Here is a 106,754-nt window from a genome sequence, read left to right on the forward strand (position 1 = left end):
GATCAGACGGAGAGTGTTGGGGAAGATGAAACTCCTATTGGACAGTGGCTAGCCCAACTCTGAAGAGGAAAGGAACGCAGCTGAAACTTCCAAAATATAGGCCTGGAACTTGACCAAGAGGTTTTCAAATAAATATAACCTATGACAAAAATGGGGAGGAAAAAAAAACCCATTCTAGGGTCATGCAAAGCCTGAAAGGAAAAATTCTAAAGAGGTGTTACTTGACTAGATGATTTCTGGTTTATATACCATGAAACCAAACAAAATTATGAAAAACAAAATCATATAGGATTACACATACAATTTTTATTGAAAATTTTGTCTTGTTACAAAGAATTCATAGGCCTTTAGTTATATGGGTAAGATGCTGGACAGCAAACATGGTTACCAAAAGTCATCTGTTTCTTCGTGAGAAAAGCCCGTGAAACTAAATTAGGGAAAGATAAAAACAATTTTAATTTATTAAATTGTCAAGTTTATTCAGGGATCCTTAAAATGTTCACATTCTTTGTAGGGTTTCCATCCTCGTTTAAAAGTTCTCTCAGAAGCAATTTCAAAAATTAAAAAATAAAACAGATTTATCTTTTTGAAGTCCTTAATTTTGACTGTTTCACTAATTTCTCACAGGGAGACTCAAGTATCTGAACGTTCCCCTTGGCCGACACACCGGCAACGTGATTGTTTGTGTAGGAACACCGCACTGAGGAAACCATACCTTTCGTCTTTGTCGCTGGAAGGCAGCGTGTCCACTTCCGAGGCTTCTCTGCCAACTCTCTTTGAACTCTGACACAAAGAGGGAAAAAGAATTATGAAATTACTTATGTATCAATCTTATTCAACACTCTGATTTCTCTCAGGACTAATCTGAGAAATAGATGCAATTCAAAAGTCTAAGAAAGAGGTGACTTTTAGGGGCGCCTGGGTGGCTCAGTGGGTTAAGCCGCTGCCTTCGGCTCAGGTCATGATCTCAGGGTCCTGGGATCGAGTCCCACATTAGGCTCTCTGCTCAGCGGGGAGCCTGCTTCCTCCTCTCTCTCTCTCTGCCTGCCTCTCTGCCTACTTGTAATCTCTCTCTGTCAAATAAATAAATAAAATCTTTAAAAAAAAAAAAAAAAAAAAGAAAGAGGTGACTTTTAAACATGAAATTCAGCAAGCACATCAAAAAAACCCCATCTGGGCTTAAGTGGGTACGAGAAGAATTAATGAAACAAGATGGGATTGGGAGGGAAACAAACCATAAGTGACTCTTAATCTCACAAAACAAACTGAGGGTTGCTGGGGGGAGGGGGTTTGGGAGAAGGGGGTGGGATTATGGACATTGGGGAGGGTATGTGCTTTGGTGAGTGCTGTGAAGTGTGTAAACCTGGTGATTCACAGACCTGTACCCCTGGGGATAAAAATATATGTTTATAAAAAATAAAAAATTAAAAAAAAAAACAAAACCCCATCTGGTGCCCATTCTCGACACCCACGGTGAGACAGAAGTAAAACACCAGGGCTTCGGACAGTCCTCAGGCATCCATTGTTCACGAACAGACCTTCATTGTGTTCTTGTTCTTAAAACGACAGACATCCTAAACTTTTATAAAATATGCCAATCTTCACCCAAGCAAAGCAAGGAAATTTTGTCAAGAGTCTCATGTATCAAAAAGACTCAGGGCTCTATCTGAACTGTGGATTTTCTACGCTTCCACCTTTCTGGCTCCAATGGAGAAGGCAGATCTGGGTCGTACAGTTTTGGAACAAACCAAAGCATCTTGGCAGCCCCCATCACAGAAGGCCGGTCCACAGCATTAGCACCTTTTCTGCCGTCTCCTGGTCTTGATCCTGCTGAATAATTTTCAGGTATTTCTCCAAAGGATTTTCACCACAAACGGACTGGCCTTTCATTTCCTCAACACTGATTTCTTTTTCCATTTCAATCTTCAAGGACTCTTCAATCATCCTCTGTGGAATTACAGGTGCCAACACAGGAAATACATAAAAACATTAAAACAACCTATAAGTGTTTAAAAGGACACAGTAATATAATCTTGGTCCTGTAAGTACAACCTGCATGCCAAAGAACTGTTTTTTTAGTTGAAGTCACTGCTATCAAAGGGGGGCAAACAGGTCATCTCAATGAAGGAAGGCATTAATTCGCCTCAAGTGTCCTATGCTTTACGCCAGAAGAACCAGGAGTCCAAGGAACATCCATAGGGAAGATCAATTCTGGTAAGACTCAGCAGGTATATGAAGTGGCCAGAGTAACCCATGTGCCTGGGACCAGAAGCAGGACCGAGAAGGCCAGAAGAGAACCAGAGGAAGGAGGAGAGCAGGGATGCCCCTGAAAGCCACTGCTGACCAGCAGTCACCTCCGCTGGGTTACCCTAGTTCCAGCTAGCTGACGTTGAATGTCTTCTTTAAAACCCATTTAAAAAGGGAAGACCTAGAGCAAAGCCAAGCCCACCTTCTTTACAGCTTGTTTCCAGGACCAGATGAGAATGCTTAAGAATGAGCTTGCAAAAGCTCCCCATTGCTGCTGAACTCCTAAGGTCTATGTTACACACAGGCTTTCTCAGTGCTCTTGAGCAAAGAAGACCGGGATGCCTACCGCGGGCTTTTAATATTAAATTTAGTAATAACTTAAATTTGTATGGAACCTCAAAAGATCCAAATAGCCAAAGCAATCTTGAAAAAGAACAAAGCTGGAGGTATCACAATGCCAGATTTCAAGATATACTACCAAAGCTATAGTAATCCAAACAGTATGGTACAGGCACAAAAACAGATCCCTAAGAATAGAGAGCCCAGAAGTACACCCATGCTTATATGGTCAACTGACTACAACAAAGGAGGTAAGAATATGTAACAGGGAAAAGACAGTGTCTTCAGTAAGTGATGCTGGGAAAACCGGGCTACTTCCTTAAACAAAAATAAGCTCAAAATGGATGAAAGACCTAAATGTGCAACCCGAAACCACAGAAATCCTACAAGAGAGCACCAGCAGTAACTTCTCTGACATTGGCCTTAGCAACATCTTTCTAGATATGTCTTCTGAGGCAAGGGCAACAAAAGCAAAGGACCCCCCCCCCAAACAACAACAACAAAAACCAAACACAAACAAAAACCTACTGGCACCACATCAAGATAAAAAGCTTCAGCACAGTGAAGGAAACCATCAACAGAACAAAAACAAACAAACTGAATGGGAGAAGATATTTGCAAACGACATATGCAATGAGGGGTTAATACCCAAAATATATAAAAAACTTACACAGCACCAAAAAACCTAAACGATCCAATTAAAAAGCGGGCAGAGGGCCTGAATAGACGTTTCTCCAAAAACGACATCCAGATGGCCAACTGACACACGAAGAGATGCCCAACATCATCACCAGGGAAATGGAAATCCAAACCCACAGTGAGCTCTCACCTCACCTGTCAGAACGGCTATAGCCAAAGAAACAATCGACAGCAACTGTTGGTGAGGGTGTGGAGAAAAGAGGAACTCTTGTGTTGCCCTGCTGGTGGGCACGCAAATGGGTGCAGCCGCTGCGGAAACAGTATGGAGGTTCCTCATAATACTGAAAACAGAATTACCCTATGATCCAGTAATTCCACTACTGAATATTTACCCAAAGAAAACGAAAACAGTCATCTGAAAAGACACACGCACCCCGATGTCTACTGCAGCATTAGACACAACGGCCAAGAGAGGGAAGCAGCCCAGTGTCCGCGCATGGGGGTGTGGGTGGAGAGGGGTTGTGCACGCGATGAACCAGTGCTCAGCCACAGAAAGGAAAAGGATGGGGTCTTGCCATCTGTGACAACACAAGGGACCCAGAGACTATTACGCTGAGTGAAATAAGTCAGACACAGACAAAGACCATGTGATTTCACTTATGCGTGGAATCTAGAGAACAAAACAAATGAACAAAGAAACAACAAACCCAAAACACCCAAACTCAAATACAGACAACAAACTGGTGGTTGCCAGGGAGGAGGGGGGTAGGGGGTGGGGGAAATAGATAAAGGGGATTAAGAGGTACAAACTTCCAGTCACAGAAAGCGTAAGTCACAGCAATCTGGAGCACTGCGTAGGGAACGTAGTCAGTAACACTGTAATAATGTAAGGTAGAAGAAATCCCAAACCAAAGTTAGCTGTCACTCTTAAGACTTCAGGACACATGAAGGACTCGTGTCCCTGGGAGCAAAGTACTTACAGGAGGCCCACCGGAGGAAAAGCCGCACAGAGAATTTGTGTGCACTTAGCATTACCCGCTCTTGATCCAGCTTCTCTAGTTCTCTTCGTTCCCTTCCTAAAGCTTCCTGCCGCCCACTCTGCCTTCTCTCTTCTCTCTGCCTGCGTTCTCTCATGTGCTCTTCCCACATTTTTTCTTCTTCCTTCTGTTCTCCCATTTGTTTCTGATCCACGCCTAACGGGACAGAAAAAAGGGTACGTAGTTTCGGGCATCGGATTTTTCAACTATACACACGGCTGCTTTGCAGGGGCCCTTGCCAAGGCTCAGGAAAACTCTGCGTGGTTTCTCATGGACTCCTGGCCTGCTCCATCTTCAAGCGCCCAAACCCACTCCTAGCCCCGCACCTGCCTTTTACTTTGCTAAGACGAAGACCGCCCACCCTTCAGATGAGGACCCTAACCGCCTCCCACGCCCCCCCAGTCACAGCTCCTTATGCTCCTTACTCACTTCCACTCTTCCCAAGGCAAGCCGTGCCTCTGGTTAGGAGCCTGCCCCCAGCTACAGGACTCCGAGTTAGCCGTTAGCCCCTCTTCTCCTCCCAGCACCTCCCCAGCTCTCCCCTCGCCCCCGCGCCGGCATCCCATCTCTCCTGCCGCTCTACCCACGCCCCCGCCAGAGCCAGCTCACTGCCACCTCCTCCAGGCTGATCCCCGACCCTTCCCACACCTCCTTCTCCAGGCCCGACCTCTCTGTTTCCTCACGCCCTGGCTTCTAACAGGCTTCCCGCCATCAACACTTGGAGATCCCACAGCCCTGGCTTCCTTTTTGGACTCCTCATTCCTGCGGAGGGTTCCGGAACCACCCTTGATCACAGAGCACGCCTCCTTCATCACGCTTTTCCCGTGCTATGTCCACTCGGCCAGCAGGGCTCACAGGCCCTTCCTCCTGCTGCACTGCGGGGCGCTGCCACCACCTAGTAGGTGCTCTCCATGACGCTGGTCCCTCTGCCTGCAGGCAACCCACCTTCACCACTGTGAGCGCGGGTCACTTCCTGGGTCTGCTCCGCACACTCTCTGCTCTGGGGGAGTCCAAACCCATAGCGGTTCAGGCTGACACTCTGCCTTCTTCTTTCCAGACTTCCTCTATCACCGTAACCTTCCCGTTCAAGACCTGCCATCCACGGAGCCGCACGCCCACTGTCCGCTGAGCACAGCCGCGCTGGCCTCATGCCACGCCCTTGCTTTCATTCACGGCCTCCTTAGCCGAGGTGCTCCCTCCCTCCCCCACAACCTTACCTGCTACACAAGCCCCCACTTAGAAGCCACCTCCTGGGTGAGGTCCTCCTTACTCCTAAAGTCGCACCTGGCTCCCCCAGCACCATACGCACGCGTACTTTGTACCTGCCTTGTCCCAACGCACAGGCATCGATCTTCTCTACGTGTGTTCCTTCCGGCCAAGGACCGTATTTTCATCGTTTGTTCCCTCAGCTTGCAACACAGGCCCCCATGCCTCACATGCTGAATTCAACCTCAAGTCCACGGATGACTGTGCTGACGTCCTCCAGCCCTGGCCTCTAACCTCAACCTTCCCCAGCAATGCTAAGCAACGGCAAGCGCACAGGTTCACCATGGGACTTCAAACCTCACGGCCATGCCCTGTCCTAAGTCACTAGCAAAAAGTTAGCTTTACTAATAGGACAGAACAACAGAACTCTCTTAATCCTGGTCATGAAATTCTAAGAGCGGAGGAGGTGCCCACCACTTCCCTAAGCAGTGACGCAGCCTCCTGCCTGCTGGGGGGCAAGGGTTACTCCCCGATGGGCCAGGCTCTCACACGGAGCAGCAACCCCAGAATGAGAGTGCTGTTTGCGAGCTAATTTAAACAGATGCAAAGGGCTGCTTCTTCCCTGGGAGGTGCACTTTGTAGCTGCCCAGGCTCAATGAAACCACCCTGGACCTTAAGAACAAAGAAAAGAAGCAGTCCCACTGGCACAAAGGTATTGAGCCTGGGGCCTTTGCGTCTCCCTATGCACTCCAGATAAAGAAGTCAAACAACAATGTAAGAGACTTTCTCAATGACTGCAACATAACCACACTACTTAACAGTCATTTAAAAAGCCATTTACTATCCTCTATGCTGTGTGTCAGAAACCGGACACCTGTCTGCTCAGCTGCTTTCCCTTACTCTATGCCCTTTTCTTCCCTCCTCACTCAGATCTTGGCCAAACGCCTGCCCATCAGACCTGCATTCGGTGCCACAGTCCCTATCGGTATCTATCCCACAGGAGGTCCTCGATGGCCTGACGACTGCCCGACTCTCCTACTAGAAGCTCCAGGAAGCAGGGGCCTGGGCTGGTACACCGCTGTCTGCCCAGCCATGAGGAAACTTCGCAGGAGAGAAAAGGCTGAATGAATCTCTGGCATCAGTTACTCTGGAACTGGCAAAAATCAACCCTTTCCAAGTCTCCTGCCTCCGTCAGCGACTGCTCACCTTCCCCGCCGTGTCTCAAACCAAGAAACTGGTTGTAACAGGCTCTGCGGAGGTTTTAGGGAGGATGATCTCCCCGTGTTTGGAAAGGACCAGTAGCCAGTTTTACTTGAGGCATTTCCTTTCAACTTTGAAGCTTCAACACTTCGGTCCAAGGAGAAAAGGACCTGGCGGTTGGCTGAGCCCTGGAAGCAAAGCCCCAGGCTCCCCACTACACCTTTCCTCCACGCTGGGGAGGGAGTAGGTCAGCTGGAAGGGGCATGAGGAAAGACAGGGGGTGGGTCTGGCAAGACAAACCTCATGGCCAGTTTCCCTGCCACGTCACCAGCTTTTCTGCAGACTGAAATATATCAAGGTTTTGCTTGTCCTACTTTCTTAAGGCACAGTGGAAGAGAAAACAGTAAGATTCAGCACTACGAATTCGTTAATCTACTTTGTTCGTTAAAACAGAGGAAAACTTACTCAGGGAGTGACAGGACACAGGTTCGGCGGCCGCGGCGGCATCCCTGTGAGGCATGTCGCCGGCGGGATGGAGACCATCCGCTTCAAACTGCCTCGCTGCGCTCCCTGCATCTAAACGAGGTGCAAACAAGCGCCCCGTGAGTCCTCCACAGAGACGGCAGGAGAAGGGAGCATAGCGCAGTGTAGGGAGAACTCACGGTGAAGCGCTCCAGTTTTGGCCCAAGCAACAGGGCCAGCTCTTTGCCTAGAGAACTCTAGAAGTCTGCATTGGAGCCGCCTGACCATGGTACTCACTTCTCCCAGTGTTGTCCTGCTTCAAGAATTAGATTCCTTTATAAAATCTCATTGGTTCCCTAATAGTAAAATCTACCAAGGGAAAGAATTCACCTGGCTTGTGGATAAATCACTTGAATTCTACTTGAGATCAGTGATTTAACAAACTTGGTCACAAGGATTTTGAAAAGCTTACTAAGCCTTATCATTTAAATGTTCAAAACCGGATACTTGCACACTGGCCATGAGACCATGAAGCAAAATGGCAGGTTACGCAGAAATATAAAGACTGCCAAGCTGGAAAGAACCGCGGGCATGAGCCGTGCTACGGCTCTGTCCCACTTACCCTTCCGCACTGGGCTCTGGGGCATGGTCACAGCCAGGATACCAATTCCAGACTCGCAAGCTTATATTATTTTACCTCCATTCTTGAATTTTAAAAACGGGCTTTCTAAATCTTAGGCAGTCAATGGGACCAATAAAAGTAACGGCATACTCATGTTCCATAGAAGGGAAAAAAGAATTCGTAAAAATCACTTTAAATCTGAGGCAATCCCAAACTCGGTAAACTGAGTTAAGGATTCACTTACAGGCTCAGCTCCAACTCTGACATTGTGAGCTACCCTGAAATGCTTAATGGAACTCAGAATGCAGAGCCCTGAAAATCTTCGTGATGTAAAGATGGGGCAAGATATCTGTATTTGTGGTTTTATCACAAAACAAAAATGTCATAATCTGTAACTGCTCTGCTCTTCATGACAATGAGTATGTTTCACCAAAATTAAGCTTTCTCCATTTTGAGCTTATAAAAACCAGTACTCATATTAGAACTTACATTCGAAAGAGGATTCAAATTCCTCCTTGTCCTTCCGAGGTAGGTTGGCCGGATTTGAAAATTCACTTTTGTCTTGAAGCTCCACTCGTCTTTGACAAAGACTAGAATGGAAGAATAAAAGTCAAGAGCGTCAAGTCGTAGGAATGTAAAACCCAAGAGCACAGGGCAATGAAAACCCTTTGGGACTCGAGAAAATGCTTTCGGAAAGCAGTTGTTCCTGGGCTCTCGGAGAATAAGAGCTAGGCCGCCGGGGAAACCTTCTGCGCACCAGGCGTCCCTCTAAGCTGCTGGCTTGGTGACCCTTCACGGCCACCACATGCCGTGAGACAGGCACTACCACCATTACCACAGTGCTCCTATGACGGGTTAACTTTCTCAAGAACGAGAAAGCATTTTTGAGAAACCCAGATTCTGCACACCCTCAGCACAGATCAGCTGAAGAGGTTATACTACAAGCCCACGTGTGTCAAAGGGCCCTAACTCAGCTTTCTTCCTGGCTTTATTACAACAAAGAATGATATAGAACACCATTACAGGCATTAGGATTTTAACAGGCACATGTGACCGTTTTCAACTTTGCACAGTGTAACGGGAGTCCATACACAGAAGCCCAGATCGGAGCCCAGAATTAAGGATCCAGCGTCTCCAGCCATGGGGACCAGGCACCTCCGTATGACTCAAATCCCAGACTGGGCAACCCACTGCTCAGCTCCTCAACACACCCACTGCCCTCCTGCTTCACCAATCGCACCCCAGGACCCACTGCCTGGAATTTATTTCAATGATCTACAAACTGGAACCTTATGTGATCAGGAACGAGACAAGATGTCTACTCTTGCCACTTTTATTCAACACAGTACTGAAAGTCCTAGCCACAGCCATCGGACAAGAAATACGAGGCATCCATATTGGAAAGAAAGAACCAAACTGCCACCATCTGCAGATGACATGATTCTAAACATAAAAAATCCTAAAGACTCCACCGAAAAACTATTAAAATGCATGGATTCAGGGAAGTCACGGCTAGAAAATTCATACCCAGAAATGGGCTGCATTTCCACATAATAATAACAAAGTAGCAGAAAGAGAAATTAAGAAATCAATTTCATTTACAATTGCACCAAAAAATAACACCTAGAAATAAACTTAACTAAGGAGGGGTACCTGGGGTGGCTCAGCGGGTTAAAGCCTCTGCCTTCGACTCAGGTCATGATCTCAAGGTCCTGGGATGGAGCCCCACATCGGGCTCCCTGGTTCCATCCCCCTCCCTGCCTCTGCCTACCTCTCTGCCTACTTGTGATCTTGGTCTGTCAAATAAATAAATAAATAAATAAATCTTTAAAAAAAAAAAATTAACTAAGGAGCTGAAAGACCTGTACTCTGAAAGCTGTAAAACACTGATGGAAGAAATTGAAGATGACACAAATGGCAAGATATTCCATGCTCACGGATTGGAAGAAATAATAATGTTAAAATGTCCCTGCTACCCAAAGCAATTGACAAATTCAGTGCAATCAGAGCCAGAACAAATAGTAATACTAAAATGTGTACGGGACCACAAAAGATCCCCAAACAGCCAAAGCAATCTCGAGGAAAAACAAAGCAGGAGGTAGCACAAGCCCAGATTTCAAGATATACTACAAAGCTGTAATAATCACAACAGTATGGTACTGGCACAAAACCAGACACATAGATCAATGGGAACAGAACAGAGAGCCCAGAAAGAAACCCACACTAATACAGTCAATTAACAACAAAGGAGGTAAGAATACACAGTGGGGAAAGGACAGTCTCTCCAACAAATGGTCTTGGGACAACTGGACAGCTACATGCAAAACAACGGAACCAGACCACTTCCTTACACCACACACACAAATCAACTCAAAGGGTTAAAGACCTAAATGGGAGACGTGAACCCATAGAAATCCTAGAGGAGAGCACAGGCACTAATGTCTCTGACATCAGTCTTAGCAACATTTTCCTAGACAGGTCTCCTGACACAAAGAGAAACAAAACAAAATTAAACTGTTGAGACTACAACAAATAAACAGCTTTTGGACAGCAAACAGAAAGCATCATAAAACAAAAAGACAACCTACTGAATGGGAGATTTTTGTAAATGATATATCCCAGAAGAGGCTAATATCTAAAATATGTGAAGAACTTACACAACTCAACACCAATAACACAAATAAACTGAGGAATATGGCCAGAGAACCTGAACAGATGTTTTCCCAGAGAAGACCTACAGAAAGCCAACAGACATGTGGAAAGAGGCTCAACATCACTCATCAGGGAAAGGCAAATTAAAGCCACAATGAGGTATCACCTGACACAGGTCAGAATGGCTATAACCAGAAGGACAAGAAGCAGCCGGTGTCGGTGATGATGTGGAGAAGGAACCTTCATGCACTGCTGGTGGGAATGCAAACTGGTGCAGCCACTGTGGACAGTATGAAGGTTCCTCAAAAAATTACAAACAAGGCACCTGGGTGGCTCAATGGGTTAAGCCCCTGCCTTCAGCTCAGGTCATGGTCTCAGGGTCCTGGGATAGAGCCCCGCATCGGGCTCTCTGCTCATACGGGAACCTGCTTCTCCCTCTCTCCCTGCCTGCCTCTCTGCCTACTTGTGCTCTCTCTCTGTCAAATAAATAAATAAAATCTTTAAAAAAAATTAAAAACAGAAATACCATATGATCCAGTAATTTCACTACTGGGTATTCATGCAAAGAAAAGGAACACACTAATCTCAAAAGATACATGTACCCTTATGTTGACAGTAGCATTATTTAAAACAGCCAAGATATGGAAGCAACCCAAGTGTCCACAACTGATGAATGGTAAAGAAAATGTGGTGCATACATAGCTATACCTAATGGGGTATTACTCAGCCATAAAAAAGGATGAGATTTTTTGCTACTTGCAACAACACATGGATAGACCTGAGAGTATTAGGCTAAGCGACATAAATCAGACTGAGACAGACAAATACCATGTAATTTCACTTACATGTAGAGTCTGAAAAACAAACAAACAGAGGCCGCTGGCTGGCTCAGTCAGTTAAGTAAGCACCCAACTCTTGATTTCCGCGCAGGCCACGATCTCACAGTTGTGAGACGGAGCCCTACATTGGGCTCCACGCTCAGCGTAGAGTTTGCCTAAGAGTCTCTCTCCCTCTGCCCCCCCACCACTCACGTGCACTCTCCCTACAATGAATAAATAAAATCTTTTAAAACATGAATAAACAAAGAAAAAGCAGAATCAGACCTATAAATACAAAACAAAGTGATGGTTGCCAGAGGGAAGGGGGCAGGGGGATGAGCAAAATGGGTGAAGGGGAGGGGGAGGTACAGGTTTCCATGTATGAAACGAACAAGCCATGGAAACAGAAGGCATAGCACAGGGAATACGGTCAAGGGCCGTGCAACAGTGTTGTACAGTGACAGGCTGAGCTCCTAACTGTGGGGAACAGAGCGTAACATGACGAGTCCCCTCACTACACTTTCTACCTGAAATGAATGTAACATTGTCAACTGTGCGCAAGTACAAAAAAAGACTGGAACCTTGTTTGTTTATATTTAAATGCCAAAATATTTTTATATGACTTTTTAGTGATGTGTGAAATTGTTTTAAGTTTAAACTGTATTTGTTTCCACAGATTTGGTCCATTTGTTTTATCTCTGTTAACCAGGTTTTGTTTTTTTTTTTAAAGATTTTATTTATTTGAGAGAGCGACAGTAAGACAGAGCATGAGAGAGGAGAAGGTCAGAGGGAGAAGCAGACTCCCCAAGGAGCTGGGAGCCCGATGCAGGACTCGATCCTGGAAATCTGGGATCATGACCTGAGCCAAAGGCCGTCGCTCAACCAGCTGAGCCACCCAGGCACCCAACTGGGTCCATTCTGAAGTACGAAGCTGTTTACTTATAGCAGAGTGTAGATCCTACATGCCAAGTTTAGCAAACAAATAGAAATTACTTCTTTACTAAAAACAATGCTCCTCCCCCACCCCCGGCCCAGGTAATTTAGATTGCTCTCAAAGATCACACATCATCTTACAACCTGACTACCGATTCTATCCTGCCACCGAAAAGCCCAGGGAGTCCAAGGTGAGACCCCGAGCAGCTCAGCAGACTCAGCTGAGGTCCAGCGGAAGTCGGTATTACCTGGCCTGCTCTGGAGGGCTGGGCCGCGGGTGCAGGGCAGCGCTGTGCCTGGACTCAGCAGATGAAGGCCGGGGCGTTTTGTCGGGACAAGGACTGGGGTCAGCCGTATGGGATCGGCCCAGACCTAAGGGGCAGAAGGCTTGACTTTAAGAATTGCAAGGAGAAGACAGCAACATGGTCTCCAAACGGTTCTATTACTCTGACAATGAGTTCTACTACCCTTGTAAATAGCTGTGTAGGACATAAGTGATCTCACCAAGCTAACAATTCAAGCCCCTAAATGGAACTACAGTAGGAATAATAAAATGTACCCAACTAACCAGCGGTGAAGGGAAAGCCACTGTCGCTCTGCACATGTCTGCGTGCCCAGGAAATTGCTAGAAAAGGACACTATCCCACCACTGCGCACAGCAACCCCGCACCTTAAAGGAAATGCCCCTGTTAACCAGGAAAGGCAGGTCAAGAGAGAGGACAGCAGTGTTGGGGCTCAGGCGACCCTGGTCTCGCCTCCTGCTCTTTCCTGCCATCTCAGGCAGGCTGCACTCTGGACTTGGGTAAGAGGCCATCCAAGGACCAGAACAAACCCAGAGCTTCCTGCAACCCTCCTGGCAGCCGCTCACCTTCCAGATACATTTCACCATCGAGGCTTCTTTTTGCTTTGGGAACAGGAGTGGAGGAGAGGCGTCTGGAGGCGGTGCCCCTGCGTGGCCGTGAGGCCTTGCTGCCCGCCCACGCCTCCGAGGTGCTGCTCTTGTCCTCTTCGGGGCTGCCCACCAGAGGCTGCTCAGAGACAACTCTGTCCTCGGCACAAGCGCGTCTTTGGGATGAACTCGAATCGATGCTCTGGAGTGTTCCTAGCAAGTGCAGGGGTGCTGGGCTCTTGGCTGCTAACGGGCTTTTAGCAGGGAGTTGACTAACTCTTCGATGGTAATTTTGGAAAGCTTTCTCCAAACGTTCGGTCTCTTGCTCTAGCTCTTTCATCCTGGCCTTGGTATTGGCTACAAACTCAAGGTCAGAATCGCGGGAACTGCTCTCTGCGCTTCCATTTGGATAACTTATGATCCTTGGTATAACCACCACCGGCCTTTCTTGGTGGAGAGGATTTTTTAAGAAATCCCCATCTACATCCGCATCACAAGGCACCGCCGTCTTGCCACTCAGTAGTCTGCTGACGGACTGCTCGATCAGAGATGGCGTGGGCCTGCGGTACACTTCGTTCTCGAGCGCTGCGGATTCCAAGAAGACCACGTAAGAAATGACAGGAAAAGGCAAAGGAGAGTTAAAATAGATCGAAATCATGATTTTTCAAAAACGAAAGGCGGTATTAAGGACAAGCTTCCACATTAGTTTCTGAAGGTGCAGTCATGATGGTAATTATTAACACTTATCAAAAGATTATATGTACCTTTCATTACACATGATATTACTTCACAATCCATTACACACAATTGTGAAATCTAAAAGAGCTATGAAAACTGAAAATATATTCCTAATTTATTTGGTGGCAAAGCCCAACTGATTTGGTTGAAAAGCTTGACCTGAACCAACATAAACACATTTACGATCTTCACTTATTCCACCTAGCATGAATGTTCATCCATTTGATTACAAAGTAATTACTGTGTTTCACTGCAGGACGCTGTGCAGAACCCCCAGGGCCATGGCAAAATCCATAAGCCAGAGCCCATGGCCTGAGTTTCCGATAAGGGAAGGAGGACATGCAGTCACAACAACGCTGCGGGCTAAGAACGCTCACTGCTCCCATTTTACGGATGGAGGGCAGAGACTACTGAGGCTGGCTCCCCCAGTGAGCAAGGCGGAGAGCCGCTGGCACTGCCCAGAGCAAAGCCGGCACTCCGGACCACTACCTCTCCTGCAACGCCTCCGTGAGGATGCCGCCAGACAGAGGCTCACAATGTGCAATGCGGGTATTCAAAAAGTTCTACCTTCTTGAAGTATTTTTCCTGATATGAGGTCACCAGAATTCCAGCTGCGGACAGTGCAGCAAACAGAATTATGGAGAGACAGTGAAGAGCAGGCAAGAGTAGAAATGAGTAAAGGGAAAATCTGTGTGGGGAGAAGGGAACAAGGGCCTAACCAGGACAGAGTGTGAATGGGACAGAGGGGGTTTCGGAACAAAGAAGCGAGAAAGCATGCCCACCGGGAGCACGGAGGAACCTGCTTTGTGCCTGCAAGCAGCGAAAGAAGGTGCGGAAGCTTCGGCGTCCCTGTTACGAAGTAGGAAGGGGCGGACGTCACGCACAGCAGTGAAAATGGAGTAAGAAAACGACAGCAGCAGCCATCCCCTCCGTGTCATGTGTCCCAAGCCCCATACTGCCACCCATCTCGCTTCATCTCCGTCCACACGGCCCAGCGCCACTCCCAGCCCAACTACACAGTGAGGACACTGAGGCCCAAGGAAGTTCAAGGGAGTGAGCCCAGGGTCAGAGAACAGACTTCACAACGGGGACCCGAAGCAGGTCGCTATAGCGGAGGACCTGGTTGCTAGTCCTGAAATAGAAGTTTTACTTCTCAGCTGACACATATTTCTATAACTCTTCCCTCTTCCCGTGCTAGGAGAATTACTAAAAATTCACTGAGTCATCATCATTACATTTTCACAAACATCAGAAGCTTTACACACACAAAGACACACACACACATGTTAAAAATGTCTTTGACCTGTCTGGGTTTGCTTCAGTTGCAATTTCAAATCGGCAACCTGTATAGTTAACCTCTTTACGGAGTCGTCATAATCAAGTATCTGGGCCTTCAGCTGTGCAGAATGTTCGATCTGAAAAGATTTAGGGAAGGAAAAGAAATGAACATTAAGACAAATCACAGCTTATTTCAAAAGGACCAATTCTCTCCTCTGGCTTATTCTTTCTCTTTTTTGCCAAATCTGAGCAGGTTTATACCTATGAAACCACAGAACACAGTAACAAGTCTTCTAGCTCCTTCTTTACTCATCTCACACAGCAGCTACTCCAGGACAGGAGACAGACAGTATTAAGTCGCGGGGTGAGGATCAAGGGATACTTTGAACAATGGGCACCATCACGACTTGGAAAACCACGTGTGTAGGGGAGTTTACTTTCCTCTTGATTGTATCACTATTATGAATATAATGTCACAATCACTCAAGAATTTTCTCAGATGAGAAAGAACACTGGCGGAATGATTAGCATATGGGGGGAATTTCTTTTTTTTTTTTTTCTTTTTTTTTTTTTTTTAAAGATTTATTTATTTATTTGACAGAGAGAGATTACAAGTAGGCAGAGAGGCAGGCAGAGAGAGAGAGGAGGAAGCAGGCTCCCTGCTGAGCAGAGAGCCCGATGCGGGACTCGATCCCAGGACCCTGAGATCATGACCTGAGCCGAAGGCAGCAGCTTAACCCACTGAGCCACCCAGGCGCCCTGGGGGGAATTTCTTATGTTAAAGTAGATCTGATTTATGCTGGTGTGACCCACACTGAGTTTACACACCCACAAAGTGCACCACCCTGACACCCAGATGAGCCCAGAGCAATACTCACTTCACTCTGCAGCTGTTTCTGCAAAGCCTGCTTGTGGCTTTCGAACTCCTTATGCTCAAATGCGATAACGTCTTCTGCTTTCTTTAGTTCTTTCTGAAAAACCACCAGCTCGGGAGATGGCTGAGCTATACCTATGAAGGTAAAAAAGCTTGGTCATCACCCACCTGAAGTTTTCTCATTTCCCTTCACAAAAGCAGCTAAGGAGGCTTTAAGACAGTTTTGCTCCTTCTTTATATGCACACAGTTCACATTAGTTTTACTAGATGGTCTAAGAGCAATCCCGAATCACCAATTTCAGAACAAAAGAATTTAATGCACATAACTGCAAACTCTACCACTCTTCAGAGTTCTACTCCCAGTATAAGAACTCCTTCAAATCCTCAAATGAACATGAATGACCACCTCGCTCCTCTACTATGCATAGAGGCACAGAAAGCATGCTCTGTCAAAGCCTGCCAGTGACAGCCCCTAGGTCCAATCCAACCTGTGCCTCTGTTAGAGGCACTCAGGGTCCAGAAAGCAAGCAGATGGTGTTCCCAGTACGGGCCATCAGAGACCCTCTAATAAAGAGACACTTACACAGGGTGGTCACAAAGGGTGGCGCAGTTTCCTGGGCTGGACTGCAGCCACGCGGTTACTAGTCCTCAGGCCTGGAGGGTCGAGGAGGGAGGCACTCCCGGAGCTGGACAGAGCGAGCAGGCACAGGGCGCTGGTGAAGCGTCAGGAACCTCACTTTGCTGAGACCCAGGGCCAGCCCAGGGCTACTCCGCAAGGAGGAGATGGAGAAGGGATCACAGTCACCTCAACCTCGCTCTTCCCTCCTTCCAAGCGCTTGATCGCGTCCCCACTGGCCGGTTCAGCGGACAAGGGGAGCCGGGGCCCTTTTTTGTCTTAGTGCCACGACTACATAGCAGCAAGCAAAAACTAACTCCGATTGGAGAATCTTAATTTTATAACATCTTCCCAATTGAAGCTTCCCTGACAGGACAAAGCGCTTTCAGAATACCAAGCTAATAGCAATTACAAAGCCATGCCAATTAGAAAAAAAGACCTACGGTTTAGGAGACGCATGTTTTCACTTCTAGTCTCTTCCAGTTGTTGTTTAAGTAATTTATTTTGTGCCTGAAGCTCCAGTTTCCCTTCTTTCAGGAGCGCATAGTCACTCATCTCTTTCACCTTTTCATTCAGCAGATGGTTCTGCTTGGTTACTGCCGAAGACCGGGCTCGGACAGACTCTAACTCAAGCTGCAAATTGAAACAGAAAAACCGGTACCTGAACGGTGACTTTACAGGGTTGCCTCCGCGAAAGCTGGCGGGCCGCCCAGAGCTGGGCGTCACGACTGAATGAAGGTTCCTTGACAGAAGTCTGGTTCTCCACGAGGAGACCCCAGCTCCCGCAGTACAAGTCATCTTTTGCCCTAGCGCCGGGCCAGGGCAAGTTCATCCAGCTGCTACCGTGTACAACCCTGTCCTGCAAAGCTAGCGCTTCTGATCATTACCCCATTTTCCGGATGCAACTAAGGGCTCAACCACGGAATAAACAGTCCAAACACATCAAGAGGATAAATGAAGATAAATTACGTATGACTAAAATTGAAGTTCCATACATTGTCTTAATGTCTGTTTCAAAACCACAAGCTTAACAATTACCTCAAGCTCTTTGACACGATTTACTGAATGATTAAGTTCTTCCTTTTTTGAATGAATAGCCGTGAGCTCCTCTTGCAAATGGATAGCTTTTTCTGAAAGAAAGAGCCAACCAATTAACATCATCATGTTTTCCTAGTGAATATAAGATCATTTAATAATTTATGGCCCATAGATCAGCTCTAATGACTACTATTTCATTATCTAAATAAGCAGACATCAGGGCCAAAAAAAAAAAATCAGCAGGCAAGCACGAAATAAGCCCTGTTACACAACAGGTGATGGGATGTTAACTGCAGCTGTCAAGTATGTGGCAAACGCCCTCCCGCTACACATATATTAAAATGCAAAATATCTCAAAGACTGAAAATTATCCAGCTTTCCTAGTTTCGGGCTAATGTCTACAAGAGTTTAAGAGGTTATTGATCACGTGAAAATATCACGAAACAGAAAAATACACTAGAAGTAAAAGAAATAAGAAACTAGGTCACAGGGACAGGGAAGTCAAAATTTTCCTTAGGAAGAAATAAAGTCTCTTTCATGGTTAAGAGTGGTATTGAAGGGACACCTGGGTGGCTCTGTTGGTTAAGCAGCTGCCTTTGGCTCAGGACATGATCCTAGCGTCCTGGGATCGAGTCCCACATCGGGCTCCTTGCTCAGCAGGGAGCCTGCTTCTCCCTCTGCCTCTACCTGCCATTCTGTCTGCCTGTGCTCGCTCACTCCCCCTCTCTCTCTCTGATAAATAAATAAAATCTTTAAAAAAAAAAAAAAAAAAAGAGTGGTATTGAAGGGATGTCAGTAAGCGGCTGCCACCTTCTTAACAATCACATTTACCAAAATACGCTGAAATCAAGTTGGATAAAATCCTACTGACAAATCACTGACCTTTGTGAATATACAGAAGGTTAAACACTAAGGTTCACAAAAATGTAGTGAGAGTACTTTTTTATTTTGTGAAATTAAGATAACAAAAAAACAGGTAACTTTTGTAGTGACAAGAATGTGTTAGCTCTGTCTTTTTTAGGATACAGAAGAGGCCCAATTAGGAAAGCTAACAGCCTGTATCAGTGCTGAAAAATACAGCTTGCCCCCAGAGTCACCTTTATTCTTCCTTTCCTCTTCAATCAGCCTGTTAGTTCTGGTGATATAGTCATCCTTTAGTTCAAGTTGATACCTGCCAATTAAAAAAAACCAAAAATGAGCTCCTGGTCGCGTTCCTGGACAGACTGCCGTCAACACATGAGCTTATCTATGGCACCGGGGACCCCAAGGTGAAAACAGGTAAACCTCAGGCTCTCTCAAGACAAAAGCCAGGGATCTGAACATAGAAGGTCCATAAAACCCGGCTGCGATCCTGTTAATCAGGTCCCAAAATTCAATCACACAAAAATCAAGGGTCCCGATGTTGTTGTGAGGTTACTGAGAGCAATTATTTCTCAGTTGGTCTCGACTGACACGAGGCAATAAATTAAGGTCAACTTACAGTGTGCATGACACTCTAGATCCCAAATGATAACCAAGTCAGTCACTTGTCATCCAATTCCACTATCCTTTCTCCCCCCTCTAAGATATGCACTTTTGCCCTTCAAGGAGGAGCACGGTACTGAGAGCCAACTGCCACCAGCATTAGACCCGAATTAGCGATACCCAAGGCGCAGCTCATGCGGCTTCAGCCACCTCCACGAGCCATTACCAGCTGACTTTCTGGTTCAGAGGCCAGAGAAAGGAAGGAGAAGCAATCCTGTGATATTCTCCCAACTTCAACACCTGCGAAAGTCATCTGAGGACACCCAAAGCCTAACAAGTGATACCAAAGAGTTCACTCTATCCATGGTTGGGCAAAGCTAGCAAACTGTGAGGAATAAGGAAAGAAAAATGTGTGTAACAACTAGATGTACTTCAGTGTTCGCTGGTATGTCAGAGGAGCAGACGTAATACACAGATGAGACTCATCATTTCAAAAGTGATACATGAAAAGGTGCTACTTTTCTTTTTTAACAGAATTCTTTTAAAGAATAACCTCCAGAGACCTTTGTGGGTACTCCGGGGTGGAATACCCAGGACAAGTTATGGACAAGGCAATAAGGTGAGGCCAGTCGGGGGCGCCTACGTGGTTCAGTCAGTTAAGCATCTGCCTGCAGCTTAGGTTGTGATCTCGGGTCCTGGGATGGAGCCCGACATCGGGCTCCCTGCTCAGCCGTGAATCTGCTTGTTCCCTCCCTCTCTCATTCTCTCTCTCTCAAAAATTCTAAAGAGGCCAATGACTAAGACACGGCCAGAGAAGCTGAGCGGAGCCACCGCTTCAGTCCACACGCACTTAGTCAGTACTAAGAGAGCACTCAGTGCGCGCCAGCTGCCGTGCCACACGGTCGGGAAAGCCACCATCCGGGCTTTATGACTTTGCACAAAGACACTCTTCACCGGAACACACCGCAGGCTACGGGAAAGCCCCAGGGACTACATCTGTCCATCTTCTCCTCTTCCATGCTGTGTTGTCCTTCACAGAGCTAACCCTTTTTCTGGATTCGGACTTGGCAGAACCTTGAAGGAATACCAGGCACATGTTCAGTGACAAACACTGTAACCAGGAAGAAGGCCACGGGAGAAATCGTGGCCTATCCCCATCTTCGTGCCGGCGTGAGGCGAGAATGGAAAGTGATCGTACTTCTGACTTTGCAGCTGCTCAGCTGTGAAAACCGAGCAAATCCTAATGTGCCCTAAAAACTAAAGCAAAGCATAAGCCTTCAGTCAGTGTCAGAGAAGCTACGAGTAAGAATGAGCAGAGGATGCCATTCTCTGTACCTTTCTAAACCCATCTTAAACATTCATGGGAAAGGCGTGACTAGCAATGAAAACGTGTATTTTTTTAAACCCCAAATGTTGCCATAATCTGTCCATCTTATCTATTTCATCAGTGTTGCTATGTTTCTAGCAACTTAATGGAACACAGGATTCCTTTAGCAGTGCCCAGCAATTACTTGAGAAGTTCATTCTTGAGCTTCTGGTCATAGCTCTCCTCAATGCCCTTTATATCCAGCTCCTTCTTCCTAAGTGCGTCAGCTATGCCTTTATTTTTTTCCTCTTCCAGCCTCTGAGCCCTGAAATTAGCAAAAACAGAGAAAGCAAATAAGAAAATCACAATATCTGAAGTAACAAATTCAGGGGGAAAAAACCACCTGTGTTTTAGTTCCTCCATCTACTTAATAAACTGACTTTTCCAGTTCATCAACTAGATCACAATATCTGAAGTAACAAATTTAGAGGGAAAAAAAACCACCTGGGTTTTAGTTCCTCCATCTACTTAATAAACTGACTTTTCCAGTTCATCAACTAGATCACAAAATCTGAAGTAACAAATTTAGGGGGGAAAAAAACCACCTGGGTTTTAGTTCCTCCATCTACTTAATAAACTGACTTTGCTAGTTCATCAACTAGCAGATGGAATGAATTATCCAGTGGCTCCTGCCTATGGGGAGGGTGAATGTAGTAAGATCAAAGTGGTCTCTTAGCACACTCAAAAAGAGGTTCCAGCGAATCGATGGCCATCATCAATTTAGGGATGAAAGAGTGATGTTTTTAGTCACAAAGCTACAACCCAAACTCTAGTGTACTTAAATGCTTATTTCTTCTAGAATGTTATTTCTAACTGTGAGACTTAATTGATGAGCCCATAAGAATTATAGATAGAAGATTCGTTTTTGGCATTTAATAATCCATCAACTGAATGTCGAAGAATGCCAAAAGAAAGAGCAAACAATAGATGGGTGCTTCAGAACCTCCAAATCCGGAGAACGGAGTGCTTCTCATGGTGAGACCCCCACCCCGCCCCATCACCCACAAAACCAACTCTGGAGCCAGGAATTCACAGGTACTTAGAACCAAACCACAGTGAGACCTATGAACACCGCCTGTTCCAAGCAAAGGATAAATCCTTTGTGTTAGCGCTCCCTCTGCTGGCTAATCTGGAAGGCAAAGGCGCATTAAATCACTTTAGTTTAACAGGCTTAGACGGGAGGAGTTGGGGAGGTGGAGGTAAGGAAATGACAATATAATCATGATTATGTAACCAATAATCTGCACACATTTTGTCCCTTTACTTTTCTCTCTCATTATCCATGTGCCACTTCCATACCACGAAAAGGAGAGTAAGAAAGGCAGAGAGAAGAAATCAAATGAACAGAGCCTACGAGAATGAAAAAACATTAAAGAAGATGGAAACAAACTTAAATAAAATTGGACTCCTGGAGTATCTATGAATGTCAAGATCCCAAATGGGGTAGAGAGCTCATTCCACCAACTACAGACTGGTGAGCCTGGTATTAATCTCAGGTAAAATCTGAAGGCTGATACATCCATGAGCACTTAGAAAAGTAACATGACACCAGGAGAAACAGTTTAAAGAAACAGTTTCACCCAGGACAACTCAAGACTCAGCGCTACCATATATATATATATGTTTTTTTTTTTGGCAGCAGAGCAGGTAAAGGTGGAAGGTCTGGGTGTCTAGAGTTCAGCTGCTATGTGCGCGTGCAACTCTGAGAGCTGAATGACGGCCCGTAAGTGAGAAAGGTGGGATTTGTCAAAGCATCATTAAGTTCTTCAAATTATGTGTCTGGTCTTACTGTAGCCCGATGATGGCGCCTCATTCTGCTTTCCCCCAATGTCTAATATTTCATCAATGAAACCCTAGTCTTTGTTTCTCTTGTGCCTTTTAAAACCAGGTGTTGTCACTTTTACATCCAAAAACTTGGCAATTAGCATCAGACTATTAAGACACCTATTTAGTTCTTTAAAATCTCATTCATTCTGAATATGCAAAACAAATGCCCGTTACTCACAATTCAAAAGCTTCCATTCGCTGCTTCAGCTCTGCTTCTCTGCCTCTTAGCAAATCTATATCTTTTAGTAGAAGCTGCCTCTGAGCATAAATTTCTCTGGTTTCCATCTGTGTAAGAAAGCGTTAATTTTCAGTAAGCAAGCTAAAGAAAATAAAACAGATCTGAACTAACATCCTGTTTCCTAAATTCCGGAGAACAAACTCCAGACATTTAGTGCCACAATTTCCCTTTCAAGAGGCTCCGACTGGAGGTACGCTTTTCCTAATTCCTCACCCAAACATGTGTTCCCTCCTTCAATGACTGTGAAACTCCATTAGCCTGTATTCCTAACATCCCTCGTCTATTTATTCTACATAGTATCTCTCAGACACTTAAAATTTGGTAAGTGCTGGGTGCCTGGGTGGCTCAGTGGGTTGGGCCGCTGCCTTCAGCTCAGGTCATGATCTCAGAGTCCTGGGATCGAGTCCCGCGTCGGGCTCTCTGCTCAGCGGGGAGCCTGCTTCCCTCTCTCTCTCTCTCTCTCTGTCTGCCTCTCCATCTACTTGTGATTTCTCTGTCAAATAAATAAATAAAATCTTAAAAAAAATAAAAAAATTTGGTAAGTGCTTCAGCAAGGAAAGGAATGACAAAATGTATATTCAGCAATAAAGTTCCAGAAGACTAGAATGCTCCTGGTTCTGTTGCTGTCAGAGAGTTCCCGTTCCTAAGCTGACTCAGCAGTAGCAAAAGCTGAAGGAATGGGCCTCACTTCCATTTGTGCGTTCACTGAGCAAAAGGCTTCACAGAATACCTAGCCCATGTCAAACAGCACTCTTGGAGCTGGCCAGAGAAAGACGCAGAGATACGGGTCCCATCTTTCCAGAATTCACAGTTTAGTCGGGGAGAGAGAAATAATCAGATGATGCCGTGAGGATGTTATAACTGAACTACAGAAAGACCCAGGCCGGCGCGGCAGCCGAATGGGTCAGCAGACCAGGGAAGGTGTCACATTCCAGCTGGATTTTGAAGGCCAAGAACGTTTCATCAGAGACAGAAGGAGAAGGGCATTCCGGGTGGTGGAAGAAAGACACAATGCTGTGCGTGAGGAGGGCCCTCCCGTCCAGAGCCCTCAGAGCATCAGTTAACTAAATGAACATTCTGGTCTGGGAGCGGACCGGTCAGACTGACTTGAGGATGCCCTTATTTATCTAAACATAATCCAATCATCTCAAAGACAGCCGGTGCCGCCCACATTTCTTTTTGGAGGAGCCCAATCACCAGATACAGTAAACAAAATCATACTGGGGTGTGGTCAGCATGAACTGACTGGGTGTGACCGCAAAGCCCGATCCAGAGCTCTGGACAGCAGCAGCTGCGGCCGGACACAGGCAACAGTGGTCCCAATCCCGGCAGGTCAAAGACAGCCCCTCGCGAAAGGAACTGGACCTTCCTAGAAGAATGGACCCATGCCTCCTGCACGCCATAACCTTTCCACCTCCCGTGCCATCACTTTCCGCAAGAGAAGATCAAACAGCCACCTGGCTGACTTCTGCAGGCCTGGACTCCGCCACTCTGGGGACCCCGGGCTTTAACCCAATGGCAGCACACAGCGTGTTGTTGCCAGTCGGCCTGAAACCCTAACCTCTTGGCGCACCCACACTTATCCGTCCTCCTGTCGGTAGCCCCAGACCTAGTCCTTGAGGTTGGGCCCTCCCCTCTTCCCTGGGTTTATAGCTTCCCCACTGGCTTCCTTCACCACCCCCACTGAACCCCAAAATCTTTAATTAAACAGGCTGCCTTTGTCAAGCCAAGTCACTTTAGCTCTATAAAGCTCCACTCCACAAGGGCCTCTTTCTACCCTAGCTGACCTTAAAGGCCTCCCAAGAACGGGAACAGGACACTCGCCCACAAGCGCCCGGTCTGGTCGGTACCAGGCGCAGGCTACCGTCACAGCTGAGCCCTCAACACGGCGCCGGTCGTCCTGTCTGCTTTGGGGCGTTGCTCTGCCTCTCCCCCCACACAGCCGTTCCGCAACTGATCCTCTTCTGGAAGCTGCCCCCCAACCCTCAAACCTGCCCAAGAGGACGAAGCTTATTCAGTCCGAGTTTCTCACAATCCCCACATGGATGTTCGCACTCACTGTTCTTTCCTTCCAGCAATTTCGGAGGAATGAAGTCCGCATATCGCTTATAGGCCGATCCTTCTACTTGTGCCCTTGAGCCCCATCCCTAGCACTCTCGTAGGGCTCTGTCCTGTCTGCCCAACTCATCCCAGTCTCGGACCTCGAGCCCCTCTACTAAGAGCTGCAGGAAACAGACACCCAGTAAATAATTTTAAAATGTTACCTCTTGGTGCTTTTGAATTCTCTCAAGGGCCATCTTTTCCCGAGAAATGAGGACTTCAGATTTTGCTTGACAAGCTCGCTCCAGTTCGTTCCGGAACTCAGCTAATTCCTTCTCAGCCTTTCTTTTCTCTTCCATTTTAACTTTTGCTATTTCCGTATCTTTAAAATACTTAAACTGCCAATTGATTACAAATAACTGTAAATACCAATAACTATGCTAAAGAAATAACTTCTCTCTTGATGGTTAGAGTTAACACGAATGCTGCACTTAAATACATTCAGTTTAACTCTTTAGTTTCCTCTCATTCACTGTACCTGTAGCGTTCATTCAAAAAGCACCAAAAAATGACATTAATTAGATAGAATCATATGTGCAATAGTTTATCACATTTATTAGTAAAGACACCACATTTTTTCCCTTATACCTAAGACTAAGACATTAAAAGACAAGCACCAGTATCACCCTTGCTAAGAGCAACAAGATACAACTTACCTTTTGACACATTTCTTCCCGAAGCTGCTGTTCTATTTCTCTCTTATATGCATTTAACTTTAGTTCTAAAGATTCTAACTTGGGACACCGAGGGTAAGCATCAGCAAACTGATCATCAATGAGCTGAAGCTTTTTCACTATTAAAAAACAACAACATGGGAAGTTAGGATAGAGAGATGCGGCCAGGTGAGCACGAGGCTAGAGCTCTGTTCAAAAGCGAAGAGTATACTTAGGGGGAAGTGCAGGGATCTCTGCCACTGACTCTGAAACATCAAAAAATTAAGACGGATTAACGGATGGGACAGACAAGGGCTTAAGCAAGTATCACACAAATTTACTGGGAGAATCAAGTACACGAGTGTTCAGCATCCAACTGTTTCCACCTTTCTGTGTGTTGGAAATTGTTCATCCTCAAATGTCAGGGGCGAAGGAAGCAAAGCGTACAGTATAAGCCAGAAAACACTGGTTTCTCTTTTCAGTCCCTAAGTGCCAAGGCAGAGAGCACTTTCAGTGGACTCTGGTTAAAGGTGTGACTCAAACGTTCAAAACACTGACCTTAAAATAACCAAAGATCATGTACTTCAACTCCTCTCCTTTCTAGGAAAGGAAAGTGCCCCCTACAGTTTAAGGGAGTCCTAGAGGACTAAGCAACTATGTGGTGGCCTAACGGGGACTAAGACCAGGCCCACGGACTGTCCCGCAGTCTCCTGCCATCTCCAGTACCCAGAGCCCTCAAACCAACTGCGGATCAGTGTGAGCCACATGCAAACCTCGACCTAGAGGACCACCACCAACACCCACCAAAGAAGATATGCAGGGTAAAAGGCTGGCAGAGGTACCAGCAGTGTTCGTCTCTTTAGAGAATTTTAGACATATTTTCCGTTGTCCTTTCTGTATTTTCCAAATGCTCTGTAATAGTTACTGTTCAATTCAGAACTCTCTAAGGCGCATGAGGCCACTGAGTAGACAAAATGCGACCATCTGAACTGACAGGTGCTCTAAGTGTAAAAGACGCACCAGATTTTAAGGACTGAACATAAGAAATTTTATCTAAACTAATCTCATTCGTTTTTTTTAATATTGATTACATGTTGGAATATTTTGGTCATACTGAGTTAAATAAAATATATTAAAACAAAGTCACCTGTGGGTTTTTTGTTTTTTCTTTACTATGGCTACTAGGCCATTAAAAATTAAACATGTGGCTCATATTATTGGACAGCACTGCTCTAGAATAAGCACATACCATGTTCCCAATGGAATAAAAGCTATGACAAAATTAATTAAAGGCCTCGTTATACAGTGTAACTTTTACAGATTATAGGCTTATCTTCTTATAGGTTAAAAGCACTATTACTCCTTAAGACTCGGGAAGGGCCAAGAAATCGATTAATCACATAATTTCAGAAAACCTGGACTCTAATATCAGTTCTGCCCCAGACTTGCTTCCAAGCTGCTCTTCCTCTGTGGACCCCCATTTCCTTAACTATAAACTAAAGTGATACACCAGTAACTTCTCTAGTTTTCTACACTGCAAGTCGTCCAGGTAGTGGCTATAAAATTAAGTTAGATGAGACACAGGGAAGAACCTGCCAGTTAAGAGAGGTTGAATGCAACACACAAGGAGAAACATGAGCCTTTGGAGTCCCCTTGAGACGTGGTAGGTATAGCCTTAGCAGTCGCAAGAGGAGGGAGCAGTACTGGAGAGAAGTTCGGGTCCCTTCCCACAGTGATGCCAGAGGAAACGAGGCACCCCCCCACCACCTGTGGGTTGCATCCCTCCCGGTCAAGGAACAAGCTCTCATAATACAGTAAATCAAGTCGCTGTCATTTGAAGAGAAAACAGAACAATTAAAATTCTGAAAGAAGGCTACAGTTACCAAGAGAGTCTTTGCTAGGAAATGTTGAATTTGTCTGCGTTTCCATATCACGGCTCGCTTTGGACTGATGATATTCTGCCAATTCTCTTAAAAATTGCATGAGAAAACCTAAAAGAAATAAAGCGTATAATATAGTTTCACGGCACCAATTTCTTTCATTTAACCATTGCTCAGTCACTGTTTATATAATCTTGGTTTTAAAACATTATCCTTGGGGCGCCTGGGTGGCTTCAGTGGGGTAAGCCTCTGCCTTCGGCTCAGGTCATGATCCCGGAGTCCTGGGGTTGAGCCCCGCATTGGGAGCTCTGCTCAGTGGGGAGCCTACTTTCCCATCTCTCTCTCCCTGCCTACTTGTGATTTCTGTCTGTCAAATAAATAAATAAAATCCTAAAAAAAAAAAGAAAAAAATTTTAAAAATTATCCTTTTCTCCATTCTGTATCTTTTAAGAATGATTTCTAAGGAAAGGCCTTTGCGAACATGGCACAAAACCTCGAAACAATAAGGATAAATATCAGTCTAACAACGTAAAAATCAGAAACCTATACAGCATGAAATAAAGTCAAAAGACAAGTGATACACTGGAAAAAAACATCTGCGGTAATAATATGGAAACAGAGGACTAATTTTCATAGTATCAAACTGCTCTTACAACCAGTAAGAACAAATGGAAAAATGGAACAAGACATGGACAAAGTTTACACAAAAATATGTTTAACTATCAAATGTGAACAAAATTATAAATAAATGCAATTTATTTGCTGTAATAAATTACAACAAAGAGACTGCATTTTCCCAGTAAGATTGCTGAGATTAAAAACAAAGGCTCAGGGGTGCCTGGGTGGCTCGGTGGGTTAAAGCCTCTGCCTTTGGTTCAGGTCATGATCCCAGGGTCCTGAGATCGAGCCCCATATCGGGCTCTCTGCTCGGCAGGGAGACTGCTTCCTCTCTCTCTGCCTGCCTCTCTGCCTACTTGTGATCTCTGTCAAATAAATAAATAAAATCTTAAAAAACAAAACAAAAGACAGGCATATAGGACTTCTGGGAAGATGGCAAAGTAGGAAGATTGTAAGCTCACCTCCTCCCATGGACATACCTAAGTAACAGCCACAGCAGAGCAATTAACCCACAAATATGCCCACAAATTGGACAACCAGGAAGAAGTGGATCGATTCCTAAAAACATATAACCTTGAAAACTGAATCAGGAATAGGAAATCTAGGGGCACCTAGGGGCTCAGTGGGTTAAGCCTCTGCCTTCAGCTTGGGTCATGATCCCAGGGTACTGGGATCGAGCCCCGTGCTGGGCTCCCTGCTTCCGCCCCTCCACCTGCCCGTGCTTGCTCTCTTTCAAATAAATAAATAAATAAAATCTTTAAAAAAAATAAAGATAAAACTATTACCAAAAACAGAGGGAAAGGGAAGATTCCAAATTCATTCCACAAGGCCAGAATTACCAATACCAAAATCAGATAAAGACACTACCAAAACAAAGCAAAAACCAAACAAAAAGCCACAAAAGACTATAGGCCAATATCTCTGATGAGCACAGATGTAAAAATCCTCAACAAAATATTGGCAAATCAAATCCAACATTACAAAAATTATTCACTGTGATCAAGTGGGATTTATTCCACAGATAAACAAGTGTGGTACAAATATCTGCAAATCAATCAAGGTGATATATCACATTAATAATGGAAAAGATAAAAACCATATGCTCATCTCAATTGGTGAAGAAAAAGCATTTAACAAAGTACAACATCCATTCATGATAAAACTCTCTCAACAAAGTAAGTTTATTTTTTTTTATTAAAATAATGGCATTTACAATAGCACCAGAAGTAAAATACCTAGAAATAAACTTAATGAAGGAGCTGAAAGACATACACTATGAAACTATAAAATACTGATGAAAGAAATTGAAGAGGACACAAATGGAAAGATAGTTCATGCTCACGAACTGAAAGAACCAGTACTGTTAAAAGGTTCATACTAACCAAAACAACCTACAGATTCAATGCAATGTCTATCGAAATACCAACAGCATTTTTCATAGAACTAGAATAATCTTAAAATTTGTATGGAACTACAAAAGATCCCCCAAAGAGCCAAAACAACCTTTAGAAAGAAGAATGAAGCTGGACGTATCACAATTCCAGACTGCAAGATCTACTACAAAGCTGTAGTAATCAAAACAGTATGACCCTGGCACAACATCACACACACAGATAATGGAACCCAAAGGAGAGCTCAGAAATAAACCCAATTAAGCGTGAACCCCTACAACAAAGGAGGCAAGAATGTATCATGGGGAAAGTGAAGCTCTTCAACAAATTGGGCACCTGGGTGGCTCAGTGGGTTAAGCCGCTGCCTTCGGCTCCGGTCATGATCTCACCCGCATCGGGCTCTCTGCTCAGCAGGGAACCTGCTTCCCCCTCTCTCTCTGCCTGCCTCTCTGTCTACTTGTGATCTCTCTCTGTCAAATAAATAAATAAAATCTTTAAAACAAACAAACAAATGGACAGCTACATGCAAAACAATGAAACTGGACCACTTTCTTACACCACACACAAAAACAGGCTCAAAATGGATTAAAGTCCTAAACGTGAGACCTAAAACCATAAAATTCCCAAGAAAACACAGGCTGTAATACCTCTGGCATCAGCTGTAGAAAGTTTTCTAGACAAGTCTCCTCAGGCAAAGGCAACAAAAGCAAAATTAAACCACTGGGACTACATCAAAATAATGAGCTTTTGCACAGCAAAGGAAACCATCAACAAAACAAAAAGGCAACCTACCAAATGGCAGAAAACCATTGCAAATGATACACCCAAAAAGGGATCAAAGTCCAAAATCTATAAAGGACTTACACAATTCAACACAACAGAACGATGTGATAAATAAATGGGCAGAGGACCTGAACACACATCTTTCCAAAACCATCCAGATGGCCAACAGACACATGAAAAGATGCTCAGCATCACTCATCATCAGGGAAATGCAAACAAAGCCACAAGCCGCTCTCACCGCATACCTCTCCCAATGGCTAAAAGCAACAGCACAAGAGACAAGTGTTGGCAAGAATGTGGAGAAAAGGGAACCCTAGTGCACTGCTGGTGCAAATGCAAACGGGCGCAGCACTATGGAAAATAGTATGGAGGTTCCTCAAAAAGTCAGAAACAGAATCACCATATGATCCAGTAATTCCAGTACTGGTATTTACCCAAAGCATACAAAAGCACTACTTTGAAAAGATCTATGCACCCCTTTGTTTACTGTAGCTTCATTTACAACAAGCAAGATACAGAAACACTCAAGTGGCTTTCTTTTTTTCAAGATTTTATTTATTTATTTGACAGAGAGAAAGATCACAAGTAGGCAGAGAGGCAGGCAGAAGAGTGAGGGAGAAGCAGGCTCCCTGCTGAGCAGAGAGCCCAATGCGGGGCTCAATCCCCGGACCCTGAAATCAGAACCTGAGCCAGAGGCTTTAACCCACTGAGCCACCCAGGCACCCCTCAATAGATGAATGAATAAAGAAGATAGGCCCACAACGGAATTGTCACTCAGCCATTAAAAAGAATGGAATCTTGCCGTTTGCAATAACATGGACATACAGGGTATAATGCTAAGTGAAATGTCAGAGAAACAACTATCATATGACTTCATCTGCATGTGGAATTTAAGAAATAAATGGAAAAACAAAGGAAAAAGAGATTCAAATACAGAGAACTAAAGATTGCCAGAGGGGAGGTGGGTGGGGAGTTGAGTAAAATAGACAAAGGGGATTAAGAGTATACTTGTTACAATTAGTACTGAGAAATATATAGAACTGTTGAATCATCACACTGTACACCTGAAACTAATATACCACTACATTAATAATTGAATAAAAAAATAACAGTATACTCAGGCAATGAAATAATACATAGCAATTTATATAAACAAACCAATGCTAAAGTAGTCTGAATCAACGTCGTAACGCTGAAAGAAAGAAGCCATACTCATGACATATTGCAGGAGCCCACACATATAAAGTGTAAAAACAGGCATTAACAGTCCACGGTGCTAGATATCAGAATAGCAGTGGAGAATGGGAAACAGGGAAAGCGTAGTGATTGGGAAAAATACAAGAGAGGCTTCTGGGATGCTGGCATTATTCTATTTCTTGTGCTGGGAGGGATTTCCTGGGTATATTTATTTTTTTGATGGTTTCACCAAGCTGTAATTTCTGCATTTTGTATTATTATACAAATACATTTTTGTTGAAAAATGTGCGTGTATGTGTGTATACATATAAACATATATACATGTGTGTATATATGTGTGTGTATATACATATATATACACACATAAAAAAATGTTCATGATTGCATTGTCCATAATGCTGCTGGATTCATCAATTATGGCATTAAGTTAAGTGGGGCACATCCATTAAAAACAAACAGGAACACCTTCGTGATCCTGCCACTTCAGTTTCAGACAAGTGCAATACAGTGAGTATCACAATGAATTAAGTCTAATGAATGTTTCCCAGTACACAGAGAAGTAATATTCCCACTATATTCAAGTCTGCTAAGTGTGCAACAGCATTCATTATGTCTATAAAAAGCAACATACTTATCTTAATTTTAAAATACTGCTAAAAAATGCTAGCCATCATCTGAGCTTTCGGCCAGTCACACACAGTCTGGCTGGTGGAGGGTCTTGCCTTGGTGTTGATGGCTGATAACGGATCAGGGTGGGGGTTGCTGGAGGTGGGGTGGCTGTGGCCAACAGCCAGACAACACCAAAGTTAGACACACTGACCCTTCCTTTCAACGAGTTCTCTGTAGCACATGATTTACTCAAAATAGAACGTCTTTCAAAACTGGAGTCAATCCTCTCGAAACCTGGCACTACATTTATGTAATAATGAAAGCCCTTTGTTGTCATTTCAACAACCTTCATGGCATCCTTGTCACTAGATTTCGTCTCAAAAACCACTTCCTCTGCTCATCCGTAAGAAGCAACCCATCTGCTCAAGTCTGACCCTGAGGATGCAGCAATCCAGGCCCATCTGCAGGCTCCAATTCTAGTTGTCTTGCTATTTTCTACCCCATGTGCAGTGACTTCCCCCACTGAACTCCTGAACCTCTCAAAGTCATCCATGAGGGTGAAGTCAACCTCTTCCAAACAGGGGAATGGGGAAATAGACATGTTCGTTCGCTTGGGAGGAAATTTTGTCGGGTCTCTATATGCTCAAATGCACATGCCCTTTGACCTCATCATTCTGCTTTCCTAAGTTTACACAGCTGTACTTCCAGAGGTGCACAAACGGTGTGCTGTACGCACCGATTGCTTCCAGTGGCAAAACAATAAACAATAAAATCTCCACCAATAGGGGTTAAATATGTTCTTTAAAAATAATTAATCTGGGGCACCTGGTGGCTCAGTGGGTTAAAGCCTCTGCCTTCAGCAAGGGTCGTGACTCCAGGGTCCTGGGATCAAGCCCCACATCGGGCTTTCTGCTTCGTGGGGAGCCTGCTTCCTCCTCGCTCTACCTGCCTCTCTGCTTAGTTGTGATCTCTGTCAAATAAATAAAATCTTAAAAAAAAAAAAAAATAAATAGTCTGAATATACAAAGAAGTTTAGCAAATTGCCAAACAGGATAATACAATCCCATTTATGATTATGCATGTGTTTTAATCACACAGACTTTCACATTCATAAACAAAATTTTGGTAGGATAAACTATTCATTCTATGTATCAGCGGAAAGGGAGATTACAGAATATGGGCAGCAATTTCCACTCTTTCACTTTATACTTTTCTGAATAGTTTGAAACTTTTTTTTTTTTTAAACCATGAGTATACATTTAGAAGTTTTTTGTTCCTTAAAACAGCTGGAAGGACTTGGCTCTTTTTTTAATCAGCCAAGTTAAAGGCCTTCTTGCTTTTTCCCTTTCTGAAGACTTTTTAAAATCGACCGTTTCTCACTTCCTCTAATGTGACCTACATCCGTTCTTTCATAGCCATTGCTTGCAATTCCTCTTGGGCTCATCCACTAATCTCCGGACCTTTTCCTCCCAGTCCTCCTGTCCTCTCCTCACACCTTCCTGCTACTATTATGCTCAGGGTGTCTGCTCTGCCTTTACAGAAAAGGTAGGCATATTGCAGAAATGTTCTTCGAGATCCTGCAGTCGATAATTTTCCGAGGTGCACTCTTCCCCTCACTCATTCTAGGTGAAGAATGGTTACCTTTTCCCCGTTCCGTAGTACTATTCAAGGGCCCCTAATTAGTTCACTTCCCCCCTCCCCTCCCCGATATATATATCCCCTCTAAAAAGGAATTCTCTGCTCTCATTTATTCAAGCATTCATTTACATTGGTATGGGCCCAGGGGTATTTTACACATGGTATTTCAACTCCTCGGTGATCATGTAACATTTTTATATAATCCAGTATTTTATTTTGTTGCTCCATTTGTTCTAGCTTTGGCCTTTCGAAGGTCTTTCATGGTGGATTTTTTTTTTTTTTAAATTAAGCCCTTCCTTTCATCTTAGCACTATAAAAAATCCAGGCTCATCTTGTACACTCTCTGCCCCAGTCCTGGAATCAGCCATTGCTCCCGGCAGCCTTGGCTCCTATTATTACAGAATGGTATTGGAATCCAAATCGTAGTGCTCCGAACGGGGCACTAGGCGTGCTCGGGGCTACTGGGGTGTCACTGCCTCTAGGCCCTCTCAGCCTCCAGGACAAGGAAATCTAAGTGTTCCACTAACCTGTGCAGACACGTATCTGTAAATACCTCTGTATATCCTCTGCATCTATATTAAGATAAACTTGAGCTTACCCTGAGGGCTCCAATAAATCCATTCCCACACGGATCATTCCAGCCTCTTCCCCTTACTGATCCGTGAAGCTGCACTCTCCAAACGCTGAGAAACTCGGCGCTCACCCTCTACTACCCATCTGGTTAACTGTGCGGCTCCAGCACACATGTACAATGGTTTCCAAACTGTTAAGCAGTACCTCCATGAGAAATAACTATCACCCTGAACATGGTGCCTATATACAGTTTCATTTGCTTTTAGCCTCACGGTTTCATTTCCAAAGCTGGTCAAGCTCAGGTTCTTTTTTTTCCCCATCCCCTCCGGTGAGGTTATTAGTTGGTTTGGTCAGTCTGCAGTCCATCCTGGGATCACCTGACCTCCTAAAACTGCATATATAAAGTTCTACAGGCTTTGACCAATATCTAGAGCTATATATCCTACCATTACAGTATCCTACAAAATACCTTCAGGACCCTAAAAAATCCCCTATGCTTCACCTATTCAACCTCCTACACCCCTTCCGTCCAAATCCCTGGCAATCACCAACCCACTGACCAACTCTATAGTTTTGTCTTTTTTTTTTTTTTTCCAACTTTTTAAGACTTTATTTGATAGCCCGAGAACAAGCAGAGGGGAGGGAGAGAGGGAGAGGGAGAGGGAAAAGCAGGCTCCCCATTGAGCAAGGAGCCTTACGAAGGGCTCAATCCCAGATGACCTGAGGCAAAACCAAGAGTCAGAAGCTTAACCAGCCGCACCACCCAGGTGCCCCAGCTTTTGTTTTGGCATGGATTGACAATTCATTCCTTTGAGCCAAACAGTACTCCATTGTCTGGATGTACCACAGCTTGTTTACCCATTCACCTACAGAAGAACAATTTGGCTGCTCCCGATTTCTGGCAATTATGATAAAGTTGCTATAAACATTTCTGTCTGGGGATCTTTATGGCCCTGTTTTTCAACCAGCTGGGTAAACAACTAGGAGCATCACTGTCAGATGGTATGGCAAGACTAGGTTTAGCTTTGGGAGAAACCACCGATCTCCCCAAAGGCCTACAGCATTTCGCAGCAACACTATCAACGAATGGGAGTTCCTGTGGCTCCGCACCCTCACCAACATCTTGTGTTGTAAGGTCTGGATTTCCGCCATTCTAACAGGGGCATGGGGAGATCTCTTTGTTGTTTTAATCTGTACTGCCCTGAAAACAAGTGCCATGGAACATCTTTTTGTATGCTTACTTGCCATCTCCAGATCTTCTTTGGTGACTTGTCTGTTCAGATCCTTTACCTATTTTTAAACTGTGTTGTCTCTTTAAGACCTCTTTGTATATTTTTGGTATGTCTTTTAGGAGATGTGGTCTTTGCAAATATCTTCTCCCAGTCTGGGGCTTGTCTTTTCATGCTCCATGTCTTTCAGAGCAGACGTTTTTGATTTTAATAGAGTCTAACTGGTCCATTTTTTTCTTCATATATATGCTTTTAATATTCTATCTCATCACCAAACTGAAGATCACATACATTTTTTAATGTTTTCTGAATGTAATGTTTAAACTTTTTAATAAGTTTAATAGTTTGATACTTAAAATTAGATCTACCATTATTTTAATTCTTACAGAAGATAGATGTTCTGTGTCTAGGTTCGTTTTTGTGTATGAGTGTCCAACTGTTCCAGCACCACATACGGAACAGACATCATTCCTCCCTTGAAATACCTTCACCTGGGCACCTGGGTGGCTCAGTGGGTTAAGCCTCTGCCTTTGGCTCAGGTCATGGTCTCAGGGTCCTGGGATCGAGCCCCACATCGGGCTCTCTGCTCAGCAGGGAGCCTGCTTCCCCATCCCCCCACCTGCCTCTCTGCCTACTTTTGATCTTTCTGTCAAATAAACAAACAAAATATTTTTAAAAAATACCTTCACCCTTCATCAAAAATCAGTTGACTATACAGTTGACCCTTAACACGGGTTTTATATGGGGATTTTTTTCAATCAATATAGGTCAGTACTGCTAATGTACTTTCTCTTTGATTCTTAATGACATGTTTTTCTCTAGCTTACTTTGAGAGTATGGTATATCATATATTTAACACACGAAATATGTGTTGACAGTTTATCAGTAAGGGTTCCAGTCAACAGCAGGCTGTTCGTTTTGGGGGAGTCAACAATTCTAGTGGATTTGGGACTGTACAGCAGCCCTGGTGGGGGGTGGTCAGAGCCCCTAACCCCTGTTTTGTCCAAGGGTCAACTGTATTTGTGTAGACTGATTTCTGGGCTCACTGTTCCATCCTGCTGATATACGTAGCTACTGTGTTACCCATCAGAGGTAAAGATTTTAAGTTCCAGAAAATAAAGAGCCAATATTTAAATTTTCTGCCTCATCCAAATTCTCTACACAGCTTTTTTCTCGGCATTAGTATCTCTGAGAAGTTGGGGATGAAAAGGCTGGGTAAGTGTAATCTAGGGGGAAAGTACTACAGCCATTCAACAACCCAGCACACTTGAAAGACAGAGTAAAATAAAACTATATACAGGTCTCTGCTAGGGCCTAAACAATAGGCACAAAATATCTTCCTACGTGTTTTCTATGTTCTCATTTTCTTAATTGGAAGCCACAAATTTTTAAAAGTATTTCATTTTAACAATAGCTATTTTAGTGTCAGCAAAGAGTTCTACCCAAATTGTGCCATGAGGACGCCTGACATGTCTACTATGCAGTTTTTCTGAATTTCAGAACCTATACTAGGAGGCTGGGTGAAGCTGGGAAGAGCTTTTAACCACATGTCTTTCCAAACCAGAAGCATTTTGACAGTGTATAAAGGTGAAAAACTATTTTTTAAGAGAATACGAAATACCTATAACAAGTGGATTATTTCCTAATATCCCTTTAGGCCCCGAGTTTCCTTCTGAAAGGAGAGTAAAGGTACAGATAAACAAACACTATATCCCTTAGATCTTCGTGCCTTGGGCAATAGGATAAGCACTATTCGTGGTGGCTATTTAAACTTAAGATTTAATTCTTCAGTTACACTAAGCACATTTCAAATGTTTTAACAGCCACACATGGCTGGCGGCGACCGTATCAGACAGCAGAGACACAGGTGCCCCCCATCTCTACAGGAAATTGACATTAGACAGTCCCGTCTTGGAATACCGAATATGGGATCGCTCGCCATACCAAAGCTCAGAATGGATGACCTACTTTGCAGGCGCTCCAGAATGTCCTGTGATCTGATTTACTCGTCCTCTGCTAACATTACTATCAAGAGACAAGGCAATTAAGTCATAGACTAGTGGCTGGCAGAAACGAAGTACTCAAATGTTTGCTGAAAGTTAAGTTCTCAATGAATGCCCTACTGGGGACGGTGGTAATACTGGCAACAGACAAAATCCTGGAGCTCATCAACACAAAAGGGCCACTATGAACTATTACAGATTATTTACAACAGACCTAAAAAGTATGCATTTCATCCAAGTTACCAGGTTAACTTAACTTCATGCTATCTAAAGTCTATCGTCCAGTCTAGCTCATGGTCTGGCATGTTATGGACTCTATGAAGGTTAAATATCAAGCCCAAGAATAAAGTAATTAATCAGGCTCATATAAACACTTAATAAAAAATATATATGTAACACTTATACTGACCTGATACTTCATTCTTTAAGCAAATATTAAAAATCTAGGAACTGTACTTGAGGGAGACATCTAGATTAAAGACACCTAGCCTTAAAATCGTTAGTTTGTGTGTGTGGAAATGTTCCCAACTGTGGGTATCTTTACAAAATGCAGCTTTCACATCATTTCTAGGGTTCTATCAATTTCTGTCTATAGTTTTGGGGGTTTTATGGTATCTAAGGGCAATTAAGAAGAGTGGAATTTAGGGAAGTGACTGACATCTGTCAAAATACATGAGCTGTTCTATTTAAAAGTTAAGGAAGGTATTGGGGTGCCTGGCTGGCTCAGTCAGTGGGGTGTGTGACTCCTGATCTTAGGGTCGTAATTTCAAGCTCTACATTGGGTGTAGAGATTACTTAAATAAAATCTTTTAAAAATATTAGGTAAGAAGGTAAGGTACTGTCACAGCATGGAAACTCAAATTCATATTAAATTCCCTACTCATACCCCTCAATATTGCTTTCACAGTTTTACAGGAAAAAGTACATGACAAAAATGTTGTTATTTTCTACAAAGATGAAGGCTCCTACCTTTGTTTTCTTTATCAAATCCTGAAATCTGTTGAAAGAAAATATTTTATCTTTATTCAACTGTTCAGTTACAATTAACAGACCAAAGCAGGTTATAAAAACTAAATAATCCTACCAGTGATTTGTAGAGACTGGATTCAGGGTTGATTTTAATGAGTTGTAATAGATCTTCCATAGTAAATACCTTAAGGAAAAGTTAGACATATTTTTACATCAGTATTTAAATGATAAACTAGGACATTTCTGAAGAATCATAGTTCAGACCAAATTAAAAAATATTTTGAGGGGTGCCTGGGTGGCTCAGTGGGTTAAAGCCTCTGCCTTCGGCTCAGGTCATGATCCCAGAGTCCTGGGATCGAGCCCCGCATCAGACTCTCTGCTCGTCAGGGAGCCCGCTTTCTACTCTCTCTCTCTCTCTCTCTCTCTCTCTGCTTGCCTCTCTGCCTACTTGTGATCTCTGTCTGTCAAATAAATAAAGAAAATCTTTAAAAAAAAAAAAAAAAACGCTGTGCAGAATATTTTCTATAAAGGAAAACCACTTGAGGGATGCCTGGGTGGCTCAGTTGGTTGAGCAGCTGCCTTCGGCTCAGGTCATGATCCCAGCGTCCTGGGATCGAGTCCCACATCGGGCTCCTTGCTCCGCAGGGAGCCTGCTTCTCCCTCTGACTCTGCCTTCCACTCTGTCTGCCTGTGCTCACTTTCGCTCGCGCTCTCTCTCTGACAAATAAATAAAATCTTAAAAAAAAAAAAAACTTTAAATAAAAATAAAGGAAAACCACTTGAAAACCTATCCATGTTCTCAGGGTAAACCTAGTAAATGATGAATATTGTAGTAGAAATATATATGAAGAACAGCCACCCAACGGGTTCCTGGGTGCCTCAGTTGGTATCTGCTTTCAGCTCAGGTCACGATCCTGGAGTCGCAGGATCGGGCCCCAGCATCGGGCTCCCTGCTCAGTGGGGAGTCTGCTTCTCCCTCTGCCCCTCCCCCTGCTTGCTCTCTCGCTCTCTCTCAAGTAAATAAATAAAATCTTTAAAAAAAAACAAATAGCTGCCCAAAATGTTTAAGATTATTTTAGGTATGCTTTAGTTATTCATTCTGGTAATGACAGTGAAAGTTTATTTATATTTTGAAGCAGTAATACTTTAAAAACTTAACTGCATTTGAATTCACACATGTATTCACTGGCTCATCACCTGTTAGAGTGTTTGTAATCTGTAATCTGTAAGGCATTAACCATTTAGACATATTAGACCTATTGTCTTTAGTGTGTAATAGTTGGAGGTTAATTGTGTGATCAAGAAAAATATTTTATCCTTGTGACTTCAATATATTATCAATAGTATAAGAAATATACTATACTAATAGTATACTATACTTGCATACTAGTATACTATATACTAGTATACTATACTAATAGTATAAGAAATATACTATAAGAAATATATAAGAATTGTTGCTAGTAGGGGAGGCTGTGCATGTGTGGGAGTAGGGAGTAGGGAGCATATAGGATATCTTCCTTTCTTCTCAACTTTGCTCTGAATTTCAACTGCTTTAAAAAATTAAGTCTACTAAAAGAAATAGGCAGTCAGCTGTATCAGCCTTTAAAATAATCAAGTGTTGGGGTGCCTGGCTGGTTCACTCGGTTAAAGCCTCTGCCATCGGCTCGGTTCATGATCCCAGGGTCCTGGGATAGATCCCTGCATCGGGCTCTCTGCTGAGCGGGGAGCCTGCTTCCCTTCCTCTCTCTCTGCCTGCCTCTCTGCCTACTTGTGATCTCTGTCAAATAAATAAATCTTTTAAAAAATAAAATAATCAAGTGTGACTAGATTTCTTGACCATCACTGTTAAACATTAAGCAACTAGAAAATTGATAAAAATAGGTGTTATAGTGTTTGAGAATTCCAGAGGATTATTTTTATTTATTTTTTAAAAGGATTTTATTTATTTGACAGAGATCACAAGTGGGCAGAGAGGCAGGCAGAGAGAGGGGGAAGCAGGCTCCCTGCTGAGCAGAAAGACTGATGCGGGGCTCAATCCCAGGACCCTGAGATCATGACCTGAGCTGAAGGCATAAACTTAACCCACTGAACCACCCAGGTGCCCCAAGAATTCCATAGATTTTTAAAAAACTATTGTATCCATTTCCCTTGTTTAATTCTAAGGAACAGAAATATCTGAAGAGACTTTGACATAGTAAGAATAACACGTTTTAGAGATCTAGATTTATGGCCCTGCATTGATATTTACAAATCATGTGACCTTGAGCAAAGTACCTTGCCTCTCTGGAGGCTGGCTCCTCCTCTGTAATACAGGTAACACCTGCACTGTGACTAGTCCAGTAACAATCTTACAACAGATTCAACATCACTGACTGAGAGTCTTAGTAGACTCACCAAATGGGAGGTCAATTCCAGCTCCAAAACAGTCATTCTACACATCACAATTTTACCAAAGACCAATCGAGATTCCAAGGAATTGGTAACAATCAACTTTAGTACTTCCACTTTGTTACGTGATCGAATGTATGATGTGAATTCAAAGATGACTGAGAAATGGACCTCGTTCGCTAGGGAATATGCCGCTAGGGCACGGCACTTCCTGTTAGCTCAGGAAAAAACCTGTTAATAAAAAATTCAAAAACAGAAAAGGAAAACTTTACCTTTTCTTTGGCCAAACCACTTTCTGGAAAGAAAACAGAGCGTGAATACTCGTAGCCACATCTTTGTAAGTGATCTGCTACTAGACAGTTAGAAGCGTCCACTAAGAGGGAACTCCCTTCCACTGAAATGGACCGGGGCTGCAGTTCTCCACTCAACACAGGGTGCATCAATTGGTGAATTAGCTGGTTGCGGAGCTGTGTCTAGCTCAAAAAACAAAACAAAACAACAAAACAAAACAACAACAAAAAAAAAAACAGAACAAAAACATGAAAAAAGAGGAAAAATTTCAGTGGGATTATTTCACTGGAGATACATAGATCTGTACATGAATTAGCATCTTTATTTCCAGAATGGTTCTGAACCCATGACCAAAAGCTAGGAACCATTCCGTAGATAACACTGTGACACAAGTAGCCCACTGAGTTCTGGAAAAAACTCATTTTCACCAATTTCCAAGTTAACTTGTGGTTCGCCAGAATGCGTGCGTACTCTAACTTCACTTCCCCAGGAGCCCATTTCAGCAGCTTTTCACCAGGGTATCAAGTGCAGGAGACAATTCTGCACCTTCTCACCTCTCTGTAGGCTACTAAAGGATATGAAAATATTGGGCATATTGATCAAAACAAAACTGGGTTCCCAAAAAGAAAATCACATATGCAAGAGAGAAATCGGTAAACCCCAAAACATATTAAGATATACTTCTGCATACAGTATTTACATCTCAAGACACTGAAGTATAATAATTTTCTTACATTTTACAAATGAGTAAATTATAGTATAAAGTGGGTCATTTTCTCAAGGTTGTAACACTAACATTATTCATCTGGGTTTTAACAAAATTCCCAAAATTACTAAGACTACTGGGTATTTGTTCTAGTCTATTTTGCATATCATCTGAAAACATACATTTGGGCTGAGCTTAAGAATACACTGTCTAGACTCATGGGGTTCAGCAGTAAATGATATCTAATGAATTCATGTTAATAGAATACAAGCCAAAAAACAAATGGAGTTCTTATTATACGTTTTTCTATCCTTTAGCTCAAGAGTAGAACAGTAAATAATTACCAGTATAGAATAGGCTCTAGTATAGGTCTAAAGTCTCCTAGTTGGGGTGCCTGGGTGGCTCAGTGGGTTAAGCCTCTGCATTTAGCTCAGGTCATGATCTCAGGGTCCTGGGATCGAGCCCCACATCGGGCTCTGCTCAACGGGGAGCCTGCTTCCTCCTCTCTCTCTCTCTCTCTCTCTCTCACTGCCTGCCTCTCTGCCTACCTGTGATCTCTGTCAAATAAATAAATAAAAATCTTTAAGGTCTCCTAGTTTAAAAAAAAAAAAAAAAAAAGACAATTACACTTAACAGAATACACTTACCCTGCCTCATCTAGTACAATTCAGTAACTGAAATAAAATGAGAGAAATTATAGCATTCTCCACCAGTAAAATTTAGAGGTGCTTTAATTAAATTTGTAACAACTAAAGAATACATTTAGATTCAGCTTAATAAAAATGACTTAGGATGTCTTGCAAACAAATACTGAAATAGGATAAGATTTAGAAGAGTGACAGAAGCAGAAAGGAAAGTAAGGGGGGGTGCCAAAGGACCTTACAGGTGAATCCCACCTCAACAAACACAAAAAGCAAGCCATCCATCACTTGCTAGAAGGAATCCCACAACTGGCTGGGACTCTCCAGCAGCCAATATAAAGAGGGAAATCGATTCAGAATAATGTTCCTAAAATAGAAGTAAGTACAATAACTGTGGGGTTGGGGAGACTGGAAGAGAAGAAACTGGTGTAGCCTCAGCACAACTATCTCCAAAATTAAGAGTAGACTCAAAATAAGGAGAAAGACTTGATACATTCCATTTAATAGATACCAGACTTTGTACTTCACCAGAAATTCTTTGCAAACACCCAAACAGAATGTTAATTAGGCCATTAAAAATTTCAATGATTTTTTTTTTTTTAAAGATTTTATTTATTTGACAGAGAGAGAGGGAGAGTTCACAAGTAGGCAGAGAGGCAGACAGAGTGGGGGCGGAAGCAGGCTCCCTGTTGAGCACAGAGCCCTATGCGGGGCTCCATCCCAGGACCCTGAGATCATGACCTGAGCCGAAGGCAGAGGCTTTAACCCTCTGAGCCACCGAGGCGCCCCTAATATTTTATTTACTTATTTGACATAGAGAGAGAGATCCCAAGTAGGCAGAGAGGCAGGCAGAGAGAGGGGGAAGCAGGCTCCCTGCTGAGCAGAGAGCCCAATGTGGGATTCGACCCCAGGACCCTGAGATCATGACCTGAAGGCAGAGGCTTACCCACTGAGGCACCCAGGCACTTCCTCAATGAATTTTAAAAATTAAAACTCACTCAGGCCACCGTCACTGAACTGAGAAAACACAAATTAGCTCAGACTTAGTAAGTAAAAAATCTGTCTTGCCACTGGTAAAGCTGGGATAACAGAACTGAACAGCCAGCTACACAAAGGAAACAGTATTTCTCTAGAAGATACACATTAGTAAAGTGAACAAAGGTAACATAATCCTGATACCAAACCCAAACAGGGACAGCTTAAAAAGGATAAGGATACATCAGTATTATTTGTGACTACAAATAAAACACTCTCAAATCTAATTCAGAAGCACAGTAAAAAAAAATATGCCATGGCCAGGAATCCAAGGATCATTCCACATTAGAAAGCATATTAATGCACTACACACTACAATTAGTTCCAAGTGGGTTACAGAGTTAACTGAAAAAAATAAATAAAACTTTTTTTTAAAAATAAAGAGTATTTGTTCTTTTAGAGAACTGAGAATAATCAGCAAAAAAAAAAAAAAAAAAAAATTTGTAATCAATGGAATATTAAAGATTTTCCAATGTTTAAAAAATTGTCATGATAATATCACTGGAGAGATAAGCATTATTAAACTGCTGGTGGAGTATATATTATTAACAATATTTCTAGAACAAGACCCGTATACTGAGAGCCTTAAAGCTCTGCCCTTGGGTGGCTCAGTCAGTTAGGCATCTGACTTTAGCTTGGGTCATGATCTCAGGTCCCTGGGATAGAACCCAATAGGGCTCTGAGCTTAGCGGGGAATCTGCTTCTCCCACTCCCTTTGCCCCTTCCCCTGCTCTGGCACCCGCCCACTCTCTCTCTCTAATAAAATCTTAAGAAAAAAAAGCTCAGGGGCACCTGGATGGCTCAGATGGTTGAGCATCTGTCTTGGGCTCAGGCCATCATCCCAGGGTCCTTCTTCTCCCTCTCCCTCTAGGCTCCCCCTGCTTGTGTTCTCTTGCTCTGTCAAATAAATAAAATCTTAAAACAAACAAACAAAAATCGGGCTTTTGGTTCAGTAATGTCACTTAACCTAGACAAGGCAAAAAGTGAGAGATTCAATGAAGGAATGTGCCGGCCTGGGTATAATGTAAATCTTCAACAAGGAACTGCTACATAAATCACCCATACATTCAAAGATAAACTTGATGCCACTGAAAATGAGGATTTCAAGGAACTCTGAAGGACAGAGGAAAATGTTCACCATATATCAGATTAAAAAGGAGAGTTGTCTGGCTGGCTCACTCAATGGAGCATGGGACTCTTGGTCTCCAGGTTGTGGGTTCGAGGTCTGTTTTGGGGAATGGAGACTACTTTAAAAAAAGGGCGGAGGGAGGGCACCTGGGTGGCTCAGTGGGTTAAAGCCTCTCCCTTCTGCTCAGATCACAGTCCCAGGGTCCTGGGATTAAGCCCTGAGTTGGGCTCTCTGCTCAGCGGGTAGCCTGCTTCCTCCTCTCTCTCTGCCTGCCTCTCTGCCTACTCTCTCTGTCAAATAAAATCTTTAAAAAAAAAAAAAAAAAAGACACTTATGCCAATTAGTAGCTGTATTAGCAATGATGTTTCTCCGTGTTTTTCTATATTTTTTCAGATTAATCTCAAGATTTAAGTTACCAAAACAATAGGATAGAGAAAACTTTTTTAAAAAGCTTTTTCTTCAACACTTTCTTTTAAAGAGAAGGAGAGGAGCAGGGGCAGAGGGAGGGAGAAAGACAGAATCTTAAGTAGGCCCCAGTAAGCTGGTTATGGGCTGAGCCCACAACCCTGATCATGACCAGAGGTGAAAACTAAGAGCTGGTGGCTCAACTGACTGAGCCACCCAGGTGCCCCCTTAATTTGACATTTCAAATACAAAATAATAGTTTTGAAATGTATACAGTAATAAAAACATTTGAGCTAATCCTACTCTTTACTGTTCATGTGTAATAGTATCTGCTGCCCAAATATTTATACATTTCAATATATTTTAAGCAAGAGCATTCCCCCAAATTATTCTCCGGTAAATTGTTCACCTACTGTTTTCCATATGGTGTCTATTTCTTTCATTCAAAAGCAAGTACGATTACAAAACCACTTATTAATTCAAGACTTGCAAATCAGATTTATAAACCAAGTCCAACTTTACTAGAATGTGTTCAGTTTACAAAGCCACCCACTATCACCTTAATATCAGTTCAGTAAACCCATGATTTAAATATGCTCTTTTAAGACCACTCAAACTAAACCATTTTTAAGACTTCCGTATTCCGTTACAAAGAGTTACAGAGGAACATAAAAATGTAACTTAACAATACAAACTATGGGTTACTCTTTTAAAAGCCAAGACTTGAATGTATTTAAACCTGGACTGCGTGTTACAGTTTAACTTGTAAAAGTTGTGTAAAAGATCTGGCAAAAACGGATACCTTGAGCGCGTCCAGTATACCCCGATCCTTAAACGTCTGGTAAAGCTTTTTTCGCAGTTCATCTTGACTCAACACGTCAGATTCGGGGTGCATAGTGAACTGGAAGAAAAAAATGGTTACGGGTTACCCGGCGGGCAGATGGACCATGAATTTTTGAAAACAGTCCAGTGGCCTCCCGGGAAACCCTAAGAGGCTGAGCAGGGGAAAAGAAGCTACAGCGGAAACAAACAACAGGTCCCTGGGGAGCAGCCAGTGTGTGTACCCGAGCCGCTAGCTGCCAGCTTCCCCTGCCCCCGACTCCCCCGCCTCCCGCCCCGCCCGTCCTGCCTGGGCCCGAGTTAACACCCCGCCCGAGCTGCAGGTTCAGGAGGAGTCCTCGCGTTCAGGGCTCGGTCTCTGCCCGCGACCAGTCGGGAAGAACAGGGGAGTTGAACACTTCGGCTCTCGCTCTGAACTAGGAACTCCAACCGACTCGCACTTCCGTTCTCACTGGTTCTGACGGGTAGGCGGGGTCGTGGTCCACACGCGACTTTCCCACGCGGCTGGAGGGCGAGGACCGGTAGTGAGGCAACAAGAGAAAACCGGGTACCAACCGGAATTCGTCGGGCTCCGCGTTGAGCCCGCCCTCCCCAAGGCCCGCCAAACGGAACCGCCCTTATCGTCACTTCTATGGCGCACGCGCTGGGTTACGCAGCCCTCTGGCCGGAAGCTCCTCCCACCTCTCGCGAGATCGCAACCGCGGACTCTCGCGAGGATTCTCGGGGAGTTCTGACAGAGGCTGCCAAGCGCGGGTCGGCTGAGGGAAGTGACTGTTTCCTTTGGCGGCATCTCCCCGCAGGTAGGAGATGGGGTGAGTAGGGGGCGGGAGGTCCAGCGGACGTTCCGGGTCCCGTGTGACGCGGATTTTGGCCCAGTCTCCAGTCCGCCCGGGGACAACCGGATCGGACCTGGCCAGTCCCCGTTCGGTCACATCCCGGGCCACTGGGCCGACGCACATCGCGTTTTAGCCCGCAAGTGTCGATCAGCTCGGGGCCTTTGCTTCATTTTGCCTTTCACTGGGACAGTCCGCGAATGCAGGGTTTTTTAACGGCCGTCCTGTTGTCATTTGGAGCTGGAAAATTTGTGGGCCCTGTCCGCTGAGGGGCGGGGATTAGTCCTCTCACAAGCAGCCTGATAGCGTGTAACAAAGTGCTTGGTAACATTGTCTCGAACAAGTTTCCAGGTAACCTCAAAGACGCAGCCGTAAGCGTGTCCTCTGGGCAGTTTGGGATAAATCTGTCACCCAGACTTTAAAGACTTGGTACACACCTACGTACTGCCCTTCGATCACAGCCATCTTTCCTGCTACAGATCTTCCTTGTCCCAGTCGTTATCAGCACCAGGTCCCGGCCGTCACTGCGGGCTAATTAGAACTGGCTCACCAGCGATAACCCATTTGCCATCCCCTATCATACCCCTTTTCCTCTGGACCACATACATTATATTTGAAGGTAAGATACTGCTGTATCTCACTCCCAACCCCCCAGAAAGGCCTTCCCATTTAAACATTCTCTGTTCCTTCAGTAGCTCCTTTCCAGAGCATTCCTTCCAACACACAGTTCAGAGTTATTGACCCTTTTAAAACGAGATTCCCAGAGGTGCGTATGTTCCCTGGAGGTGTCAAAAGGACATGATCTTAGTACAGCCTCAAATTGGCATTAGCTTTTTGGGTTCCTGTATCAGACTACTGCCCCTTACTGAGCTTGCATTAAATGTAAACTTTTGGGTCCTTGTAGATGAACTGCTCTTAACCTAGGTTTCTCTCCTATTGTACAGTTTGGGATTTCCCCCCCCCCCCCCGGTTTTTAACCTTTATTTATTTATTTATTTATTTTTGCATTCACTTAAATTCTCTTAACCTGCAGGGATTGTTGAACCTTTGGTGTTGCCTTCCAGTATATTAGCTGCCCAAGCGTGTTATCCTTCAATGTGATAAATTGTCCCTCACTTAAGCATTCAAAATGTTGAGCTGAACTAGGTTAATGTCACACGATGGTTCCCTGTCAACCGACTTGTACAACTTTGAAGTTCTTTGGGCACGGACATTCAAGTCTGGTAGGAGTGGTCCCTCACTCAACAAATAAAACGAGTGCAGCCTGCACCCCCGTCCCCTTGTAGCTCTGACAGTACCACGGACTTCTCGGAGCCACAAATCTCCAGTTTGTTCTCAGGTAGATACCAGGTTACTTCATACAATGATTTGCCATCCCCTGGATTTCTCTTCTAAAACAAAGTCTAGCCATTCAGCTTTCTGTCAAACAGTTGTATAAAGCAGCAAAACAAAGAAGGCGAGGGATGATTGCTGTATAAAACAGAAAGTCTAAGTTTGGCAGGGCTTGTTGTCATATAACCAGTACTTTGACTAACCACTTGTTTTTTGTCTGGATTCACATTAATGAAGTTAATGTAAATTAAAAGCTCCTAGCCTGTGTTCTGACCGGAGACAGGTATTTCATACGTGTTTCTCTTGGTGTTTTAATCTATTCCAAAAGTACTCAGTTACAGAAGAGAAGCCTTTGTTTCTGAAAACAAACATAAGTAAAACTAACCTATCTGAGGAGGTTTGACGGTTTTTTTTTTTTTTTTTTTAAAGATTTTATTTATTTATTTGACAGACAGAGATCGTAAGTAGGCAGAGAGGCAGGCAGAGAGAGAGAGGAGGAAGCAGGCTCCCTGCTGAGCAGAGAGCCCGATGCGGGGCTCGATCCTAGGACCCTGGGATCATGACCTGAGCTGAAGGCAGCGGCTTAACCACTGAGCCACCCAGGCGCCCCGGTTTGACGGTTTTGTTCCTGAGATTTCCCATGTCCCTGATGAGTATACAGCCACTTTTGTTAGTCAAAAATATCAGATTTGCTAAGACTTGAAGATCTGTATTTGAGGTTTTTGTTGTTTGTTTTTTAAGATACCTGTCTTAAGGTTCCAAGCCCGCCTTTTTGTCACACTTGCTATTAGAAAATCATGCTCTTTGAGGGAGCGCCTGGGTGGCTCAGTGGGTTAAGCCTCTGCCTTTGGCTCAGGTCATGACCTCAGGGTCTTGGGATCGAGCCCCCCATCAGGCTCTCTGCTCAGCCGGGAGCCTGCTCCCCCTCCATACCCTCCACCTGCCTCTATGGCTACTTGTGATCTCTCCCTCTCTCTGTCAAATAAATAAAAAGAAAAAAAAAAAAAAGGAAAATCATGCGCTGAGAAAACTGAAGTTCAGCAGATCTGCATCCTTTGCACCAGGTGACCTTTCTCCCCTTCTTCCTGATTGTAGTCTAAGAAGGCTTTTGTTTTTAACTTATTTCACACATTTCCATTCATTTTGTGCTTCACAGCCCCTCTCATGCCCGCCTCAGATACGTGATTTTTTTTTTTGCGTTCATTACTAGTTAGTGCCCTGTTTCTTACATCATGTAAACGCCCTCTTCCAGTTCAAGGTAGTCCGGAGCTTCTAGATCACCACATTGATTTTAGTTGTCGCTCCCTCTCAAACAGCTCAGATCACCTAGCCATCAGGGACGGCTACTGTTTTCATCCCAGGTGAGAGTCCTGGAGTCGACAACTCCCATCAGTGGTTATGGGAGTTTCCTCACAAGTGTGGAAACTTCAACTTCTCACAAAGGTGCTGTTAATCATTTGATCACAGACCTCCCCATTCAGGCCTCTGAGACCGTGAAGGCCTGAGCACTAGAATCTTCAGAAGGTTCTTTTCTCTGTTGAGGCCAGGTAATCCCAGCATGCCTCTCATTCCTGTGTTCCGGCTTCACCCGACACTGCCCCAGCCACTGCCCCCCTCCTCGCGGTTCCATTCCCCAGGTATGGCGCGCTTACTCTGTACTGGGCTCTGTGGTAAGCATTAGGAAGGCCTGCTCGGCCAGAAAACCACTTAGATTACCCTCAGGTTTCCCCAGGTAGCTTCCCCCTGACGCACCACTGTCCCCACTTCCTTCCCCTCCCTCCGACCTTCTACAGTGCTTTGAAACTCTTGTCCTGGGGTAAGTGAACTCCTTTTTTCCTTCAGTCTCCCTACAGAATGCACCTGCTTTCTGTGAGCACTTCAAATATGTCCTTTCCCCTCATTCCTGCAGCGTCCTCGGCTCTGACGTGTGTGCTGTCTACTGCTATAACAAAGTTGAGTGGCTGAAACAGCACAAATATGTTACCTTACATGTGTGTGGCACAGACGTCCACCGCGGGTCTCACTGGGCTGTGTTCCCTTCCGGAGGTTGTCGGGAAGAATCGGTTATCTTTGTGCTCCCCAACTTCCGGAGGCCGCTCGCCTGCCGGCCCTTTCTTCCCTCTTCAACGCTGGCAACGTTGCATCTCCGCGACACCCCTTACCCCCTCTGCCATTGCGCTTCCTTCTGACCTTTTGGGCCTCTCTCTTCCACTTTTAAAGACCGTTGTGATAATACTGGGCCCACCTGGCTCGTCCGGGCTGCTCTCCCTGTCCTAAGGTCAGTTGGCGAACCACCTCAGTTCCACCTGCAGCTTTAATGCCCCTCGGCCGGGAAACGAACATTCACAGGTTTTCCGGGTCAGGATGTGGTCAGGGCGGGGCGTGTGGTTCTGGCACCACCACATGCTCAGAATGGACGTGTTCATTTCATCCCTGTTTTTTTCCTTATTTCCTTTCCTGGTGAAGAGACTCATCTTGATACTCTGCTTGATCACCTCAGTCAGGCATTTGGAAACATCCTTGATTCTTCCCTCTTCCTCAGTTCCCCAGTTTAATCCATTGCCCAGTTCTGTGTAGCCATCTCCTCCCCCCTGGAGACTTCGTCTTTGTAGGAGAGGGGTGAAGGGCCCCTACTTTAGGTGATGGGGAAATGGAGCAGACACACACTGTTGGAGCTCACACAGACACCGGCAGCTGCTTCACTTGTACTAAGTAACACTTTGTGGATGGAGGAAAGCGATTGCTTCTTTTGTATCACAGGCTGGAGTACTAAGTAACACTTGCTTCCTGGATGGAGGGAAAGTAGACTTGGCAGAACTTGAAACATTTCAAATCATTGTTACAGAGCCAATACAGAGGCCACGGTCCAATACAGTAGCAACTGACCGCATGTGGCTTTTTAACTAAACAAAGTGAAAAACTCAGTTCTGCAGATACAATAGCCAGCGGTGGCTACCACACTGGACAGTGCAGCTACAGAACTTTTCCCTCCCCGTGGAAAATTGAGTGTATCAAACAGCATAGAATTCTAAAGTGTCTCATCTTTGCCTACCACCTTGGCATAATAAACCTCAAATACTAAGTGATGTAGACATTCCCTTCCGAGACAATGTGGTTGTTGTCTCCCAAGATTTCCATTTCTTCCACTTCACCTTCCAGTTCTGCCTGTAGAGTCGAACAGTCGCATTACTCATTCAGCTGCTATGAAATCAAATTATTGGCAGTTCAAGTTCTGTCCGGCTGTAGAGTCTATGACCTGATCTTTATGTGGTGTTTCCTCGGTTCCCTTTCTGTTTATCGTCACCCTGTACTGACACTAGGCAGGCATGGGGATAAGGGTTTTCTTCCTTAGATGTATATTGTTTTCAGCCGCTGCTTAAATGTTTGTGTGGCAGAAATGAGCCCTTCCCTTGGCAAACTCCAGCTGCAAACTCCTGTTCCAATTAAGGACATCATTGTTGACTTTGTTCAGATTGAAAGTTCTCATCCCTTTGCCTCTTGACAATTTCTTTCAATCTCGAGAATTGTTGCTACTTCTGCTGGCTTTGCAGAGCTTTCACATCATTCCTGCCTGACTTGTTATCCAGTTTCACTATGGGGGCCTTTCCCCGCATCTTTCCCCTAAGACACTTGCTGTAAAGGATCAGATGGTCTCCGTTGCAGCTGCTCAATCCGTCATTTTGTCAGCGGGCAAGGCCGCCTTCAGCAACAATAAAAGGATGGACAAGGCCAGATTGGGCCTGCAGGATGCAGTGTCCCAACACCTGCCCCGAGTGACATTCTAAATTCCCTTTACCTCATCAAGCCAAAAGAACGTCTTATTTGCCTCTTCTTCCAGTCATGGGCCTTCCAATTCCAGAGTTCAAAGTGCCAGTTGTGCCTTGATTTCCTTACCAACGGAGGTTGTATTCATTAGGAAAACATTTCAGGTTTTCTCACGTTCAGTGTGATTCAGCAGGAGTCCCAGTGAGGCTTGATGAGCCCTGGGCTCCGACACACCTCACCGTACACGCCCTGAGGGGGTGTACTCTCCGTTAGCCAGGTGGCTGCCCCATGTGGAGGCCTTAAGGGTCAGCCCGTCTCTGCATGCATGTGCTCCTCTGTGTCGATCTAGAGAGCCAGATACTGTGCCTAGTGCTTCACATGAATTACACTGTATAATCCTCAAGGTCACTGTAAGGGATCTCTGATGGTTGCCTCTGTCTCACCGGGGAGGAAACTGGCATTGGGAGTTTAAGGACTGTGCCTGTGCTCATGTTTCCAGTCGGTGGCAGAGGCAGACCCAAACCTAGCTTTGTCTGATTCCAAAGACCGTGTGCTAGAAGTACATAAATACGTACATAAATCCTTCCACCCGTCTGTCTGTTCATCCAGATTTTGATTGTGCTAAAAGCCACAGAATCCCTGATTCCCCCCGCAACCAACCCCACCCCCAACACTTTCTCTTCATTCCCTTAGCAAACCTATAAACACCAATTCTAAGATTTCTTAACACCTCAAGTGTCTTTCTTTTTGGATTATGGTTTCTTTCATCTTTTCTAGAATACAAAATGGTATCTTCCTTTCTTTTTTTTTTTTTCTCTTTTAGTAATCCGTATATCCAATATGCGGCTTGAACTCACAACCCCAACATCGAGAGTCACACACACACCACCGACCAAGCCAGCCGGGCGTCCCATGTCTTCCCTTCTTACGAATGCAGTTTGAGGAGGCATATCATAGGCTCTTGCATTTGCAGAGACTTAGATTGATAGCATACATTGTTCAGGTAGAAAGAAGACAAAATCTGCACCCTTTATCAATTTCTCCCAGTGTTAGTGCTAGTAATGCTAACTGGTCCGTCCAAGTTTGTTCCAGCTTGCTCCGAATGTTCTTTTGGGGTCATGAGAATGTTGTTTTTACGATTTTGTATTAGAAGTCTTCCAGTTTCCCTGTGAAAATAAGGTACTGGATTCTATAGGACATATCACAGACCTAATTTGTCTAGTCCCAAAGCCATTTGTCTATGGCGATAGACTGAAAAACGTGACAGGCTTTGTGGTCTCTTCTACAATGTCAGGTTTAAGTAAAAAATTGAATTCTAGACTTCTTGTTAACAATTTTTCATTTTCAGTATGGAGTACTGAAAACATGTTATTTTCATTTAACTAGGAGCTATATATTGAAGACAATGTCTGGAAGCTTCTACTTTGTAATTGTGGGCCACCATGATAATCCGGTTTTTGAAATGGAATTTTTGCCAGCTGGAAAAGCAGAATCCAAAGTGCGTATGGAACCTTGCCAAATTCTGTAAGAATCCTTATGTTGTTGTAATGGTAATGGTGTGGCACAAGTTGACAGCTGGGCGAGACCCGGACAGATGAGGTAACTGGAATCCGCCACAATTAAATGGGGCTTGCCCCGCAGTCCCACAGGTTGAAAGAAGCCGGCCAGGGAACAGTGTCTGAGTGGTTGACTCATCCTTTGATTCACCACACACTCGGCACATACTAACTAGCAGGATGCTCTGGGTCTCTGCTCTGATATGTAGTTCACTGTGTCACCCGTTCTGAAAAGCTGCTTGCTCCCTGAGCACCTAGGAACATAGTCCACCTGTTGTGGGACCAGAAGAACAGTTGTCACTGACTGGAAATAGCATGGAGAGCCCATTCTGTCCAGGGGAATTACACTTCTCGTCAGGACATACGGAGGAGGGCCATCTGCACCTGGGAGGGCTAAGAGAGACCCTTGCTTCCATGCCCCGCTGGCCCTGAGACTCCAGCAGCTTTCAGTGCCCTTCTGCCCCCGCGGCTAGCTGGGTGGAGCCCGCATGCCATTCTCCCCAGTGACACCACCCAACTTCCTTGTTGCCAGTAATGGTTCCAGAAAAACAAGCTCGGTTCAAGAACATGCCATTCAGAGTAAACATGTAGAATCTTGAGATGAGGATACCCGGGGCCCTTCCATCTTTCTGCACTGCTCCATATTGCTCATAAAAAGTTGGGCTGTGTTTCTCCCAACTCCGAAATAAGCTTTCATGTCCCTTAAAAATTGATTTTTGAAATTAACTGTACCACATCCAGTGTGTGATGCTTTTCAACTATTTAAATCTTGCCATAAAAATAAGATAGAAATGTGGTAAAGGTATTCTCTGTCAGGTGGCTGTTGCTACATTATGGCCCCACATTCCTGTGAGCACGGTGCTTATTAGAACTTGCTACTGAGGCTTCTCCGTAGCAGCGGCTGCTTTGTGGTACAGGGCTACTTACATAGTTTCTGTGGACCTGTGGGAGGCAAAGCTGTGCCTGTAGAAACACTCTGTGGCATGACTTGCCCTTAGTTCCTTCTCCTGCTACCACTCGCCTTAAAGCATTTCTGCATTTTTCCTCTAATTGATGACCCCATGGAAAACACTGCTGTAAGCCAGACACAAAACACATCGATTTCTCTAGGGACGAAATTAGCCTCGTCATGGTGATGTGAGTGGAGTAAACATGCCTGAGCTGTGCAGGGGATTCCAAGCAACTGGCAGCCTTCGTCCAGCCCCGTCCCAGGAACAGCCTCCGCAGCAGGGAGGTCATATGACATTGCCGTTCCCAGGGCTGGCATAACAGAGCACCACAAACCGGGCAGCTTAAAGTAAAAGCAGCTCATTGTCTCACGGCCTGGAGGCCAGAAGTCCAAGCACAATGCATCTAGGCAGGGCCAGGCCCCCTGTGAAGCTGCCAGGGGAAGATCTGTTCCAGGCCTCTCTCTTAGCTTCTGGTAGTTCCTTGGCTTGTGGCCACAGAACCCCAGTCTTCACATGGCATTCTTGCTGTGTGTCCGTCCCTACATGCCCCTCTTTCTTAACTATGCCAGTGACGCTGGATCAGGGCCATCCCACTCTAGCACGCTAACGACAGCTGCAGTGACCCTCTCTCCAAAGAAGGCCACGTTCTGAGGTACTGGGTGGGGTGGTGGGTGGTCAGGACTTGAACAGAAGAATTCAGCTCAACCCGTTAATGGAAGTCTTCATGAAAAGTTTATTTTGAAATAATTCCACAGGGGTAAGACTCCCAGGTTGTGAATTCCCTCTCCACATTATGGGGGACTGTCCCACCTCCAGTTAAGCCCACGAAAAGGACACTCAGCTCTGATAGGACTGTCTCCTGATGTTGAGACCGGTGACTACTCACAGCTGGGGCTGAGCATGGCCTCCTGCCACTCCCAGGTCCCCCTGTCACCTAAGCTCCATTCACCTGAAAGAGGCCAACACCAAACCTGTAAGAGTGCCACCTCCTCAGCCGCCTCCACTCGCCAAGTGTCACCGTGTCCCAAGGCCTTCCCTGCCCTTTTCCCCTGCTGACCCTGAGACCCATGCCGATGTCACTTCTGTGTAGCTCTCCTTCGCCACCTCCTTAGCTCTCCAGCCGACCACCACCTGTCCGCTAGCCAGAGCCACTTACATATTTTTTCATAAATACGTATTATTTATTATTAATTATTTTACAATTTATTATTCATAAATATGTATGTATTTTGCAAAAAATAAATTTTTTCCTCTAAAAAGATATGAGGGTGTTTAAAGCAGAATCTCTATTTTTAACCTACTGTACTTCACACACTGAAATAATTACCAAATTTCGTAACTTCCTTCTTGCAAAATTAAAAAAGTAATCTATATTGTTTCTTGAACACCAACATTTCATTTATTAATTGGCCGTTTCTATTTCTTGAGTCTTAGATAGCAAATAGAAAAGAATATGATGTGAAAACACTGAAGATCTTTTCTAAGTCCCATGACAGTAATAAATGAAGTAGCAGCAGAAAATGCCCCCTCCCCACAAGAAGACTATGTATAGAATTTCCAGAATGAAATGTTGGTGTTCTCGATGCTGTCTGGAAATGTTAATCTGGTGCTACTCACGTTGTCCTCTAGGACGATCACCGTCATCTGAACCAGTTCATAGCTCATGCTGCTCTTGACCTCGTAGACGAGAACATGTGGCTGTCCAACAACATGTACTTGAAAACTGTGGACAAGTTCAATGAGTGGTTTGTTTCGGCATTTGTTACTGCAGGTCATATCCTTATCTTTTACAAAAAGATGTCTAACTAAAGGTTGGGTAACAGACTAGAACAACATGAGACATAGATGCCAGACTGTGAGTCTGTGGACTTCAAGTGTCAGGTAAAAACTGCCATTTATGGGGCTACTGTTATTTGGAGTGGGGAAGCATTTGTTTAATATTTTTAACAGATAATTTTGTTTAACAGATACTTTTAGAACCAAGTCTCAAATAAAGCTATGGTCAAGCTGAACCATTAGGTTGATTTTACTTTATTCCGTAGGGACTTTCTAACTTAGAAAGATTGTGTCCTCTGATAAAAGTTACCTAACTTCAAATGCAGTTTACATATTTGGCTTTTCCATCACGAAATACAATGCATGTGACTCATTTGAAGGATAGCGTATCACCTGACAACTTTTCATTTTTCATTTCTATTAAGATTATACCTTAATTCTTTCACATATGAGATTTATTATGCTCCATGACATAAGGCAAGAAGATGGGATAAAGAATTTCTTCACCGATGTCTATGATTTATACATAAAGGTATGGTATGCTCCCTAACTTTTTTAATTTGATTGTAAAAAGGGATTCCAACAGGAAACTGGCCTTGGCAGTAACTCCCTTGTACTGTGGTTTTCATCTCAGACTAGTTCCCCCCCAGTCAGAATGACCCCTGGAAGCTCCCTCACAGGCAAGACTTCACCACCAGGCTAACATATATTTAGGACAGAACACATCGTAGTTGTTTTTAAACAGGTTTCAGTTTCCCCCTTTGGCACATACAGTTGATTTTATTAGGGAACCCTAAAAAGAGAAGGAAGCAAGCTACAAAAAGGAAATTGCTTCATAATTTTAATCTAAAATGTTCTCCATCTACTTTACAAGTAAGTTACACAGCAATGATTATAGATCATAAACTGTCAGGAAGTTTACCAAATAGTCTTTGAAGGGTAATGGTGCCACTCACATTTCTTAATATTTAGAAAAAATAATATAGTAGTAGGATGTCTGTGGTTAAACTGCAGGGCTAACAGTCTGCTCCTATTAATTTTAAATGGTCTGTATTTAGACAAGATTTTTTGCATATCAGCACAGTTAATATTCCTGGTCAGATTTAGCAAATAAAAATATTTAGCTCTTGGGGCGCCTGGGTGGCTCAGTGGGTTAAAGCCTCTGCTTTCGGCTCAGGTCATGATCCCAGGGTCTTGGGATCAAGCCCCACATCAGGCTCTCTGCTTGGCAGGGAGCCTGCTTCCTCCTCTCTCTCTGCCTGCCTCTCTGCCTGCTTGTGGTCTCTATCTGTCAAATAAATAAATAAAATCTTAAAAAAAAAAAAAAAAAAAAAATATTTAGCTCTTAAAAAGATAAGACAACATCAAGTAGATTAAGGTATAAAAACTTTTTAACGCCTTTGCCTAATTAGTGATTCCATTTGACAGTTTTCTCGCATGTATTATGATACACTCATTATACTATTTAAGAACCTGATCATTTAGCCTGTGTTAAAGGAGTGTATTCAAAACCTGATTGTTAAAAATTACTATATAAGGGTAATTTAATATAGCAGCAAATGTATACATTTTTTTAAAACTATGAGCATATGGTGGATTTTTAGTTTTATGCAGCCAAAGGGCCTTATAGATAAACCCATACATTTATAATTAATGTGAGTAGATTAGTATTTCACACGGAGGGTGAATCCTGAAAGTTCTTTAGCTTACAGAGGAACGCTGATCATACCACCATTAGTTTTGCCACAGGCACTTCTCAAAACTGAAACACGAAATCAAAAATCTCCTCAAGGGGGCATTATTATTTAACAACAGAACATAAAAATGTGGTCTTCAGACTTTTGTTTTAGATGTCTTTGATGATTTAATTTAGAACTTTAAAATAATTTCCTTCTAGAGATCTAGGATTTGTCAGCCTTTGTACTTTGACAAGCTTACTAATACCTTCTTCTTTCCTAGTTTGCAATGAATCCATTTTATGAACCCAATTCTCCTATTCGATCAAGCGCATTTGACAGAAAAGTTCAGTTTCTTGGGAAGAAACATCTTTTAAGTTGAATGTGGAAAAATCTGGAAATAAACAATACCACTACAATGGGGTATTCTCAGGAATGTGTATGTTGTAAGTAACTTGACTAAATAGCCTGGAAGTTTTACTTGTAGTCTAAATTTATCTAAACCTAATGAATTCCTTGTATTATTTCAAAACAGTACATTCAGTTTCTTAACGATTGTCAACAGATTATCAATATTTGCTTGTAAACAGTGTTATTTATAAACTCTTTATAACCTTAAAAATATCTTTATTCTAAAACTTAAAGATGAGCTTTTGACTTTACTCATTCAGACAGCTTGATCTTGATGTCACAATTCAGAACTAAATGTCCTTGTCAAGATTTTGGTAGACAGATTTAAAAGTTTCTGCTATAGGGAATGAAGCTGATAGTGTGTGCATGGGTTTCTATACATCTATACTGTTATAAAACCACACAGGCAGTATACATAGCACTCCACAAGAGGCCGAAGCAAGCAGCTTTTGCGGTGCCAAACACCAAGGCCTGTCTCTGTCAGAGTGATTCTGCTATAAATCAAGAATCCATGTTGTAAAATGGGAGGCTGGGACCAAAATGACAGGTTATGTTCTTACATTGTCTTTCCCTCCGACAGTAAACTAAAGTAAGCGAACTTGTTGACAGTTATAATAGTAAAATGTTGTAATTCTGGAATTGTAAACAAAGAAAAGTTTATATTACATTAACATTTGCATTCTTAGCTTTTTTAGGCTGTACACCAAGGGGGTGAGGAGTGTTCTGTAACCAGTGGGATCTTACTGTAAACTAGTAAATGTCCATTTAAAAACAAGTTATAACCAGATATTTTCTGTGCTAATTGTGAGCACTTAATTTTTTTCCATCCTGAGTAACTTGAGCAAGTAGTTCTAAGTTTGGTCTCATACTGTTGTGTGAAGTTGCTACCGTAATGTTTTACTCTACCTATTTATTTGATTTCTTTAATAAAGATGTTTGTCCAAGATTATGGAAGTTTGGTCAAGTTTTGAAAGTGTTGCTTACGCTGCTACCGCTACTGTTTTAGTCCTTTTCCCCCTAGTGAGAGTCTACAAGCTATTACCTTAACCCATTTTCTAGAACTCAGATGCCCTCAAACTAGGTACCAGAGCTTTGGGAGTGGGAAGATACCCCACTAGAAATCGAGGAGTGGTTTGAGCCGAGCTCACTGCAGAGACCCCATTGTGTGTACTTACCGCACCCCGCCGGCTCTGCCCTCCGTGAACAGACCGCGCGGAGAGCAGCAGGAGGTTTCGGGCGCCCCGTAAACCCTGCAAACCCTGTAAACCCTGCGCCCTTCCTCTGGGCTTGTGAGGGAAGCGGGAACAAGGACCGCAGGCCCCGCGTGAGTACGTCGGTGCAGCCTAGCACCGAGCTGTGCGTGTGCAGGAGCATGAAGCCAGCCCACTGCCACGCGTGCGGGCGGATGGGACGCCAGGCGTGAGCTGCACTGGACGAGCACGTGGGCCGCGACAGTGCGGGGAAGCTGCCCCGGGCACACGGACAGCACGGTGCGAGGGGACGGGTGCCAGGGGATGAACCAGGGGCTGGTACTTAAGGAAGCAGAGAAGCCAGCAAAGCTTCGATCTGGTCGTACGGGACCTCACACAGGTTCAGGAACACAAGAGCGACAGGATGGCATCATGAGCGCCCCGGGCATGAGGCCCGCTGAGCACACGTGTGTCAGCACCACGTCAGGGCCATGTTCGCACGCCCAGAGGGACCCAAAGATGACGCACAGCTCTGATCCTGTCCTCTTCCGTTTCCCAGATGCTTCGCCGGTGCCCACGTTTTCCTCGTCCGTAGAGGGATGGACTTCTGCCCTGCCCGCACTATACCCGTGTTCTTTCACGTTCCACTCAGTCAGCCCTTTCTGGTTGCCAGTCCACAGTGGTGGCTTTGCACAATCCACAGACAGTGCGCGGGTCCACTTGTCCATCTCACTGGCCCCAAGCCACGGGTGTCCACGGCGTCATGATACGCAAGGGCAAGCTTGCACACGTTTCTACAGAAATGTAAAACTCAAGGCTTTCTCTTAAGGGACATCTAGGACGTTTTCACTTCCACTAGGGAATTCTTCCCAAGGTGACAGACATTGCCCCACCGATGGGACTGGACTTTTCCATCTTGCACACTGCGCCCCGTTATTTGCCACGCGGGCTGCAAACGTACAACTGTCTGTTCTCCCAAGTTCGGTCGTCCGCCTTTGCCGTAGCACTGAACGGTCTCCAAGGCTTCACGGGAGTAGAGCACAGCAGCGCACGCTGTCCCAGAGCCGGTCGGACGCCGTGTGACGAGCACGGGCACTGGACCACTGGGGCCTTCCCTCGCCACCCTGGGGCGCACGCAGACCGGTCCTCCCGCTGGCTTCCCGGGGGCTCTGCAGCTCCTTCCACCAACCCTGCCGCCTCGGGCGCGACTGCTTTCTTCCCCAGCTCCTGTTTTCTCAGTATTCCTCATCTTTCTTTAGGTAACACCAGCCAATCAAAAGACTTCTTTGTTCCTAAAAGACTTCTCACTTCCTAAAAACAAGAGAGTCCGATCTGCAGCTACCTCTCCCGGCTTGAAGAGCTTTCCCCCTCAGTCCGTTGTAGTCTCTTTGAAGGCCGCAGCCCCTGGCAGCTCTGTTCCTCCTCAGTGGTCCCACTTCCGTCCTGCGCTCGGTCAGCCAGCCTCGCTCACGGGATCCCTCCGAGTCACCGTGTTCCGCGGCATCACTGTCCTCACTCCCCAGCCTGTCTTTACACACATGAAGATCTGTTCCCTTGGCCATTTCTTGCTTCCCAGCTCTAGAACTTCTTGAATATTTCGCTGAAGAAAAAGTTACTGAAAAACTACTTGGACTTTTTTTTTTTTTTTTAAGATGTTGTCAGAGCACAAAGCAGGGGTAACAGCAGGCGGAGAGGGAGAAGCAGGCTTCCCGCTGGGCAGGGAGCCTGATGTGGGACTCTAACCCAGTACCCCGGGATCATGACCTGAGCCGAAGGCAGACCCTGAACTGACCGAGCCACCCAGGTGTCCCTGCTTCTAAATTTTTAAAAAACCCCCAAAGTATTAGTTAAATCTGTGTAAGAATCAAAACTACACATTATGTAAATACCTACACACACACACACACACACACACACACACAAAATATGGGCTGAATTGTGTCCCCTCAAAATACGTATGTTAATAGCCCTAGCCCCCAGTCCCTCAGAATGTGACTCTATTTGGAGACAGGGCCTTTAAAGAGGTAATTAAGTCAAAACAAGCCCACTAATCCAATCTGATTGGTGTCCTTTCGAGAGGGAGAAATTTGGACACAGAGACATGGTGGCATGGGGGGGTGGGGGGGGAATGCTGCACACAGAGTCAACGTCATCTGCAGGCCAGAGAGAGAGAGACCTTAGGACAAAATAAACCTACCAACACCTTGATCTTGGACATAGAGCCCCCAGAACTGTGAGAAAAATTCCCACTGTTTAAGCCACCCAGTATGCATTTTGTTACAGCAGCCCTAGCAAACTAGTACAATATGCTTCCCTTACATACTAAATATCTAGCTTGATACCCAAGAAATAGACACGTGCTGCCTCCACGGACAGGAACTGGGTAGCAAGGGTACAGATATCTGTCTCTTAAGTCTTATTAATTTTTTTTTTTAAGATTTTATTTGACAGAAATCACAAGCAGGCAGAGATGGGGGAAGCAGGCTCCCTGCCGAGCAGAGAGTCTGATGCAGGGTTCGATCTCAGGACCCTGAGATCATGACCTGAGCTGAAGGCAGAGGCTTAACCCACTGAGCCACCCAGGTACCCTCTTAAGTCTTATGATTTTGAAACGTGACTCATCTATTCAAAAAATGAACAGAAAATTTATTCCTGGGGCACCTGGGTGGCTCAGTCATTAAACATCTGCCATCGGCTCAGGTCATGATCCCAGGGTCCTGGGATCCAGTCCCACATCAGACTCCCTGCTCAGCGGGAGGCCTGCTTCTCCCTCTCCCACTCCCCCTGCTTCTGCTCCCTGTCTCTCTGTCAAATAAATTTTTAAAATCTTAAAAAAAAAAAATTTACTCCTAATACCCACTGTTGAATAAGGTGTGGGATAGTGCTGCTGGATGTCTGTCACTAGAGAACAGTCTGGATAAATTGGTAAACATCCGTACAGCTGATGAGGTAGATATACTGTAATAAAGTATGTTCACATATATTAAGAGGAAATAGCAAGTCACAAAGCCATGGGACACTTTAGACTGGGAGGGTGGGAGGCGGGAAGCAAATCCCCTAGAGAAAAAAGAAAGAATATATAATATACAACAATTTGTTAATGGATTCCTATTTCAGTTTTTTTGATGGAGGATTACAGTTTTGGGAGCGGGGATTGATTATAAATACTAAAAGCAACAACTGCCTCTAAGCGGAGAACATGAAGAGATTTAATTTCCCCATAATTCAAAATGTCAAAATGTTTTGCATATAGCCAAATTGTTCTGTTAGGAGAGGAGACTGTCAAAAGCTTAGCTTACGGAATGATACTGCTATTCTTTTCCAGGGACTCCCCATGAGCAGGACATGCTAACCCGGACGCGGCACATCCTGACAACCGTCAGTGGGTTGCTTTGCCTCTGCAGGATGGGACAGGCACAAACGCAGGGTATATGAACTTTACCTGCAAAAAGACTACAAATCGCTTTATCAAAATCTCCTTGAGTAGAAATCACTCAACAGTGTTCAATGATAGGGAAGGCATTACATATGTGACCTAACAAAGATGTCGTTTATCCTCACACGAAGTACAATCCTTAGTATTTCCTCCAGGAGTGATCAAGTTGGCTTCTGTTTTGGGGGTGGGGAGCCCACACGTGGCACACGAATGATTACCAGTGAGAGCAATTCTGACACAGAGAATGAAAATGTGAACACTTAAATAGTTTTAAAGAGAATGAAGAAGTAATCAAATAACTACAGTGCAAATGCAGTAGGTTTTAATCTTTATTATTTAACATTATTGCTTTCGGGAATTTTTTTCCCTCAACCAGGAACTGAATGCTAATTACATAAAAATATACACATATAAAAAGTAGTTCTCCATTTTCCCAGGAAAAAAAACAAACAGTAACTTCCAGAATATCCAAGTGTTTTAATTATAATTAAAGTACTGATCATCTCATTTATTAGCTCGGTAACGTACATATTTAAATTACACGTTACAGACCACCATTACAATTTATAAATGTACGGTGCCACTACTGAGTACATTGATCCTTCCACGAGTGGATGTGTCCCTTCTCCCACCCACTAACAAACAGCAATATGGTTAGTTTAATTTTATGAGTAGATGATCCATTGCTGCAAATGCTAATTCTCTTCTCCACCCTGCGTTTTTCTGTGTATGTGTGTGAGTTGGTTAGATCACACAGGCAACCTCTCTAAACGGTCAACAGCAAGACGAGCTAGGCTTGGGCTTTCGGTGCAGACTGACCGTGTCTGTCTGGATCAGGTGGTCTGACCTATCCTCAGTAGCAAGCACTCTTCGAACCGCTTCCTCAAAGGCTGCTGCGACATTTGTGGCATCTTTTGCGCTTGTTTCAAAGTAAGGATAGTCGCCGTTGTCCCTGCACCAGGCCTGGGCTTCTTCTGTAGACACTTGACGTTCGCTTATGTCGATCTTGTTGCCTAAAATCACGAAAGGAAAGCTCTCGGGCTCTTTCACATCTGCGTAATATATGAACTCTTTCTTCCAGTTACTCAAGTTCTGGAAGCTCTGGGAATCATCGACACTGAAAGTGAGCAGGCAACAGTCAGAACCTCTGTAAAATGGCGTCCTCAGGCTTCTGAATCGCTCTTGACCGGCTGTGTCCCAAATCTGCATAGTAACAAAATGTCCGTCCACCTCCAAATCTTTATTTAAAAATTCCACACCTATTGTATGGAAGAGCTGGGTATCAAACTTATTGGTCACATATCTGTTCATTAGAGAGCTCTTCCCAACTCCACCATCTCCAAGGAGAATTACTTTAAAAAGCGAAGATTTTCCTGCCATTATTAATCTCAAGGTTTTGACTTTAGAACCCTGTAAAATAAAAAGGTACCATTACATTCCTTTCGACCTGTACATTTCTCTACATGATTCTATGAATATCAGTGCATAAGGGAAATAAAACGCTGAGTCCCCCTTCCTTTCTGTACAGAAAATACCTAACAGCAAGAGCTCCTATATAGCCTGAGCACTCCACCACATCCCAGATGCGGCCCTGCTGCTGCTCCGAAGACGGCCGGTGAGGGCTCACTCTTCCCCTCCTCGGGTCACAGCTGACAGGCAGAGACTCAAGGCCAAGTCTCACCCCAAAGACCCTGCTCTCCACCATCACTCTCTGCTCACAGTAAGCCCCGCCACTATCTGTTAGAGACGCACGAGGAGGCCAAAGTAGGCAGGTATTTGTAACAACTTCAAACAGCCCTTTGGTGACACAGTGACAGTTTTACTGATGGCTTTCATCTTGTGCCAAGGGTTTTCTCTATGACCTCCCCTTTCTCTTGCGACGCTATTACCATAGGCACTGGTGACCAGGAAACCAGAGACAGAAGCTGACTGATCTGGCTGTGAACAAAAATAAGCCAATGACTGAGTGAATGGACTCCATTCTCTGCCTTAGGAACACTATTTGGACTTGGCTAAAATCAACGTCAGCAGCAATGGAATTTTTTAGCGGAGTATCATAATCTAGCACATTCTGCCCACAAGATTCATTTGGGCGGCTGCAACTCTTAATAAATTCGAACCTGAGCTGTCACTTGTATGTTTCCAGAGGGAATGACATAAGCCTTAAAAATGTGGTACTCTAGGGGTGCCTGGGTGGCTCAGTGCGCTAAGCCTCTGCCTTCAGCTCAGGTCATGATCCCAGGATCCTGGGATTGAGCCCTGCATCGGGCTCTCCGCTCAGCAGGGAGCCTGCTTCCCTTCCTCTCTCTCTCTGCCTGCCTCTCTGTCTACTTGTGATCTCTGTCTGTCAAATAAATAAAATCTTTAAAAAAAAAAAAATGTGGTACTCTAGGGGCACCTGGGTGGCCCAGTCGGTCAACCATCTGCCTTTGGCTCAGGTCATGATCTCAGGGTCCTGGGATCGACCCCCACATCAGGCTCCACACTCAGTGGGGAACCGGCTTCTCCCCCTGCTTCTGCCACTACCCCCAGCTTGTGCTCTCTGTCAAATAAATAAATAAAACCTAAAAAAAAAAAAAAAAAATGCAGTCCCCTACATACTCTTTTGGGGAAGCCATGGAGCAGGGTTAAACATTTCCTTTTACCACAGACACCACGCTATGTGGGGTAGAATTTCAGATGCCCACTTTCAGATGGCTACTTTTTTTGTTTTGTTTTGTTTTTAAAGATTTTATTTATTTATTTGACAGACGGAGTTCACAAGTAGGCAGAGAGGCAGGCAGAGAGAGAGGGAAACAGGCTCCCCACTGAGCAGAGAGCCCGATGCAGGGCTCAATCCCAGGACCCTGGGATCACGACCTGAGCTAAAGAGAGAGGCTTAACCCACTGAGCCACACAGGCACCTGTTTTTTAGTTTTCTAAAGATTTATTTATTTATTTATTTACCAGAGAGTTTGGGGGGGGCAGAGAGCATGAGAGTACAAGCAGGGGCAGCAGCAGCAGGAGAAAGCAGGCTCCTTGCTGAGCAGGAGCCCAATGTAGGACTCATCGCAGGACTCTGGGATCACGACTCAAGGCAAAGGCACTTAACCAACTGAGCCACCCAGGCAACCCCCAGATGGCTACTTTTTTTTTTCTTTTTAAAGATTTTGTTTATTTATTTGACAGACAGAGATCACAAGGAGACAGAGAGGCAGGCAGAGAGAGGAGGAAGCAGGCTCCCTGCTGAGCAGAGAGCCTGATGCGGGGCTCAATCCCAGGATCCTGGGATCATGACCTGAGTCGAAGGCAGAGGCTTTAACCCACTGAGCCACCCAGGCGCAGAAGGCTACTTTTAAGTGCCAACAGGACCACTGTTCCTATTTAAGGCTTCTGTTTTTAGGGATGCCTGGGTCCCTAAAACAAGGAGTCCCGTATCGGGCTCCTTGCTCGGCAGGGAGCCTGCCTCTCTGCCTGCTTGTGTGCTTTCTCTCTCTCTTTCTGACAAATAAATAAAATCTTTAAAAAAAAAAAAAAAGGGCTTCTGTTTTTATTCTTTATTATGGAAAATTTCAAACATACACAAAATTTCTGAATAATGAGAATACTACAATGAAACCCCCCCTGGATCCCCAACCTAGTTTCACCAATCATCAGCTTATGGCAAATCCTATTTCTTCCATAACTCCCCATTCTCCCCACTTATTTTGAATCAAATTATATCATTTAATCTGTAAATATTTCACTATTACATGGCTTTTAAATACATTAAAATTTGTAAAAGGAGACAACCTTTGGAGTAGCACTAATAAATTTTCTGTAATGACGGAAATGTCCTCCAACTGCACTGTCCAATATGGCAGCCACTAACCACACGTGACTACTGAGCATCTGACATGTGGCTGGAGGCAATGAGGAACTGAATTTTAAATTTTATTTAAGTGTAACTAATTTGAATAGCCACATTTAAAAAGGCAACAGCTGTAGTGGCCAGCACAGTTCTAGAGCAAAAATGGTAATTAACTTTAACATGAAAGTGGAGAGATTATGAATCCCTCAATGGGAAGGTAATGAGACATGAAAAATCATTGTTACACTGACTAGGATGGATTTGGAAATTCACTGCAGTAAACGTTATCTGGCTATATCCTGGTTATATCCAAATGTGACCTAGTATAATGGAATCAAATACTCCCTGTAATGTGTAAGAATTCTGCATTTCCAACTACATGATACGCTATTCTGGTAAAACCTGTAGAACTTGCCTGTAACTCTTATTGGCTCTTTTAAATTACTACTGCTGTAATTACTACTATAATTGATACAATTTAAATTGGCCAACAAAACTGTGAGGCAATCAAAGTACTTACCTCTTGGGAGACTTTTCTGACTTCATGGGTTTGCTCTGCTCAATGCCCAAACTAAATTCATGTCAGAGAGGAAACTGAAACAATCCCAAACCCCTTAATCTCTTGACATAGGTAACAACTTGATAAAATCTGTTTTTTTTTTTAATGTTGCTTAAACAATTTCAATTCATACAAAAAAAAAAAAAATAATAAGAATAACAAAACCAAAAATGCATGCCAGCTATTATGACATGGGGAAAAAGCACTGGTTTAAGGCCTTATCCTTAATGCTCTTCACTGGTTCTCCAGAGATTTAGATCTAAGTCCAACTTCTAAGACAAGACACCTTAGCGCTGCTCCCCATTTTTAACTTCAGTCATTTGGAAACGCACAGTCAGATGGGACTGAAATTCAGTTCTACTTGCTCAGCTCTCATGCTCTCCCTGGCCTTGGCCCTGGCACATGCTGCTTCCTCTGCTGGTGATCCTACCCCACCTCACCTAACAATGAACTGCTGAGCCCTCGGACCTACTCAGCATGGTCATCACCAACACCAGGAACGTTCCCCCAGTAGCCCCCATCCCACAGTTGTTCCTTTCACAACACAAAAGTTCCATTATGTGTTCTAAGGATGTAAGAGATGTGCGTGATTCTAGTGCATCATTAATTCCAATATTTGAGTAAGCTCTAACTACCTGACCAGACACAAAATTTTACTGCACAGCACTGAATTGACAGGATCTTCACAGCAAATTACAAACCAGATTATGCAAACTAGTAACCTCCACCCAGGTGACTAGCTGCATATATCTACCAAATTAAGTCTCAGACATTCCTTGAGATTTTTCATTTATAATTTTATCAGGATACTTTGACACAGTTCTTTTCTTTTTTCATAATAATGTGGGACTTCCTGGTTGGTGCCATTGTGCTAATTAAACAAATCTGGGGTACTCTAGATCCATGCACCAGGAAGTGGGATATGATTTTCTACAATTCCCATGAATAATGTGGGGCTTCACAGATACCCTATTTGCAAGGATGCTGGCATTCGCTAACACAGTATATATACAAACATTTCTCTGATTCTTACTGTAGAGTTGTATATAAACATACATGGTGATACAGGTAAGTATATAAACCATCTTATTTTCCACGGAATCCAACACAAGCTAGCTTCAGGCAATCTATACATTAACATGACCATCACTGGCTTAGAGACATTAAAAATACTCCCTTTTTCTCTTCTAAAAACAGTAAAATCCTTTCAAACTTCAGTATAAGATGAATGAATAAAGGTATCCCGTTATTTTCAAAACTTACCTTAAAATATAATGTGAAGTCTTTTATACCCCACAGTTCGGAATGATTGCCCACGGGCAATAATGAAAATCCTCCCCAAGGTTAAAACATGACTTTAACAATTCAGCTAAATTTGATAAAGATTTCTGAATAAGAAAAGCATTATTACTTAAGTCACAAATGTTACCTTAATTGTTCAGGTCAAGCAGCATCATTATCTGCAAAGAAAAAATTAGAAAGCTCACCTTAGCAATGGACTTTTAATTTGTTTTATAGTTTTTAGAGTTAAAAACAAAAATTAAGGGCGCCTGGGTGGCTCAGTGGGTTAAGCCTCTGCCTTCGGCTCAGGTCATGATCCCAGGGTCCTGGGATCGAGTCCCACATCAGGCTCTCTGCCTGCCTCCTCTCTCTCTCTGCTCTGCCTCTCTATCTGCTTGCGATCTCTCTCTCTGTCAAATAAATAAATAAAATCTTTTTAAAAATAAAAAAAAAAAGAAATTAAAATGTGAATATGACTTGTATTAGCACCCAGATTCTTTTTTTTTTTTTTTAAGATTTTATTTATTTGAGAGAGAGAGACAGTGAGAGAGAGCATGAGCGAGGAGAAGGTCAGAGGGAGAAGCAGACTCCCCATGGAGCTGGGAGCCCGATGCGGGACTCGATCCCAGGACTCCGGGATCATGACCTGAGCCGAAGGCAGTCGTCCAACCAACTGAGCCACCCAGGCGTCCCTAGCACCCAGATTCTTAATTTAAAAGGAAAACCAGAAAAAATAAATAAAAATAAAAGGAAAACCACACCTGAAAGCTGCCCATGACCTTTCTCAGCTCCCCCCAAAAATCCTAGAATCAAACACTACACACTTTTTTAAAGGTTTTTATTTATTTATTTGTCAGAGAGAGAAAAAGTATGTGTGTGCAGCCACACAAGCAAGGGAAGCAACTGACCCCCCCCCAGATGCTCCCAAATACTACATGTTAATCATTATTTTATTCAAGAAGGTTTTTGCCTGCCCACCCTTCTAAGTTTCACACTCAGACAAATATAAATTTTTTTTTTTTAAAGATTTTATTTAATTGTCAGAGAGAGAGAGAGAGCACAGGCAGACAGAGCGGCAGGCAGAGTCAGAGGGAGAAGCAGGCTCCCTGCCGAGCAAGGAGCCCCTTGTGAGACTCAATCGCATGACACTGGGATCATGACCTGAACCGAAGGCAGCTGCTTAACCAACTGAGCCATCCAGGTGTCCCCAAATATAAAAATTTTTTAGGATAAAATATAAAATATGGGGGCATCTGGGGGGCTCAATCAGTTAAGCATTTGCCTTCGGCTCAGGTCATGATCTCAGGTCCTGGGATTGAGCCCTGTGTTGGGTTCCCTGCTCAGGGGGGGGAAGACTGCTTCTTCCTTTCCCTCTGCTACCTGTGCTCTCAAATAATAAAAATTTTTTAGAAATGTAAAATGTCAGTCTTCAAAATTTGCCCAAGTTTTGAGTGGCTTAGAATAATCCTATTCCAAAGAATTAAATAAAGCTAACACAAACAAGAAAAAGTAATAGTCACGAGAAGGAGGGGCACCAACACAACAAAGGAAAAGCTGGGCTGAAGCTACGGTGACACTGTGCGGCGACACTGTGCGGAGAAGCTGCTGGGCAGCTAAGGCAGACGTGAGAACTTTCTTGTGACAGAACAGCAAGCCACTATCAGAAAGGAGGAGGGTTCTTGGTGCCAAAGGCCAAGAGCACACACCTCTGGGCAAGCTACCTGACATCCTACCTCCTGGGGCTGTTGGGAAGATTCACTAGGTCACAGACAATAGTAAAAGCATTTCACCACAATGCCAAGTTCATTGCAGGAGCACAGGAAGTTTCTGTGGCATGAATACATGAAGTCTTTACTGGTGGTTTCAAGGAAAAGTTTTTTTCATGACCATTTCTTAAAGTCAAACTTCAGTAAGGGTCCTGGGCAGAACAGAGAGGAGGATTATGCAGGCGGACGTGAAGAAGCAGAAGGATCCTCGCCATGGAGATCGAATCAACGGGAAGGTTTCTGAGTGACAGATTATGCCGGAAGCTGGGCTAAAGCACTAATCTCTCTTAGTCTAAACCAAAGGTTTTACCCCCAACACAGACCTTTTTTAAGCAAAGGGTTGTGAAACTTACATACAGCAGCCCTTAACTTATAAATTCAATCAACGAATAAATGAGACTCTTCAGAATTTTGATATCTGGCTTTAAAGATGAAACAGCAACAGTAACAACGGCTGTAACAGTGACACTGACTACGCCCTGTATGCCCTTACTCTGCTTCACTGTATCCACTCCTCTCAAGTGTCTCCCCATCCTCACACTACAGATGAGGACCCTGACTCGGGTCTACTACCTTGCCCGAGGTCATACAGCTAGGAAAAGATGGGAGAGAGGGAGACTATTCCACAGCCTGCCATGTAACCTACCAGACTCAGTGTCTTTGCATTTATTTCTGAGGGTTTTCCTGTTGGCTGCTGCAGGCACAATGAAAATCAGTAGCTGGGATGCTGAGTCTTTCAACTGCTGACTTTATTTCAAGAACCACACAAGACGAGTTAACCTGACAGAACCAGTAGTGTTCAATCCACTGAAAGGTACTATAAATAAAGCACATCTAACTATGCCTAAGGTTGTTTTGCTTTGTTTTTAAGATTTTATTTATTTGAGACAGAGAGGGAGGGAGACGTAGACTCCCCAACAAGTGCAGAGCCCAACATGGGGTTCCAGCCCAGTACCCTGGATCGTGACCTAAACCGAAGGCAGGCACTTAACCAACTGAGCCACCCATATGCCCCAAGTCCTAAAGTTTTAACAGAATTTCAACGGTTTAAATTTTTTTTTTTTGAAGATTTTATTTAGGGGCACCTAGGTGGCTCAATGGGTTAAAGCCTCTGCCTTTGGCTCAGGTCATGAACCCAGGATCCAGGGATCGAGCCGCGCATCGGGCTCTCTGCTCAGCATGGAGCCTGCTTCCCCCTCTCTCACTGCCTGCCTCTCTGCCTACTTGTGATCTCTGTCTGTGAAATAAATAAATAAATAATCTTTAAAAAAAAAAAAAAAGATTTTTCTTTTTTTTTACAGAGAGAGAGAAAGTGGGGGGTGGCGAGCACACACCCACAAGCAAGAAGGAACAGAGGGAGAGGGGCAGTAGACTCAATGCTGACTGTGGACACTGGCGTGGGGCTTGATCTCACAACCCTGAGATCATCACCTGAACCGATAGGGAGAGTTGGATACTTAACTGACTGAATCACCCAGGCGCCCCATACATGCTTTAAATGCAACGTGAATCAAATGTTGGCAGAACTCTGAAGCATCTCCCCAGAAGTCTGGAGTTCCACAGAGGGGGTGGAAAGCAGTGTTTATTTCAACAAGCGCTTAGTGAAGCCTCCTTTGTGCCACACCCACCCAGCCCCTGCGGGTGCTGCTCGCAGTTGGGAAAGTGACAATCTGCACACAACCCATGTGTGCTACACCTACGGCAAGACCTACCAATGAAAGGCACCTGACAGAAACCAAACCATCTGAACAGTACCGGGGATTCTGCCCAGCATCTCCGTCGGTGAGTGAGAGAGGCAGCGTGCACTCCTGCGGCGCTCAGCCACACCCAGGCCCCACATGTGAGCATTTCGCATGTGAATCCAGACATCGGGGGCACTTAATTTTCACACACTGCGGCCCTGTAACTCAGCCAGCTACTTCACCTGCTGCTCAGTTAAAAAGGTGGTAACTTCCACGGCCAGGGGAAACCGGGCTGTGTGCAAGTGTGTCCATGAGAAACTACACACCAGTTCCCAGAGCAGGCTCTTCCAAAGCTACGTCTCGAGGATCACTTTGCTGTCCATGGAGAGCAGCCTCGCCAAGGTCTGATTCCACCGTAGGGGGATCTGACCGCGGCTAACTGGGCCTAATCACAGGCTGAGCTCAGAAGCGGAAAGCTCAGCAATACGGGGAGGAGAAAACCCCGAGAGAAGCAGAGGGAGCCAAAGCCAGGAAGGGGCAAAGGCGGCCTGGCAGAGGAAGGGCGCAGCGCAGGCCTGAGCACCGGGAGCCCAGAGGGAGGAGAGCGCTGGCCGCACGGCCTGGAGGGCGCAGCGCTGGAACACGCAGGGCCTGCGAGCCGCGGGAAGGATCCACACCCCCGCGATGATGACAGCCCTGAAACAGCTTCGAGGCGGGCAACCTGCTCAGATGCGGGGCAACCTGCTCAGATGCGGAGTCCGGAAAGGTAACTGGCTGAAGTCAGGGAAAGAGGAAGGCCTCCAGAAGAGCTTCAACGAATGCCCTTAGGGTTCCTTTCAACTACCAATGACATCAGCAGGCTTTGGGATTGAAAATGGTGGCTTTTCTGCCTTGTAGGGTATCCTGCAGTAAAATGTTCCCTCTGCGGCTTATACCTCACCTCGCTCTGATCCTCTGCTCTTGCTACCCTTCTAACTCCTGCTCGGCCCTACAGATGAAACCAGACCTCATGTCCCACTGAAGTCCCTTCCCCCACATGCCTCATGCACCCTGAACATGCCTCTAGGTGCAGAGGTAGTAACAGTGAAACTGGCATGCCTACTATGTCCAATAAAAATGAAACATGCTCAGGGCACCTAGCTGGCTCAGTCTGTGGAGCGTGCAACTCTTGATCTTGGGGTTGTGAGTTCAAGCCCCATGCTGGGTGTGGAGATTACTTAGAAAAAAAAAAAACAAAAAAAAAAAAACAAAAAACAAAAAAAAATTTTTTTTAAAAGAAACATGCTCTCTAAAAAAGATTTGTTTCGTGGAAACATTATACAATTAAAAAATGTCCATACTTTCCCCCAAGTTATCAATTTTCTAAACTATAGAAAAAAATACATCCCCATACTATTCTAAAATCATCTCAAAAAGAAAAAAAGGAAAGAAATTTTGCAGAAATGTAAACTGGAGGGCAAATGCAAATGCCCTGAATGCCAAATTGGAGATGTTTTTCACTCCCTGAGGAAACACGGAGAGGTGGGACTGTATAAATACACTGTTGCTGAGTGTTGACAGAGCACACAGACCACGATCAAACCACATAAAACCTTACAGGTTTATATCAAAGTTTGCAAGAGGGACACCTGGATGGCTCAGTCAGTTGAGAGTCAGACTCTTGGTTTTCAGCTCAGGTCATGATATCAGGGCTGTGAGACTGAAACCCATGTCAGGCTCCAAGCTCAGTGGGGAGTCTGCTTGAGATCCTCTCTCCCTCCGCCCCTCCCACTTGTGCACTGCCTCTCTCAAATAAATAAATAAATAAATAAATAAATAAATAAATAAAATCTTTTAAAAAAATTTTACCAATCTATTTACCAATTATTTGAGAGAGAGAGAGCACATAAGCCCAGGACCCTGAGATCACGACCTGAACCAAGGATAGACACTTAACTGACTGAGTCACCTCACCTAAGTGCTCCTAAATAAATAAATCTTTTTTTTTTTAAAGATTTTATTTATTTGAGAGAGAGAGCTTAAGCATGGGGAGTGGCAGGGAGAGAAGCAGGCTCCCCACCAAGCAGGGAGCCCAACGGAGGACCTGATCCCAGGACCCAGAGACCATGACCTGAGCTGAAAGCAGTCGCCCAACTGACTAAGCCACCCAGGCACCCTAAATTTAAAAATCTTAAAAACAAAAAACAAGTAACCCAATTTAAAAATGGACATAAATGGTCAACATCATTAGCCAGAAGGGAAATGTAAACCAAACTACAATGAGATAGAACTTCATACCTCTAGGATGGCTAGAATCAAAGAAGACAGACAATAAACAAGTACTGATAAAGATATGGAGAAACTGGAACCCTCACACACAGCTAGTGGAAATGTAAAATGGTGCAATGACAGTGGAAAATAGCCTGGTTCTGCAAAAAGTTAAACACAGACTTTCCATATGACCCAGCAATTCCTCTCTTAGGTATATACCTAAGCGAAATGAAAATATCCCCCACACAAAAACTTGTACATGAATGTTCACAGCAGCATTATACATAATAGCCAAAAAAGTGGAAACCACCCAAATGTCCATCAGCTGAGTCGTTAATAATATCACATGTGGCGTCCCATTTCTATGTAATGTTCAGAACAGGCAAACCCATAGGTAGTAGATTTGTGGTACCAGGAAATGGGTGGGGAAAGGTAAATGGGGAGTGATTGTTAACAGGGACAGGGATTCTTTTGGGGGGGGGGGTGATGAAAATATTCTGGAATTAGATAGTGGGTGATGGCTGCACAACTTTGTGAATATACTGAAAACCACTGAACTGTATACATTAACAGGGTGAATCTTATGGTATGTGAGTTATAGCTAAAGAATGTAGGTGTATATTTATAGACGCACACACTCACACAAATATGTATATGGTCTAAGAACTGTCAATTAAACCCTAATATTAGATTTATGTAAAGCCACAAATGACCTCCTTGTTGCTTCAGCAATGTCCTTTTGAATAAATAAACCTGTTACATACACAACAGATAACTCCGGATGACAATCCATCGGCTGGCACCAACACATGCTGTATACAGCACACACTGGTCTGTATGAGGAAACGGATTAAGTAGGTCACTCTTAGGAAAGAAAATGGACTATGCTTTCAGCAGATATCTCAAAACTAAAGACAAACAGCACTGTATGTCAACCCTTCCCTTTTTACAACACTATTTTTCCAACATTTCTATTGCGTACTTTAATCTTAATTATCAATAGTTTATTAGCAGTTTATTAACCTTTTCTCTGGTTTTCCCCAATCCCTTGCTGGTTTCCAAAGCCATTATACTACAGCAAACCAAGAGGGAGTCAGATGCAAGCAGAGAAAATAGAAATCTCTAATAGACATGTTTGTAGGGATTAAAGGCAGACATTTTTTATTTTTATAGATCCAATTGTCTCCACTCTTAACAGATAACTAACCCCATTTATTTCATTATTTTCATTATATAAAGGTTTTGGGCATGGCATTCAAACGGCCATCCAACCTCAGTTACAAACCTGTCCCAATTACATCACTACAACTCATAGTCCCACACCTATCATAGGAATTTACAGCTCAATCTTTGTTCAGGCCCTTATCTTGGACTGGGAGTTCCCTCCCAACTCCCAGCTGTTCAAAGGCCTAGTTCAGATCACCTCATCCAGGAAGCTTGCCACGGCCACCCCCAGAAACTTAATCTTCCAATTTTCTTTGTTCTCATCATCACTTCCATCTGGTTACAGCTCTCGCTCACTTGTCATTGTCAGTTGTGTATGTGTCTCTTTCCTAATTACAAGGTCAACTCCCTAAGAGGGACACAACACACCTAATTCTATCCATTTGTCCTTTTTTGGTTCTGCAACATCTTGTACAAAACTTTACATACAGTGAGCTATCAAATAAACGGAAATTAAATAATTTCCTCCTTTGTTCTCGTTATTCCATTCTTACTTTTCTATTTGTACTTTCCACGCTCACAATTTATTTAATTAGTTCTTCCACCATTCTATTTTTGAAGTCTATTAACATGTGTGGGAAGGGACAAAAAATTGAATTTTTTCTTGTAAGTCCAATGAAAACACCACATTAAAATAAGTACTACTGGCACCAACAAAGAGCTGGTGAACATTAAAAACAACATTCCTCTAATAAGCTGCCGAAGGGAGAGTAGGCTGGGTTTGTAAACTGCTCTTCTCAAAATTTCAGACTTGAAACATATACTCTGTAACCCCTTGACTAGTTCTTACTCCCAAACACTTAAATTTATCACTCTTGGTTTAAATTTAGGAACAAATTTTTTCCCTCAAAATCACACTTCCCTTTGGCATTTACCCTCAATGTCCCAGTTTAGAAACATACCACTTATCCTGAGGCTCAAAGAAACTAACCAAAGAAACAAAAGCATGGATAACCTCTGAATTATTTCTATTTTCACTCAGAGCTGGACTCATTCCTTGAATCTTAGTTATCCGTGTGTCTCACTTAACAACGTAACTAGTTCCACTCTGTTTCCAGTCTTCTTGGTGGTCTTGCTGAAATGCATGAGCAAGAAGCAAGTCAAGGAAGGCACTAACTCTAACGGGTGCTTCATCTCCACAGCAAGAGGTACACACACGTACACACACACACACACACACGGTGAAGACTTAAATAAGTCATCTAGTTGATCACTGAACATTACTCCATAGCAAGAGAAGGGAAAAACTGTAAATCAAACTACACTATCACAATGCCAGAGTAGAACACCCTATTTAAAGAACTCATTTCAATAAATACTTTTTAAAAGATTTTATGTATTTATTGGAGAGAAAGAGAGCGAACTCGTGTTGGGGGGAGTAATGGGGGAGCAAGGAGGGGGAAAAAAGTCTCAGGCTGACTCTGTGCTGAGTGTGGAGCCCAATGTGGGGCTCGATCTCACGACTCTGACACCATGACCTGAGCCAAAACCAAGTTTAACTGACTGAGCCACCCAGCAGACCCACTAAGCACTCTTTTTTTAAGAGAAGTCACCTAATTAAACTTCTAAGACATATATACTCACAATTTTGCTTAAAACAAGGTACCTCTATAGTTAGGTATACAAACTAATCATTAACAGTGATGGAGAGAGTGTAGGGAAAAGAGAGGTTACAGAACTAAGTCATCTTAAACCATTCTGAAAACACAGAGCACCATGATCAGAAAGAACCGTCTGCAGTGATGGAAATACTCTATTCCTGCACTATCTGGTATAGCAGTCACGAAGCACACATGGCTTTGAGCACTTGAAATGTGACTGATCTGAGGAACTAAATTTTTTATTTTATTTAACTTTAATTGAAATTTAAGTTGCTACATGAGTATTGGGACAGTGCGGGTACAGAGTGTGCTTAACTGCGGAGTCCATGAAGGAGCTGCAGAGAGAAAACACACCTTCTAGAACGACACGTGAACTAGAATGTACAGATGGAAGTGTGTGCTTCAGTTTTTCTCTAGCAAGAGTACACAAAGGGTTTCAAAATCTGGCAAATTAAAAAAAAAAGTACAAAGGGTTTCATCTGATTCTTAAAGGAATATGGAATGATAAACACATGTCCACATCATTGTGTGTGTATATGTGTATAATTTTTTTTAAGATTTTATTTATTTATTTGTCAGAGAGATAGAGAGAGTAGTGGCAGGTAGAGGCAAAGGGAGAAGCAGGCTCCCTGTGGAGCAAGGAGCCCGATGTGGGACTCGATCCCAGGACCCTGAGATCATGACCTGAGCCAAAGGCAGCTGCTTAACCGAATGAGCCACCCAGGCATCCCTGTGTATAAATTTTTTTTAAGGTAAAAAATTAAGCCCCCAACGTGGGGCTCAAACTCACAACCCCTGAGATCAAGAGTTGCCTGCTCTACCTGAAAGGGCCAGCAAGGCGTGCCTTCGTCATTTGTATATGATGCGTGATCCATGTGTGTAAGTAACTCATAACCCCCTCCAGACTTTCATCTTTATTTGGCATCACTATTTTCTCCGTTGTCTCCATCACCTGTGAGACTTACATATTACATTCTGACCATGAACCGTGACAGTTCAGTGAATAGACTTACTCATGGGAAGCTGCTAATCTTGGAAGTGAGGATAATGTTTTGCTCTCTGTTCTGTTCAATGCGGTCCTTTTTTTCTTTTTTTTAAAATGAGGTCCTTAAAAGAACACCCATAAATCTATAATAAGACATTTACCTGAGAAAGACACTTAAACTGCCTGAAAATAAAGAAGAGGGTTTTTTTAGTTTAAGGTTGTTTAAGATACTTCAGCTAGTTTAAGGCTGCATTGTGAGGGACACAATTCAAAGACAAAAAAATGGATAAAGGTCACAAGATAGGAATACTGGAAATTCTGCTAGGTTTCAGGAAGAAGACTGCATTGTGAAAGAAATGAATTTAAATATGCATGTTAGAAAAACCCATTAAAGTAGCAAAACACAAATGAAATATGATCTATAGGGACATGCTGTAACTTAAGGGAACACTGATTCTTACTCGTCAGAGAAGAAACCTATGTCTTTAATTTGGAGCAGAAAAGGGGAAGGGCTGGAGAACTTCCACAAAAACCCAGGGAATAGTACACAAACACGCCCGGTAAGACATGAAGCCACAGCAAAGTAGAACTTCTTGGCTGTTAAGAAATTAAGTAAGAGGAATGGGGACTTCCCAAGATGTACTTCAAGAGGACAGCTGCACGTCTGGCGACAGGGCTCAGCTGGAGGAGAGGAGCCCATTTCTGCGGGGAAGTGGTCACCGAGTCCAACTGAGAAGACCCGGAAGAGGACTGCAGCTGGCTTACAGGGAAACTCACTTCATCCCACTTCTCCGTCAGCGACGCCCCGGTTTGTCCCAACCAAGGTATGAAGGGGGCTTTGCTTACAAAAAGCTGCCCAAGCCCAAACTGACTCTGCCATCACTACTCATTTCCCCTCTATGCCTGACCAGCTGTCTACTCCATTCACTGCACACAGGCTCCCAACTTCTCCATCCCCGAGTGTCGGCAGAAGCCACCAGAGAGCTCCTAAAGTAAGGCCAATCCAGGGGCTTCCCCCAGTCCTCATCTAAATGGCCTATTGGACCAAAAGCCCTAAAGCAAAGAAAGAGAAAAGTGCTTCTCTTAGGACTCCACTGTGTACGCTTCCAGAAAACACCTCCACAGCTGACCACCTAGGACAGTCAGTTCTCTCAGACACAGCCCTTTGTCTGGATGTACATGACATAAAAACTCAAAGGGTACTCAAGACATTTTTCCTAAATAAGGGAACGGAGGCCCAACTGGGGGAGGATCTTATGAAGTATCACACCTCTAGCTGGAGGCATAGGTGGGACCTTCCAGCGTGAGCCTCAACACGGGCACCATTACTGTCTCTTTTAGGTCTAACAGCCTGGCAATGACCTTGACAATGCTTTCTATTTAATGGTCCATAAAACTCCCCTTAGCTGGGGGCGCCTGCGTGGCTCCCCCAGTTAAGTGTCTGCCTTCCCCTCACGTCATGATCCCAAGGTCCTGGGGTAGAGCCCCCCATGGCACAGGCTCTCTGCTCAGCAGGGGGTCTGCTTCTCCCTCTCCTTCTGCCCGCTGCTCCTCCTGCTTGTGTGCGCACATGTGTGCACTCACTCTCTCTCTGTCAAATAAATAAATAAAATCTTAAAACAAAAACAAAAACTTCCTCTCAGCTTTCTGCAACTTAGATAACTCCCTCTTCTAACAAGCTCTTAAAAGTAGGTATATTGCAAGGTTGAAGTCCTTACCTCTTCCCAAACCACATCTTCCTGGGATATAAACCCAGTGATTCATAAAGTTGACCTCCATCCTCCCCCTCCTTGGGAAAAGAATTCCAACCCCTTTCATAATGTTCATGTGATACCCGGATGGCAGTTCAAATTCAACATATGTAAAGCCAAGCTGATTATTTTCCCCATTTCCACAATCTCTTCTATTCATTCCATTCTCCCACACAAGAATGTGTCTACTTCCCTCCCTACCTATTGCCATTGTCTTCTTTGCTCAAATAACAAATGTTATGACCACAATAACATGAGCCACCACTGTTTACTGAGTGTCTACTAGGTACCTGGCATACAACAAATCACCTGCAAGTTGGAACACTATCACCCTATGTTCTATGTATCACAAAGATTAAGTAAACTTCCCTGATCTAATTAAACAGAGCAGGCCGACCATGTATTACCTTCACTCCCACCAAATGACAAAAAAATTCTAAAAAATGTATAAACCCAAAAAGGATAAGAAGAGGGAAAAACTATAGGTGAAAGACAGCAATGAAATTGAGATGGAAAGCAAATGTTCTAGTAACGACAAACGGAAGAGACAAGGAAAGCTAATTGGGAGAGAAGCAGCTAACAATGAGAAAGCTGATTCCCAGGAAACACCTGAAGAGGCATATGGACACTTCTGGAAATTTCCTGAGACAGGCTGGCCAGGCTGAAAGCACAATGGTTTCTCCTGAAAGGCCACAGACCCCATGACCACCCTATCTGCACCTAGAGGCCCCTTTCTCTGGCGAATCTACTCCCTAAAGAAGTACATACAGCGGAAAACGGAGATGAAACCCTACAAACAACAAGGGAGGCCGGGCGGGCTCTTCTACATTTCTGAGGGAGCCACAGAGGCAGCAGGCGTCCGTAAGACCCTGCAAGCTGGCGCTTGGGGGAGCTTAGGGTTCCAACATGCGATTGTACCGCATTCCTTTCCATGACATCATTATCTTCGCACAGCTGGGTTTTCCAGGCCTGGTGTGGTAAAAAATCAAGTACTACGCAAATATTAATGTGGAACAGGATACAAGGGTAGCAGCTGTTTGCTCCAAAACAACTATTTATGAAATTTTATTTAGGATTACTAGAACTCAGGGCACCTGGGTGGCTCAGTCTGTTTAGTGTCTGCCTTGGGCTGTGGTCATGATCTTGGGGTACTGGGACACAGCCCATTGGGCTCCCTGCTTAGTGGGGACTCTGCTTCTCCCCCCCACCTCTCTCTCAAATAAATAAATAAATAAATAAATAAATAAATAAAATCTTTAAAAAAAAAAAAAAAAAACTGGAACTCATTCCAGAGAATGTTCTGCATTCACCAATGTGTAGTCCTCAAGCAGTCCTTCTGTTGTTCCGTTCTGACTTTCAGCTACACCATATATGTATTTTCAGGTATGTTTATCTAATCACTGCTTATTAAATACACAAATGAGAAACTGCACAGATCACAGCAGGTGCCTAGCCCAGTGAGTTCTAACTTTTTGAACCTGTTAAATCATTTAAACACTCCTCTAAGGGAACCTGAGTGGCTCAGTCGGTTAAGTGTCTGTCTTCAGCTCCGGTCAGGATACCAGGGTCCTGGGATCAAGTCCCAAGTGGGGTTCCCTGCTCAGCGAGGAGTCTGCTTCTCCTCCCTCTGCCTCCTCTCCCCACTGCTCATGCTCACTCTCTCAAAAACAAAAACAAACAAACAAAAACCTAAACTAAATTAAAACTCCTCTAAGTGTTCTACATAGCAAGTCCAGAAGAGAAATCTGTAAGTCTTTTTTCAGGCTTCTCTAACACGGACAATGCAACCACTCGTATGAAAACTACATTGGCCTCTGTACCCAAAAACCGAGCCCAATTCACAAGAATTTGGAATTTAAATAGTTCCATTTACACTGAACTAACTGTTCAGTGTGTTAGTTTACACTGCTCTGCTAGCCTTCACACTTAGATAATGAATGTGGCCACGGAAGGAGTATATCGAGTTGCTCCATACTCTTTCTCGTTCCCCTATCAAACAATAGCATAGATTTGGAAGGCCTTGGACAGAAGTGGTCTGGGTCCAGACTCCCCACCACGAAGTGAGCTGGCTTCAGTGAGGAAAGAATGTAAAGCCTCCACCACCTGCTTCCTTTCTGTATTTCCTTCAAACTCCGTACCGAGCTTCCCCCACCCCATGCTGATCTAGCTGTCAGTGACCTGCGTTCATTTACTTCCAGCTGTCCTCTGTCTTCACGACAAGCAACAATATTCTAAACCCTGTATCCACCCTGGTCAAAAATTAACAAAAAATAATGGAATACAGAATGTGGCAATAGCCAGAGCTCCATTTGCACAACACGTACAATATCAAGATTCACTCTGGAAAACAGGGATTTCCCCTCCAAGGTATCTAACAAGCCTAGGCGCCCCCAGGCTCCCTGGCAAGCACAAGCAAGGAGAGGCCCCGCCTCCTCCCCCTGCTTACACCCCGGGGGTGCCCCCAGGCCTTCCTCCCTCATGTATCCAGAACGTGCCTCTGCATCACTGCTTTCCCAACTCCATGAGGCATTTTACGAGTTCATCGCCCCCCCGAATCCTTAATAAATGTTCTCTGTTGATGACCTACTTAGTCACAAGCCCTATTTTCTCGTCCTTGGTTTTGACTAAGAAATTTATTACCCAGTTAGCTTTCAAGTGAGACGCGTTTCTCAAACACACAAGCACACTTCTATTTGGCTTGTTCCTGCTGCTTTACCAGCATGTTGCCTGGAGCAGAACTACCCGGAAGCGGGTAATGTGACGTCTCTATTTGGTGTCATATAATCTCACAGAAATCGTCAAGTGCAACCACCTCATTGCACAAAGAAAGAAACGTGGTGACCTATCTTGGCAGAGCAGCAAGCCAACTGCAGAAGCAGTAAGCCTCCTCTGAGGCCAGCGCGGGTTCTTCCTGCACCAATTCCTCTTGACCCTTCCCAGAATGAAATCCCTCCCATCAGGAAAGAACACATATCCCTTTGCCAGATGCCCTTCGATAGCAGTCATTTTTAGGTGTACAATTCAGCATCCCCTTCTCCCCACAGGAGATAACTCCTGATAAGAGACAGAGGAATCTATAATTAACAGAGAACATGCTGTCCATTATCAGGAGTCCAAAGCAAAGCTACCCGCAAAGGATGCCACCTTGGCTTCCTGAATGACACTTTCACAGTGATGCCTAAAGAGACAGCCAAACCTTTGGACTCCTCCTCTGAATCACTTACCCCCAAAGTTCCCCTAACAGTTAACACTGACCACCACAATGAAGTAATACATATACTGAAGGGCCTAATCTTAGAGAGGTATGGTGAAATGGCTGGAAAACAACAGGAAAAAAAAAATGATGCAAAGGTCGTTTTCTAAAAAAATTTCATCATTTAGGGGCGCCTAGGTGGCTCAGTGGGTTAAAGCCTCTGCCTTTAGCTCAGGTCATGATCCCAGGGTCCTGGGATGGAGCCCCGCATCAGGCTCTGCCCGGCAGGGAGTCTGCGTCCTCCCCTCTCTCTGCCTGCTTCTCTGCCTACTTGTGATCTCTGTCTGTCAAATAAAGAAATAAAATCTTAAAAAAAAATTTCATCATTTATTTCTTGATTTCCATGATAAAATGCATGCGTAACTAAGGCTAAATGTAAGGAAGAATTTTATGCTCAACAAGAATGGCTTCTTGATTTGATTCTTGTAAATATTCAGATGTGGTCAACCTAAAAAGCTATCAGAAACACATCAGGGGCGCCTTAGGGGCTCAGTTGGTTACGCGTCTACCTTTGGCTCAGGTCATGATCCTGAGGTCCTGGGAGCGAGCCCCACACTGGGCTCCTACCTCAGCAGGGAGTCTGCTTCTCCCTCTCCCTGCCGCTCTGCCTACTTGTGATCTCTCTCCCTCTCTCAAATAAATAAATAAATAAATAAAATCTTAAAAAAGGGAGAGAAAAAAGAAATACATCAACTGCTTCCCCATTTCACCTAAGTCAGAGTAAATGGCGCACAGGTACCTGTGAGTTGGTGTACAGCTGTTTTGTTTCTTAATGACACCTAGCCTCTGACCTTGAGTAGCCCAGGCAATAAATTTTACTCTCGGGCAGAGTCAGAGTCTGCTCTTCTGATTATGATTAGACTGTAAGCTTCACAGAGTTGGTGACTCCCTATTATCCTTCCTATCACCAGCACCTTCCGATCAGTGCCCAACAGACTGCCGGTGATTATTGACAACTGGAATAATTCAGAAACCAAACCCCTAAGTCTATTTCAACAGCTCTGAAATGGCTCTCAAGTTCTTTTTGACACTTTTGCCTTACAAAAAGGAAAAAAAAAAAAACCGATTCTGGGGGCACCTGTGTGGCTCAGCTGAGCACCCAACTCTTGGTTTCATGTCAGGTCATGATCTCACGGCTGTGGGATCAAGCCTGGCGGCGGGCTCTGTGCTCAGCGCAGTCCGCTTGGGATTCTCTCTCCCTCCTCCTCTGCCCCTCCCCTGCTCCCATGCTCCATCGCTCTCTAAAATGAAAGAATAAAACCTCTTAAAAAAAAAAAAGATTCTGGGGGCACCTGGGTGGCTCAGTCAGCTGGTCCGACTCTTGATTTTGGCCCAGGTCATGACCTCGGGGTCCTGGGATAGAGCCCTGCCTGCATGGATCGCCCTACTCGGTGGGGAGTCTTGCTTGAGGATTTTCTCTCCCTCCCCTTCTGCCCCTTCCTCTGCCCGCATACATGCACTCTCTAAAATCAATCAATCAATCTTTAAAAAGAAAAGATTCTGTTATCAGAAATGATCTGCTCCCTCCTTAGTCTTTCAAATGAATGAATACGTCTCTTGGTCAAGGGAAATTCTTCAAGTTCTTAAATTTTCCCCACTGCTCTTTCTTAAAAATGATTAGGAGATATCCTAAATAGGAAAAATGACCTTGCAGTTGAAGAACTACACAAGCCCTGAAATGTGTTAGCCCCGGAGTTACACAGACTGCTGTAGAGCAGGGTTTCTCAATCCTGGCATTAGGGACACTTTGGGCCAGACCAGTCTGCGTTGTGGAGGGCTGTGCTGAGCGCTCTAGGATGCTCGGCAGCATCTACAGCCTCGACCCACTAGATGCCAGCCAGCAGCACTCCCTCTCAGGTGAGAACCAAAATCACCTGCACGTATTGTCAAATGTCTCCAGGGTGAGAACTACAGCTCTAAACTCACAAAAGGGGGTGCCTGTGGGGCTCAGCTGATTAAGCTCTGCCTTTGGCTCAGGTCATAATCTCAGGGTCCTGGGATCCAGCCCCGCATCAGTCTCACTGCTCAGTGGGGAGTCTGCTTCTCCCTCTCCGATATCTCTCTTGCTCTCACTTTCTCAAATAAATACATTTACAAATCTTTTTTAAAAAGAAAGAAAGAATGAAAACAAAACAAAACTCACAAAGGCTTGCCTTGAATCCTGGCTCTGCCCTCTTCCCTACTTGTATTACCTGGGAAACAGACCTAACCTTCCTATGGCCCCAGCAAATTCCTCACGAGTAAAATGGAGCTAATATCAGAAAACTGTTGTGAGGGACGCCTGGGTGGCTCAGTTGGTTGGATGACTGCCTTCCCCTCAGGTCATGATCCCAGAGTCCCGGGATCGAGTCCCACATGGGGCTCCCGGCTCCACGGGGAGTCTGCTTCTCCCTCTGACCTTCTCCTTGCTCATGCTCTCTCTCACTGTCTCTCTCTCAAATAAATAAATAACATCTTTAAAAAAAACTGTTGTGAGAATTCAGTGAAATGATGTATGAACAGGAATTATATGCACTATAACATCCAGTGCCAGAGTGACCGCCCAAGAAATGGTGAGCAACAAGGGGAGGCTAAAAATTAACTTGTAGAACCAAAGAAACTTGGCTTCAGGCCTCCAGAGTACTACAGTCTACATGGAAAGAGTGGTGGGGATAGAAAGAAATGAAAAGCACGGGAGAATGGAAAACAGGAAGAGCACTAACGTATTTCCCCAACCTCCAAGAGAGCCGAGGCCAATGATGTTCTTAGTTTTTTCATTGCTCTACTCCAACCTCACAAATGATAAACCAAAAATAACCCCAAATCAGAAACTCTCCAAAATAAGTCATCAAACCAGAAGCTTTATAGTATAAGCAAGAGGAATTTACTACAATGCCTACACAAAAATCCTAAAAGCATCCGGATCACACCACTGTCTTACATTTGGGGATCTAAATAAGATACTGAGAGTTACGGACAAGTCGCGATGGTAATTTCCACATAAGCTCCTGAAAGAGAAACTAAGCACAGCCATCCTATTTTAGTATATGTGCTGCCGAAGCGAGCACAAGCACAGCCTTCCTAAATGGCTGAAAAAAACTGAACAATTCTGGGTTTCCTTCATCTCTACAGTTTGGATGCGCGATAGTTTTTGAGACTACAGGCAGTTTATGGATTTTTACCCATTACGATGGTATGAGAAACAGAAAAACATGTAAAGAATTTTTCTTGATATTTTAAAAAAGAAATCGAATTCTACTGATTTTCATCGGGTTGCTGAAATCTTGTGAAAAGACTGTGATCACATGACATTTTGGAAACTGGCAGAAAAGTCATTTCTCAAAAGACCCGTGGTCACGGGATGTATCATCACTTAAAAAGAAAAACAACGACACAAAGACAACTAACACCTCCACAACTGTTTGGTCGGCACTTTAAATGCTCATCTTGCCTCTTGACATACGAAGTTGGAAGAAAGGAACACGATTCTGAAACCTTAGCCAGAGTCTCAATCAGATAAAGCCCCAGACGGCCGCCAGCCCCCAGCACCGGCTTTACATTCCAAACTCCTTAAGTGAGTGGCCATTAACACGTTAGCAAATGTTCACCCAGGCAGCGTGTCAGAGGTCGCCCAAAACAAACCGTGCGAGCGCCTTTGCTTTCTCTTATGTTAATCATTCGGGGGTACGGTGTGGTTTGGTTGGGCTGGGGTGCGTGGATGTGTGTGTGTCCTGGAACGGCTGGGGGAAAGGCTGGTGCAAATGTGTGTCCCCGCGGGGCTGGGGGTATTTGTGTGTGTGTGTGTGCGCGTCTGTGTGTGTGTTTTCCGGGGTGTTGTGTGTGGACCTCTCCCACGCCACCCCACCCCCACCGCGAGAACGTGCGTACGTGTCGCTCTCCCCGGGCGTCTGGGTCCGTGCGCGTCCCGTGCTAATGGATCTCTCTTCCCCCGGGTGCTTGCGCGTGTCCCCGTGTGTCTTCCAGATGTCCGGGCGTCTCTCCATGTGTCCCCGCGTGTTTGGGTGTGTGTCCCTCTCCTCGGGTTGCGTGGGTGTGGGAACTCGTCTTTTCTCCTGCGTCAGCCAGTAGGAGACAGGAGGCACCAAGCCGTCCCCCGTCCCGAGCCGGACGATCGCCCCGCGAGCGCGCGCAGCCCCCGCCCCAGCTGCCGAGGGCCAGGCCGCACTCGGAGTCCACGCGCCCCCCAGACCCTGACGCTCGCGCGCCCGACGCTGGCGCGCCCTGCTGCGGCCCCCGACCCGCCCCGAGGGGCGTCCGCGCTCCACTCACTTCGTGGCCACACAGAGGACGCCCGGGGAGCTCCCGACTGGCCCGTCCGGGTGCAACGAGGAGAGAAGGTCGGGGGTAGGCTGCCAGGAGACCGTAGCTCTGCCCGGGTGCAACTCCGGCTGCTCACGTCCAGCGCCAAGGGAACAACATGGCGGCGGGCCGGGGCGGGGCCCGGGGAGGCGGAGCCTGGGCGGTGGGGTCCCGGGAGGCGGGGCCTCGAGGCCGCGGTACGGCCCGCCCTCACCTTCTCTCCCCGAGTGCGAGTCTTCGCGCTAAATCATGGATTTTCTTGGGGTTGGCGACTCCTCGTGTCCTCAGCTGCGTCCTGGCGAGAGAGAGCACGAAATAATAGTTTTCTTTACAAGTTTACGTAAAGTGGAAATAAACAGATCGCAACAGCACAATCGCAGGTTTTTGTGATTACCATAAGAAAACGAATATGGAAATGGAGAAGAAAAATGGAAGCAGCTGTGACATCGTGGAATAACAGGAATTTTTATAAAAAGTAAATGTAAAACTTTTCCGTAATCTTTTTAAATTCCGCCTCTGTTATCTCTAAATATAAAACAGTAGTGGAGAAAGATTGTATTGGAAAAGCTCTTGTTATATATGGAATCCCTCACTTTATATACGGAGTTGAGGGCATGGTTTTTATGATACAAGTCTCTGGAGGGACTTTTACTGACCTCTCAGTAAGTATACTTTGTGGTATATATTTCATTGATTTGTATTGCAAGAGAAGGACCTCACTTTTATGATTTGCTGGGCCCACAATCATTAAATAACCTCTGGCTCTTTAGGGAGTCATTTTCAGCGAAAGAATCTAATGTAGTCTTTTCATTCAGCACTAGAAAAAGTATATATAAGAGAGTTTCTCCCAAGTATAAAAGGTAATTTTACAACAGTGGGACAGTGGGACCTGTAATAAAGATTGAGTTCTAGTTTGAGCTTAAGTGATTTTTTTTCTTTTATAAAGAAATCTATTTTTTAATGCATATAGGATATTTTCCCAAGGAAATATGAGTAAAGGTTTATAAATTATAAATCTTTTTTAATATAAATCTCTTGAAAATAGGGAGGGGAAAGATATTATCTTATTTTAAACACAAAATAATTAAAACTACACGATAAAACATATAAGAACATTAGAATTAATTTTCCCAAAGAAAAAAATATATAGTGTTGTGTACATTGAACTAAATTGCAATAAGCAATCCACAGGATCACTAAGGAAAGTCTACCTGAAAACTGGATATCATATCATAGTCAGGGAGTGATGCACTTTAATTTCTGCAACTGCTAATACCAACCAGCTATTAACAAGAGCTCCTACAGAATTATTGTATCTTGATTTAAAGTAAAAAAATTAAAATAAAAATAATTTTTAAAAAATTTTTAAAGGGGCGCCTGGGTGGCTCAGTCGGTTAAGCGCTTGCCTTCGGCTCAGGTCATGATCCAGGGGTCCTAGGATGGAGCCCTGAGTACTGCCTGGGCTCCCTGCTCAGTGGGGAGCCTGCTTTTCCCTCTCTGTCTGCCCCTTCCCCCCACTCATGTTCTCTCTCGCTCACTCTGCGCGCTCTCTCTCTCTCTCTCTCTGTCAAATTTTTTAAAAAAATCTTAAAGTAAGCCTTGGGAAACTCAAGAGTTTTCCAAAAAGGGGTTCTAAGAATGTCCTACCAGTGATTCTTGGGCTGTTCCAAAATGTAAGCAAGGCATACAAACATCTGAGTATAGCTTTTTGTCAGCACCTGAAGAAAGAATAAGGAGTTACTTTTCCTGAAATAACTATTACTTAGACACTAGATAACTGACACTTAAGAATATTCATATATTCAGGTCTTTCCCACCATTCCGTTCTTTGCCTGATTAATTTGACAGTGCAAGAGTAGGGTGGGTCAAAAGACTTTTCCCTGAAGGGCAAGTTTGGGGGATTTTTGTTGTCAGATGTGTGCGTTCGGCAACAGGACACAAGTTAGATAGATGGTGTCTATCTCTTTTGCTCCATGAACTTGTTTATTGGTGAAAAACATTTAAAAATTGATCTCATTTGACTCACTTCATCTAACTAAGATTTTTGTCTTTATATTCTGTAAACACCCATTGCATCACTCGTGGAGGAGAAAGAGGTCAAGGTTGCTAAGCATTCATGTTTTCTTTCGTTAAATGACACCTGCTTACCACTGTGAGCACTGGAAGTTAATACCCCATTTCCAGCTGGAGTCTGAAAGAAATCATCTCTGGTATCTCTGAGGAAAACCTATAAATAAGTGGGCCCCAAACTCAGGTTTCATAAATACTGACCTACCTGAATTGATTATACATTTCACATACAAGGAAAAACATGGAACTCCATGGTAGGCAATTTGACCATTAAATGACCTATCTCAATAATTATAAATTTTATATTTTCCCTAAATCGTTGACCAAAATAAGAGATTTGTTCTCAGTATTACATAGATGTACTTGCATACCTGTACTAAGAAGGGAGAAAAGCATAAAAAGTAATTCGAAATGCATTATATTTGGCTTTAAAGTCAGAGTGAAAATAAGTAACAACATACAATAAGTGATAAAGAATGTTATCAATAGTATATGAAGGCAAAAAAATCCCAATCCAGTGGAGGAAACACTTTTCTTTCTTTCTTTCTTTTTTTTTTTTTTTTACAATTTTGTTTATTTATTTGAGAGAGAGAGGGAGAGAGTGCACATGATCTGGGGGGAGGGGAAGAGGAAGAGGGAGAAGCATACTCCCTGCTGAGCAGGGAGCCTGATGCAGGGCTTGATCCCAGGGCCCTGGGATCATTACCTGAGGCAAAGACAAATGCTTAACCAACTGAGCCACCCAGGTGCCCCGGAAACATTTCTTATATAAATAAGTATTGAGTAATTTCAATATTTATTTTCAGTATTGAATAAATAAATAAATATTTGGTAAATATGGAAATATTTCAATAAATATTGAAAAGGAGTAGTAAATCAGAAAATGAATGAATGGTACAATCATCCTTAATCTCTAGATCGTCAGTAAGAAACTCTCAGGATTTGTGATCTTCAGCTTGTTACAATCAAATGGAGAAAGTCCGACTTGCAGCCATGATAGAACATATATTCCTTCATGGGTCCCATGAGCTCTGTACAATGGCTAATGTTGAATGGCCACCTCGGAATCAAAAGCCACCAAAATGCTTCCTCCACCTGGTGCCCCCCAAGTTTGTGGGTAACCACCACATCAGTCCAAACCCTTCCAATGTCTGCGGTATAGACACACATCTACCCTCTTCCCTTGGGTGGTCTTAAGATTTTCTGGGAAATGAAAAGTCATTTCATGTTAATACTTATATATTCAACAAATATATAGGGAGTGGCCACACGGTGCCAAGTACTGATAATACAGTGGTAGATAAGATGCAGAAGGAACTCAAGGGGTGTCCCCAAGCACCCTCCCTGAATTTTTGCTCCCATCTACCAGCTGTGTTCATAACATATGACCTTTCCTTGGTGAATGAAATAGATCCAATCCCTTCCTCAGGGCAGCTCAGAAGAGTGAGGGAAACACTGAGTAAGCAACTAAACACACGTACAGTTACAACTGGATTAAGGTCCTTGAAGGAAATAAACAAGGTGCAGTCACTGGGAATACAGGGGGAGAGTACCCAAGAAGGCATGAATCCGGGGACTTGTGCTGAGCCCTCAAGATGAGCAAGCAGCAGTGGGAAGGGCTGCGGAAGAGGCGTACCAGCTGAGAGATAAGCGGTTCCCTAAGAACCTAGCACATAGTAGCACTCAAAAAAATTCTAAATAAAGAAAAGATGCAAACTATTAGGAAATCTTCAAAATTGATGGAAAAAACCAAAATTATAATTGTTTCTTCAGCCACAGTTAGCTCTAAGGAATTCTCTTAAAAGTATTAAGGGCATTTTGAATAGTGATGCTCTTTCTCTACCACACTCTAAGCATAACTTAACTCCGGTAATTACGGTGGCAGAATGGAATAGGCATTACAATGCAGAGATGTAAATTTCAGAAGTGGGGAATCTGATCCCTTTGCTGATTTCCTGATGAATGTGAGTTATAAACTGAACTTTACTTTTAAAGGCAGTAGAAGGAAACTTCCGGGCACACACCATGGTTAGGTTACATAAAAAGTGTGAGTGTGCGTGTGTGTGTGTGTTTCTCCATAAGAGTGTTCATTTAAAAAGGAATGGTAAGCAGCAAGGAAAACCAAAACAGTTGAATTGTTAGGGCAGCAGGATTCTGGGTAATTTTTATTTATATTTTGAATTCCATTTTACAGTATTTTTTTCGAACAATAAGTAGAAATTTTTTAGCAAAGGAATTGTAAGCACCCTTTAGAAGTACTTCTATGGCATCCAAATGTAATCTTTGCTTTCGGCTATTATAGTTAGGCAAGACAAAAATTCAGGTATCTTGCAACTTTTCCCTTTAAACAGAACCCCTCCCAAACCCACAGACACGTCCAGAACTTCGTGTTGTTCTTAGAACTCAGGACGGTAATGTGGAAGTGCTCCTCTTCCCACCAACCCACCGCCAGATGACTGAGTACCCAACACCCATCGGCAGCTTTCTTGCCCGTCTTGGTTGAAGCCTGAGAACACTGTTGCACTCACATAATCAACTTCTTATTCTCTCATCTCCTCCCCTCATGGCCATCCTGGTAGACATAATAATCCAAGTTTGTACAAGCTCCTGGCCATAGCTGGAGCCAGGCTCATTCTAAACCCAACCCCTGATTGGGCTAAAGTGTTAAATCTCTCACCCTCTCTGCCTAATAGAGGACAGAGGGAACCCTCAGCCGTGGAAGATACCGTCTAGAGCATTTATACACAACGTCCAGCATTCAACAAAAAATGTTAGGCATGCAAAGAGGCAACAAAAAGTGACTAATAATCAAGAGAAAACAAAACAATATAATGTAATGTCTTGCCAATTTGTGTGTATCTCAGGGATACAAGGGTGTTTTTTTTTGTTTGTTTTAAGATTTTATTTATTTATTTATTTTAAAGATTTTATTTATTTACTTGACAGAGAGAGATCACAAGCAGGCAGAGGCAGGCAGAGAGAGAGGGGGGAAGCGGTCTCCCCACTGAGCAGAGAGCCCGATGCAGGACTGGATCCCAGGACCCTGAGATCATGACCTGAGCTGAAGGCAGAGGCCTCAGCCCACGGAGCCACCCAGGCGCCCAGGGATGCAAGGGTGTTTTAACATTAGCAGTTTAGGAGCACCTGGGTGGCTCGGTTGGTGAAGCGTCCAACTCTAGATTTCAGCTCAGGTCATGGTCTCAGGATGGTGGGACCGGGCCCTGCTTCAGTTCTATATGGGTGTGGAGCCTGCTGACAGTTCTCCCTCTCCTCTCCCTCTGCCCCACCCCACCCCTGTTGGTGCATGTGCGTGCACTCTCTCTTAAAACACAAATATTAATAATTTAAAGGAAGAAGAAAGCACACAGTCAAGTCCACAGATGGAGAGAGTGCATTCAATAAAATTCAACACCCACTCGTTGATGGGTGATCTCAGCAAACCAGGAAGAGAAGGGAGATTCCTTAACCTCACAAAGAGTATCTCCTAAAAACCGGTACCAAGTGTCATTCTTAATGGTTAAAATCTGTAAGTATGCCCCCCTTTTCTTTTAGAGATGGGGAGCATCAGAGGGCGAGAAAGAGAGAGAGAATGAATCGCAAGTGGGCTCCACGCTCAGCATGGAGCCCGCTGTGGGGGTCAGTCTCACAACCCGCAGATCATGACCTGAGCCAAAATCAGGACTCAGATGTTTAAGCAACTGAGCCACCCAGGCACTCTGTAAGTATGCCCTTGGAAACAGGAAAATGAGAACTGTGTCTGCCGCAAGGACTCTATTTACACGGCCCTGGAGGGCACAGCACACAGAAATAAAAGAAAGAATAAGTATTAGGACTGCAAAGGGAGCAACGAAACTGTATTCAACACAGACAACATGCCTGGAAATTCAAAAGGACTCTATGGAAAACTTAGCATTTAGAGAGAATTCATTCAGAGAATTCAACAAGGCAGCTTACTGTAGACTAGATGCTGGTGTCCCCTCAAATCCAGGGGTTGAAATCCTAACCCCCAATGTAATGGTATCAGCAGGTGCAGCCTTTGGGAGGTGATTAGGTCATGACGGTGAAGCCTTCACCCTGAGATCAGGGCCCTTATAAAAAACACCTCACAGGGGCGCCTGGGTGGCTCAGTGGGTTAAGCCTCTGCCTTCAGCTCAGGTCATGATCTCAGCGTCCTGGGATCAAGCCCTGTGACAGGCTCTATGCTCAGTGGGGAGTCTGCTTCCTCCTCTTTCTCTGCCTACTTGTGATCTCTCTCTGTCTCTCTGTCAAATAAATAAAAAATCTTTAAAACAAACAAACAACAACAAAAAAACACCTCACAGAACTCCCTCATCCCTTCCACCATCTGAGGACACTGTGAAAACAGGGCCATCGATGAACCTGAACACGGGCTCTCAACAGACACCAAGTCTGCCAGCAGATCTGCGTCTCCCAGCCTCCAGAACTGTGAGAAATAAATTTCTGTGGTTTATAAGCCTCCCAGTCAACGATACTTTGTAATAGCCACCCAAATGGACCGAGAGAGTGGCTAGAAAAAAATGTTAACAAAAATAAATTCCATTTATATAACCGACAAACACAGGAAATGAAAATTCAAAAAGATAGCAATTCCAATAGCAAAATTAGAAAACATTTAGAAATAAACATAACAGAAAATGGGACTAGCTTAGTGGAGAAAAGGAAAGCCTGCCTCAGGAAGAAATACACTTAGGAGTTGTAAAGTTTGCTTATCTTTTGGGAATGTCGGGGGGTTGGGGAGAAGAGGTTTTGCTTAGCACCTGAAGGCCCTTCTGTTCGGGAGACAACGGTTTTGTGAGTCTTTTCATTATAATAGCTCTAAAGGCCAGATTCTTAGATACCTGCTCTTCCAGAACCCTGGCAACAAGAACACAGGGCATGAGACCCAAGACTGGCCAATCAGATACTCTCTTTGAAGATCTGAATCTTAGGCAGGGAACACAGAGATGCTGGAATAGGTGGAAGCTCATTCTGGCACGTGCAGTCGTGGCCCCTGGTATCCAGTGACCACAGAGGGGGCCAGTGGCCATACCTAGCGCCTGGCAGTGGGCCATTCATGTTGTGAACTCCCATTGTTTCTGTCCTCTGTCCAAACTCAATACTCCAGCCTTGCCTCTTAAAACAATTCAATATCTCCCCCAAGAAATGCCTTTTCTACATTAGAACAAGGTGATGTCTTTATTTGAAACTACAGTTGACACTTGAACAATGTGGCACTTTGGGCACTGACTCCCATACTGTCAAAAATCTGCATGTAACTTTTTTTTTTAAAGATTTTATTTATTTATTTGACAGAGAGAAATTACAAGTACACTGAGAGGCAGGCAGAGAGAGAGAGAAGGAAGCAGGCTCCCTGCTGAGCAGAGAGCCTGATGCGGGACTCGATCCCAGGACCCTGAGATCATGACCTGAGCCGAAGGCAGCGGCTTAACCCACTGAGCCACCCAGGCACCCCCGCATGTAACTTTTGACTCTCCCAAAACTTAACTACTAATACCCTACTGTTCACCAGAGGCCTTACCAATAATATAAGCAGTTGATTAACATGTATTTTGTATGTTATATGTATTACATACTGTGTTCTTACAATAAAGTAAGCTAGAGAGAAGAAAATGTTAAGAAAATCATAAGAAAGAAAATATATTTACAGTACTGTAACTGTATTTCTATTTTTTAAAAAATCCATGTTTAGGGGCACCTAAACATGGCTCAAGTTGGTTAAGCATCTGCCTTTGGCTCAGGTCATGATCTCAGGGTCCTGGGATCAAGCTCTGCATCAGGCTCTCTGCTCAGCAGGGAGCCTGCTTCTCTCTCTTCCTCTGCCTGCCTCTCTGCCTACTTGTGCTCTCTGTCAAATAAACAAATAAAATCTTTTTTTAATAAATCCATGTCTAAATGGGCCTGAGAAGTTCAAACCTATGCTATTCAAGACTCAACTGTACAAACTTTGAACAGTACAAAGTCAGAAGATATCCTACAGATCATCTACTGCAAACTTCCTGTGTTGTAATATACGTTCAGGTAATTGGAGTTATATCTCCCTTAACACTTTTGTGTTGATCAGTCTAGGCTTAGCCATGCTGTGGTTGAAAAAAAAAAAAAAAAAAAAAAGAAAGGAAAGAAAAGATAAAAGGAAACAAAGGTGGACCCTCCCACCCCCACCAAATCTCAGTGGCTTATAAAAACAAAGATTTATTTCTCACCTTAATGTCTGTTACAGGTCAGCTGTGGTTCCATTCCATGTTGTGTTCCCTCTGGACCCGGGCGGATAAAACTGTGGATAAACCGCAATTCTCATTGGCTGGTTGGCTCTTAAAGCTTCTACCTGGAAGTGACATGCATCATTTCTACCCGTATGTCCTTGGCCAAAGCAAGTTACACACTAGGATGTACAATCCTTCTAAAGGGATAGGGCAGTGCAAATCACATGGCAAATTTGATCTAAGTGGTATGGTTTTCCAGAATTGTCTCACTGGGGAGGTCATCAAATACTTGAGCAATAATACAATCTAACACAACCCTTATGACTCAAGGCTCTCTTTCATTAATTTGGTAAGTTTCAAATGCCATGAGTGAAATAAATTTATTTTGAATAAATTATTATTTTTTTTTTTGGAGAGTGGGTTTGAAACATTAACCATCGTAATATGTGATCCAGTTTTATTAGAGTTAGATACAGTGCTTCCAAAGCATGGGGCAGCAGATGTAGAAGAGAAACACATATGAACTCACTGAAATTCCACTCTAAGTAAAAACCTATTTTACAAAATTGCATTAAGCATCTACCATGCCCAGAGTTCATCTTGGGCCTTTGAGGGATACAGACATACCTAAGAGGTACACAAGGAACTTAAAGGACAATCAAGGGGGAAAAAAACATATCTACAAATAACTTACGAAGCCGTGATAAAATAGAGGAGAGACAGAATGGAGAAAATTCACAGGACAAGCTAAGTGTGAAATCTCTCTGCCTAGAGATATAATAAATTGTGTGAGGAACCGACTACTTTAAAACAAGCCATATACTGGACGCCTGGGGGGCTTCATCAGTTGGGCATCAGCCTTTGGCTCAGGTCATGATCCCGGAGTCCTGGGATCAAGTCCCGCATTGGGCTCCCTGCTCAGAAGGGAGACTGCTTCTCCCTCTGCTGTTCCCCCTGCTTGTGCTATCTCCCTCTCTGTCAAATGAATAAATGAAATCCTATAAATGAGTGAATGAATGAATGAATGAATAAAATAAGCCATGTAATTCTTTTTGTTTTCAAGCCATTTAATTCAGAGGCACAATAATTTTATACCACATGGTATGTGGTATAAGAATTGCTAAGAATTCCTCACTTTGGTCCTCACTAAGCAATGGCTACAAGTCTTGGCTGGAACAGTGGTGATAGTGATGAGAGCTGATTGAACTCTACTTCGCCAACTAAAATAAGTGGTGGAAAACATCCATATTTCCCTTTTCTATTTTTTTTTAAGATTTTATTTATTTATTTGACAGAGATCACAAGTAGGTTGAGAGGCAGGCAGAGAGAGAGGGGGAAGCAGGCTCCCTCCTAAGCAGAGAGCCCGATGCGGGGCTTGATCCCAGAACCCTGGAATCATGACCCAAATGGAAGGCAGAGGCTTTAACCCACTGAGCCACCCAGGCACCCCATCTATTTCCCTTTTCTTTTCTTTTTTTTTTTTTTAAAGATTTTATTTATTTATTTGACAGAGAGAGATCACAGCAGGCAGAGAGGCAGGCAGAGAGAGGGGAAGGGAAGGAAGCAGGCCCCTGCTGAGCAGAGAGCCCGATGCGGGACTCGATTCCAGGACCCTGAGATCATGACCTGAGCCGAAGGCAGCGGCTTAACCACTGAGCCACCCAGGTGCCCTATTTCCCTTTTCTTAAAGAAAAAAATCTTGTGACCTTTATCTTGTAGATGAGTGGGGTTTTTTTTTTGTCTTTCAAAATGTCAAGTTTTAACATGTGATTATATTGACATAAAAATTTGAAGAAGTGCAATTATGACAGACGTAAGTGTTAAATTATGTACGTAAATTCAGTTAAAGCTGCGCCTTAAATAAAGGCCAGTACAGTCCCCTTGGTTAGTAAAATGTGGTTTATTTATCGAGTTAAGACAAAACAAAACAAAACAAAAAAACCACGTGAAAGAAGCCAGACACAAAAGGCCACAGATTACATGACTCCACTGATGTGGAATGTCCAGGGTTGGCAAATCCTTAGAGACAGAAAGTAGGTTAGTGGTTCCCAGGGGCTCGAGGGAGAGAAGAATGGCTCGTAACCACTAATGGGTTTAAGGTGTTTTTGGTCAGGGGTGATGGAAATGCTCCGGAATTAGATGATGGTGATGGTTGTACAACTTTGTGAATATACTAAAAACCAAAAAAAAAAAAAAAAACCTTGTAAGTTGCAAATAATGTTTATATATGTGATTTGGGGGATGATTATTTTCAAAGAGGCACTTTTAGAATTACCGACATACAGCCAAGCACAAGCTGTAATACACCGAAAAACTCAACGGCAGCAATATCACCAAACAACTCTTTCAAATATGCTCCTTACCTATGATTTGTAGGGCCTTCTGGAAAGTAAAACAACAAACAGAAAGAATTTTATATATCTTTTAAGGATTTTATTTATTTATTTGAGAATGTTATGTTTTGTTTTTAAAAGATGCTCAACATCATTAATCACTGGGGAACCATAAATCAAGACCACCATGAGATACCACTTCATGCCCACTAGGATGGCTATAATTTAAAAAACGGGAAAATAAGTGTTGGTGAGGATATAGAGAAGTGAGAACCCTTGTACTTTGATGGTGGGATGTGAAATGGTACAGGCACTTTGGGGAACAGTTGGGCAGTTTCTTAAAAAAATCAAACACAATTTTACTATACAACCTGGCAATTTGGTACATACCCAAGACCCACACAAAGACTTATATACAAATGTTCACAGCAGCATCATTCATAATAGCCAAAAAGTGGAACAACGCAGATGTTCATCATGTGGTAAATGGACACAAATTATGGTCTATCCAGTCAAAAAAAAAAACCAAAACAAAACAAAACAAAAAACCCTACTGCTCAGTAATATAAAGGGATGAAGTACTGGTATTGTGCTGTGATAGGAATGAATTTGTGGAACGTTTGCTAAGTGAAGGAAGCCAGCCACAAAACGCGACATGCTTCCTGTGACTCCATTTATAGGAAATGTCTGGAACAGGCAAATCCATAAGGGCATAGGCAGATGGGTAGTTGCCTGGGGTTGAAGGTGGCACTGGGAAGTTAGTGCATTATAATGGGCACAAGGGATTCTACTGGGGTGATGGAAACATTCCACAATTGGATTGTGGTGAAGGCTGCACCACTCTGGAAAACTGTGCAAACTCTCTACAATTCATTAGTATGTGTACTTAAACTGAGTGAATGTCACTGCGTGTAAATTAGGCCTCAGTAAAGCTGTTAACAATATCCAGAATCTGACCGCATTATGTTTTCTGCCACCATATCTAGTGTGCTGTCTTATAAACTTTCCCTTTTCATCCTTTGTTTAGAGAGAGAGAGAGAGAGTTTGAGAGCAGGGGGAGGGGCAGAGGGAGAATCCCAAGCAGGCTCAACACCCAGCACGGAGTTGGACATGGGGCTCCATCCCCAAACCCCAAGATCATGACCTGAGCCAAAATCAAGAGTTGGACACTTAACTGACTGAGCCACCCAGGTGCCCCAATCTTTCCCTGTTTAGTACACTGTTTTCCATTTTAGTGTTCAGTAGCACTATCACCAGAAATAAATAAGAAAAAGGAGATCAAATATAAAATCCTAGAGGCGCCTGGGTGGCTCAGTTGGTTAAACGGCCGCCTCTTGATTTTGGTCAGGTTATTATCTCACCGCTGGGAGCTTGCATCTGCGTCCGGGCTCAGCAGGGAGTCTGCCTGAGATTCTCTCCCTCCCTCCCCTGCTTGGGTTCTGTCTAAATAAATTAAATAATTAAATCTACAAGGAAAAAAGAAAGATTTTCTCTCTCTCTCTGCCCCTACCCCCACTTCTCTCTCCCTCTCAAAGGAAGGAAGGAAGGAAGAAACAAACAGAGGTACCTGGGTGGCTCAGTGGGTGAAGCATCTGCCTCTGGCTCAGGTCATGATCCCGGGGGCCTGGGATCGAGCCCACATTGGACTCCCTGCTCAGCAGGATGTTGCTTCTCCCTCTCCCTCTGCCCCTCCCACCATTTGTGCTCTATCGCACATGCTCACGTGCATTCTCACAGTCTCAAATAATAAAAAAATAAATAAAATCTTTAAAAAAAGAGAGAGATTTATTTTAGAGAGAGTAGGGGGTAGGGGCAGAGGGAGAGGGAGAGAAAATCTTGAACAGACTTTGCACTGAGGGTGGACCCAGACCAGGGCTCGATCTCACCACCCCGTGATCATGACCTAAGCCAAGATACAAGCCATCCTTGTATCTTCTTTGATCTTCTTTGTTGAAATGTCTACTATTTAAATCTTTTGCCTATCTATATCTATACATATCTAATCTATATCTATATCTATCTATCTATCTATCTATCTATCTATATATATATATATATTTTTTTTTTTAAGAGATTGAGGGAGGTGCCCCCAGGCTCGAGCTCACAACACTGAGATCATGACCTGCGCCAAAATCAAGAGTCAGACGCTGAACCAACTGGGCCACCCAGGTGCCCCAATCTTTTGTCCATTTTTAAGTTGGGCTTCTTAATCTTTGAAATAGAGCCACAAAGATTTGTTGACTGATTGAAAGTTCAAAGGAAGGGAAAGAAAGGACTTGATCATACCCCCATGGTATTTAGCTTAAGTTATTCAACTATGGAGTTCCTATTAAGTGGAGAAATAGTGTTGGAGAGAAGATCAGAAGCTTGATTTGAAACATATGAAGTTTGACATGCTTGTCAGATGTCTCAAGTAAGCTGTTAGATTTCGGGACTTGGGATTCAGAGGGGGGGGTCATCAGCATATAGATGGTACAGAGAGCCATGGAACTAGATAGATCAACAAAGGAGGGAGTGTAGACAGAGGTGTCCGGGGACTAAATTCTGGACGCTCCAAAGTTAAGAGATCAGGAAAGTAATGTGGAAGCAGCACTAATATTGAGACAGAGTGGCCGGTAAGAGGGAAAATCGGAGAGAGTGCAACCTCGCACAAACCACGTGAAGAGTGTTCCTAAGGAGGCCAGCGTCTCAAATGCTGCTGACAAGTTTCAGGGCTGAGGACCGTCCCTTGGATTTAGTAGTGTGGAGAGTGGACGTGGTTGGTGACCAGGACAAGTGGAGAGACACGTGTCAGCTAGAAACTCGAGCATTTCATCCAAAAGCGTAAGAGGGAAGGCCAAGTTCCCAGGCCCGGTTCCTGTGGACAAGAGAGCGTTCACAAGCTGTAATTTGCGTTGTGAGGCATCACTGAGGGCTTTGTGAAGATGTACATTCAGATTCAACGGCTCTGAGATGGGGGGTGCCTTTTTGTACTTGCTCCCAGGTCTGGCTGATGCCGCTGATGTCAGGGCCTCGCTGTGAGGCAGTCAATCTATCTGTAATTTCTTTTCAAAGTACAGATCAGACCAGGATGTAAATGGCAACAGCTCTGGGGTGACATGAGAAGACCGTCTGTGTTCTAGGGGCTTGATGTCATTCACAGCGCAGCTCAAGTCTGTGGCTTGAGAAACAGGGAGCAAACACAGGGAGCCGCGATTGTGGATGGAAGCTTTAGCTCTGGTTTGTTTTGTGACTGCGAGAGGGAGGGGCTTTCTACGTGGAAATGCAAAGGCTGGGGCCGGGCAGACTGCCTGGGCAGAGGCCTTGAGCTGGCCCAGGGGGCTCCCACCAGGCCCCTGTGAGAGGGACCACCATTATGTCTCCACTTCGACATATGTCATTTACCACATGAATATACTAACGGTTCTGAATGATTCGCTGAGATAAATACCCAATAGAGGTCCTACTTAGTAATCTCCTCCCTCAGTTCATTTTTTTTAAAAAGACTTTATTTATTTATTTGACAGAGAGATCACAGGTAGGCAGAGAGAGGATGAAGCAGGCTCCCCGCTGAGCAGAGAGCCCGATGCTCTATCCCAGGACCCTGAGATCTGATCTGAGCCGAAGGCAGAGGCTTAACCTGCTGAGCCACCCAGGCACCCCTCTTTTTTTTTTTTTTTTTTAAATAACAGCTTTATTTACTGAGCGCTAATTCCCACACCACACAATTCGCCAGTTCCAAGTGTATGATCCGATGGTGTTTAGCACATTCGAGGAGCAGTGTCACCTTCGCCACAATTGATTTTTGAAAGTTTTCATTTCCCCCAAAAGGAACCCTCAGGACCTTTAGCCGCTGCCTCAGTTCAAATGGCACAGAAACCCACTAACAATGACTGCAAGCTCTCCGCTGGGCAATTCGTGAGAAGTCACCAAGCTGGGGGATAGGCGTACATCTGTCGCATGAAAACAAAACCAAAGGCACACCTGGGGGGCTCAGCGGGGTAAGCTCCTGCCTTCAGCTCAGGTCATGATCTCAGGGTCCTTGGATCAGTCCCAGATTGGGCTCTCTGCTCAGCGGGGAGCCTGCTTCCCCCTCTCTCTCTGCCTCCCGCTCCCCCTGCTCGTGCTCTCTCTGTCAAACAGATAAATGGAATCTTTAAAAAAAAAAAAAAAAAAGGAAAAGTAAAGAAGAGAAACCTTTAAAAACAAAATAAAATAAAAATCTTAAAAAAGGGGCGCCTGGGTGGCTCAGTTGGTTGAGCAACTGCCTTCGGCTCAGGTCACGGTCCTGGAGTCCCGGGATCAAGTTCCGCGTCGGGCTTCCAGCTCCATGGGGAGTCTGCTTCTCCCTCTGACTTTCTCACCTCTCATGTTCTCTCTCACTGTCTCTCTCTCAAATAAATAAATAAAATCTTAAAAAAAAAATCTAAAAAAAACCCCCCAAAAACAAAAAACCAGAACAAACAAAATTGTAAAGCTGCAAGTCCTCGGTCTGAGAGACACTAAGGACAAGACAAGACACCTGGTGGACTCAGAGATACCTGCACTCCACGTACACCTGGGACTTCTTTCTAGTTGGAGGTGGGGGACCATCTACCTCAGCTTGCCCGCACTGAGGAGCACTCGGTTCCCCTGCCCTGGGTAAGAGCGAAGCTGTACAGCGACTGGTCAAGCCCCCGCCGAGCCGTGGTTGGGGGCAAGAGAATGGCAAGTGGGCTGCAGTTCTGTGTGCTCGGACCTCACTAGGCAGCAGTGGAAATGTCTTAATCTTTTGTTTCCACCCACCCAGGTGAATATATTCTGAAAATAGTAAGGTTTTGAATGGGCAATATTTAAATTTGTTTATTAATTAGATCTATAAATTTTCTATGGCTGTTGTAGATGCCTGAGTAGCTCAGAAGGTTTAAGCGGCTGCCTTTGGCTCAGGTCATGAACTCAGGGTTCTGGGATGGAGCCAGGGAAGGGGCTCCCTGCTCAGTGGGGAGCCCGCTTCTCCCTCTCTATCTGCCCCCCCCTTATATGCATTCCCTCTCTCAAATAAATAAGTAAAATTTTAAAAAAAGTTTCTAAAAATATGTGCCATCATTTGAAAAAGTAATGACTACTTGGAACCTACTCCTGTTTGTACCTTGTTCGTATTTTAAGAGAAAGGGTATGTCCAACAAATGCTTTTATCTTTTTAATTGTCCTGTAGGATGCTTGCAATCATTTAACAAAAGGTACGACACAGCTTGGTTGGTTTGTCACAACTGATTGCTACCTTTGTTACAGAGTCTCCCTAGGTCTTACAGAGATGGGAGATGCAAAGGCCAGGATAATTTAGAGGAAATAGTATTTGAAACTGCATTTATACACTTAGAGTCTTCAAATTCCCAAACTATATAACCTTGTAAATGTCCCTTTAAAAGCTACACAGTTTTTATATTTTAAAATTTAAGTATTTAACAAATCACTTACTTTTCAGATAAACCCCATGTGGGCCACAAGGTTTGGGAAGGGTCCCGCGTCAGGAGAGCGGGCGACCCAGGCTGACCTCACTATCAGAGGGAGGAATGCAGAACACTGGGCCACGCAGAGCCCTCGAAACCACAGCTGAGAAACAGTTGTACCTGGAGTGGAATGAATAGGAAGTCTGGACGTTTCTGGAAGCAAACAGATATACAAGAAAACAGCCCGCAAACGACACCCCACCTGGCTCTGGCTCCGTGTAGCCCTGCGTGACTACCCGAATCTCTCTGGGCCTCAGATTCTCACTTCTCAAACGCTGGCGGGGTCGTTGTGCGGGTTAAATGGGAGGTTGGAGATGAAGTGCCAGGAATCGAGCGAACGCGGTGATGAAATATCCGTCCCCCTTTCTCTGCCTGGCTAACCTCATCTCAACATTCAGCCTCAGCATCACAGCCTCCGTGAAGCCCTCCCTGATCCTCCCGGGTATGGTCGGTGTCTCTGTCCTAGCTCGTAATATCTAGACTGAGAGCTGGCCACGTCTTTGGCACTTCCCCTGCATCTTGGCGTCGGACACGGCTGTTGATCACCTCACCGCCCCCAGCGCGGGGCCATAAAAGCAATGGACAATCCCCACCGCGGCGCATTTCCGATAACGGCCGGCAACATCTCTGCAAACCTCATTTGCAGCAGTAACGCGGGTGGAATTCGGCGAAGCTGTCATCCTTTCTCCCTTTGGACTGCGGGCTCTTCTGAAAGCAAGATGACACCTTCTATAAATCCAGGCACTTACAGTAAATACCCCTGAGAGATATAAAAATATTTGTGTAAAATATTTTGCATTTACTGGGCAGTTATAAATAAAGCCGTCGGACCAGAGAGACCAAGACAAAATCGCCGCCCTCACAAAGGCAGTGGAGCGCGGCCAGCGGCCAGCGGCGGCTTCCTGGCTGGTGCTTAGAAATGGTAATAGGGAATGAAAGGAGCCTCTCATCCCAGAAAGTGCTGGGGGAGAGACAGAGCTGCAATTGTATCCAACGTTTTATCTAAAAAAAGTAACCCGGACAAAAGGAGGGTGATGTGGGGAAAGGCACGAAGAGCCCTTCCAGATTCAGGTGTAACAGCGGATGATCATGCCCTGTGCAGTGACTCCTCGTAACCAGGGCAACCAAGATCCAGGCTGCACTTATATTGTGCTCAATTTCTGTGCTGTTGGTTCATCTTTATTGTGGGTCACGGGTAGGGAGTTTGCGGTTGTTGGAAGTGATGACACATCCGTTTGCAAAACTGCCAACACAAGGGAGGAGAAAAATGTGTTTTCCTCTACCCCATCTAGCTGGAGCTCTGTAAGGAAAGACAGGTTAACAAAAGGAAAGCACTCACATTTGAAACAAATTTTACATGACACAGGAGCCTTCATAAGGAAATGAAGCCCCAGAGAGTGCGAAGCTGGTGTGTTTGGGGGCAGGTCAGGGAGGAATGCGATAGCACAGAAGGGGGTGAGCTAAGGGGGGAACCTAGAAAGTCCTCTTGGCTCAGATCCCCTCAGTGTCCCTACCCTGCAGAGACCAGGGATGCTCTCTTCCTTCGGTATGGGGAGGGCACCGCTCCTAGGAGGCTCTCGGGACCTGACGGAGGGAGAGGCAGCCAGTCCTCTGGGTACAGGCCCTTACTCCATTTCCTTCAGCTTCCTGGTACTCGAAGGTACCAGATTTTAGAGTGGCATTTCCTGAGCGCTGTCGCCAAGGACTTTGTCAACTGTAAAGATGCAGGGAGACCATCTAGCGTACTCTCAGTTGAACCCGGTCACGTGACAACCGGACCAGTGCTGTGGCCACCTGACTGGGTGTCTCCGCACCCATCCTGGCTTCCCTCCTCATCTCACTGAACAAAGCAGCCGGAGGGGAACTTCCGAAAGGCCCCTGAAGTTGTATCACTACGAGCTCCCCGCTTCAATGGCTTCCCTTGGAAGAAACCCAAAGTCCTTATGATGACTGACAAGGGCCCTAATGAACCCAATGGCTCTTGTGACTTCCCCTCTGGTCCTTCGTCCCCTTGCCACTGTCCGTCAGCTCTGGTGGGCTCCTGCGGCCACCCCCAGCCCCCATCTTGGGGCCCCTATACTTGCCAGTTCCTGTAAACGTGATTGTAAATTAAATGAAAGCTCCTTTCCCCCAGAAGAAATTTAAAAAACCCCTTTTCTGTTAGTGGGTAAGACATAGAATATAAAAGGACGATTATCTATACTTAAAAATATAATGCTGTCTCATTGGCTGAAAGAAAAAAAACCCACATTGCTATTTGCCTATGTCTGGTTCGAAAAGTCAGTCCACAGGAAATGAGAAAGACTACCCAGATTTTTACATTTTGGAGAGTGAAGGAATTTCCATTTCAAATGCTTTTATTTGTCTGCGAAGGAAGTTTGCACAATTCCAACATAAAAACTTTTTTTAAAACCCTTCCACTCACAAAAAAACAAACAATGCCACGAACACTTGGTTTTCATGTGATGTGCTCTTTTATAACCACTGAATAGTTTTTAAGATCGGACTAAGTCACATGAAACCAGTTTGTGCAACTTGAAGTTTTAGGTGACTTTGCAAGTCTCTCTTTCAAAGACTAGCATGTTACATCACAATAAGCAGGCCCAGGAAGCCACAGGGAGGGGAGAAAAAGATATCAAAATAGAATTTACACTTGCTGGCCTCTGATTATGTCAAACCCACTTGAACACACGAACATATTTTAGTTTTAGGCACCATCTGGGAAACTGTGTATCTCGTTAGGCCTTTGGAGCTCTGACACAGGAAGTCAGGAACGTGGGAGCAAAGAATTGGTGAAAATGTGTAGGTTTGGAGGGCACTACGAAGTAAACTTATTAAAACCGTAGCCGTTAACATTTGAAACGTTCTCAAAAGAGAACAAAATCTGCTATAATCACACAGAAGGCGTGTTGTGCTTAAAAAATTGCTCAGGTTGGTTCAACGCTGCAAAAGCCTGAAAGAAGGAATTCCCTCTTCATTTACTAGAGAAATGTTGGTAGATTCAAAGGCCGAGGCGACAATGGACGACCTCTGACAGATCAAGGCCTGTTTTTGCATAAACAGAATTGGCACTTCGGACCTAAAAGGGTTCAGAGCACGTGACCCCCCAAATACGCCATCCTGGCACCAGGATCATTCTGGGCCAAGAGCGAATGAGAAAAGGCAGATGCAGAAGGTGCTCTCTGCCCCAAAGCGGAACGTAAATTCCCCTTGTGAATTCTGTATCCGGAAGACCGTAACAACCTTCTCAGGATGACAGCAAGAACAGTCTACCCAAGGAACCTTACTAAGTAACCATTACGTTAACTAGTCCCCGCCATGTATGTGCCCTCCCAGTTTGCTGCCCCTATAAGCCTCAAACCCCCTTTGTCTTGTTCTTTCTCTACAAATGTATCATTCTTTCTTAAGATGCTATTATGAAAGCCCAAGTTCTAACCACCCATTTGGAATCTTCATCAGTGAGTTTCTTCTGTATGCATCGTGTCCTGCGTGTTAATGGTTTTTCTCTTGGGAATCTGTCTTCTATCCATCTAATTTGCAGGGTCCCAGTTGCAGAGCTTAGGAGAACTTTTTTCCTCCTCTACGGATCTAAACTCACAGGCCTTGAGAATATGAAGACTCCCTTAAATCAGAGACTCAATTTCATGCATGATTTATAGACTTGAGAGAACTTGTGCAGAAAAACTAAAAAAT

General features: G+C 44.2%; 3 protein-coding genes across 17 annotated transcripts; 1 reads left to right on the forward strand and 2 right to left on the reverse strand.

Moving 5' to 3' along the window:
- Positions 1-286: 286 nt before the first annotated feature.
- On the reverse strand, positions 287-46,223 carry OFD1 (OFD1 centriole and centriolar satellite protein). 10 transcript variants are annotated; one of them, XM_082717003.1, is made up of 23 exons: positions 46,017-46,223; positions 45,527-45,625; positions 40,790-40,990; positions 38,242-38,310; positions 38,127-38,154; positions 27,120-27,227; positions 25,240-25,376; positions 24,748-24,921; positions 22,424-22,530; positions 20,564-20,683; positions 18,686-18,759; positions 17,589-17,680; positions 16,994-17,183; positions 15,939-16,069; positions 15,086-15,197; positions 13,024-13,629; positions 12,404-12,527; positions 8,242-8,342; positions 7,134-7,244; positions 4,261-4,418; positions 1,801-1,947; positions 716-783; positions 287-427 (listed from the first exon to the last, which is right to left on the reverse strand). In XM_082717003.1, the coding sequence occupies exons 2-23, from the start codon at positions 45,617-45,619 to the stop codon at positions 385-387; spliced, it is 2,994 nt and encodes a 997-aa protein (XP_082573129.1). In that variant the 5' UTR covers positions 45,620-45,625; positions 46,017-46,223; the 3' UTR covers positions 287-384. The 10 variants fall into 10 exon arrangements, with proteins under 10 accessions (XP_082573129.1, XP_082573131.1, XP_082573133.1 ...); XM_082717005.1 differs by having other exon boundaries at positions 46,120-46,204; XM_082717007.1 differs by having other exon boundaries at positions 45,999-46,201.
- Positions 46,224-46,250: 27 nt separating this feature from the next.
- Positions 46,251-58,812, forward strand: TRAPPC2 (trafficking protein particle complex subunit 2). Of its 5 annotated transcripts, none has more exons than XM_082717067.1 (5): positions 46,251-46,331; positions 52,881-52,992; positions 55,630-55,774; positions 56,223-56,308; positions 57,736-58,812. In XM_082717067.1, the coding sequence occupies exons 2-5, from the start codon at positions 52,900-52,902 to the stop codon at positions 57,832-57,834; spliced, it is 423 nt and encodes a 140-aa protein (XP_082573193.1). In that variant the 5' UTR covers positions 46,251-46,331; positions 52,881-52,899; the 3' UTR covers positions 57,835-58,812. The 5 variants fall into 5 exon arrangements, 4 of the variants coding, with proteins under 4 accessions (XP_082573193.1, XP_082573195.1, XP_082573192.1 ...); XM_082717069.1 differs by having other exon boundaries at positions 46,287-46,364; XM_082717066.1 differs by having other exon boundaries at positions 46,321-46,376.
- A 3,993-nt stretch (positions 58,813-62,805) lies between these two features.
- Positions 62,806-95,382, reverse strand: RAB9A (RAB9A, member RAS oncogene family). Of its 2 annotated transcripts, XM_082717060.1 has the most exons (5): positions 95,261-95,382; positions 88,617-88,687; positions 86,940-87,264; positions 68,307-68,337; positions 62,806-63,899 (listed from the first exon to the last, which is right to left on the reverse strand). In XM_082717060.1, the coding sequence occupies exon 5, from the start codon at positions 63,867-63,869 to the stop codon at positions 63,264-63,266; it is 606 nt and encodes a 201-aa protein (XP_082573186.1). In that variant the 5' UTR covers positions 63,870-63,899; positions 68,307-68,337; positions 86,940-87,264; positions 88,617-88,687; positions 95,261-95,382; the 3' UTR covers positions 62,806-63,263. The 2 variants fall into 2 exon arrangements, with proteins under 2 accessions (XP_082573186.1, XP_082573187.1); XM_082717061.1 differs by lacking the exons at positions 68,307-68,337; positions 88,617-88,687; positions 95,261-95,382 and having other exon boundaries at positions 86,940-87,145.
- Positions 95,383-106,754: the final 11,372 nt, after the last annotated feature.

This window comes from Mustela nivalis, assembly GCF_964662115.1.
Source record: "Mustela nivalis genome assembly, chromosome: X".
Lineage (NCBI taxonomy): Eukaryota > Metazoa > Chordata > Mammalia > Carnivora > Mustelidae > Mustela > Mustela nivalis.

Coding starts and splice junctions, on each gene's coding strand:
- OFD1 (XM_082717003.1), bottom strand. CDS start 45,619: ATGCACCCCGAATCTGACGTGTTGAGTCAAGATGAACTGCGAAAAAAG. Junction 38,155..38,241: donor CCAGTCTCTACAAATCACTG/GTAGGATTATTT, acceptor TTCTTTCAACAG/ATTTCAGGATTTGATAAAGA. Junction 24,922..25,239: donor GGGAAGAAATGTGTCAAAAG/GTAAGTTGTATC, acceptor ATCAATTGGCAG/TTTAAGTATTTTAAAGATAC.
- TRAPPC2 (XM_082717066.1), top strand. Junction 55,775..56,222: donor GGCATTTGTTACTGCAGGTC/ATATCCTTATCT, acceptor TAATTCTTTCAC/ATATGAGATTTATTATGCTC. Junction 56,309..57,735: donor TCTATGATTTATACATAAAG/GTATGGTATGCT, acceptor CTTCTTTCCTAG/TTTGCAATGAATCCATTTTA.
- RAB9A (XM_082717060.1), bottom strand. CDS start 63,869: ATGGCAGGAAAATCTTCGCTTTTTAAAGTAATTCTCCTTGGAGATGGT.